The 106,344-nt window shown below is 41.5% G+C and overlaps 1 protein-coding gene and 1 long non-coding RNA gene across 12 annotated transcripts; one reads left to right on the forward strand and one right to left on the reverse strand.

Moving 5' to 3' along the window:
- Positions 1-17,681: 17,681 nt before the first annotated feature.
- ZNF644 (zinc finger protein 644) lies at positions 17,682-95,717 on the reverse strand. 10 transcript variants are annotated; one of them, XR_013987210.1, is made up of 12 exons: positions 94,401-95,711; positions 93,200-93,259; positions 81,582-81,638; positions 53,666-56,675; positions 52,865-53,467; positions 50,263-50,385; positions 40,186-40,288; positions 38,680-39,034; positions 37,225-37,271; positions 35,455-35,623; positions 34,408-34,548; positions 17,682-19,172 (listed from the first exon to the last, which is right to left on the reverse strand). XR_013987210.1 is itself a non-coding variant. In XM_081008539.1 (9 exons), exons 4-9 carry the CDS (start codon positions 56,637-56,639, stop codon positions 38,842-38,844), a joined length of 3,570 nt encoding a protein of 1,189 aa, XP_080864665.1. In that variant the 5' UTR covers positions 56,640-56,675; positions 81,582-81,638; positions 93,200-93,259; positions 94,401-94,536; the 3' UTR covers positions 37,347-38,841. The 10 variants fall into 10 exon arrangements, 7 of the variants coding, with proteins under 7 accessions (XP_080864665.1, XP_080864659.1, XP_080864660.1 ...); XR_013987211.1 differs by lacking the exon at positions 17,682-19,172 and adding an exon at positions 26,224-31,363; XR_013987212.1 differs by lacking the exons at positions 17,682-19,172; positions 34,408-34,548; positions 35,455-35,623 and having other exon boundaries at positions 35,658-37,271.
- On the forward strand, positions 63,281-73,963 carry LOC308478813. Of its 2 annotated transcripts, none has more exons than XR_013987304.1 (3): positions 63,281-63,356; positions 64,711-64,998; positions 73,727-73,963. It is a non-coding gene; the product is annotated as an uncharacterized lncRNA (long non-coding RNA). The 2 variants fall into 2 exon arrangements; XR_013987305.1 differs by having other exon boundaries at positions 64,711-64,978.
- Positions 95,718-106,344: the final 10,627 nt, after the last annotated feature.

A 106,344-nucleotide genomic window follows, 5' to 3' on the forward strand; every position in this document is an offset into this window, starting at 1 on the left:
TGAGAAGCTCTAGAAAGGCATTTTCCTTCCCACTCAGGCAAAGCTAAAGGTTCTCAAATGGGAGAGAGTGAATAAGAGAGGGAACGAAGGATGGAGAAATCACTGAGTTCTGGTTTCTTAAGTCCCATTCATCACATTTCTGCACCAGTTTGCAACATATGTGAAAACCACCAGCATTTTAATGTGCATTTCTTTTCATATAGGCATTTGTGTGCAATTTTGCACATATTTGCATGCATTTTAGTAGTAGAAGAAGAGGAGTTTGGATTTGATATCCCGCTTTATCACTACCCTAAGGAGTCTCAAAAGCGGCTAACAATCTCCTTTCCCTTCCTCCCCCACAGCAAAGACTCTGTGAGGTGAGTGGGGCTGAGAGACTTCAGAGAAGTGTGACTAGCCAAGGTCACCCAGCAGCTGCATGTGGAGGAGCAGAGAAGTGAACCTGGTTCACCAGATTACAAATCCACCGCTTTTAACCACTACACCACACTGGCTCTTTTAGTAAGCTGTTATCCGGACATAAGGCATCTCTGTATGCTGTTTTCACACTTTCCCCCTCCCCCCTCCCCTCCCCCTTTTTGGTACACCTTACTTTGGGCGGAGAACAGCATTGCAAACTTCAGAGAAGCACTGCTTTTTATGAACAGCCACGTTTTAAGTTCGTGTACTGTTTTAGGAAATGCACACTGGAAGAAGGTAGAGAGAGCGGTTGCAGTGGTTGGAAGCAGGAGCATGTCAGAGGCATGGAGGAACTGCTGCAATCAGAGTTGCTGAGAGGCAGCGTGGTATAATGGATAGAGTACTGGACTTAGGCCACAGAGACCTGGATGCAAACATCTGCTCAGGCATGCAGCTAACTGGGCCACCTTGGTAAGTCACTCTGTCCCAATCTAATCCACCTAACAGGGCTAGCTGCTGTGAGTCAGAGCAAACAGTACCAGGCTGCATGGACTAATGGTCTGGCTCGGTATAAGATAGCATCAAATGTTCATCATTTTGCCACCCACAGACAATCTTCCACTGGCAAATAATCCCAAACTAACCAAGCACACATTCTGCTGTCACTTTAGGGACAGAAGGATCTGTCCATGTCAATTCTCTCCTATTTTCAATTGTTCTTTCTTAATTTCAGTTCACCACAACGAGTAGCGATTTTTTTAATTTAAGAAATCGCCATGAAAATTCATCAGCACTTAATGTGAATTTCACCTAATAAACCCGTTTCGGTAAGCGCTTTTGGCTGATGTCCACATTTTTGCAAGCAACTTCTAATAAAATGCATTCCCGTACATTATTTTCACCGATACATGCATTTTTACACACACACACACAATATATGCGTTTGTTTGGTTGGAGAACCACATTGCACAATTCAGACAAGGGCGAATTTTGAAGGATGGCTGCATTCTGCCCCTCACGTGGTTTGAGAAAGTGCAGATTCGATTTTGGTATTCCATGTGAACTGAACCAAATTTCTCCAGCCATCCCTGCATCACACTGCAAATCTCTGGATCCTGGCATTATATCTTAGAGACCACTTGAGGAGGCACGGAGCCTGCCTGCGTTTGGCAAGTGTCAACATTTTGGGGCCTGGTGTGGACTGCTTACAACAATAGGCCTCGAAAACCAAATCTGAATGGAGGAGGCTAGAGAAAAGGGGTTGGAGGTGGTGGCCGGGGAGATAACCTCATGCAGAGAGCAACATTCCTTCCCTCTTGGCCTCCAAATTCCTTTGCGGCCCAGCCCTCTCTTGGAGATGAGGAAATTCCTTCTTTCTCGCACACCCATCATTCAAAGAAATCGATATAATGTAAACCGGACCCTCTCCTTCGAAACCCAATGAAAAATTAGCCGGCTAGACTGCAACAAGATCTTGCTTGGGGCGGTGGGGGCAACAGAGCCCCTTCCTGTGGGTCCGCTTGTCTCTGATGGAATCATTTGAGCACACAAAAGTTGCACAGGGGCTTTTATGTGTTTTACAAAAGTTGCCAAATTAAGCTCGGATTAAGGTCAGATTCCATCCAGAAGCCATCGCTCTACTAGCCAGGGGGACAGATCTGAAAAGCCTGACCAAGTTAATCAACATGAGGGGTTTTTTGAGGGGGGTGGGCAGGGGAGAGAAAGAGAAAGTAACATGTATAACTCTTCTTATTAAAAGAGCAGTGAGTGGGGCCCGTCGCTGTGAACTTGAATAACAGGTTGAACTTTAATTTGTTCATTAACAGGATTTGCCCCTCACTGCGAAAGTTATTAGTTCCTTTAAAAGCAGAAGGGACAAGCGGCAGAGCTGCGATGAAAGCGCCTGGCAAAAAGTTAAACGCCTCCTAATTCCACTCGTCGCCAAGCAAAGAGGCCACTGTGGTTTCTTTTCTCTCCCCCCCCCCCACCCCACAAGGAGCTGGGAGCAGGGTTAAGGCCTCACCCCCACATCTCCAAACTGAAAGCTTAAAAGGCCTCCCCCACCGGAACCTTGTCTAGGTTCAAAAGGAGCAGACAAAGTCGATGCAGAGAGAACAAAGGCTTTCTCCAGGGCAGGTGAGCTCTGATCACCTTGGCTATACAGAGACACACAACGGCGTATTGTGGAAAGTCATCTGCCTGCTACGCGTTTGGACACCTCGTAAGGTGTCATAAGCATGTTTCGCAGGGTGGTTCCGGAGGTCAAGCCAGCAGGCGTTTGTCTCTGTTTGGATACAACTGGGCGCCATTTTGAATCAAAATGGCGGACGGAACCTTTCAAAGCCGAGCTGATTTTAACCACCCATTTCAAAACTGACTTGGCTTTGAGGGTTTCTTAGAAGTCCCGAGCAACGCCATATACAATGCTGCTAGAAATATATATGCAAGGCCAACTGGGTGGGTTCTGATTAGACCATTCAGGCACCTTGTTCATATCTTCATTCTATGCCATTAGGCGCCAGGCAAAATCGTTCCTTTAACCAGGCCTTTGAGCTGATACTCAATGCCCTTTTAAAATATGTTGGGGAGGGGGGATTATTGAATTGTTTTTGTTTTCATTATGTATTTTGTGTTTTTATATAGTGTTTTTATGTTGCGAACTGCCCCGAGACCTGTGGGTATAGGGTGGTATGCAAATAATAATATTAATAATATGGCTTATTCATGTAGTCTGAGTGTACACTGCACAGCTGGGGTCCCCAATGTAACACCCATGAGTACCGTGGCACCAACATACACCCCATTCGGTGTGTACCAATGCCCCCCCTACTTTTGTACTGTGCTGTACTTTTGTACTGTTTTATTGTACTGTTTTATTGTTGTTAGCCGCCCTGAGCCCGGCTTCGGCTGGGGAGGGCGGGATATAAATAAAATTTTTTATTATTATTATTATTATTATTATTATTATTATTATTATTACTTTTTCTTTTTTTAAAAGAATGAGATTGGGATGGGGGTGCAGGGTTTGGTTTGCAGAGCTATTGTGTGCTTTTTTGTCTGTGTTTTAGGATGTCTTGCCAAGTTTGGTGGCTGGTCTGAGTATGACCAATTGTTTTTTCTCCTGTGAAATGGGTATTATGTAGCAGCCACGGCAGTTTCTTATTTCCAAATGTGCCTCCAGGCCCCAAACCATTGCAGATCAATGTTGTAAAGTCAAATGCACACACCTATAAGCACTATCACCTTTGTACAGGTGAACTCCATCTGCTTTTGCAGGTGGGTAAAGATAAAGGACCCCTGGACGGTTAAGTCCAGTCAAAGGCGACTATGGGGCTGCAGCGCTCGTCTCACTTTCAGGCCGAGGGAGCCACTGTTTGCCCGCAGACAGCTTTCCGGGTCATGTGGCCAGCATGACTAAACTGCTTCTGGAGCAACGGGAAACCATGACGGATACCAGAGCGCATGGAAACGCCACTTACTTTCCTGCCGCAGCGGTACCTATTTACAGAGAATCAGGCAGAGGGCCTTCTCGGTAATGGCGCCCACCCTGTGGAACACCCTCCCATCAGATGTTCAAGAAATAAACAACTATCTGACTTTTAGAAAACATCTGAAAACAGCCCTGTTTAGGGAAGTTTTTAATGTTTGATCTTTTATCGTGTTTGTAGTATTCTGCTGAGAGCTGTCCAGAGTGGCTGGGGAAATCCAGCCAGATGGGCGGGGTATTAATAATATTATTATTATTAATAATAATATCTACTTGCACTGGTGTGCTTTTGAACTGCTTGGTTGGCAGAACCTGGGACAAAGCAACACAGATTTGAATCACTGACCTTCTGATCAGCAGTCCCAAGAGGCTCAGTGGTTTAGACCACAGCGCCACCCACATCCTTTGCACATACAACAGAGAGAGAGAGAATACATATGTCTGTGGAGTGAGTGTATTTTGGGAATTAATGGTCTTTTGAAAGCAATGGGCTAGCTTTTGGGGAAGCTATTGATTAACACAGTAAGTGGTGGTTTAAATATCATGCTCATAACATTTAACATTACAGAGTTTTTTAGATTATAAATGAGGTTCACCGGATTTTAATGCAACATTTTACCACTTAGTCTGTCGGGACCTGCCTCATGCCTTGATGACAGATCGTACTATTGAATAAAGGAAATGCTATAAAACTCAGCTCACTTTGTCTAACGTTTGTTATTTACTTAATACAGAAATATCTATAATGCCCTGCAATAAGAATTTCTACGTCAGGTGTTTTTTTTAAGATAAACCAAACCAAACCGCAGACTACCAGGGGAAAAAACCATTTAAATATGTGAATAATAGAAATAAAAAATAATTATAAAGTCACAAAGACTAAAAGGCAACATGGCATTATAGGTAAAGAAAGACCGTCATTTGGGTGTAAATCAAGGCTAAAAGGCCTGAGAAAATAAAGAGGCATTTGCCTGCTGCAAAAAGGACAGCAAGGTAGACATCTCTGCAGAGAAAATTCCATGGCTGGGGCACCATGACTGAGGTTGTCCTTCTGATAGCTCTCTGCCCCACCTCAGAGCAGAAGAGCTTAATGCAGAGATGGTGAATACCCAGAAATTGCTGGACTCCAACTCCCATGGTCCCCAGCCAGCATGGCAAATGGTCAGGCATGATGTAAGTCGTAGTCCCAACATTATATGGAAGGCTGAAGGTTCCCACCTACAACATTAATGTATGGGTAGGAAGGCACATCTGGAAACAGGCAATTCTAAATAGGTATCCATGCTTGGCATACCCAAAGTCTTTGTGCCATAGGGTATACTTACAGCATTTTTCTTGCAGATGCATGTTGATAACAGAGCCAGCCCAAGACATTTTGCCACCCGAGGCAAAGGAGAAGATGCCCCCTCCCAATTGCATGTACAGCAATTGAATCTTACTGCAGTCCTGCTGACAGAATAGCATACTCAGCTGCAGATATAGGCAGCAGGCCATGGGGAACACACAGCCCTGTCTTCCAAATATCTCAGCACCACTCCCTGCCTACTGCTGTCTGAGGTCACCACCTCCCTCTGCCTAATGGTAGGGCCGTCCCTGCAGGCAGACACATTTTAGGTGCAAACGGCTTGAAGGCTGCAATCCTACGCACACTTTCTTGGCAGTACGTTTCACTGAACTGAGTGGGTTCTTCGTGTAAACACACCTAGAACCAGCTGCTAGGTTGCTCTCTCTTTTTTAATGATCACAATCTTTCCCCCTTTCTCTCTGTCCCCCCCCCCTTTCCACAGCAGGAAAAAACCTGTATTATTCCTCTGTTTAAAGTCCTGAGTGAAACATGATGTCAGATCTCTCATCTCATCTGCATGTTTATATCCTAAACTGGGCACATTAGCTTTTCTCTTCTCCCAGCTCCCTCCCTCCCTCTCTCTTGCCCATCACACAGACAGAAGATAAAACTCTGGAGATGCAGAATAAAACAAACTCCTGCTCCCCACAGAAAGCAGGTGACTTTGTAGTGATGTATTTGCCTGTTAGCTCAGCATTGGCTGTCTTTTCATCTGTCAGTTATTTCCTTCCTGGTTTTGTCAACTTCAGATACATATATATATATAAAATGCGCTTGTCATCTGCATCCTCCCTCAACAGGAACATACAAGCGGGTCGCAATTAAATATACAGATCTGCGCATTGTTAGCAAGATCTCACCCTTGCGTCCCAATCAGAAAGCCGCAGAGTTGGACGGGTGATTGCCACATCTCTGATTTTTTTATGTTTAAAGAATAATTCCCTTCGCATAAAGCGTATTTGCTATTCCGCTGCCTTCTTTTGTCGGCGTCCCTTCTGCCACCATCCTCTTCTGTGAAGTATTAAACTTTACCTTCTTCTTCTGTTCATAAATCTTTACAAATAAAAAATGAGTCGCAGAGCTTCCAAAGTAATAATTTTTTTTGGTCTTCCAGCTGCTCATCCTTACTCCTTTTTTTCTTCTTTTTCTTTTTGCAATAAGGAAACAGCGTTTTCTCAGAATCAGAATCCGCACAGTCAGAGGCTGGGCACAGGGATGTCAGGATTCATGTCTGGCGCTGGATTTTATTTAGTGTTTGTTTTGAATCAGGGTGGAAGAAGCTTTAAGGCAAGCCGCATATGCAAAGCCACACGCTGGGATACGCACATCCAGAATTGGGCGCATGGAGTGCGGCTCATCGTTAAAGAGTTTCAGATAAATATTGCTACCCAGATGGAATCCGGTGCGGAAACCAGCACTCCAATAGGAGAGCCCCACAAACTAAGTTGGCTGTGTCCGCTACTTTACAATGGACGGTCCTCTGCCTGAAAGAGTCCTCTACTTCAAGGGCTATCCATCAGATCCAAGTCTGATTTAAAGATGAAGACCATAAGGAAGGAGGGAGGGAGGGAGGGAGGAGGCACCAGACTGAGCAGACACACAGGGAGGGCTTTTTTCAACCGGAACTCACCATAACTCAGTTCCGGCCCCTCTCAGGTGGGCACTATTGCCATTATAAGAGAACGAGGGAGAGGTTCGTGGTGAGTTCTGGTACCTATTTTTCTAGGAAAATAGCACTTCAGTCCGGTCACCTGGTCACAGTCTTCCCCTTGATGGTGAGATGCATTGTATATCCATTCAATCTATCATCATCATCATCATCATTTATTGAATTTATATATCGCCCTATACCCGGGGGTCTCAGAATAAAAGCTCTCAAGAAGGTCTCAAGATCTCAAAAAGGTCTCAAGATATAAAACCACAAAATACATAATAAAAATACAACCAACAACCCAATAGCCCCCTCCACACCCCCACAAAAAAATACCACATTTTACAAGGGCACAGGATGTCAATCAGATCAACCAAAGGCCTGGTTAAAAAGGAACATTTTTTTTGCCTGGTGCCGAAAGGTGTATAATGAAGGCGCCAGGCGAACTTCCCTGGGGAGAGCATTCCACAGATGGGGAGCCACTGCAGAGAAGGCCCGTTCTCGTGTTGCCATTCTCTGGACCTCTAAAGGAGGAGGCACACGAAGAAGGGCCTCAGAAGATGATCTCAGGGTCCGGGTAGGTTCATATGGAAAGAGGCGGTCCTTGAAGCGTTGCGATCCTGAGCCGTTTATCTGCAATCTACTGTAACTACTTTAAACTGACATATCAGTAGTGGCTTGACCTTGGCATCACTGCAGCTTGCCTGGTTGGGTTTGGGAGGGTGATAGTGAGGCCTGCCCTGCTAACACCTCTCTGTACAGCTCTGTCCTTGCTCAGGTTGACATTTGGAGTGAAGCTGAACTGAGCACCGACTATCCACTGGAGAAGCACACTTTACCTGGGATATAATCTAATACTCCCGAGTTTGGGGGAATGAGATTGTTGTTTAGTCGTGTCCGACTCTTCGTGACCCCATGGACCAGAGCACGCCAGGCACTCCTGTCTTCCACTGCCTCCTGCAGTTTGGTCAAACTCATGCTGGTAGCTTTGAGAACACTGTCCAACCATCTTGTCCTCTGTGGTCCCCGTCTCCTTGTGCCCTCAGTCTTTCCCAACATCAGGGTCTTTTCCAGGGAGTCTTCTCTTCTCATGATGTGGCCAAAGTATTGGAGCCTCAGCTTCAGAATCTGTCCTTCCAGTGAACATGAGGGGGAATGAGGAAGCTACATTTATTACAAGAAATACATGCTTGATAGGAAAAACCTGAGTTCAAACTAAGGTAGGAAATGCCTTGCACCAGATGTCTCCTCTCACAAGGTTGGCATGGAGAAGAAGCGATGTCACCACCCCTAAGTAGATCAGTCTAACACTGAAGGCAGTTCAATGGGGGGGGGGCAGCCCTGAAGCACACACCCATCCACCCAAGACACTATAATAGAGAGAAGACTTTTTTGGGCAGCAGAGCATCAGCAGCTAAGGAAGCAGCTCGAAAAGTACAGAGCAGAGGGTCTGCTAGAGTAGCAGATGGTGTGTTGGAGCTGCGCTACTTCCCTGACCTCCCTCCCACTGGGATGCTGCAACACACCAGGATGGAGAGGGAGAGGTGGCAGGTGGCAGGGAGGTTGGCACGGCGAAAACTTGCCAGCGGAGCTGCTGTTGGAGCATTGGAACTACAACTTCACTACTGCCTTACCGCTCCCACTGTCTGTCCTGGGTTGCTGCAGAGACGCAGCCGGAGGGAGGTCAAGGGAGGTCAGGTGATCAGTGCAGCCCCCAACTCGCCATCTGGTACTTGGACTGGGCCAGCTAAGGTCTCCAATTCTGGGGCACCAGGAGCCCGTCAATATTGTTTATCATAAAGGTAAAGGGACCCCTGACCAGTAGGTCCAGTCGTGGCCGACTCTGGGGTTGCAGAGCTCATCTCGCTTTATTGGACGAGAGAACCGGCGTACAGCTTCCGGGTCATGTGACCAGCATGACTAAGCTGCTTCTGGCGAACCAGAGCAGCGCACGGAAATGCCGTTTACCTTCCCACCAGAGTGGTACCTATTTATCTACTTGCACTTTGACGTGCTTTCGAACTGCTAGGTTGGCAGGAGCAGGGACCGAGCAATGGGAGCTCACCCCATCACGGGGATTCGAACCACTGACCTTCTGATCAGCAAGCCCTAGGCTCAGTGGTTTAACCCACAGCGCCACCCGCGTCCCATATTACTTATCATAATCATTATTTATTAAATTTGTACGCTGCCCTTCATCTGTAGATCTCAGGGCTGTTCACGACATAAAAACACAAGGTAATAAAAACAAGAGCAAACCAACAACCCCCTCCCCCAAGCCATTCCCACAAACACATCTAAAAAGGTATAGGATGTTAATCACCCAAAGGCCTGGGTATAGGATGTTAATCACCCAAAGAGGAATGCTTTTGCCAGGCCCCTAAAGGTGTATAATGAAGGCACCAGGTGAGCCTCCCTAGGGAGAGCATTCCACAAACAGGGAGCCACCACAGAAAAGGCCTGTTCTCATGTTGCCACCCTCCAGACCTCTCATGGAGGAGGCACACAAAGAAGGGCCTCAGATGATCATCACAAGGTCCAGGTAGGCTCATATGGACAGAGGCGATCCTTGAGCTATTGTGCTCCTCAGCCATTTAAGGCTTTGTGGATCAAAACCAGCACTTTGAATAGGGCCCCAAAACTAACTGGCAGCCAGTGCAGTCGGGCCAGGATCGGTGAAATATCCTCAAACCTCTGGCCCTGGTGAGAAACCTGGCCGCCGAATTCTGCACCAGCTGGAGTTTCTGCACCATCTTCAGAGGCAGCCCTACTTATAACACATTGCAGCAATCTGACCTAGAGATTACCAGAGCATAGATGATGGAAGTTAGGCTCTCCTTGTCCCAAAGGGACGCAACTGGGCCACCAGCCAAAGCTGATGGAAGGTGCTTTGTGTCACTGAGGCCACTTGAACTTCAAGCGACAGCCAGGGGTCCAGAAGTAACCCCCAAGCTGAGTCCCCACTCTTTCAGAGGGAGTTGTAACCCCATCAAGAGCAAGCAAACTCCCACACCACACCACCCGGTCTTGGGAACCACCCACTAAGGGTGCTTCAGTCTTATCAGAATGGAGTTTCAAGTTTGTTGGCTATCATCCAGTCCATTACCGAGGAAAGACAGCAGTCCAGCACATCCTCTGCCCCGCCTGCAGATGTAAAGGAGAAGTAGGTCTGTGAGCTTCTCTGGTAGAGGGAGTTTTCATATAATACAGTGGTACCTCAGGTTACCTACGCTTCAGGTTACATACGCTTCAGGTTACAGACTCCGCTAACCCAGAAATAGTGCTTCAGGTTAAGAACTTTGCTTCAGGATGAGAACAGAAATTGTGCTCCGGCAGCAGCAGGAGCCCCATTAGCTAAAGTGGTGCTTCAGGTTAAGAACAGTTTCAGGTTAAGAACAGACCTCTGGAACGAATTAAGTTCTTAACCTGAGTACCACTGTACACGACACTGTGGCATTAAGATGGCGGTGAAGCCTGCAGCAACATACTCCCTGTTAGCTCACTTCTACCCCACCACCTTGGACTGCAATCTGCCTTAGGAGAGGAGGGGGAACACAGGCTGGGGACTCACCATTCCTGAATGAGGGGTCTGGAGGGAAGAGATCAGAGGTTGGGATGGGGATGAGAGAGAAGCCTGAATAATTTATTTCGAAATGCCTGAAACATCTCCCAATCTTTGCTCCAGAGGGGACGGGTGTGTGGAATAGCTTTCACTCGACGTAAAATAATAATCACATTAAAAAATCCTATAATTACAAAAAGAAATTTTAATGGCGCAGCGGCCAATTAAAGCAATTAGCTCCCATCAGCCGTCTCTGCTCACATCCATTAGGAAACGCCTGGAAAACAGTCTGCTAGCATGATACACCCTGCAGTGAACAACAGGGGGCGCCAGGGGTGCTGTTTTGTAGGATGAAAAGGCAGACGGCCTGGCAGAAAAGCTGGGGTCTGGCTCTCAAATTATACGTTCTCTGGGGCTTTCTAGACAGCCATTGTCTCTCTCTAGCCAGGGGTTAGAAGAAGAAGAAGAGTTTGGATTTGATATACCGCCTTTCACTCCCCTTCAGGAGTCTCAAAGCGGCTAACATTCTCCTTTCCCTTCCTCCCCCACAACAAACACTCTGGGGCTGAAAGACTTCACAGAAGTGTGACTGGCCCAAGGTCATCCAGCAGCTGCATGTGGAGGAGCAGAGACGCGAACCCGGTTCCCCAGATTACGAGACTACCGCTCTTAACCACTACACCACACTGGCTCTCAGTGTGGGGCACAGAAGGAGATTTCATATATATGTGAAATCTATCCCACCTTTCCAGAGCCTCTGCACCACTCAAGCTCACCACTCAGGCTGAGAGTATTTGGCAAGAGAGAAATCCAAGAAACTTCTTCCTTTATGGACTTTTTGCAGTTAGGAATGTGACAGGGAAATACACTGGGGAAAGTGTGGGGTGAACGATTGATTGACAGGAAGATGTATCAGCACTGTGCAAGCAAAGAATCCAGGACAAATGTTCATGGTTGTACAATCTCCCCACAAAGCAATATGAATGAATGCTTAATAAAGTCTAACTTCTATGTAAGCTCTGTGCTAGCAAACAAGAACAACGAAAACAACACTTTTATTATTTATACTCCACTCATCTGGCTGGGTTTCCCCAGCCACTTTGGGTGGTTTACAGCCAGTAAACCTATAAAAATCAGTATGAATGCTTAATAAGTAGGTTGCCTGGAAGAGCCCGTTATAGCCTAAGCTCCATATAGTATGTGGTGGGGTCAAGAAATTCTAAAATCTACAACAGGGTTGGCTAATCTAGTGACCTTCAGATGTTGCTGAACTACAACATCCATCACCCCTGACCATTGGGCATGCTGGCTGGGGATGAAGGGAGTTGGAGTCCAACAGATTAGCCCTTTCTGCACCACCAGTTAGCAACCTGTGTAAATTATGTGCATTTGGATAGCTTTGCTTCTTTTGCACAAATCATTCTGCTTCCATGGCTCATGGAAAAGGACATAGAGCTACGATAAACACTGGAGCTCCCCAATCCATAGAAAATCCTGGTGCGATTTCAACAGAGCTTGGGAACTTCATTTTTAGAAGGACCTTGTTCTAGCTCAAGTATAAAATGACCCAAAAGGAACTCATTCCAACACACATTTACAGAATGAACTAGTTCAGTGTACACACAGTTTATAGCTCAATTCATGTTCATTCAAATAATCTTTGCCCAAATTCCACCATTCAGAGCATTACAAGCTGCTATGCTGAAGTATAAAATCTACTTAGGAAGACAAACAAAACATGAACATGGAATACACACGTGGAATATTAATTGTTTAGTTTATTGTTCCCAGCTTTTATAATCTTTAAACATAAAGGCCCAAAGAACCTAAAGAGAGAGAGAAAATGTAAATTAATGAACTACTACAATGGGAGAGAGTGAGGCTCTTTTGGCCCAAATATTTTCTTACAGGTCAACAACTTCTTACATGACCTGAGTTACAACAAATATTGGCTAGAGTGCCAAGTAATTTGTTCGCGGTGTACCAGGTCCTGCATTTTCTAAGGCAATTAACATCCAAATTCCTTTTGAAAAGATAGTGTCCATTTACAGTCCACTAGGTAAAAGCCTTGTCTCCCAAATCTACAAAACATTACACTTTCTAATGCTGCCGCCTCTCGCATCTCTAAAGGCACGATGGGAAAAAGAGATGAGTGAGCCATTAGCTGATACATTCTGCAACAGAATCTGGCTAAAAGTTCCCTGTAAATCCGTTTCAGTAAGACTCTAGGAAAATGCACTCCAAGTTACATATTGATGGTATATATACTCAGTATTATCGAGAAAGCTGACTAAAAATGTATCAGCTATGCATTAGAGAAAATGTAATGTTACTATCTCATTAGTTCACATGTGGTGGCAATGCCCCAAAGTCTTTTTGTTTTGGAAAAAAGTTTTTCAAGAAGCAGACCTTGTCAGAAAACAAAGTATCTCTTTGGATCCTAAAATACCACTCCTATTGTACTATTCAGAAACTGTTCAACAACTTTCCCACAGGGATCTCATCGCTCATCTGATGACTGTAGCACAGCTTACTATTGCAAGACTCTCAGTGCAGACCAGCTTGAAATCTGGATCTCACAACTTTGGGACTTAAGATTAATATTGTCCATTAATATTATGGACAAACTGACAACCCACGTCCGGGAGAGTAGACCAGGTGAGAAAACCATTACTCAATCAACCTAGTGTAGTTTTGTTACATATGCAACATCAATATAACATGGCTATGCATCTCCAAGGGCACATGGCAACTTGCCTTTGTTTAAAAATTCAAATGAATTAAAAGTTTAATGTAATTAAACAGACTTTTGATGCTTCTCATAGGAGGTATGGATTTCTGAATGTTGATTGATGCAATAAGTTTTGTAATCAAAACTGTGCACATATCCAGTCAGATTGTTTTTGCAAGGTCTTCTACAGTCCCTGGAGTATAAAGGCGGATTTGGGCTTCTGCAATCTCTGGCAGAACAGAATATTCTCTACCAATTTAAAGAGGGTTGAAAACAGATTTCACTGTTGTGGCTTCCCACAAAGAAACAATGAACTGTAATTTTGCAGGAGTGAAGAATTCTTTGTTAAGAGATCCCCAGGATATCATCCAAACTATATCTACAATAGTAGTACAGTAGACATTATAGCCGTTTTCCAGGCATCCCCAACCTTCGGCCCTCCAGATGTTTTGGACTACAATTCCCATCATCCCTGACCACTGGTCCTGTTAGCTAGGGATCATGGGAGTTGTAGGCCAAGACATCCGGAGTGCCACAGTTTGGGGATGCCTGTGCTATACAATGCCTTTTTGGGAAATTGCACACCTATTTATTTATTTCTGGTTATTTCAATGTTTTAGCATTATTTTTCTAAATTTCAGATGCTCTCCATGTCATCGATATAACTGTATGTATTAACTAGCTGGTTAAAAAAAAAAAAAGCAAGGGAGAGGTATAGAAGGCAGGGCGGAAATCTACTTTCTATTGGTGGCGTTGCAATAAATTTTGTGCTTATCATAGGATCTCCTGCTAGCTCCTACAAAATGCAAATTTCGAAGGATGCCTGTGTTTCACTTCACATGTTGTTTCATAAAAGTGTGAATTAGGTAGTGTGAATTGGGTAGATTTGCCTTTGAATGAGAGCAGAATCAATTTTCTCCTCCATCCCTACACAAGCATAACGCCCCAGAACAATATTATGCCTGGGACAATTTGGAAGATGCAAAATGGTGGCCAAGTTACCAATAGAGTTGAGGCTTGTAGCAGCAGAAAAATAGTATCTTGGGAAATAAGAGATGCTATGATGCACAATAGGTGGTCCTATTGTAAAAAACAAAACCTATTGGAGGTTTTCTTCTCCCAATGGAGAATATTCAGAGAAATACCCCAACCTCACTACCTGCAAACAGAATAGAGAATTTCAGAAGGCCATTTTCACTCAGTTTATACTGTAGCTTCAGTTATAATGCAATGAAGAGAAATGAGAGCATCTCCTTCCTTTTCCATTCATGCTCATATGCATATCAACTCTTTTAAGGTGTGATTACAAATGTCTAAGGCTGCAAACCTATGCATGCTTACATAGGAATAAATCCCATTCAACTCAACAGGGCATACTTACACATGGGATTTTTGTACCATAAGTCTTGATCTGAAAATCTATAGTAAATAATAACAATAGCAATAGCAATTATTATTGGGCTTACTCCTGAGCAGACACACTTAGGATTGTACAATGTATTGAACTGCAAATCTATAGTATAATAATCATAATCATAATAATATTTGCAAGGTGCTATCCAACAAAGAAATATGAAATCATCCCTATCCTATAGATACAGATATAGCTAGATAAACACACACTGTGCCAATAGTAGAAATAGATAGAAATGTCTTGCTATCAGTTTCAATCAATCTATGAAACATACAGGGCTACATGGGTTTAATGACAATGCATCAAAATGCCTCCTGTCTCTGAGTGGGGAGAATCTACTGCCACCAATCCGATTTCTAAATGTCCCTCTTCTCCAAACAAGTCTCATTATGCTTACACACACACACACACACCGTGTAAAAATGTTTGGATTTTGCAAATGCAGATTTGATGGCTGCAAAATTATATGCATATATGTCCTTTCATCTTCCGGTTATTTCACAGGCGTAAAACCCTGCAACCACTGCTCCGCTCTGGAGTTACTGCATTCTAGAGAGAATAATTTCTCATTAGCACAGCACGAATGATCAGAGATGGAATTATGTATCTTGACAATACATACAGATAACAGCAGCCTTTTGACTGAAGTACATGTCAACACTAAGTCAACGAGCATGTCACCTGAGTGAAAAGAAGAACTAGCGATGCACTAAAGATTATCCCTACCAGCTCAGGAGATCTTTTTTCTGGGTATTGGCTCAAACGCATAATATGGGTCTCGACACATGAGAGGTCCTATCCTGATACTCAGCACATACATTCAAGTACGTGTGTGCCCCACTCCTATTTCTACTCCAGAGTACCCTTTGTGTTATCCAAGAGAGTTGAGCGATCAACACACACACACAACCCCCCATAATTCAGGCACTGCTTTTCACCCCAAAGCGTGCAGGATTAGGCACCATGGTTTTAACAGATTTTCCTAGATGTGATTCTGTAGGGAATAGGAGCAATGCAGGCAGGTGGTTGCACTGGCAGAGGAAAAACTTTTGCTTTAGCATCTGATTTGTTTAGGGAAAGTGATAAGAAAAAGTCCCCTTGGGGGGGCGGCAGAGTCTTATACTGAAGGTGGGTGCCAATTATTATTATTTTTTTCAAATGGAAGAACTGTCTTTACAGGTACTTGCTTGCAAACCTGTCTAAAACAAACGCCTGAAATATTCGTTGGTCAACTTCCATCATCTCTAGCAGACAAAAAACCTTCCACTTCATCCCTTAGCCAACAAAATAGTTCTTCTAATTCCAATATATTATTCAACTAGTAAAACGGGAGATAGACTAAATGTAAAACACACACGTATATCTGATAAATGTACGCTTCATTTGAAACAATATTTGCATTCATTTTGTGATTTTTCAATGAAATCCTAGCCTTCTCTACTCGGAAGTAAACCTCACCTGCTCCCAGGAAAGTGTGTATAGGATTGCAGCCTTAAGAAAGGAATAATTTCTCCTAAAGCCTTTGGAAAGAAGTAACTCAGCCCTTTTGCTTTCTTTAAAGAAAGAAATTAGTTCTTCTGTACTAATAATACTGTTATTATTTTATTATTATTTAATCATCATAATAAAAAAGTGTTTGATGAATTACCTATAAGTGGAATACATCTCATCACATTTTATTTGAGCCTTTGATCAGATTCAGACATTTTCTCAAAACATAGGCCGTTGGTTTGAACCAGGTCATATCTTGATTGTGTTGTTGTTGTTATTGCTGTTGTTGTTATTACCATTTATAAAGAAATTAAAGAGGACTGGAAGGAAACAAAAAAACAGTTTCTATTTAAAGGGCTTACCAGCTCAGGATTACTCTCTTACCCACTTGCCAGCTCTTTGATCGCTCAATGAGGAATTAAAAATTGAAGAAGGGAAAAAAAAAATCTCATAAAAAAAACATTTTTCTATGTATTTTTCCCCCTCCTGCTAATTTATAAAATAGTGGAGCACAGCCAGTAGTCACACTGTCTTGCATAATCCAGCCCTTCTACAAAAGAACCGGAATCTGATCAAGGTAGGTTTAAACAGGCATGGCTTGCTAAAGGATGCAAATCGAGCGCCCCCTTGTGGCTGCGCACAGATCCGTCTGAATAGTCAGATTAATAGCAAGCGCATCGGATTAATGTGGTTTATTCGACAAAAGATGAACAAGAAGCGACACAGGCACCATTCTACAAAAATGAACTGTGATATCCTTTTGATGGCTGTAATTTATTCTGCATAGTCCCTGGACTGAAACGATCAATTAGCAGCCTGAAACACACTGTGAACTAAATTGTCACACTCCCTATTACAGGGTGGTTATCATATATTTATAAGGTGCGTTTTCTGCAATCAGAGCCAACAAGGTGTTGAGTGATCAGTCATAAAAGAAATTCTTCAAAAAGCGGGCAGGGAGGGGAGAGAAACCCTCGCATTGTGTACAGGCAGGCGAAATCTTTGTGACAGTCTGATATTACACCTTCCTTCCGTGGGTGTTAGATTTTTATCTGTGGAAGGCAAAAAGTGAACTCAAAATGGGAGCCCAGCTACTGCCAAACAGATAAGTGTTGCCATATTTATTTCAAAAAGTGAAAACCAAGACCCCCCACACACAAAAAAAACAAAGTTGTTGAGCTTTTTTTTAAGGAAACCATCCAAATTGTGAATTGCTGAACCCCCAAAGTTGTTCAGCATTTTTTAAAAAACAAACCCCAAAATGTGATTTTTCGATTGACACATTTCAGTAATTCCCCCCGGACATCAATCCTGCCCTTAAAATGCCTATAATGCCTGGGAAAATCCGGACGTATGGAAAAGTTGTTGCTTTTGGAAGAGGTTCAGTGGACCCATGCCTTCGGAAAAGCCTCTCTTGAGTGACTTAATACCCATTCTCTTCCTCTCCTGCCCTGGACCCAGCAACTTTGGCATCTATTTAGTCTTTTTTAAAAATGAGGCAAACTTGATTAAGCGGTCAAACACTGGTTCAGATATTATTTTAAGTATTCATTCATCAGAACGGTTAACAAAACGCAGAATTACGCCAACAACAAAAACCATTTTTAAAAAAAGGGAAATAACTGTCAAAAAATAGTCTGTAATAAGGTATGATACTTGCAGCCTGCCTAGGCTATGGCACTGGCTGCCAGTCTCAATCACCTTTGTTGCCATGATGCCCCAACGGAACCAGGCAGGGAGGAGGATGGAAACAAAACTAGAATTAGTTGGATCTCATTGGCTCTGGCGAGGGACACGGGTGGCGCTGTGGGTTAAACCACAGAGCCTAGGACTTGCCAATCAGAACATCGGCGGTTCGAATTCCCGCGACGGGGTGAGCTCCCGTTGCTCGGTCCCTGCTCCTGCCAACCTAGCAGTTCGAAAGCGCGTCAAAGTGCAAGTAGATAAATAGGTACCGCTCTGGCGGGAAGGTAAACGGTGTTTCCGTGCGCTGCTCTGGTTCTCCAGAAGCGGCTTAGTCATGCTGGCCACATGACCCGGAAGCTGTACGCCGGCTCCCTCGGCCAATAAAGCGAGATGAGCGCCACAACCCCAGAGTCGGCCACGACTGGACCTAATGGTCAGGGGTCCCTTTACCTTTACCTTATTGGCTCTGGCAGTGCTAGATTCAGGGTGCTGTGAACACTTCCTCCTCAAAGGCTGCCAAGGGGGTACCTACTAAAAGTTGGGGGTGGCGCCAAATTTTGTCCTCACTCAGGACACCTTACCAAAGTTCACCTCTGGCTCTTGCTCTACCTACTATTGGCCTCCCTTCTGCCCTTCCACTCCCAATGGACACCAGCCACTACTGCATATGCATCATTTGAGATCAACATCACAGCAACTTATCAGGGTAATGAGTCCACCACAGGCCAAGCATCACAGGTAGACCTTCCATGGCTGTTTTTACCCTGGGCATTTACTGTAGAAGAGCCATGCTTTGTTCACTTACTTTTTTATGAGGCATCTGCATGACATCGGGTTCAAAACATGCACCTATGCTTTCTCTGTTCAGCTACCCTCCCGACCCCACAGGTAAGAAAATGTGGGCTTTTTTTAGCACAACGGCACCGTTGCATAATTTCCTCAGGTGTAGCTGATCCATTGTGCAGCTATTCAGCTTTTCTGGCTAGTTATGGCCAATATAGAATTTACTCTATCCTCTGTGGGTCATTCCTCCTCTCTAGGAATCAACTCTATCTCCTTAACCTTTTCCTTTCTAAGTAGCATTGCCATATCAGTTTCTATTCTTCTTCCCTAAATTGCAGTGGAGAGGGAGAGTGAGAGGGAATATTGAACCCTCTCCATCCTAATGAAAATTACACACACACACAATTTGGGTCTGGATAAAGGGCAAGTGTCCAACTGGTTACAGAATATTATTTGGATTCCAGAAGACTGGGAGCAAAGTTGCTATTACACTTCCAACTTAAAGCAGAACAGCAATGGTTGGTCCATATCATCTCAACTCACTCTTCAAAGGAATGTGTTCATTTAGATGAATCAGTGTTCATTTTTCAGACGATGTAACCACAGGTATGGGTGAACTGGTCCTAGAAGAGAACAAGGAGACTAGAGAACAGAAACTTAAAATGGATAAATGTGAAATAATCCTGAGCACACAATTCACATCCTCCGTTCTTGCTAGACTTGCATTGTTCTCATTCAACAAGTGGTGTTGGCAAATGCCCAACTCTACCTTCATCTCTGATCTTGCAGGTAACTTAAGGAACAGCCAACTCCTTTCTGCAAGAAGTAGCATACAGCACAAGAAGGGTCCTTGTGGACCAGACCAGTGGGAATCTAGTCCAGCATCTTCTTTCACAAAGTCACCAACCAGATCTCTCAAGGGTGTCCTCAAGTAAGGCTAGGCAGCAAGAGCTCCCTCCTACTGCTGTTCCCCAGTGACTGCCATTCAACTGAACCCTGCCTCTGAACATGGAACTTCTATTTAGCCATCATGGCTATTAACTATTGACACACCAATCCTCAATGAATTTGTCTAATCCTCTCTTAACACCATCTAAATCAGTGGCTACCACCACATCTTTATATATGAAGGATTTCCTTTTGCCTCTCCTAAATAAACAGGCATTTGAGAAGGGAGAAGCAGGAGACCCTCTTGGATGATCTCAAGTACTAGTATTATATTCCACATTCTCAATGGTATACATAATTTCATCAAACTATTTCCTATCCCCCAGAGCAAGAGACCCTCTTGGAGTGTCATGTTGGGAAACTCTCCATTGTAGATTCAGATATATATGTGTAAATAAACCATATATCATAAAGGCACCACAGTCTCTGCTGTGCCTCATTTCCAAAAAGGATACACGAACCCTGGGTAAGCACCTGGACCCCTGCATCTCAGACCGCTCAGAGATTGGAGTGGTGTGCTACAATATATTGTTGTTGGCATCCATCTGTCTCGAGAGACAATGAAGGCCACCTGGGGGGGAGGGAGGTCAAACCTCTGTGTTAGCAGCACCCAAGTGACAATATGTACTGCATAAAACAATGTGTAACACTTAACTACATTGTGCCACCTTGGCCATCTTGTTGCCCATTGACCTGGAAGAAAAACTAAGCAAAGGAGAAGAGGCAACAAGCTGTCCAGCTACAATGCAGAAGGCTCAGAATTGCTGGGAAGTTATTCTGTGCACTGTTATGCCCCCTGGTGGTGGGAAGACCATAGCACATGGAGGTTAAATAGTAGCAATGTGCTACTTACACTTGTACTACAAGTATGTTGTGATAACCCTTGGAGTGTACAATCATTGTCATCATGTGCTACGTTCGGGGCGGGAGAGAGGAATAATGTGTTTTTTGTTTCAGAGTCTACTGATATTTTCTACACTTTTTTTTTATTGAGGGAGGGAGGGTTAGTAGGTCCATATCATTAGCTATGTCAGAAGATACCTACGGCTTTCTAATGGATGTTTTCAACCACAGTTTGCAGAGGGCCGGCAGAAATGTTATTAAATGTTATTTAACCAGTGTCACGGTTAAAGTGCCAGACTAGGACTTAAGAGACTCACTTAGCAAACTTGGGCCACTCACTGTCTCTCAGCCTAGCCTACCTCTCAGGGCTGTTGTGAAACGTGGGGCAAAGGAGAACTCTGTATGTCACCTTAAGACTTGGATGAAAGGGTGGGCTATAAGTGAGGAATTATAGGAAGGTGCTAACAGCAGGCCTTGAGGGGACCCCAAGGTTTGCAGGTCGAAAAAATATTTAGAGGAAAATCCTGAGAGGAAACCAGGATGGCTCAGTGTCCACAGAATACTGACTAGTGAGGTGCTGAGAGAGACGACCATAAAGAGGGATAGAATGGAGAATTCTGGAAAAGCTGGAATCCTGCACAGGATCACATACCCTCCAACGTTTCTCCAGTGAAAATAGGGACATCCTAAGGAAAATAGGGTCAAATCAGAAAGGGGAATGGCTTCTCTAAATCAGGGACGTCCCTGGACACTTGGAGGGTCTGGGACCACTCCAGACTATAAGGTTTTGCTGCAGGCCTCACTTGTAAACTACTTGCAGCTGCTGTGAGGAACTCTCTGCTGAAGGTATCATGAGATCCTTGACCTTTCAATGTCCCAAGGCAGCTGTGCTACCTGGCCAGGCCATTGCTCTGCAGGACCTCTCGCCACCCTCCTCCATGCCCAGCAGGCTGCGTAGGAAGCTTGGTGAGTTAAGACTGCTGAAGAAAGAGGCCCATGAGATGCTCCTTCTGAGGTTCATGCACCACTTGCAGGAAAGGGCCTAGTGAACCACCACCAGCAAACACATGAAGGCCCCAAATAATATCATTGCAGAGAGTTTCAAAGCCGGCTTTCCTCAGCCTGCTGCCCTCTGCAGCCAAAACGCTCACATCTCTCTCGAGTGAGCTCTCCGACATCTCTGAATGGCTACCAAATTACCTGCACCGTTAAACTCTCTCCTAATAGACTCGTAAAGAGCCACTTTCCTGCGCTACCTTGTCCTCTCTCTCTCTTTCCATCCCTCCACTTCTTCCCAGTTACCCGCCCCCTAACTCATTTCTCTCAACTTTGTAATCAAGAGCCCAATTTTGTCATTTGGAAATACTAATTATCTAATCACGCCATGCTGCTGAAACGCACTTGTCTGCCCAATTAGCTAGGACAATTATTAAAATTCGGAGGCCTAATTATGTCTCAATTTAATGCTGGCAAAGCCTGGGCTGGAGCAGTAATTAAAATCCCTCTCTTTTGCCTCTGCCTTTAGGGCAGTGGCTGATTAGGAACCTGTCAGAGGCGGCGCTCAAGCAAACCAGTGAAGCATGCGGTGCAACATGACCCTACATTGTTAAGTGTGTCAACATATTAACCTGAATTCCCTTCAGCCCACAGACTCACATGGGAGAAGAGGAGGTGGAGGATAGATATGGGGGAGGGGGAGGGGGCGTCTAAACAGTGCATCATTTTATTTAAAAAAATAAGTTCTTTTTAATTAATGCTACGAGGGATCTGATAGGGGTTTCGAGCTACCAAATGCTGCAAGTCAAACGGCAACTTTTCATCTCATTATTATTATTATTATTCCCAAGCAAGGCGGCTTCACTCAGTTCTGCTTTTCCCTCTTTACCACAGGAAAAAAATTAAAATCCACAAGATTTCTTTTTGGAGGAGTCCGGCCTCCACCCCAGCTAATTTTGACTTCCAGTGATGACTAGGGAGTTATGCGTGCTTTTCCCCTCCCCTCCTCTTCCTGTTTCATGAGAGAACACAACTGAACGTTGAATTCTGGAAGAATCAAACAGAACTAAAGGCATAAATAATGTGAAAAGCCCGGGATTTAATACTTGAAAGGAGCTAATAAAAGGTTGAAAATAATTAATATCCTAATATTGGGATGATCTCTCAACATTTTTTAAAATGGTAGCTGAGAAGCTTGGAAGAGCGTGTTAAAGAGTGGGGCAAAAATTGAGATGTCAGACCTCATGGGCCTATGGCCTGCGGGTTCACTTGCTAGCAAATGTCTCTATTTGAATCTTAGCTCACCTATGAATAGCTTGCATCAGACCAGGATTTTATTCCCTAGAAAGGTTACACCATAGTCTCTCCCAGAGCGGAAACTCTGTGTGCCCTACATCTCGACAATGGCCTTGCTCTGAGCCTCTTTCGATGAAGTGCAAATCTGTGTTCTGACTTGTTCTATTGGCTGTCAGCATGTTTTCCTCTTGTCAGCAGCAATTGACTGGTCAGGTTCACCCTTGTACGCCAATTGTAACAGCTCATTGACAGACCAGTGACCCAGCCAGACCTGATAATGGAAAACTATTGATTTTCATGGGGCTCAGCAGATCTGAAACGAACAACCGATGTAATGTCATCAATTGCCTTGGAGTCTGATAGACAAGAGTACCAAAGATCTTCTGCCCGGCCTGACAGTTTGCTGGTGAAAAACACAAACTAGACTTTATCAGCTCGTCCCAGACGTAAACCACGAGCAATCAGCCCCCAGTTAAACAATAAGGGCTGAAGTCACACGCTACTTTTTGCAATAGGATAAGCAATCGAATAGCTGATGTTTTCCCATGTTACGTTTGGCAAGTAGAGACACGATCGCTTACTGCAGCAAGCACAAAGAGGGGTCTTTGGAAGAGCATAAAATAAGAGCGCATGGATCCCAAGGCCTATGCAGTCCGCTATCCTGTTTCCACAGCTGACCATCAGATGCCCCTAGAAAGCCCACAAGGCATGTGCCCAATAGCCCTCCTCTGTTGTTCTTTAGCAAGTTCTGTTCAGGGGCACAATACCTTTGATCCTGAAGGGAATGCATAGCCATCATGACTTGCAAGCCATTCTTATCCTCCATTAATTTGTCTAACCCCTTTTTAAAGTCATCCAAGTTGGCACCCCCCCCCACTACATCTTGCAGGAGCAAATTCCAAACATTAACTCCATATTTCAAAAGGACACCCCAAAAGTTGTTGAGCCTTTCTTAGGAAGACCACAACATTGTTGAGCTTTTTTTAGACAAATGCCAAAAAAGTGATTTTCTTATTGACTTGCCCAACACATGGCAGCCCTAGTCTTCATCAAAGAAGTCCTTCCTTTTGTCTCCACTTTCTTCACACCATGCACTGCTATCACATCACCTCTCCCCCCGCCCAAACTCATCTCCCTTCCCCAAAACTAAAAAGTCCAAAACATTGTAATTTTGCCTCCCAAGCCTCCCAATCATTTCTTGGAAGTTTTATTCCTTTGCAAGTCCTAATCAAGTAATCTGTTGGATGGTTATGACACTCTACACTACCCTAGCTGGAAAAAGAGCCACATCTACTTCCTAAAGTCTGATTCCTATAGTTGCTGACATTTGCTGGTGCAACACCATGGCTCGCCTCATTTTCAGCATGAAGCCAAGCCTTGCTCCGATAGGCTGCTTTGTTCCTGTGAAGAGGTGACTTGTTGCCCCCTGAAATTTCTGCCCCAGTACTCAGAAGAAGAAGAGAAGAGTTTGGATTTGATATCCCACTTTATCACTACCCGAAGGGAGTCTCAAAGCGGCTAACATTCTCCTTTCCCTTCCTCCCCCACAACAAACACTCTGTGAGGTGAGTGAGGCTGAGAGACTTCAGAGAAGTGCGACTAGCCCAAGGTCACCCAGCAGCTGCATGTGGAGGAGCGGGGAATCGAACCCGGTTCACCAGATTACGAGGCTACCACTCTTAACCACTACACCACACTGGCTCATGCTCAGGGCACAAGAAGTTAACTGCTGCCTCAGTAAGCCCCCCATCATATGCAGGTTAGTGAAGACTTTCAGTGTTTGGCATTAAGGATCAACGTGAAACCTATAGCCATACACCTGTGGGATCTATAAAATGAGTGCAAGTTGATAAAGAATGGTTTCTTGGGGGATTAGATGTTTAATGGAAAACAATGCCCGCACACAGCTGCACAATCTTAACTCTTATTTACAAAAGGAGGCAGCAATTCCTTGAGCAGGCAGACTCTCAGTAGTTACTTTTCTCTTACTTGTGGAAAATACCAGTCCTCTCTTGTCTTGGCTCCGAGGATTGGCAAAGGGATCAGATTCTAACAACATTCCACCATGTGGCCGTGGACTGCATAATACTGTCTTAAACTGCTTACTATAGCCTCTGAGCCTTCAATTGCAGGGATTCAAGTTCATCTTTAGTACGCTTGACAGCTGGTGTCCAGCAGAGGATGAGAATCTAGGACAGAATGCTTCTTTGCATAGATTACCCCACAGAAATTAACAAACAGGATAGAACAAACAAAGAGGGTCCGTCCCCCCGCCCCTGAAACAATTGGCAACTCTGGTTTTTGTTTGTTTTTACTCAGGCCTTCTTGAGAAGGAAATTAGCCTAGGAATCCAAAACTACAGAAAGTACAATGACCTTTATCTCATATGCTATCCATCACTAATCAACTGCATGCAAGAAATAAAAAACTTATTCATTGTTGTAAGGAGATTTGTGTCATACCAGTGCATGCTAAGGAATCAGTCAAATTCTAGCAACAAAGTTTAGGACAGTTATCTACTTAAAATTTTAGCATGTGATGTGTTACATATTTCAAGGAAAGATAGAGAGCTGGATTTGTCTGTGTTTATTATTCAGCCTTCACCTACTATCCCAGGGCAGGGTACATCCAAATCAGTAAGGTAAAACACACCAAATAAAACCACAATAACACTGTGAAAGTGTTACACAGTAATCTCAAGACATGTAAGGTAAAGGAGGTAGCACTAATCTTATCCCGTTCCCTCTCCAAAGGCCCAGGTAAAAGAGGTACGCCTTGATCTGCTGACAAAACAATATACAATGTTCATCTCTGACCATGATGACCTTTTCTTGTCCTCCCACCACTCAATTTTTGTTAGGCAGTGGCACCAAGAGCAGTCCCGGCCCTCAGATCTCAACATTTGGGCAGGTTAATGTGACAGAAGGCACTCCTCCAGATATATTTGGGGCACAAGTCATTTAGGGCTTTGTATATCAGAATTAAAGAACCTTTTAATGAGGGTGAAAGAGGAGAGCGCAAAATATGGTTTGAAGCTCAACATCAAAAAATTGAAGATCATGGCCACTGGGCCCATCACCTCCTGGAAAATGGAAGGGGAAGAAATGGAGGCAGTGAGAGATTTTACTTTCTTAGGCTCCATGATCACTGCAGATGGTGACAGCAGCCACAAAACTAAAAGACGCCTGCTTCTTGGGAGAAAAGCAATAACAAACCTAGACAGCATCTTAAAAAACAGAGACATCACCTTGCCAACAAAGGTCCATATAGTTAAAGCTATGGTTTTCCCAGTAGTGATGTATGGAAGTGAGAGCTGGACCATAAAGAAGGCTGATCGCCGAAGAATTGATGCTTTTGAATTATGGTGCTGGAGGAGACTCTTGAGAGTCCCATGGACTGCAAGAAGATCAAACCTCTCCATTCTTAAGGAAATCAGCCCTGGGTGCTCACTGGAAGGACGGATCCTGAAGCTGAGACTCCAATACTTTGGCCACCTCATGAGAAGAGAAGACTCCCTGGGAAAAACCCTGATGTTGGGAAAGATGGCAGGCACAAGGAGAAGGGGACGACAGAGGATGAGATGGTTGGACAGTGTTCTCGAAGCTACCAGCATGAGTTTGACCAAACTGTGGGAGGCAGTGGAAGATAGGAGTGCCCGGCGTGCTCTGGTCCATGGGGTCACGAAGAGTCGGACATGAATAAACGACTAAATAACAACAAATTAGAAAAATCTCATTGAATTGGGCCTGTAAACAAACTGGCTGAGAGTGCAGGTTTTTAAAAGCAGATGTAATAGGCACTCCACCTGTGGCACTAGTTGGTATCCTGCTCGCCAATAGTTGTAGCGTCCAGTCTTCAAGGGCAGTGTAATGAGCAGAGCATTATAATAGCCCAGGTGGGAGATTTCCAGCACTTGAATAGCCATGCTCTCTCTGTCCAAGAAGGCTCATAGCTGGCAAAACCCTAACCCTGGAGACCACCAGGCCTCAAGGGGCCGTGCTGAATCGCAGAGTACCCCCAAACTACACACTGGCTCCTTCACGCAATGTAACCAGCTCCCCATTTCCCAGATCCAAGAACCCCAAACGCACAGCACGTGTCTTGCCTGCATTCAGCTTGTTTGTTGGCCCACATTCAGTCCACTACCACCTCAAGGCAATGGCACAGCATATTTGGAGTGGACAGGGTTTTTAAATATATCGCTTAACTATTACTGATTTTTTTAAAAAAAAGTTGTAACCCACTCTGGGACCTTAGGGTGAAGTGCAGGTAATAAATTCTAATGATAATGAAAATTTACACCTGAAAAACTCTACGGGTAGCTGTAGGTAGGTAGAATAGCTACCCGTAGTTTTTCAGAGGCAAGACTTTATGGGTAGCTGTAGGCTGGGACATGGGTGGCGCTGTGGTCTAAACCACTGAGCCTCTTGGGCTTACCGATCAGGTCGGCAGTTCGAATCCCCGCGACGGGGTGAGCTCCCATTGCTCGGTCCCAAGCTCCTGCCAACCTAGCAGTTCGAAAGCACACCAAATAGTGCAAGTAGATAAATAGGTACCGCTCCGGCGGGAAGGTAAACGGCGTTTCCGTGCACTGCTCTGGTTTCAGTGCTCCATTGCACCAGAAGCGGCTTAGCCATGCTGGCCACATGACCCGGAAAAACTGCAGACAAACGCCAGCTCCCTCGGCTTGTAAAGCGAGATGAGCGCCGCAACCCCAGAGTTGTCTGTGACTGGACTTAACTTTCAGGGGTCCTTTACTACTTCTTTTTTTTAGGTTGGTAGAAAGGTCATGAACATGGGCTACATTTATTTACATGCATGTTCTAGGTCTTGCTCAAAGAAAGGGAGCCAACTCTCCTTGCTACATGACACGACATCACTGAAGGGTGTGTTGACATTGGTCTCACTTGCAGAACGTTTATAATTTGTACCCTGCCCATCATCATCATCATATTCATCATCAATTACCTGTTCTTTCTACAGAGCGCTTCTGCAGGAGCCACAGCGGTGCACAATGGAGATCCAGGAAGGAAGGAAGGTATCCTTGAAGCATGGCAGAACTCTATGCTATGGGTTGCTTTGAGGGAAGAATCCCTGAACATGAGAATGGGCTACCACACACCAAACACAACTTGAAAAAAGAGACAATGCATGCACTTTTGTAAATCAAGAAAGTTTCCCTTCCTCTTGCCTATTTCAGAGGAAGGAAAGATTTTCATCGGGCGGGGAGAACACAAGTTGAGCGTAAACAGAGAATGGGAGAAGAACCTTCCTGCATGAGAGCACAAATGAGGTGCTCTCGCCTTGAAGTGGGTGGGCCAAGCTTTCCTTGGGAGCAATGTCAGGGCAGGTGCATTGGGCATCCATTCCCCACGTCTGCCAGGAGAATACCAAGCCCTTTCCCTTCACAGGGTTTGGTGGGGTCGCCCCACAAATCTATAAGAAATATTGTGTGTAATAGAGTAATTGAGGTAATGCTATTAGAGTTACTAAGGGAATGTCAAGCAGGGAGGGTGCGGGGAAGAGAGTGGAATTCTGGTGGATAGAGAGTAGATTGGAGGAGGCTTGAAAAGGGAGTGTGAATGTTGGGGGGGAGGCAGTTGAGTTGGTTGGGAGCGGTGGGTTCTGGGGGGGGCACTTGATGGGGGACCTGAAGCTGGGCTGGGCAGCTATTCAGTTTAGGATCATTAGGGCAGTCCCATTGCCCTCGTTTGACGGTGGCCAAAAAGGAATAGAGACGCAGAGATGGACTGTGAGTCTCCTGTGGAGGCCAGGGCATGTGGCAATCCCATGCTCAGCGAAGAGGGGCTCTGCCAGCTGCGCGGGAAACAGAATTCCCTCAGTTTAGGGGGGGCGACAGAGCCAGGGCTTGGTTAGCATTGCTAATGCCCAGATGCTTTGCACCACCCCCTCCAAGCACCTGAAAAACAGCTTCACAGACCTGGGCCATGCCTGTTTGTCTTCCAAAGCAACTTAAAAATGGAAAGTGTAATGCTGGTGGTCAACAAGAGGTTTAAAGACTCTCTCAAGGCAAATCTAAAAAAATTAGTATAAACCCCGACAACAGGAAACACTTGGCCTGCAAGCGCTTCAGTTGGAGAACAGCCTTTACACCAAAGGTGTCATGGACTTTGAAGACGCTCAAACTCAGGATGAAAGGGAGAAACGAACTAAGAGGAAGGCATGTTTGGCAAACCCTCACCGTGATCAACTCCTGCACGGAAACCTATGTCCCCACTGTGGAAGGACGTGTGGATCCAGAAATGGCCTCCAGTCACTTATGGACACACTGTTAAGACCGTGTTCATGGAAGACAATCTTACTTGGCTACGAGTGATCGCCAAAGAACATGAGAGATTTGGGGTCTACAGCCAATTTCACGGACTTCATTAAACTCTCTTGGGAAGGTGCCTCGGATATCCATGCCTCCCCTCCCCCCAGTTGGTCCAACACTTCCACTCTTGTGTTCCCCGAAAGCCGGCACCCATCTGGCGGGTGGAGGGGCACCTTGGGGATGGAATAGTGTCATGGGACAGGAATCAGCTTCACCTGCTGAACAGCAGCCTTAAGGGGGAGAAGGGGGAGTGACTTCTCCTGCAGCTTCAAAGACTCCGAGGAGAAGGCGCTGACGAGAACCAGCTGGCTTCAGCCTTCTTAAGCAGAGCTCCCAGCAGCAGGCGGAGAAGGCAGAGAAGGAAAGAAAACAGCTCGTTATTTTGTATTTTTATTATTTATTACAAAATATTATTTGATTGTTGGCATATCGAAAGCAAACAGTTCCTCCAATTTCTTTATTTAGTTTAGTCAAGTGGATAACTTTAAACACTAGGAAAGTGTTTTAATGTGATCAAATTGAAATATACATTAATCCAGGAACACCGTGGCTTAGGTTTAATGTACACTTCATCACTACCCGAGAGAGAGATATCAAAAGGTGTCAAGGAGACTCAGGCCAAGATTCAACCTTCTCCAGCCTCCAGGGCAAAGGCTGTTGCACTAGTGTAAGCACAAAAATAAAAGGTTGCGCAATACAAAATGCTGCATGACAAAAACACTGGTGGAAGCTTCAGGACCACAGCAGCAACCTGTTGCACAACCAGTGACAAGAACCATGGCGGTTTTCTGCACCTCCTACTAGACATTCTACTAGCTGCAACTAGAACACCACTAAGCGACTTTAAATTAGCATGACGTTGAATACCTCCCTTAGGCTCCTATCTGGGTTTTAAAACAACTCGGGCACATAAGGCCATGAATATTGCTTGACCATCTGCTCCATAAATTTCCAGTAAGGCTCCTCACAGCAAACAGTAAATGAACTGCAGTTGGTCAGCTGTTGCTCCCAGTCCTTGAGTAACTTAATACACAACGGCTTATTCAGCCCAAGCTATCAGATTTCATTTCCATGGAACTGAAACAAAGGGAACTTTAATTCCTCCATCACCTCTTCTTACTTATCCAATGTATTTTTAAAATGTCAACAGATGCCTAACAAGAGCTGCAGTTTATTTTGAACGTTGTGTTAACTTTGTAGCAACACATCAGATTTCTAATTATTAATTTTAAGAGGGAAGATCCAAAGCAGTGTTAAAACAAAGCATGTATTGTTGGCGATTGATTGTGATAAAATTGTTGTGTTTGGCATTGCTTACTGGAATATGATCCACTTGAGGTGGTATCCTCATGTCTTGAAAAGTGTGCTCTCCTCTAAACTAATTCCCAAAATGCAGTTTTCAAGTTACAGAAAGTGTTAAACTTACTTCCAGGGCAAAGAAACAAAACTCCCAAGTAGTTTCAAATATGTTCCTTTTGCTCAGAAGGTTCATAACAATGGCTCTCCAATTCTGAGACTGGCCTCTCTTAAGGTTCTAGACCAGAAATGGGGAACCTGCGACCTTCAAGATGATGTTGGAACTCTGAACATGGTCAATGGTCAGGGATGATGGAAGCTGTAGTCCACCTTTTGTGCAGCTATTAGAAGTCTCCCTGGAACCATTACTGATGAAGGGCAGCAAATCAATGAGCCTCCATCAATTAGATCATACTATCAGTGGCTTCTGCTGCCTCGCTGGTCCTATCTGCCTGCCAATTCCCAAGCAGGTAGCTAGAGACCACGAAAAAGACCTGGTCTGCACGTTAACTTAGCAATCACAATTGGTCCTGTAACCTTGCTTACGTGGTTGGTATCACTAGCCATCTTTCAGACCTCACTCTAAAAGTGCAAGGGAAAAGCCAGCTGCTCCTGAGTGTGTTGGAGTCAGGTTGGGGGGGTGGGGTGCATAATATACTTGCATCCTCTGGCTAAGCAGAAACCAGAATCAACAGCAGACAGTGCTATTCTTACCGAGTGTGTGAATTCTCTGGAGAAGTTTCATGGGTGTTTCAAAGACTCCAAAGTGGGGGAACAACTAGATCAGTTTTGAGAAAAAATTCAGCAAATGATGCCCTTCAAGGATTTCAATTCAAGCTGTTAGGACTGCAAGCAACACGGAAATGCAGGCCAAATGCAACAGCATGACGATGCTGGAATTCTGCATACTGTGCATCTCTCAGGAGGAATTTCCTGCGCTAGGGAGACATGCACTAAGAATAGCATCTCTCTTTGGGACAACCTACTGCTGTGAAGCATCGTTTCCGAAGCTGACGCAGGCCAAGAACCATCTTTGTGACAGATGACAACAGAAAAGCAGCAAGAGTGACGTCAACATCCACACAGCCACACTTGGCAAGGCTCACAAAGGTAAAGAGGACTAGGAAAAAAAAGAGGACTGGAGGACAGGGGGAAATAAAACAACACAAAACAAGCATGTCCATTATTTGCATCAAAGGTGAGGATTTAAAATTTTAACCCACCCACTTTGCCTCTGGCCCTCCCATCTGGCCCTCAAAAGGGTAACCTTGTGCATCTCTGACCCACAGGCTGAAAGATGTTCCCCATCTATCAACTTCCAGAACTGAAACCCATGCAAGGCCAAAGACTTAAGTTTTATATTCCTTTAGCTTGCTTGGCCAGCAATTTCCTCGCCAACAGCAAGGAAACCCCATAGGAGAACCCAGAGGTTCCATTTCTCTGTTAGAAGGTGTCTTACTTCAACAGAATGAGAAAACAGTGGTTTTTACTGACAAGCAAGCAATGGTTTTTTGGGTTTTGAAGAACACTCCCAACGCAATATAAAATTGGAGATGCGTCCAGGTTTTTATTATGAGCTGATTATATGCTTATGTTTAGGCAAATTTAGTACACCCCCCTGGGTTACATATCACTCACTGAACTGCGCTTATTAAATCTGGGCCAGATGGCTGATGGTAAAGTAGTTTGTAGGACTGCGTCTCCGTGGAGAATAATTTTACGCTGTACTTGGTGACCAGACTGTTGCTGAATGCAACTTCATCATGGTATTTAAATCACATTAAAGCCCTTTAAAATTTATATGCTGCCTCCCCCTTGTGATTTCTGTCTGACTACATGCTCACTGCTAGTTTCAAGGCAATGGTGTGCTTTTACCAGCTTCCTTATTTTTTGTTCTTGGAAGAACCCGACTATCTATTTACTGATAAATCTCTTAACAGTAGGCAAGACTGAGCGGGATGAGCCAATCACTGAAACGCCCCATCATCGCTGGCCATTGGCTTTGCTGGCAGGTGCTGATGGGAGCTGGAGTCTATCAACATCCGGAGGGCCACAGGTTCCCCACTTGTGGTCTACACTGAGCAGCATCTCTTTGTAGTTTGATAAACGAGTCCTATAGCAACCCAGATACATCAGGGTTTGAACCTGTGACCTCCTTCATTCAATGTATGTGCTCTATAATTGCACTGTGGCTCTTTTCTGTTTGAAACAGATGGATAAATCTACAGGTACGACTTCTCATTCACCCCCGGCAAAAACGAACTCTCAGGGGCTTGAACTCAAGCATAACAGGCAAGGTTGTGTGGTTGCAGCCTTTCAGCAACTCTTTCATCAGGTATCTCCTCTCTCTCTCTCTCTCTCTCTCTCTCTCTCTCACACACACACACGATAAATTGCATCAGAAACTACCTAGTTTGGCATTTCATCAACAACACATGGATCTTCATGTTTGATTTGCTCTCTATGAATGCAAATATTGCAAGAGATGGGTACAGTATTACAAATATTTCCCATGATCCCATTTTGTGTTTGCTATCTGCATTCCCTGATCATGCCAATGATCTCCATCCAAAACTGATGGTTAATTCTGTTATAGTGGGTGCAAATTTAATCATAACTCAGAATCAGAAAGTGGCAAAAACAAAACAAAATGAACTTGCACCTGGAAATGTAGTATAGAGAACATTATGGCGGTTTCTAAAAAATTACAAATCACTGGGGCAAAGTTTGTATTAAAGATTTTGCTACTCTATGGCAAATCATCACCCATAAGTCTGGTGACCCCCTCAAAGCATAAGACACAGAGCTATCTGATCTTCTTTGGGACTATATGTAACTTACCTTATCTTTCTGCTCAATAACCAGGAATCACCCTGAACTGGATCAAACTATCATACTTTATATTACCAGATGTAATGAATTATTTTTTAAAGGATCTATTTTTACCTATGGATATCAACCTATTTTATTTTGGTACTGGTTCTATAGATATAGAGCATTATAGCAAGCTGCTAATGAAATATATGATCTACTCTCTCATGCACAAATGGAGCTGTGCAATATAAAACAGCCTACATCCAGTGCACACACAGACCCTTGCTGACTGTATATATTGTACATTGTCTGAACCTGTGACTCTCCATTGTTGTTAAGACAAAAACCCAGCTGCCTAAGAGAATCTTCATAGTTCTCTGGATTGCACTGAATAAAGTAGCAACACTGGATTTGTAGGGATGGTGTGTGTTTTTTATGCCGAGTAGTACCATAGCAACACTGCATTCAGCACCCTGCAACAGATAGTCAGAACTGTTAGAGGGGACCACAATACAAGTCAGCAACAGTTTTAGAACATGGCAGAGGACCTATGGCCCTCTGGATGCAGTTTGACGCCAACTTAGATCAGCCCCAGCCACGACGGCTGAAGGTCTAGGATTAGGGGATTTTCAGATACGCTTTGTAGAATGATGAAAGAAGCCTATGCAATCCACCCAAATCAAAGTGCTTCAGTATGTGTAACTTTCCAAGATAAACCCCCCGGTTTGCTCTTTTTACTAAAAGAAAAGCTGGATTAGATTTTACGTGTAATAGCTTTGAAAATTTTGCTCCAAGAACTCTTACAGAACTGTGGAAGCAGCAGATCCTTGTGAATTCAGATGGCTTATAAACCATGGTGTCAACTAACTTCTATAAAACTTACTAAGGTGGCAAACAGTCTAGACTAAACTACATAATTGCTCCTTTGGGCAATTTTTTTTATTTTTTAGAGACATGTCTTCCCATTTTCTTTTTACTCAACACCAAGGTCTAAAATGCATTAGTTTGACATCACACCATCCATAGTCTGCTCCATAGAACGAGACCTTAAAGCAAACTGAAATGTAAAGCCAGCACTTTTTTCACCCCTAATTAAATCATTTGCCATCTGCTCCATACTGTGAAGAAATCATGTTAGCCTGCAGGTTGCTTAATTTGTTTGCTTCTAGTGGTGGTAGTTTGAGCTTATCTGGCACGGTTCCAGTTAAAATCAGAAAACTGCCTTTAAATTTTGTATGGAAAGTTTGGTGACATCTACTGCATTCATTATTAACCAGAACTCCCTGCAAGTTTGTACAGGAGTTGTAAAAAAAAGAAGAAAAGCATCTTACCTTCATTATGGAACCTAACCAGCTGTGCACTTAAGGAGAAACACTCAAGCCTGATGCTTTGTCCAGGGCAAGACAGATGCTCCAATCCTTTATTGCCCTGGTTCCTCTTCTCTTAAATCATGTCAACCAACATATTTGAAGCTACACGCAGAAGAGAGAGAATTCCCACTCACAGGCTTACTCAAAAATAAATACGTAAACAAGAAATTCTGCTTATCTGCTATTAAGAGTTGTTGCTACAATTTTACACTTTTGTCAACTCTATTGGTAGCCAACATCTTCCAGCAACTTTCAGCATTCACATTCAAGAACATTAACAAGAAGATGTGAACTCTATTCAGCAAAGAATGATGACAAATTGAAGAGGCTCCGAGGTAATAGGAATGCACACAGAACCTTATTTTCTGATGCTATTCTCGTTTCTTACACAGTTTTGAGCTGTGTTCCCAGCAGTATCTACATCCTAGAAAGTACATATGCTATTTTATACATTATTTTTACATGATATAATTGGCTTCTTTCTGAAAGAGGCAGATGAAAGGCATTTCGAGTGAGTGGTATATATACTATGTTGACATGCAGATCCTTACTCAGGTAAAATACAGTTTAATCTTGTTAACTCACACTCTACTTTGTCAGTCATTCTTTTTACACTCCAGACCGATTGAAATGAGAGAAAATCAGATTGTAGCATTTGGTACTGCGGTACAAACTTAAGGTATAAACAAGTTGCACTGGGTTGCGTTTCACAGACATATAGACACATGATTTGTGTCTGTACCCGTTTTAAGAGATACAGCAGGAATACTAATAAATGCAGCTACCTTAAATATCCAAAGAACAATCACAATGGCGATATGATTCCAGTACAGAAAGAGAAGCATATCATGTTTCCACTTTTATTCCCATTTTCTTCAGCACAGCATTTTGCAAATGTGAAAGATATAATTGAACATTAGTTGGCCCTATTGTACATCTTAAAGCTTTGGAGTGTTGAGGAATCAATAATTCAGGTCCTGCAAATAGTGTATCTAAAGTGATGCATACCTGCTCTATGATGCATGCTTTATGTTGTGATGTTCTGTAGAACTCTGGGTCTTTGCTTCTTTTTAAATCCACAGCACAAGAGAGATGTTACAATAGGAACAATTACTCTAGGTTTGACACTGATCAGAAAGGCAATGATTGTTGAAGACTTGTCCATAGGATGTAGCATCTTAAAGAAATAAATCCATCACTCTACCACCATATCATCTCAACTCCCTGGGTATGTTTATTCAAATATTTGAATAATATCAAGTAGCCATTTCATAAGTAGAGAACAACTGCAGTTATACAAAAATTCAAATATGGACACTCCTTGTTGTGTAGCCCATGCAATGCCCCCCACAAAGGATTGGGCTGGGGGCAGATCTCATTATTTGTTAAGTCACCATTCTAGAAAAACATTTATTCCAATGAACAAACGAAGGTTGAGTCTGCTGTGAGTCCATAGGAATAGGACTGAGGTTGGGGAATAACCATGGGTAAATTGAGAGTGGCAAAGCTGCAGATAAGAAGCAGAAAGGCTGAGAAGAGGGACCTATGGGTCTCCAGCTGTTGTTAGACTCCAACGCCCATCAGTCTCAACCAGCATGGTCTATGGCAAGGGATGATGGGAGTTGTGGTCCAGCAACATCTGGAGGGTCACACATTTCCCATCTACTTAGAAAGAAAATGATAGGTACAAAGTAGAGGCCAGCCGCAATGCACAATAACTTTATACTGCACCACCCACCTTTAGATTAAAAGCTCAAGATAAAAGTGTACAGTTGTGTAGTATGTTGGGCTTTGGCTAGGAAGTCTTGGGTTAAGAATCCTGGTTTGACAACTCGGCAAGTCATAGTCTCTCAGCTAAATAGGAGGAATATTTTTTGTATGTGACAGAGATGGTTGAGGAGAGCACAGCAAAGGTGGTCTGCAGTCAGCGAGAGCAGGTTTCCTAATTGCTCAGACCTGCAAAAAGCAAGTCTCCCTGCAGTTCTTTCTTTGGGCCACAGATGGTTGAAAAGTAGAGAATGAACCTTAGTCTGACATTCCTCAAGCTTTCAAGTGCAAGAATCACTGCAGGATTGAGTATGAATTATGGATTTTTAGGCTATCGAATAAGCAGGTAGAACACTTTAACTTTACTTCTGCCATTTCTAAAAGAAACACCAAATGTTATACAGTTTTGATGAAGCACTCCCTTCGAGAACAGGGGTGAGGGACCTCCCAGCCCATGGATTTAATTAAGTCCACCAGGCCTCCCCATTGGGTCTATGAGGCCATTTTGGCCAAGCCACACTCACCTGCCTTATAGTTAGAGTCATGGCTGAGCCCAAAGGCGTTTTGGTGGAACAGCCCATCAGTTGATCAACATATCTGCAAAGCCCTCTGCAGTATTGAAGCCCTGGCTACCAGCTGATGACCAGCTGATTGTCACTGCTTGAAGAGAGCCCTGCACAACCAACCGTCAGGTGATTGACCAGGCTTTGTAGTACAGCTTCGATGATCAACTGGGATTGGCTGCATTAGGAAACTCAGTTTTGAGGAGGCAAAAACCATTTCCCTCCCTGGGTGCAGTTGTGGTTTCCATTTGCTTAAGCATAAGACTTTTTTTGTTAGGTAATACCAACCATGTACAGTAAAGGAGATCCTGGTATGAATCTCTTCCGTCTCTATACATACACACAAAAGACTTGGCTGCACTATATTTTCCACTGGTTTTCTTGCCTGCTCTTGAAACCATTGCCAAATTATAGAAGTTTCTATACATTTAAGTCAGATGCATTTTACCTGGGAACTAATATTACATTTTCATCACAGGTACTTTGCTTGAGATCCTTCAAAAGATCAAAAGAGAAAAATCAACTTTGTATGCCATACATAATGTAAAATAATAGTTCACATTACAGACATTTTAATGTTTTCTTTTAACCTTTTTATTTAGAGAGATATATTCTTGGTAAGGAGATATACCATGAGGAAAGCAATTTCACTGGCTGTGAGGTATGTATATTCTCCACCAAAATACTCCTCACATCTCAACTGCTTTTATAACTTTATTTACACGCAAAACAATATCAATGCTTTTCCTTGGCTTAACTACAGTATTAGTCACCCTACATGAATAAAATGAAACATTACTTGCATTACAGAACCAGTTTTCAAAAGAGGAATTTGCTTATTTGTTGAAACGTGACATTTCATTTTTGTGAACAGCCAATACTTATTTTGACCAAGACACCTGCACCATATTTTTTTCCATCCTCACAGCACATTTATTTCAATAATTCTGTAAATAGGTCCTTAGCATGAGCATAGTGTTACAGTTTTCATACATATAATTACATCCAAAACAAGTTTTAAAATTCAAATTGTAAACATTCTCTTCATATGTAGAAACCTTTTTTTTTTTTTTGTCCAAGGGTGTTATGATTTCTTTAAACAATTGTAAAATGAAAAGTCTAGGCTAAGTCATGTAGTGAGCAATGCTTCTTAGTACATTTCTACAGTATTAAATAAAAGAGGTGGCAAAAAAATGTCAAAAATGTCCTGTAAGCAACTCATACTTAAGCTAGGCATAAAAAGAAAGACTTAACAAAATTGTGATTAAAAATAAAGAAAACTGTGAGTGCTTGATGCAACAAATGGAAAGGGGAAATACCATTACTGCTGACAAAGTTGGAGGTAGCATGGATGCACCATTTTATTGTCAGTGAGAAATGCAAGTGAAGTAAAGAATATTATTTCCTTACCACAAATAGTTTCCAGTACTATGTACATTATTTTTAGAAATTTGTTTAACAAGTTTCCCTCTACTTTTAGTACAAAAGAGTCTTGTGTGATTAAAAAAAACACTTACACAGCTAGATAAGAGTAGTACTAATTGCCCTATTTGAATGGAACAGTCTCTTGAACTATGAAGTACATGATATTTAATGCCCTAAATTGAGTTAATTGCATTAGCATTTCTTGGTATTGTACAAAACACTACATACATACAAACAAAATATAATATTTTACTAAGCAAGGGTTTTTTGTTTAATAAACAGAGCATTGATTCTGGTAACACTGTAAAGAATGTTTTCATTTCATAAAACCTATCTTAAGTACCCATGTGCAACATTTTAAAAACGGCTGCTTACGTGTAATGGGCTTGTATCAATAGTGAACACAGTAATTGACAAAAAACATAGTAAACTTTAAAAACACATCTTCCACCCTATATAAAATATAAAGACTACTTACGGTAACTGTTTTAAGTACTCAATTGTTTGGATGTTAACTGTCACTCTTCTCCCCATTTTCCGGCTTCAGATTTTATAAACAGATAATTTATTTTAACCTTAAAAAAACTAACAAAGATATTTAAAATGTTCATTCAATGCAATATGAAGTGTTTCCAACGTTCTATGAAGCTGCTTCCGCCATCAGGAAAGAAAATGAAGTTTCAGTAATTGAGGCAGGTTTTTTAAGCAGGGATGTTACTTCCACCATGCCAGCCCCAGTTCGAGGAAGATTTGCGTTGACAATGTGGCGCTGAAGGTGTTTTATCCAGTCTTCTTGAACAGACAAGGGCCCCCGAAACACCAGACCACAAAACCTGCACAGTTTTTAAAATCATCCAAATAAAGCACATTAGCATTGTAATTGAACTTTGTGTTAAGTGCAGTAGATTCACAAAAGAACGACAGAAAAACTAAGCCTGAGTATGCATATCACTGATAGATTAAAAAAAATTCCTGGGTGTTAATTCAGCTATCGTTTATCCCAGGTATAAGTAACTCTAGATACAAAAAACAGAAGCATACAACTTTATATCACAAATTATACCTATAATTCTAAAACTACAACTGTGAATTAAAAACTGGCGTCTGGTTTTCTTCTTCCCTCCCCATCTTTCTTCAATTTGTGTTGTGTTTTTTAGACGATAAGCATGAGGGCAGGAATGGTCTTATCTTTTAAGCCAACTGCTATATGCTACTACTGCAAAGTGTTTTGTGAGTCCCAACTCATAATAGAGGGAAGGTAAATAATCTAATGTGAGGTTCTCGGTCCAGTTCAAGGTACTAGTTATTACCTAAGTAAAGTCCTAATTAGGTAGTACAGTGGTACCTTGTTTTGAGTCTGCCTCATTGAGCGTCCATTTCAACGACTACCCATGGCAAACCCAGAAATACTAGAACGGGTTGCTTTCAGGTTTGCTGCTCGCACATGCGCAGAAGCACTAAATCGCACTTCACGCATGCGCAGAAGCACAAACCGCTCCACGCACACGCTTTGTTGTGCGTCCTTTTCGTCTAGTGTCCGGGGCTCCGGAACAGATCCCAGTTGCGAAACAAGGTACAACTGTACCTCTCCTCAAATTAGGTTACCCTTCCTTAAATTCCTAGAGTGTGGGGAAGCCTTGCTAATATTCACTTTCATTAGCAGTGACTTATTTGCTGGGATGCAGGGAAGTAATGAGGGCCTGGGGGAGGGGGGAATCAAGGAAAATAAGGCTTTCTCAGTTTCCCCCAAAATGACTTCCCATTTCCCTCAACCGACTTCTCGAATCATCAGCAACACAACTGGTCAGTTCGTTAAGTACTTTCATTTATTAGCTACCGGCTACACTCATGAATAGTGAGCATCATTAGGTCCACAGGTCACTAGATTTTTGTACATACATGACACTCAAATACAAGATGCATTTCTACAAATCAGAAACAAGCTATAGCTACTCCAAATGACTCAATGCAGTTCCACATATACCTGCACCGGAGTATGTAAACTTCATCAGCACCATGAGGTAATGGCAGAATTTTTTTCTTGCTCCCAGATCTTGATCTTGATTTTTTTTGCTTACAATCTATGGCTATGAAGAGAAAATAAAATCATGTAGATAGATATAAGTTTTGAGCACTTTACTGGATAATTCCCTCCCCCCGAAATATGTTAAAGGATACTTCTATACTCACTTATTTTCTATACCATATTAAATTATGTAACTTGAAAATATGCACTTTCCAATTCATCATAAAGCTGAAGTGTGCACACCATTTTCATGCACAAATGAGCTTACATGCTTGACACCTACAGTTTAAGTTTAATTTTAAAACATGTATATTTGATGACCAAACCACATTTCAGACTACTAAGTCATTCTACCTAACTGGTAACCCAAGCATCATGCTTTGCTTGTAAATTTTATCAATATAGAGGCCTTCAATATCATTTGAAATGTCAATATCATTTGTTTTCATCATGCAGCCAACAACCATAACTCAAAGGACCGATGATTAAATATAAAGTATGCTTTGACAAACTTCATAACTAGAACTTTTGTATATATTACACTGAAACGTTTTCTGTTCTGTATGCTAAAGGAGTCTTATGATAACGGTTTTGTTTTGGTTTTAAGTTCTTAAGGCTGAAGAGTATCAGGATCTCCAACCATTGCTGATTGTCCCTTTAATAAGGTGTACTGGAATCAGATGTGCTACAGAATTATTACTGATTTGTGTCAGGGTGATGTGAATTCTTTTGAGGTACAAAAGGAAATAAAGCAATGTAGGGAATTCAAAAGGAAAAGCCTAGTCTGACAAGAATGCACTGTTTAGTTCCTAATGTAATTGAACATGAAACACTTAGGATATTTTGGGAAATGAACGCATGCCGCTTTATCCAAGCACATGTACCAGCAGTACAAAAGAGCTGGAAACAAAGCAAGAATTCTACTTGCAAATACCTACTTATGTTTGTGATTAATGTAACCCTCTTCTACAGAGAAGGATAATGTCATAAACTGTGTAAAGTAAAATGCTCTCAAAATAATATAACCTCCAAATTCCTCATCTAAGCGACTTATGGCATGAAGAAGATAAAAGGCAGGACAGTCTGCAGTTTCCATCTGACAGCTACTACAACCTAACAATCAGAATATATGCTGGAATCCAGGGAGTCAAGGTAAACTTTAAAGAATTTAACAGCAAGCTTTTGTCCATACCTCAAATCAAATAACATAACATTTTCAAACAAAAATCCACAAACTATAGGATGAGGTGTTTCCTCCTATCACCTAGATAATAATAATAAAATACAGAAATGGAAAATGTATTGCATTGCTGCACTCAAAAACCACTGAGTATCACCAAGGAAATTCTCTCTTCGGAGTGAAACTATGATAATTGTATTGGTACTGGAGATGCCATACCATCCATTATAGCATTTTCTGGCCACTATTTAAAGGACAGGCACTGGCAAAAAAGGAAGAACGCACAGGTCCAAATAACACTTATCTCTGCATGTCTGTCTTGGATATATAAATGGCAAAACTAGGCTAAAGAATTCTTAAAGACCACTATATGGACAGCAGGAGCAAGAATAGCGAAAAGCTCACTATTGCTTAGTTCCTCACATTTTCTTAGATTTGATTTCCCAAGATAACCAGTTTTCAGGGGGGGAAATAAAATCTACCTCTCTTCCCAATTCTCAAATTATTAGACCTGCCATCAGCAAATGCTCTAGGGGTCTGAGATTACACCAGCTATTTGCTCTAAAGCTAGCTCTTCTCTTGCACAGATTACTGAAAGCTAAAATAGTCCTGGGACTTTGATTTAGAATGTCCTCCTGGAGGCAAAAACTCTAGATGTCACAGCACACTAAGCGTACCAAATGACTGAAAAGCTTACATAGGCTGTAGAAGAAAGGCAACCATGAATAGTGTGGGGGAAAATATATGCATCTTTAACTTAGCCCTGCTGATAAACACCCATTACAACCACAATAACCACTTCCTGGATTTCACCTTTTTATAGCATAAAACAAAGCGTGGGCATAAGATCTGATCAACTAAGAGCTTAAACAAGAACAAAATAATATATTACAGGCATTAATATATGCAGAAATTAGATTAATTTAACAACTGCAGGTTAATATATTATTCAAGATAAAACGTTACAACTTCAAATGTTATGCCTTATTTAAACTTGGCATAATTGCCATGGAATGTGGAACGGAATATGGAATCTCCTTTCCCTATTTAACCTTCTATTTAAATTCAGGACTTAATTCCCCATCCTCCCTATACCAGCCAGCAGTCACAAAGCAAGACCAGCATCTACAATGATATCTTCTCTCACTTTGCTTCTTACTGGCCTGATAAACGTTCAGTCACAGCAAATATGCTTTTCTGAGGAAAAAGTTCTCACTTGAGTCAGAACCACCATCTTAAAGATTCCACGCTGCCTGTTTGCTGGAGCCTATCTGCTTCCTTAAGCACATATCTTCCAGAAGTGTCTACCTCCAGCTGCTTCCTTCTGGTCCTTCCTCTTCTAGGATTACTTTAAGCTATGAGTCTTCATCTCATGACCACTTGGCACACCTCAACTCCACTAATCTTTTTGCCATCTCTGCCTTCTCGTCTTTATCCTTCTTTGCCTCTGGACTTGTATATTTTACTGGCCAGTCAATAGTGCCCCCTTCCATTGGTCTTTACCCAAGGGCCAATATGAGTTATCTGATCAGTAAAATTATCCAATGCAAAGCTCCATGCACTGAAGTTCCCAAGCTCCCAATAACCAGCTTGACTGGGAAGTGCTGTGCTGTGACTTTGACAGGTGTGTTGTCTTGGTTACGAACACTACGAAAAGCATTTTCTCTGGAAAAGAAAACATTATTTTTCAATTGACTTGTCTAAGATCTGGACAAAGCACCGCCAGCCAAAATTACTCTATGGGGATGGGGCCAGATGAGGTTCTGGCCTGCTGAGTCAAGAGGTTCCCTTCCCCTGCTGTAGAGAGCTTCCCGCATTGGCAGGAAATTGAACCGGATGTACCTTCCAACTCTCATTTTTAGAGCATTATCTAAGGAAGCAGAGTTAAATAAAAGAAAGGAGCCTGGAAGGCACCAAAGTTGCAATAGACGGTAAATGTTGGACTAAGGGAGAAGAATCTCCAAGAAACACAGCGAAGTACAACAGGGGAAAGATCTCAAGAGAAACAAGAGAAGTCTCCTTGCCATTCCTGAATATGCCAGGCTGATGATAAGCTTGTCAAGGAATCACCATTTAAACACTTTCTACCAAACTTGTAGAAAATAAAGCTAATTCCAATGGTAAAAGAATATAGCATGTTACCAGATCACCACTGACAGCGAGCCATATAAATTCTTACAAGAATGATAAAAGCTGCTTGTTTCACAACAAAGTTTTATGGAAGCCAATTATCAAAAATAAACGGATAGTACAATGCTGAGCAACATAAAATCTGTAAGCTTCTTACATAGCATTTCATGTGTTAGCTAATAATACTTGAACTGGGATTAACATTAAACTATTTGTTAACAGGAATGATCTTCCCTAGCTAGCAGGAACCAACCCTACAAAAATAACCAAGAAGTATGCCACAGAAAGTTTAAATGCTGCATTTTTACTGTACTTTAACATGTGTGTCCAACACAACAGTTCTGCAACCTCAAGAAGTTATCTGTAAATTTATTCTCTATCTGCAGTCAGATACATAAACAGCTAATGTTTCATGGGCAAATATCAAACTTATGGTAATGTTTATTGGAAACTGTGGAAAGACAGTTTTCCAACAAATGATTTGTGACCAACATAGCATGTGGCGATTTACTGACAGACACATACAAATGACTCCACAGCAAGATCCTGCACATGACACTTGCAGGTCGTCCATGTGGGATGTTGCAAAACCCGCAGGAATTAACACTTGGTTGTAAGGTAAAGGTAAAGGTACCCCTGCCTGTACGGGCCAGTCGTGACCGACTCTGGGGTTGCGCGGCCATCTCGCTTAAGAGGCCGGGGGCCAGCACTGTCCGAGGACACTTCCAGGTCACGTGGCCAGCGTGACAAAGCTGCTCTGGCGAGCCTGCACCAGCGCAGCACACGGAAACGCCGTTTACCTTCCCGCTATAAAGCGGTACCTATTTATCTACTTGCACTTAAGGGTGCTTTCAAACTGCTAGGTGGGCAGGAGCTGGGACCGAACGACGGGAGCTCACCCCACCGCGGGGATTCGAACCGCCGACCATGCGATCGGCAAGTCCTAGGCGCTGAGGTTTTACCCACAGCGCCACCCGCGTCCCAACACTTGGTTGTAACAACACCCTAATGATTTGTTTCTTTTCAAGTGAACATTTATCATCATCTGCAGGGAAGACAAATGTCAGTGAAGTCTCCTTTTTTAAGAAGAGGTTTTCATATTCAAAGATCATATTGCCCATCACTTGGCCGACAAATTTCCTTTTCAACTGCCCTCTCTCAAATGCAAAAATAATGACGTTCCCAACTGACACCAGTACTTTGGTGTCTCTTTCTGCTTCTGTGCTTTCTTTTGGAATAATATTTCCCATGGTGGCATCAGCCCAGCTAGCAGGAGCCAATCAGGAAGGGCCTGATATACCTGAGTGGAAGTGGATAGAAGCTTCTACATGCTTCGATAAAGTGGGGTGGGGGGCTAGTAGAAAAATATGTTTCTACACTTTTCGAAGTCACGCCCAAGTTGAGGTTACTGATAAATAACCATTAAAAGCTATCTACCTACTAAACATATTAATGTGTAATTCTATTATCTTTCTTCGAGAAGCAATAAAAGGTAAAGCTAAAGGACCCCTGGACGGTTATGTCCAGTCAAAGGCGACTATGGGGTGGCACTCGTGTCGTTTTTCAGGGCGAAGGAGCTGGCGTTTGTCCACGGACAGCTTTCTGGGTCATGTGGCCAGCATGACTAAACCGCGGGACACCGTGACGGAAGCCAGAGCGCACAGAAATGCCATTTACCTTCCCACCGCAGCGGTACCTATTTATCTACTTGCAATGGTGTGCTTTTAAACTGCTAGGTTGGCAGGAACTGGGATAGAGCAATGGGAGCTCACCCCATCACACAGAGTTGACCTTCCGATTGGCAAGCCCAAGCTCAGTGGTTTAGGACTTTAGACCACAGCTCCACCCACTCCCTAAAAGCAACAATGTATGTTCAGCCTCCCCTTGTCTGAGACTCAATCAGTACAGCATGAGACTCTTAATCTCAGGGCCATGGGTTCGAGCCCCATGTTGGGCAAAAGATTCCTGCACTGCAGGGAGTTGGAGTAGATGACCCTCCTGGACCCTTCCAACTCTACAATTCTATGACTTGTATTCAAACTGTAAGCTTCAGGAGGTCAGGAAACTCTCTTTTTGTAAAGCTCTGCAAGGTACCCTACAGTGATGGTATAGTACAAATAAATAATCACTGAAGTTGTAGGGAAGAAATGACAGTGACAGTGCCGAGACAAGTTTAAATGACGCACCTGACAACACATTTACGCTATGTAAGTTGCGCACTGTGGTGTCATGGTGGTCACAATAACTGTTGTATGTGAAACAAAAATTTCAGCTAACATCCAATCACATTTTCTTAATGCTAATAAACTCAAAGAAGAGAATACATGCCCATTTAGGGCAGGATTCCTCTAACCAGCTCTACCAGCGGAAGCCCATTGCAAGAGCTTCTGCTTATTCTTCTAGTTTTGCCACACAACCAGATTACACATCTTACACTAACTGGAAATAAATGAAAGATTACAAAAAAAAAAAAAAAAAACTTACACACATTTTGATTCTAAATTATTTCTAATGACTTCAGAAAATAATTCTCAAAATATCAGTGCAAAATTATTGCCAACAAAACCGAAATAAATTTATTAGGGAAAATATTTAAAAATCCAGCCACAAAGTATGCTGTAATACTGTACCACAGATCTGATCAACCCACTTCAACACGCATAAAAGAAAGTTAAAAAAAAGGTAAAGTCAACCAAAATTATTTGGGATTCATAATGCCTTGCAAATGCAGTTAGGACTAGAAACAGCCCAATACATTTTGGTGATAGGGGCAGGGAATCCAAATCCCTTCAAAAATATAAAGTTATCGACTATGGTGTTACCATCTGAGGTGACCCACCTCAGTTTAGGATAGCCCTGATCAGAACTTTAAATAAGCTTAACATTTCGGCCTTACTATTTTATCTTATCTTAGGCCATACAACCCACCTGTCTTTTGTGCTATAGAATCTAAAGACAGTTTGGAAACTTCAGCTGGAGCAGAATTCAATGGTCAGGTTGCTCATCGGGGCAAGACAGTTTGAGCATATAACGCCAACCCTGAGCCAACTGCCCTGCCAGTTAGTTTTGGGGCCCTATTCAAAGTGCTGGTTTTGATCCACAAAGCCTTAAATGGCTCAGGAGCACAATAGCTCAAGGATTGTCTCTGTCCATATGAGCCTACCTGGACCCTGTGATCATCATCTGAGGCCCTTCTTTGTGTGCCTTCTCCATGATAGGTATGGAGGGTGGCAACATGAGAACAGGCCTTTTCTGCAGTGGCTCCCTGTTTGTGGCTTACAACCACAACATGGTTCAACCTCAAGGAGCAGCTCTCCGCATATGAATCGACCCGGACCCTGTGATCATCATAGGAGGCCTTTCTTCATATGCCTTCTCCGCAAGAGGTCCAGAGAGCAGCAACACAAGAATAGGCCTTTTCTGTGGTGGCTCCCTGTTTGTGGAATGCTCTCCCCAGGGAGGCTCGCCTGGCCCCTTTGTTACATATCTTTAGGCACTAGGAAAACACATTCCTCTTCTTCTAGGTCTTCAGCTAATTAAATAATCTATAATCTATATACTGTTTTTGTTTGTTACTAGGTTGTGCATTTTTGTGTTTTTATATTGTAAACCACCCTGTAATCCTTGGATAAATTTAATTAATAACAACGACAACAATAATACAGTAATAATAATAACAACAACAACAACAGAATGAAAACACAGTTTGTCTACGAGATGGAAAGCAATAAGAACGTGCATTTCATTTAACTGGTAGACTCATGAATTAAAGGCTGTCTGTTGAACTGAACATATTGCAGAGTTTAGGGAGCTAAAGCATTAGATAGAAGTAGATTATGTGTGCTCAGTGGATAATCCTGGTGCGAAACAGAATAGCATTACCTGGATTCTAGAGCCTATGATGACCTTCTAGTCTCTGACATCAAATATCAAGACATAATATAAGCATTATGTAAATAGTAGTACTAAATCTTGTGATGACTAGCCTCTCAAATTATATAAATTCAGTTTTAAGACATATATTTGCATGAAATTAAGACTTCATTTTAAAAGTGCACCTTGTTATAATTGAAACTTACTATATCTGATTTTTTTTTAAATTACTTTTAAAACCATGTCTTTTTATACACCTTGAAATTCACAGACTAAATACAATAGGGATTATTAAGAAGATAAAGAGTATTCACTCTTCACTGTAAACTGCTTATTTACCATCAAGCAGTATATAAATTTTGTTAAATAAAAACTAGGGTGTCCCAGACCAGACTCAAGTTGCAACTGACAGTTAAGGGTAGAGCGATCTAATGATACCAGGGATGTCCTGGAACTAATCCCTAAGCAGTTTGGTCAGGGAGAATGCAATGTTCCAGGCTGACAATGACCATCACTATCCTAAATCTTACCCTTTTCATGGTAGCATCTGTATCTAATCACTGGGCTCAATTGACCATTAGAGGAAAGGGCATGCTCGTGTTCTCCACAAGTCATTAAATAAACAAAGGCAGAGTAGTGAAAAATGCCAATGTCTTGACCAGAAGCTCATGTAGCCCTGGGAAAAACACTCCTTTCAGCTTCAGTGAGTTTGATAGTTGATAGTTTTTCTCCTATTCAAAAGTAAAATACAAAAGGTCCCATAGCAATTGTCACATATAAAAATAAAGGTCATTTATGCATACAATTATGCAACTAGGGCACAAAACTGAAAAATGCTCAAAGGAATTTATGGCCATGGCATTTCCTTCAAAAATATGTAACACTACGAAAAATACTAGTCCTAGGTATTAAAATTAAGCTGAAATGAAGAAAAATAATTACATAGTACAGCAATTAACACAGGGGCATTATATTTTTGTCACAGAAGAGTAACCATTTAATATATTTTCTTTCCCTAAAATGCAGCTTTTTCTCATCTAGGGAAACTGCTAACAGAAATAAGAGGAAACAATGAAATTTAAAGAAGTGGTGTCAAACTGAAGACAAACACCAGGATTTTGCTCTCAAATTCTCATAGGAAAATTGGTAGTAGAATTCTTCACTTGAATTGACAATACTATATAGCCAGGCACAGTCTACAACTGAAAGGGATTTATTTCCAGATCACACACATAGAGTTAGGAGACAGCAGTTTATGATTTGCAAAGCATAAAAAATTGTGACAATATCCATTGCAGTCTCCAGGTTTGCAGATAAATTAAACATCTGTATGGAAATGTTGCAGGCTATTTATGTATTAACATTCCACGCCTTCAGTGTTGCCAGAGGGTAATTACACAATTAAACCTATGAAACTAAGCAATAAATTAAAAGTATTCCAATTCATTTTGAATGTGTATCCATTTGCAAGTGTTATGGCAAAGTATGACATTTACAATAACACAAGCCTGCTATTAAGAACCTATCATACTTCTAAGAACTAGACAGTTTATGATTAAGTGCTTGATCATTTACAGTGTTTTTATAAGCCACCTCGGAGCCTAAGCCAATGTAATGTTACCACCCCATGAAGGGAGCAGGAATAGATCATGGACTGAGAACGCCCAGCCCCAACTCTTAAGCACTCCATTTCACTATAGCAGCCTTAATGGAAGTCATATTGGTGCAGACATTGGTTGCGGTGAGCACGATCTAGGGTTTGCTTTTGGCCAGGAATTGAAAGCCAGCTTCAAACCCGATTTCAAATTCCGGTATAAAATGAGCCCTGGTTTGTGCTAACCACGGATAATGGCAGTCCCAACATAGCTCGGTTATGGGTTAGGAAAGGAGAGCACGCTTCCTTTATCACACTTAAGGATCACAACTTTATAGCCATGACAACTCAGCAGGCTTGAAAGCTAGGAGACAGATTAGAACACTAGTTTGGTTGGCTGTTGAATGGAAATAGTAATAATTTTTCCTAAATTATGCTGGCCTTGGGCACCTGCACTTGAAAGGAGGGGATTGTTTATACACTGAAAGTTTGACTACCCTACAAGTAGTCTGATAACATCTCCTTTTGTTTGGACCAGTGGTCTTCAGCATTTTCAATTTGAGAACCCTCATTTGGGACCCATTTCTTAAGTATTTGCATTGTGGTTGCAATCCACCTTAGATCAGACTGTGACTCAATAGTGGGTCAGGGCCCATCAGTTGAAGACTACTGCAGTTGGGTGGATCTGATTTATATAAAAGTCCCATCACTGTCAAAATCCAAGTACAGTATAAAGCACCAAATGGATACACAAAACACAGCAGCACTTTGTTGTTACTATTTCATTTTGTGGAAGACCAAAGCAAAAAAAAAGTAACTGATAATAAATATATGGGAGAAAATAAGAGTAGTTTTTGTTGAACATGATGTGCTGAAAATTGTACCACATATAATTGTCTATGTTTATCCGAGCTTGTTCTCAATTCACCTAACAAATAATTGGTGAAAATCTCCCTCATTTATAAAAGCAGCTCCTTTTGCATTTAGCCAGAAAACAAAAAGGCATTCCGCTCTCAACTGTTTGTACACATGAAAATAATGCTGGATCTAAAATGAACCAATGAAAATAAAAACCAGGCATGGGAAAAAAATGGACATTAGCAACGTAAGTTTACAAGTTGCTAAAAGTTCTGTTTCTCAAATTCAACTTCTGTTTCAGAAAATTTTAAATGTCAACTGAATTAGCATATGAATCTGTCAAGTCTGATGAGGAAAACGTATACAGACAGACTTGATTTTACATCTGTAACAAACATACCTGTCCCAGTCAAAAGTCCAGCACTCTTCTTTCGTGCATAAGCGCGCAAATGGTTGGACAGGCTAACAGCACTTGTAAACGCCGTATTGCAATGCACACACGTTCTAAGCTTCACAGGCATACCTATCATTCAAAAGAAAACTATAATCCAGTTCTCTCTTTAAAAGTGAAACTCTCAAAAGCGTTTTGGAAAATTCTGTATTAAAAGTTGCTTTTACGCAGGTTCACTACATCATCAACGTAATTATTTCATATACTAGAAAGAGCCAAGCTCATGGCGATTACTTCTGCATGTGACATTTAGCATGAAACATGCTATTTTGTACAAAAAAAATGGAAGGCATGATTTGAATTCCTAAGCTTCTTTGAATTATCACTTTCCTGCTTATCTTCACATTGCACAGATTATTTCCTAAACCCAAAATACAATTCTGCAATTTGAATAGCACAGTTTTGTTAAGAAGTTTCAAGGCTTCTAATGTTCCCAATAAAGAGAATTATAAAGTCTAGTTGACAAAGTGGTAATTAAAGTGTTTTACCCACAAGACTGTAAAAGGCTCAATACTAAATTAGGTTGCTGATGAAGGCTGGGAGGAAAAGGTGGTAAAACACACCACTGCACAGCTGTTAGACAAAACATTTTATTTGGTGCATTTTATCTTCATTACTCTGAATGCGCAATCAATAATGAAAGTTAATGATTTGTAGTTTTTGCTAAAATCTTTGTGCTAAATAAATGATCAACAAACATCGCAGGAAAGAACACACAGTCAAACCATACTACACTGTTTCAGACAAAGAAACCAATAAAAATGGTTTCTTCTCAACTTTACTTTCATAGAGGCACAAAATTTTCACTGTCCTCAGAAATATATTGTCTTAGACAACACATTCAACAAATTGGGAAAAGGTTTTTCATTTATTTGAAAGCTTTTTTATCAAAACAAGAATCCTGTCAGGTAATAATAATAAGAACATTTATATGCCACCCATCTGGGCTAGGTTGCCCCTGCCACTCTGGGCTGCTTCCAACACATGAAAAAACCAAAGTTTAGATTTACTGCAATATACACTAAAACTGGGTTTCATAATATACTTGAGAAAATATTAAAAAAAAAACAGACTTAAAATTATAAAAGTTTAAATAACTGAAGTAGGAGAGTGAGTTAATTGTCAAATGCTATGTTAACCACAATTAGCTTAAGGGCTCTATTCATGTAACTATTAGTATTATGCAAGCAGCTTTTTTTAGTGAAACCTAGAAGGCAGGCTACCTAACATTAAGTAGCACATTACTTCCAAATTTAACAAGCTGTAGTTGAACATCATCTTCCAAGTTTATGTGAAGCTTGTCCAAGAAATAAACTTTATTGGGGGAGCTCCGATCTTAAAGTTTCTCTCTCTCTCTCTCTCTCTCTATATATATATATATAGTTAACTGATATTTTCAGTCCCCATGATCTATGACCATGGTCACCTAAGGCAAAATTTGGTGTGAAGACAGAGTGCCTAACCAGACAAAAGTAGAAGACAGAATTAGTGGCCTCATGTGCTGTTCCTGTTGCCATATTAAGGAACTTCAGACTGTAGATAGATTCAAATGTATGAATGCTTCCCCATGAAAAAAACCCTCACTTATCCAGGGTTTTTATATGGCAATATTAACATTCAGTTCTTTACCTACAGTCCATAGCGGTACTACACAGCAACAGGTCGATCACATGGGTCTGCAAATCAAGTAATGCTCAGTGAACAAGACTTTTATCAACCACACTGTAATAATTTTAAGTACCAGCAAAACGATAAAAGGGTATAAGACAAGATCAAGCACTTTCATCGCAGAGCAATTTACATAAATCGTTCACTCAAACTAGACTGAGAAAAGATAGCTGCAATAAGGTCTGTGCAGAGGTGTTGGAGGAGATGAGCAGAGCTTTCCGGAGCCATGACAGCCAAGACTGAAAGACACCTTTCAGAAGAGCATTCTAAAACTATGCTAGAATAGGGGGGGGGGGGGAGTAGTCTAAAGGAATAAAATTGTTGGCACGATTTCTAAGAGATGTATCTAAAACTTTTAAGGATTTTGTGTTGACGGCAACAGCTGTGTTCAGGGGGTATGGCCATCACAGTTACTCTGACAGGGTGTAAAATCTAGGCATAGATCAGACAACACATCACCCGGTTAACCAGTAAGTCGTGCATTCACTTACACCAGATAAAAGAACAATCCTAACACTATGAACCGATTATATATCTGCAACACTTACAGCCTAAGAAAGATCAAGGGGCTCTCTCCCAGATGTGTCTGCTATTTAAGTGATACCATATTTTGCTAAGTAGACGTTCTCGTTTCCTCTTTATATGCATCTTCAAGAGCCATTACGGAGCAAAAGCTACTCTCTTTTCAGAACTCAATTTGTATGCAGAAAACTAAGGCAATTTTAACGTTAAAACTAATTTCATTAATATTTCTCTGTCTAGAACCTTGCAAAGGGGAAAAACAGTCTCAAAGAAAATAATTACTTTTAGAATATTGGGGTGGCGGGGGGGATTTATCTTGTAATGTATTTCCAAGTTATTAAAATTGTAACAAGCCTCTTACCTGACTGCATAGTCAAGTCCATTTTTTGTGGCTGATACATCAAAGGACTGTCTTCATCTAATGGAAGAACACATTTTTGAACAAACCTCTTTCTTGCAGTCTGATTATGGATCTTTTGAGGAGAGGTATCAGGGTTTCTTTCTTCTCCTAACCTCTTATTTTTCAAAAGTTCTATCAGTGTGACTGACTGGTTTTTTTTTTCATCATGTAGTACTGATTTTGCTTCATCACATTCATTGAGGAAACTCAGCCCTTCTTCCTCTGATGCAGATACAGATATATCTTCAGTCTTTAGGCCATTGCGGTATGCTTCAAGAGGTATAACATTTTGAGATAAAAACTCATTTGATGAAAGTTTCTGAGCGACAAACGGTCTGGGAATAATACGCCGACTGTTCAATGCCTTCAGGATTTTTTCATATTTTTCTTCATTTTGCATCATCTCATTCAGAACACAGATTGGAGATTTGTGTGCATCCCATTTGGTTTTACCAAGCCTTTTCAGGTGTCCTCGAACATGATTAGATAATCCTATTTTAGTGTCAAACCAACCTCCACAGAGTTGGCATGTGTGTTCTGAAGAACTTTCTGATTTCTCAATAGCTAAAAAGAAAAACCATCCATTTATCAATTTGTTAGACACCAAGGACCCAGCTTGCTTAAAACATAGACATTAAAAGTTTCTACCATGGATGGAAATAAAAGCTATTATGAGAGGCAGGATGTAGCAGAGCCAGACCTGCAACCACATTATTATACACCCCGCTCCCCCTAAATAGGATAAGGAAAGAAAAATCTTACCTTTTCTAACGCGTTTAACAGGAGTTCCTGTTACAGTTCTTTTGAAATGCTGCATTTTGTCGCTTGTTGCTATCTGCTCAGGCGAGACAACATGACGGGCTTCATAACTTAACCCAGCTCTGTGAAGATGCCCACGGACATGATTAGACAATCCAACACCTGTTTCAAAAGTTGCTGGACAATATGGACAGTTTTTTTTCTCAAGCGATAAGTCAGTCCAATGGAAAACTGAGTTATGCTTTGGCAATGTTGTGCCTATGTTTTCTAAATTATGAGGATCTTGAAAATCATGCAGGTAATTGCTACCTTCGCCATCTTCATAATACTCAAAATAAAATCCGTCATTTTGCTCATATCTAAGAGAGGATTTACCACCAGTTTCTTCTTCCATTTTACCTTTAAATAAAGGGAACAGGTTTACATGCTCCTGATTAATATCACTGTAAGAGTCATCCTCCATAGACCGTGTAGTGTAATCACACAGTTCAACATTATCCCATGAACTTTCATCCTCCGTTTCATAGCTGTCTTTTTTCCCAGCAAGTTTCTGCAAAACAACAACAGTCATTTTATGTAGAAAGTCTGGATAACTGTCCAAATCATCTCCTTTTACAGAGCCTTCATTTTTGGATCTTTTAACCAACCTTTTTACAGTTACATGCTTATCTTTATAGACTCCTGGTCTTTTTGCATCATAGTTAAGAGAATCCATAATAAATCTATGAGAATTACTTGAAGATAATAAAGGTAAGGACCTGACAGATCTTGCAGCTTCCCTTTTTAAGTGTAAAAGATAAGGGCTGCTAGATTTTTTAATCCTATTGTTTTCATGTTTGGATCTATATAAATAATTATTGCTAGCTCTGACGCTAGTCTTTTGCTTTCCTGAATGATGCAAATATTTAGGTTTTTGGCCAGTGCTATTTCTATTCAAAATAGGCTTGTCTGTAGAGCTATGACCATACACACTTACAGCTGACTGTGCAACGCTTTTCCGAGCCTTCTGTATCCTGGGGGGTCTCTTGTGAAGTTTTGCAAAGTTACTGGACTGGAATGCAGAGCCAAATGGTCTTTTTATATCTTGTTTTAAAACAGAGTTCTTTGGAAAGGCAGATGATTGTTTGATGAAATGTTTAGTCCTGCTGCCAAAATCTAAAGGGTCTTCTATAATATGACCTTTTCTTTTTTCTAGTCTAAGTCGGCTACCAAAAGGGTCTATGCACGATGTTGGATGCAGGTATTCCATGTGTTTTTTCAAAATGCTTCTGGCTGATGTAGTGAATGGACACATTTTGCACATATAGTCAGCTGATTTTTTGGACGATTCCATGAAGGAATCTTTCGCTAATGCCTTTTTCTGTGATTTTCTCTGAGCTATATCTGCAGTGATCATTGAACATTTCACCACTGCCCCATGAGCAATCCCTCGATGACATTCAAGTTCACTCTCTGTCACTGCCATAAAGTTACATTCTTCACAGCAGTAGTACCTTTTGTCCTTCTCATGGGTTTTAGCATGCTGCACAAAGGTTTTGGGACAATTGGTACCAAATACACATTGTGGACACTGTAACCGTGCACTCCTACCCTCGTCCTGAAGCTCTTTCAATTCACGAATTTCCTCCATCAGTTTCTGTCTTCTTTCCTGGTGAATTATCATATGTTTAAGAAGGGAATTGCGGTCTCGAAAGGTCCGACCACATTCCCTACATGCATAAGGCCTTGGAACATTTAAATGGCGAAAGTGGCTATTGCCATCCAAGTGATACATCATGTGCCTGTGCAGGTGCTTCTTTTCCCTAAAATTCACATTGCACTTTGTACAGGGATAAAATGAAGGCTCATCAGTACTGAAATTAGTTGGTGGTTCCAATTCATCATGTTCACATTTGTTTAACAGAGTATTAGAAAGAAAAGTGCTAGTGTGAATAGGAGAAGTACCACCTGCACATTTATTACTTGGGTTATAAATCAATTGTTGAATGGCATCTACAACTTCCAATTCCTCATCTGTTGATTCAGGCTTCACTTTTGCTAAAGAAAATTTATGAGATTCTATCACTTGTAGAGTCTCACTCTGCTCCAAAAACTCAGTATCTAACGATTCTGAATTGTCATGAGTATAATTTGATTCATTAAAACAGTCCTCAGTGTAACGTGTGATTTTGCTAACATCCATCTTTCTTTTCCTCCTTTTTGGTACACCCACTTTAGGCTGGACTGGTGACTTCTCTACAGGTTCTTCATTTGTCATGAGAAATTCTATAAACTCTTTCTGTGGGTCCCAGTTTGCATCACTTTCAGTTCTGAAGTCACCTGTACCTGAGGATGTGGCTGTTAGTGATTTGCTACCGCCATCTTTTTCTAGCGAACTTTTGCTATCCTCACACATGTCTACTTGGCTTACTAAAGTGCTATCTGGTTTTATGCTTTTTCGTATAGATGGCTGTGTGTCACAAGCAACTGAAGCAGAGGGAGGTAGATTTTTTATGGAATGTGTCAGGTTCTTAGCATGAGCTGCTTCAGGTAACAAAAACAAATGTTGGTGTGGACTTGAATTTTGGGTTGAAGTCTTTGTGGGAAGTTGGTGATCATGTGCCACCGTCCCAGCGGAGCAAGAATCTGCTTGATGGCCCACAGTTTGTGCAGTGGTTAATGAAATGCTGCCTTTCTTCATAATGGAAGTGGAGTGTGAAACTGGTCCATTAACAGCAGTTCCTGTAGGCAGAAGAAAGTTTTCACTTGAAACAGTAGGAGCACTAGAGTGTATAAATAGAGACGTTTGGCCTCCGCTTAAGGCTTTTTCAGACTTGTCCCTTGATAGCTCTTCAGGCAGAGTTAACGTATTTTTCTGAAATGATGTTTCACTCTCTTGTGATTTGAGAATGCTGCTCTGCTTCTCAGAAATGAAGCTGCTGTCATCTAGCAGTCCTTTAGCACCAATGATCTGAGTATCGATCTCCGTTTCATCCATACTGCTGGTCTGCTCTGCCCATTAAGCACATTTATGCTAGAATAAAAGAAAAGAAATCCTTATTAGAAATTTTCTCTATGTATCTGAGACAGGCAGTTTTTATAATATTTTCAAACATTTTTATGTTTAAATCTGGATCAGTTAAAAAGCATTTTCATTACTAAGCTGACCATTCACTGTAAGACCACTAATATATAACACACACACTATTAATTAAAGAAGCTAATTTCAGGGGAAATTATGCCAAATTTAAAAACCCACGTCTCAAGAGTCATGGAAAAGTTATAAATGTTACTTCTAATGAATACTGAAAAAGCAACAATTTTTACAAGTCTCCTAAAGGAAAGCAGAAAAACATATTAGGTTAGACCCAGACATACAGCGGACCTGCCAAACTACATTGTGACTTATGCCATAACAATCTTTTAGCATGCCACAAAACTCTTGGTTATTACAAACTTGTATCATGGCCCCGTTGATTTCAATGGGTCTACTCTAAGTAAGCCTAAATTTTTATTCCCGCCACTAAATCAGAGACAGATCAAAGAAAACAGAATTTCAACTTTTTTGTTTTCAGCCTGATAAAAACCAATTTCTCTATCATGTTTTAAGTATAAATATAGTTGAAATCTTTATGTGTATGGTTTAGTGTTTCAGTACACATCCAGCACCTACAGGCACGGACTGGATTTGCTGAGGACCTACATGTGAAGTCCAGTGTTTGGGGGTGGGGCTGAATATTCTGATTCTGTCCCTAATTTGATTTTTAAGATAGGCGTTTTCATGATTCCAAACCTGCCCCCAACTGAAAACGAGAGACAAGCTGCCTGAACTTTTAATTTTGGCTGTTCCTTATTTATCAGTATCCATTCCACCTTCTTCCAAGGAGCTCAATGTGACATTCATTAGTCTCCTTTTCTGCATGTTATCCTCACAACAACCCTGTGAAGCAGATCAGAGTGAGTGACAGTGACTGGCACATGGTCATACAGTGAGTTTCATGGCTGATTTTAACACTGATTTCTCAGCTCCTACTCCAATTAATATCACTCCACCTTATTCCATATTCTCCACTGTGGCCTACAGATTCTTAAAAGTCTTGCTACATCATTTAGATACCAATTCCTGCACCTATCCTTTCCTCATGGTGCTGCATAAGGAACATCGCTTCACCCTGCTACACGCAAGTGTCATCCTTGCCTGACATGGCTCTCTGGTTCTCAACAATTGTGACTTAATTCTTAGACATTTTTAGATAAAATCTTCCAAGATAATAGGTACAGATCTCTCAATATATTTTAAGTGAGACAAGTCAGCAAGGAGTCTAAACAATAAATTGTCTTGCTCCTAACCTGCTTTCTAACCAATGAAATTGGCACAACAATTATCGCACAATAAAGCAATACTTTAACGCTACTAAGGTTAAAGTTTCTCAGTTACTTAACAGACAAATCATTTATGGTTGGCAGAATCATCTTAACTCATTTTCCAAATACAAAAACATTTAAAGGTTGCTATATTGTTATAGCACTTAGCAGTCTTCCATTTGATTAAATTCGGGCCAATGCTTTCAATTTATTTAAGTATTGAATCATCAATGTTTTCATACAGATGAGAGGCTGAAAACAAAGTCAAATATTTAAGGATCTTGCACTGAAATATCTTGAAATTTATCTACACTCTAGTCTTCATTAAGCTTTATAAAGTGATACATAAGTTTTAATAACTTTGCTTTTAAAATTCATTGCATTTGTATATTAACAGGTTTCTAAATGAATAAAAGTAGACTCCTCTAATAAATTGAACTAAATGTTATCACCCTAAAATGGTGATAATGCAGCACCCAGTAGGAACTACAACATCACATAGACAAAGGTTAAAAATGGGCATGAAAGTACTATTAAAACGCAGTATAAAATGTTAGAGAAATGAAAGCAAAAGTCCAAGGTATCTTGAAAACTTAAGTACAGGAATTAAGTTTTAGATGTTTGGTGATGTTTATGCAGTAGAAAGATTTGTATTTTCTCCAACTTATTACACTCACAGAAGTAGACAAATGTATGCTCAGTCAATTTGAGAGTCTATATTAGCTTTTCTCAACAGGAAGCAACGTTGCTAACGAAGTGGTAAATTCAGTGTTAATGAGTGGCTTCACTGTTGCCACCTCTGAGGTAAAACCTTTCACGTTTCATGTTCTATCCATCTGTTCTGGTGTTAGGGGTTCAGAGAAAGAACAGACGCTTCCCATTTAAAGCAACTTTGTTGGTACCCCCTGAACAGCAGGGTGGTAAACTAAGAATATCATATTTGCTTGGAGACTGCAATTATCATTATCAGAAAGGTTTCAAGAGAACCTGAAGCAAGTCTGCATGAAATGTTGTTTCTCCTTATACATATAAAAAGTATGACTGTTATAGACAATATTGTCTGAGGTTAATAACTAAACATAACCCTTTTGTCTAAACCACATAGAATTTTGTTCAGAAGCAATGAGGCCTTTTCAACTGACTCAGATTTTTAATTTAAACCAACTTGTAGGCACAGAAAGATTTTAATATCAAAACAGATTTTATCTGTCAAAAGAAGCCAGAAGTTTTTTTTAATAGAGATGTTTCCGCATGTGCCAAAACCAAGTCAGTGCTGGATCAGATGCAGTACAGTAAGCCCACAACTGACATGCATTTAACTTGTGCGCATTCAGCTTTACGTGCTTGCCAAAAAAATTCTATAAAAATAAAAGGCGGCGGAATGATGTAGGTGTCCAGGCTAAAACATTTTGACAATCCCAGCCACCAATGAACCCAATGTGTTTGGACGATATGGGATTTTGGCTTTAGACGGGATCCCCAGAACGTAACCCCAAATTAAGTTGCAGGCTTACTGCACATCCAATCTGCGGTCCATATAAGTCATGATAGTTCAGTTCATAGTCATTCAACCTAAATGGTTGAGAGGGCAAGCGTAGATTGTGGAATTGACATCATGGACTTCATGGTGTTTATGACTTTTTCAGAGCACTTCTGATGTCAAAAGGTTTGCAGTACAGACTTTGGTACGAAATTAAAATTGTGATTGTAAAAGTCACAAACTGCCCTTTTAAATCCACACAAATTATGAATTTGGCTTCTTGGCCCAGGGTGCCTTTAGTTTAATTTTAACTCTAAAAACCCCCCAATACTAAACAGTATTATTTTTTGACAATTTGTGGAGCAAGAGAATAATGAAATACAGATTGATGGATTCACTTTTAAATGTGCACTCTGTATTATTGCAAGCTGTTGTTCAATATGAAATTAAGATTAATAAAGAATATTTGTGTGGAAAAACTCTGTTTGAGAAAATAAGAAATAATGAGATGCCAGCTGAAACAAGATTCTGTTACTACATAGAAGAAATAAAGAAGTTAAGTTATGCAGACATTTCACGAAAGCCAGGAATTAGGTAGTATGCTATTGAACCCTATGTATCGAAGTAAGTCCTGTTGTGTGAAATGTGGCTTCATGTTGGTAAGATTGCATTAAAAAAACAATCCACCAAACTCCTTTTATAAAGCTACAACTTGCTTGTTTTTCAAAATAGTAGAACTGACAGATGCTTATCTTTCCTTAGCAAACGTTTTATCTTAAAAAACAACAACTGAATCCATTAGAAATTTACAATACACTTTGGCTAAAATCTTATGTGACAAAGCACCACGTTAAAAAATGTTTTTTGTTTATCTCAGCGGAGGAAAGGAAAACACAAGTAAAGTCAGAAATAAAATACAGTAGGAAAGTGAAAGGGGAATAAGAGGGAACCGGAAAGCACCAGAAGCAATCAGTAAAAAAGAATATTTGAAAGTAGAAGAACTTAAGCTTAAAGAAAGGTCAGCCAGAAATGGGGGAAACGGATCTGATCCATCAGGCAAGAGAGAGAAATTGGAGGGCCTGCCTCCCAGAGTTCTTTGCTCTTCCTTCCTCTGTCAAGTTATGAGGGATAATACCCAACCCATTCAGGTCATCAGCAAATGCCTCGAATTGTCACATCAACACATTTCAATATTATTTTCAGCCTGGAGGGAAATACATCTAGTAAAGATTTATTTGAGTAAAGCATGCTTTCAGCCTACACTCCTCAGCTGTGTCCACCTTCATTGGCAAAAGGTTCTCCAATCCAGCAGAAGGAGGGCTCGCCAATTCCCCCTTCCCTCCTGCGGCCTCTTCCATCACCTCCCATGCCGTTCAAAGGGTCCCCTCAATGATCTGGAGCAGGGGTAGGCAAACTAAGGCCTGGGGGCCAGATCCGGCCCAATCGCCTTCTAAATCTGGCCCGCGGATGGTCTGGGAATCAACGTGTTTTAACATGAGTAGAAAGTGTCCTTTTATTTAAAATGCATCTCTGGGTTATTTGTGGGGATTGCCTGGTGTTTTTACATGAGTAGAATGTGTGCTTTTATTTAAAATGCATCTCTAGGTTATTTGTGGGGCATAGGAATTTCTTCTTTTTTCCCCTTCAAAATATAGTCCGGCCCCCCACAAGGTCTGAGGGACAGTTGACCGGACCCCTGCTGAAAAAGTTTGCTGACCCCTGATCTGGAGCATATGGGGGGGGGGGCTGCAAAGGAAAGGGGGGAGCAGCAAAAATCCAAGTTCCACTCATGGAAGCTTCTATTGGATCTGAGAGCCTTCCATCAACTGGGGTTCTTTTGCACTTTGAACATCGATAGGACAACCATTAAAGAGTAACTGTAACACCTGAGACGTGCTGCTAGCTTTCTATTCAAAATCCTAAAGAGAAGGTAGCTCCAACTACAAACCTAGATTTACTTCAGATTTCTATAAATGTAACACTACTCAGTGTTGCAATGCTTGAATAACCATTTCTCTATTTTCTCCTTTTCAAAACCTAAAAACAAACTTCTCTAAAATATCCTCGTTTTTTGCATAAACATTTCAATTTTAGGGGGGGGGGAGAACCCTTAATGAGTTCTGCAGCTATAGCTGCCTGTAGCCATATAATGTAAGCTTTAAGAAATGAAGCACAAAGGTCAGATCTGTCTTCAAGATGACAGATCATCACTTAACCGCCTCAGGCTAGTCTCATTGTCTCGGAAATCTCAAACATCAGTATTTTTGCAAACTATCAGCACTTGCTATAACACCCTTACTACACTACATCTTGAGGTTACTACAGAAGAAATGAGGTGATAATTGCATATTAACATAATTATTCTGTAATCCCCTCTGAGCAAACTTCCTAGGTCACTTCGTAATTCAGATTAGATTCAACCTTCCTGTCATATCTATGCTGCCCACTTTCTGTTCATTAAGAATTCTTTGTAACAAAATGCACTTAATTTTATTCTTTTATGTACATTATTAATTGTATTTATTACAAGTAGGTTAATATTCACTGAATACCTATTTCATAATGGCAACCTTTTCCGTGTAATATGGTTACACAAACGATAACAGTGTCCTCATTCAAATGCTAGCTCATTTAGCCACATAACCAAATTAAATGATATGCTAGTTGCCCACTAGCAGTTACAGTTAAAGGTTTGTCATATTCAATTAGAAAGCACCATGGGTTGGATCCAAAGAACCATGAGCAGAATGAAAATAGCCACTAGCGCAGCTATGTAAATGCTTGTGCAAGTACTAGCAAAAAAGTTGATACAGTGCTATAACAGGCAGGTTCTGTTATTGTCCTCATGCTTCCGTTGTTGTCCTCATACAATGCTCTAACATGAGCAGTACAAAAGCCCCTCCATGAACATAACACACCTGCTGCCTCTGTAAGGACCCCTTTGAATCCATGCCTACATTTAAAAAGGTCAAAATATAAACAGACCACAGGGAACCACCCAGCAGTACCCAAACCTGAATGTTATGCTAATGCTACCATGGGCCCAATTCAAATTCAACACTAACCCATGATTTGCTATCACACGAACGAGCGTCAGTGGTTTAGTTTTACTTTTCTCATACAATGCTCTAATATAAAGGATGAAGTAGCTCTTGAATGGGCAGAAGGCATGATACTATCAGTCCTATTTAGACACAACAGTAATCTGTGCCTTAGTGTTATGAGAACCAAACTTGGGCTCACAAACAGCCACAAGGAAGAACTTGAAAGCTTTCACTTCCATCTTGAATTAACTGTAGGTTGTCCAAACATGGCCAAAATGCCCGTGATCTTATTAAATATGATTGGTTTAAGAAAACCAATTTCAGAGCATGGCTCATGAAGTTGATTTGTGATGAAAGTGCACAGAGAGTGAAAAAAACCCTGTATTTTCATAATATAATAGACAAATTACTCACTTTCCTTTAGATCAGGGGTGGCCAACTCCCAAGAGACTGCGATCTACTCACAGAATTAAAAACTGGTGGTGAACTACTCCCGTTTTTAGGTGGTTCAGGGCAGAGTTGTTGAGCTTTTTAAGGGAGAAGAAAAGCCTCATTTTTGGGGAGTTCAAGGCTAAGCTGTTCGCCATTTTTAGGGAGAAAGGGTAACAGCCACTCACCAACAGATCACTGAGGAGACAAACAGCCTCTCTGAGTAAACTCCACCTTCCATTTGGCAGATCGTGCAACAATGGAGGGCGGGGCGAGGGGGCGGGCCTGGGTTCTAGTTTACCAACACTAGGGAAAGGGACCCAGCGATCAACCTGTTGGACATCCCTGCTTTAGATCACTCACTACATATGGCGTCAGGAATCAGTTGAACCAACAGGTTTACAGCACCCCTTTACATTCATTTCATTGTTTTTCCCATCACACAAAAGCTAACTTTTATGTGCACCCACCTCCTCCCCAATTCATCTTTGTGATTTGCTGAGTGTCTGTTGAACAATACTTACTGATTTGCTTTGGGGGTCATTTTCACCCTAACTGCATCTGCAAATGCTTGTGTCCTCACCTCAGCAGGTGGCCAGGCTTAATGGCAGCTCTCAATCAAGAACCTTTAGATGACCCCTTCCCTCTGTTTACAGTAAGTTTTCCAAAATATGCAGTTGAGAGTTGCATCTGTCATCTTTATAATCAAGCAGCCCAACAGCTCTAAACCTGAGGCATGTCTGTCGCTAATTTTCTTTTCTTTTCAGCACCAGATCAACACCTGGTTTGTCTCTTAGGTCATTGTGACTTGTTGATTGTGATGCTGAACAATGTAGTACAACCACTCTGCTGTTTTAAAATTACTGATGTATATTTGTAGGAGAGGGGTTATCCCTTCTCAAATTGTTTAATTATTAGGTGCCCCACCCTCAGATTGGCCTAAATGTTTTTAGTAAGTAAATAAGTTTTCTTACTAAAGAATGGACAGTGGTTGAAAAACTCAGGACAATGGTTGAGATACCAACACCAAATTTACAGGGTTCTGGATGGAAAGTAACAATTGCTAACATTTTAATTGTCCATGGGATTAGCTAAGAGGAAACCAGACTATGGTTGGCACATCAAAAAGGAAGGAAGGAAGGAAGGAAGGAAGGAAGGAAGGAAGGAAGGAAGGCCTAAGGCATTCCTTGAAAATCCTGAAGTCTCAACAGCACACCATTACTCAATGGTGGGTTAAGTGCTTTGTATGTAGAAGGTCCCAGGTTGAGACCACGGCATTTTCAAGTAGGACTGGGGAAGATACCTGTCTGAAACCCTGGACAGCTACTATGAATCTGTGCAGACAATACCAACCTAAAGAGATCAACAGCATGACTTGGTTAAGCAGCTTTGTAAAATCGGACACTTTCTTCAAAACTGTATTTTATGGCTGATTTTAATTGTTGTTCACCACTTTAAGTGGTGCACAGGTATCAGAAGGTTGGGGTATATATTTATACAAAATAAATGAAAAAGCAGCAATCTCAGACCACAAACCTAAGCCTGAGATCATCCTTTATTATACTGAAACTAAAGGTGGTGTGAATACCTGTAATGATACGCTTCCAAATATATAATCAAACAGCAACCAAAGTTCGTTTCTCCAATCTATTAGACATTGCCTGCTCAAATGCCTACATTGTTTGAAATTGCTTGGAAACTGAAACCACAATGGAGTGAACATCCCCAAATACCTCTCTCTTTCCTCACAGACCTGGGACTTGAGTTCATCAAATCCTAACTGGACTCTAGAAACACAGACAACTGGTCTTGGTCAAGTTGAGAGAAGACACCTCAGAAATGATAGGGCCTGCCATCAAGAAAAGGGGCAGGTGTCATCTCTGTCAAAGACATGAGAATCACAGTAACAATGCATTTCATGTAACTGTTTTGTCTGACCAACTCATGCATATGGTGATTACGCATATGCTGCTTAATGCAGTTGGTATGCAAAAAATGTTGCAGCTGTTGTTGTTACAGGTAATTCACTACTCAAGCAGGTAATTCACTAACAAAAGCACAATAATCTGTAAGAAATTTGAGCTCTAAATTATGCTTGTGTGGGTGGGGGGATTTGAGGTTGATAGCAGCTTTGGTGACTGTCTATGCAGAGTGTAGTCAGACGAAATAGAGTGTCAATAGAAGAATCCTCAAAGGCTGATTCTAGGAAAGGTTCAATTAGTGGGGTAGGAGAGCTAGAAAAAAAATCACATCTAGTAACCAATGTACCCCTTTAGTTTCAGAAAGTACATGGGCAGACGAGGCTTCATTTGGTCAAAATCGAGTATACACTTCCAGAGTTAACACTAAATACATTACTTCTGGTAAATGAACCAACCACAGAAGCTAGAGGGCCCCAAAAAATTGTGTCCCAAGCTTTTCAGACTCATCTACCCATGTACTTATCTGAAATCAAAAGGTGCATTGGTTGCCAGATGTGAAATACATTGACAATATTTTCAGCTCTCCTACCCCACTAAATATGTGATGGCCCACAGCACTCAATCACATTATCAATAATGGACTAAGGCCACTAGGCTTAAAACTGTTAGTGATTTGGTGCTCACTAACAACTGGATTATGGGACGCGGGTGGCGCTGTGGGTAAAACCTCAGTGCCTAGGACCTGCTGATCGTATGGTCGGCGGTTCGAATCCCCGCAGTGGGGTGAGCTCCCGTCTTTCGGTCCCAGCTCCTGCCCACCTAGCAGTTCGAAAGCACCCTTAAGTGCAAGTAGACAAATAGGTACCGCTTTATAGCGGGAAGGTAAACGGCGTTTCCGTGTGCTGCGCTGTTGCTGGCTCGCCAGAGCAGCTTTGTCACGCTGGCCACGTGACCCGGAAGTGTCTCCGGACAGCGCTGGCCCCCAGCCTCTTAAGTGAGATGGGCACACAACCCTAGAGTCGGACACGACTGGCCCGTACAGGCAGGGGTACCTTTACCTTTACCAATTGGATTAAAAGTTCAATTTCATGTTATCAGGGCACAAAGGATTAAAAAGTTGTGATGTCTTGTTTATATGAGAATATTTCCCGTGGTGTTATGGTGTTCATGCAACTACAAGTCAAAAAGGTCTCAAATCTATGAAAACATGCTAGTTTCTACTGCAAACTTGAATCAGGAGCAGCGAACATAAGGAGGGCAGAGTTCCAAGTCAGTGATTAATATGCAAGAAAGATTTTGAACATAAAGTAGTATTCGTTTTCGGAAGTAGTTTGGCATGAGAAATATATATAGTTCACTTAAGAATCCCTAGAGCATTTGTCAAATTAATTTTTCTCCTTTGAGCATACATGAAGTATTTCCATGACCTCCAAAAATGAGACTACATACTTCTAATTGCCAGAGATGTTACCCAGAAAACTTCATTTGATGTTGTAGCATTAAGAATAAAACAAAGTTAAGCACTTCTTAACAACAGGTACAAGTACTTTAAAACTCAACATTACCAGAGCCTTTAAAGTTTAACTATAAAAAGATGGGCTCTTCTCTTTGAACTTAAGTAGCATGCATTATGTATGTTCCATTAACAAAACCAACCTATTTGTAAAAGGTAAAAGCGCCTCAAGCTAAATTAACACTATAGAGTTTTCCATTTAGAGTAGTGAAATGTCAAGAACTAAAAAAATTGTTTTCTGAACTAAGAACTTACTTAGTATGCACCTTTGTCACATGACTATATTTAAAATGAATATCTTTTCAGTGGCAAATAACCAGCAGTTTCCTCTAGCTGCGATTCAACACTCATTAAAGCTGCTAACAAGTTTTTGCTTATTACATACTCAATTTTTGTTGCACTTACTATTGCTGAGAGATCCGTTTAGTATAAATTTCAATAATTTAAGGCCACATCCCTAGATGTTTCTGTAACATCCATTCTTTATGTTAATTTTAAAACATCCAAAACGGAAGCGGCATTTTCAGTATCAGCCGCTGTTAAGATCAAAACAAGAGATACTTATATAGTGCCTATATAATACTAGTTCACAAAAAAATGAAAGAAAAATCAAACATGATCAGTGATAAAAAACAACCAAATGTAGTAATGTTCCAAAAACTCCAGTAGGGCAATACCTTTATTAGACCAGCCAAATGTGTAAGTAATCTGATCTGCTAAAAAAGAAAGCTGATTGAAAATAGAAGTTTTAGGTTTGTATCCAATGCAATACTAAGAAAGATTCCTGTCAGTGCAGAGATTTATGCTTCTGCAAGGTAACTTCCCTCCCTCCACATTTCACAATGGTTATAGAATAAATAAGAAGTTGAATGAGGTTTCATTCTTGTAAAAAAAATTTTTTAAAAAACAACCCTTTATACATTGTAAGCTTTAGTCTGACTTCTAAGAGGTATAAAAACAACAGTTTTGTTATAACAATATAAAATGCTTACTACCTGGTGAGCTACCAAAAGCAACCTAAAACTATTTGTGTAGCAAGGCATCCCCAGAAGCAAGCTATTTTTCAGTTCAGTAAAAGTGCAATTGAGCAAGGACCTTCAGGCTTTTCACCATGGTCCCTATCGAGAACATGAGATCTTCTCTGGAGGCTTTTCCCTGAATGCCTCCACCAACTAAGATGTGGCAAAAGGTTGTAAGAGCAGGCTTCGAAATTAGCAGGGCGCCAAGCACAATTTGCGCCTAAAGATTCTCCATTTGCGAGAACCTCCAAAAGTATGGATGCCATTTTTTACACCTGGCTGACACTCAACAATTAAATGTATGTGCTTTGAAGCCTCGAAGTACAGTGGTGCCTCGCAAGACGAAATTAATCCGTTCCGCGAGTCTCTTCGTCTTGCGGTTTTTTCGTCTTGCGAAGCACGGCTATTAGCGGCTTAGCGGCTATTAACGGCTTAGCAGCTTTAAGAAAAAGGAAACAAACTCGCAAGAACTCGCAAGACGTTTCGTCTTGCGAAGCAAGCCCATAGGGAAATTCGTCTTGCGGAACGACTCAAAAAACGGAAAACTCTTTCGTCTAGCGAGTTTTTCGTCTTGCGAGGCATTCGTCTTGCGGGGCACCACTGTATATGCTAAGGGTAGACAATATGTTAAGGAGTTTAACAATAAAGAGTAGAGTGTTTTGAAAACTGAAGTATGGTACCAATATTTTTATTGTAAACACCAATTTAAAAATGTGTAAACAATTTCTGTTAAAAATGTGATATTAACAATGTGTCACTTATGTGAATTGCGTATTAGTTCATGCTTATCAAAATAATATATAAAAAGTCTTGTCAAACCCAGGTCACAAGAGCCATTTGGCTCCTAGCTTTTCTATCCCAGTTTCCAACACCGTATAAGACAGAGGCCTTTTCAGTGGTGGCTCATGATAGAATGTTCTCCCATTGATACGTCTGTCAGACGCTACTTCCAGGGTATCATTTCAGCAGCAGGAAAAGATCTTTTTTATTTTCTCTGGCTTTATTAATCTGCTAGTTTTAAGCCGTTTATGCTCTCTGAATAATTTTGTGCTGTGTTTATCCTTTTGCCATTTTTTTTATTGCTGTTTGATTGTAATTTAATTTGATTTTTACTGTAAGATCCCTGAGAACTTTGTAAGAGAGAAGCCTATAAATACAGTAAGTAGATTAGTAAAGGGGGAGAGAAAGAATACACAGACAAACCAAGCAACTGCGCATGTTGATGGCCTCTGCTGTTCAAATCTGCATCCTGACATGTATCTTTCAGAAGTCTTTGCTTAAATTATTTCAGTCCAGGAATGTATATATTACTGTTTACTAGTGGGTCAAGAGAAAAAAGCCCTCTATATTCAAGACAAAATTAATTCTGAAAAAAGTTTCTGTGGACTGGAGTCCACTTAATCATATTGTGACTGATATTCTAGTACACAAAAGCTTGTCATAATAAAATGTGTTAGCCTTTAGAGGTAGCACACATCTCTTTGTTGCTTTTGCTGCAACAGACTACTAGCACTGATACCCCCTTGAAATTGTATACTCAAATATTTACGGATAAAAATTTATGAAGAAAAGTATGAATGGCACTGCTGAGATTCAAATTAATTATTTTTTCTATCAAAAAATATCCTTACATTTTAACCTTATCTTTGCCAGATACTTGTTTCACATGAAAACTGAAATTCACAATAGTGAATTTCTGTAAACAAAGCCAACCTCTGAGTCTACATAGAAAACACTGCTCCACACACAAAAATCCTGATTCAGTGAAGCTCTAGTTTTGAAAATGGCACACAAAAAACAGACTACTAAAATGAAATCCCATTTTTATCTATTGATAGACTTAAAATTCAACCTTGTTTTTGGAAGTAAACTCAACTGAGCTTCAGACTCATTCTTGGGTGCGTATACATAGCAAATGTACGTATACATTCTGTTTTTATTGGGCATATCCAAAAATCTAAAAACATTTGTTCTCTCCATGCTAAAATCTCTGGATAGTGACAAACTGTAATTATTGATGAAGTGCTACTTATTCTAGAAGACGCCCAGTTTTTCAACCTCTTTCTCCTGTCAGTGGATCCAAACTTAGAGTTGGCATATTTTGAAGTGCAAAAAAGAGGACACATTTGGCGACTTCTACTTTTAACTGTGGACCACTATGACGCTTCTACCCTTGAAAAAGAGGACATATGGCACACCCTAACCAGCAGGAGTGACAGGCAGTAGCAGAGTTGATTGGCTAGGCTGCCATTTTAGATTTCCACATAGTCCCAGACTGATGCTGCATAGAGGTGCTGTGAGAAATTTTACTAGTAGCTTGACCCAGCCACCAAGTTCTTCTCAGTCAGAGGGCAGAGCATGCAGAATTATAAAACCCTGCCGGCATGCTGCAACCCTGACAGCTGCCCAAAGATGCTAAATGTTGGTGCTAATCAGCAACAGGCAAGGGGAAAATGTGAAGTATCTTTGTGATCCCTCAACAGACAAGTAGGTGGGGGTTACTTTGGTGGTGGTAGGGAATGCTTATAACTTTTATGGACTTATCAGTTCTACTACCGCCATGTCCAAATTAAATGTTTCTTGTGAAACAGCCACTGCAAAGAATAGGGAAAAAGAACACGAGAAATGCTTTTAGTTAGTGCTGTACTACAATACTGATCACAAACTGGCTTCCAAAGGAGGGAGGGGTACTGAAAACTTATTGCAGATGTGATTTTGCCTGTTACCACTAGGAAAGCAGCCCTTCCTGCAGATGCAAACAACCCAAACTTCCTGCAGATGCAAATAACGATTTCTCTCTAAACGTTTAATCAGAAATGGAAAATCAGAAAAAGAGGTATGAATGTTCTGGTAGGTTACTTTTAAGCCTCATTTGCCAGACATACCCAGACTACGTGCTTCCCAATTTTATTTAATTCATTTATTTTTAAAAAGTTATATACTACTTGATTGTTATATTTCTTTAAAAAAAACACCTCTAAGCAATTTACAAAAACTTGTCCATCTAATGATAGTAAAGCACTAGCAGAAATGACCATGCTGATTATTAAGTCTTTGTGGAACATGAACCAGTTCCTTATCATGCCAGTTCTGGGCAGAAGGGGGGGGGGTTCTGTTTCTTCAGATACTTCTATTTAGTCAGATACCACACCTGGAAAGCATACGAGGTGGACTACCAAGTCAGATAAGCCACAAATTCCATTATAGCTAGAACTGGGATTTGTGTATGTGTGTGGCCATGATGCTACATGTTCAAGGCCATCTCTGAATTCACAGAATTCTGCACTTTTAACATATATATTGGTTTTATTTTAACCTACATCTAACTCCCCCTTGCACAAATCACTACTCAGTTTCAGAATTAAAATGCTAATGAAGACTTGTGTCTTGAAGCAAGGCACTGCCACCAAGTGGTAGTCACATTTTGTATCCAACATTCAGTTCAAACCACCTCACAAAGTGGAATTCACCTTCTGCAAATTAAGTCTGAAAATGTTTCATCATCAGCTTTAACAATCTGACATCAAACAGCCGTACATGTCAGATAGACACACTAAGTTAAAACATTCATTTAGAAGGCCTCTAAGGGGAAAGCCAATAGTTAAATAGATGCAAATAGATGACATTTCAGTAGTTGTTACAAAAAAAATCTTATCAGGCTCATTCACTCCAAAATTATTTTTTTAAATGCCAACATTAATTTACATATTATTGTGGCTAAATAGCTTTTAGGGATTTTTCATAAGAAAGTATCAATGAATGCTAGAAGGCCCAACTAAAATGTTCATAACATGACTGATCTCTAAATGTGTCAGTAATTCATTGGAATTACTTCATTGTTAACTGTACCTAAAACAAGAAGCAGAGTATCAGTCTTTTAGCATACAAAAAGGTATACCAAAATTTGGGTAGGTTTATATTTCAGTCAGTTACTTTTGATAGTATCTCATTGCTGAAATGATTCCTGTTCCATATCACATTCAGTAGCTAAATGATGCAAGTTTTACTAGCCAACCAAAATTTCCACTTGAACACAGAATAATCAGATGAATGTATAGTCGTACCTCGAAAGTTGAACAGAATCCGTACGACTTCCAAAACATTCAGAAACCAAAGCGTGGCTTCTGATTGGCTGCAGGAAGATCCTGCAGCCAATCAGAAGCCGTGGAAGCCCCATCAGATGTTCAGCTTTCAAAAATAGTTCACGAACTGGAACAGTCACTTCCAGGTTTGCAGCATTTGGCGGGAGCCAAAACATTCGAGAACTAAGCTGTTTGAAAACCAAGGTACGACTGTATTTTCTACTCTTAACCTAACAGACAATCTTACTTCTAGCATCTGTTTCCCTCATCCAACATATTCTATAACTGCCAATTCTGTTCACCTCCTCTAGCTCAAGGGGCAAATATGGATGACTGGATCAGTCTATTTCCAGTCTCTGTCAATTTTGCATATGCTCAATCGTAAATCTGTTCAGTACCTTTTCTGCATTTAGCTGCAATGATATTTTGAAGTCCACATGAACATTCATATTTAAATATCTATCATCTCAATATATCAATTTCTAGACATATCTTACTCCAAAATAGTTGCTTTATGCATTTTTGAACTTTTTTGAGCTGAGTGTAGTTGTACCTCAAAATTCTGAAGGAAAACTGCATTCCAATCCATGTTTGAGAAATGCAAATTAGATCAGTTTGCTTAAACATACAAAGTGAAAAAGATGACATACCTCATCCCTAGCGTAAGCTAAATTTTCTGTTTACATACATGTTAATCCTGTCCTTTTACTACACTGCTAACTACTTAGAATCGTTGACAATTTGGTTCAGAAAAAAACACAAAGGGAACGTTATGTCACTATTTCTCAAACTCCAGCTGTTGTTGGACTACAACTTCCATCATCCCTAGGGATGATAAGAGTTGTAGTCCAACAACTGCTGGGGACCAAATTTTGAGACACACTGCATTATGACATGCTCTGTACTATCACCATTCAACTATAGCACTGTCTAATAGGCTGATTTGGTACTAAGTGTATAGTAAACCAAAATGTGAGAACATAAGTTGAGTCCATCTTCAAATATCTTCAAAGCCATCTTCAAATATCGGAAGGGCTGTCACATGGACAATGGAGCAAGCTTGCTTTCCCCCTTTCTGGAAGGTAGGACTCAAACCAAAGGCTTCAAGTTGCAGGAAAGGAGATTTCAGGTAAACATAAGGAAACTTTCTGACATTAAGAGCTGTTTGACAGTGGAACAGTCTCCCTCGGGAGGTGGTGGACTCTCCTTCCTTGGAGTTTTTTAAGCAGAGGTTGGGTGGCCATCTAGCATGGATGCTTTGGTAGAGATTCCTGCATTGCAGGGGGTTGGACTAGATGACCCTTGGGATCCCTTCCAACTCTACAATTCTACTATTCTATCCAAATAACTACTTTAAGCAGGTCAAACAGTTTGGGCACATCCAGAATTATATTTGACCTCTCTCTTTTTTAGTAGCAGACTCCTCAGCCATATCAAACAGCTTTCGAGAGTCCCTTCAGCTTCATGTAATTTACCCAGTGCTGTGAAAAGGGTGACTGATCTTTGAGGAAAAATAACCCCCAAGTTTGCTGAGACATGCAGAACTAATGGTGTGGATCTTCGGATCCAAGTCATTGTGTTCAGAAGCTGGAAGTCAGCTGACAGAACAAGATATTCTCTTGAAATTACCCTATATTTCATTAATGTGTAGTTCCTGCATTAACTATACTGAAATGGTTACTGCATAACTTCAGCACTTGCCAATAAAGTATACTGTTTGTTAAGCACTACATACATTAACTGGCTTTTCAGTTCTCAGATATGAGCAGGGCTTGCGATGAACTAATTTAGATTAACTAATTCACTGATTTCAAAAATCTAATATTTACACCTGAAAGTAGTTCCTATAATTTCCAGGTGAATTAAGTTCCTTTTGCAGTGGAAGTTTGGGCAATTTTAAATTAATTCTGATTTCAATTAAATAATATTTATATGTAGGGCTCTCATCCAACTCAACGCTGCTTTTGCTTGTGGCCACTGCGTTTTACAATTTTTCCTATCTGTAAAGTGAATCTGCTTTTTAAACTTAAATGTCATAATTGTTGGGGGAAATAAATAAAACAATCGTTTACAGTATACTCTGTGTTTTGATATTATCTTAGTCTTCTTAAAAGTATTTTTTATATATTTAGTATATTTAGCAAAGTGGCTCATAAAATTTACCAGACTTCCAAGCTTCCTTTGGAAAGATTTGTTTCCATTTTTTTAAAGGAATATTTTCCCCACTGCAGATGCTTCAAAGGAGCTCCCCTCCAACAAACAATCAACTGCACATCAGTTAAAGAGATTTAGCCTCTTCAAAGTTACACTTCCAGCACCAATCCCGATTGAAGACATGCTTTCAGACCAAAGGAAGTTGCTCTAGATGACAATCAGTTGACTGATTAGTTTAGTTTTAAATATTAAACGGTTTCAAATATTAAACAATATCTATAAAGATTTTCCAAAATCATCTCTTTTTCCCATATATCCACAACTGAATAAAGTTCCCTTTGCTTTTGGAGCAAGATCAACATTTACCTTCTGTCTATGTATATTTTTATTTTTCCAACATGTAAGATACCGTTGGTAGATCATGTTATAACAACTCTCTTAAATTTAAATAAACCTGAAAACTACACTCTTTTGGAAAATACGTATGTTCATAGCTTTTCTTGAATAGATTTCTATTTCATTTCATTTTAAATATTTCATCATCTCTGCATTTCATTCACATAAAAATGTGTATCTGAGAGGCTCTTGTTATGATTTGAATTCATTTAGCTTTCAAATTTGGATTTGGTGTGTAAAACAGTTTTGCTGCAAAATCTTTAAAAGTGATCTGAAAATTACCATATATACTCGTGTTTAAGTCGACTTTTTTCAGCACATTTTTTATGCTGAAAAAGCCCCCCTCGGCTTACATTCGAGTGAGGGTCCCACTTACTGTTTGCTGCCGCCGCCACTGCTCTACCAAGCGCGGCTCCTGTGCCTGCCCTTGCGAGCAACAGAGGCTGTTGTCAGTGGAGGAGGAGGAACGAGCAGCCTGAAAGCAGCCCTTCTGGGCTGCTCCTTCCTCCTCCTCCGCCTTTGCTGCTGTCAGCATTTCCCACCCTAGGCTTATACTCTAGTAAATAAGTTTTCCCAGGTTTTGGTGGTAAAATTAGGTGCCTCGGCTTATATTCGGGTCGGCTTATACTTGAGTATATAGGGTATTGGTAAAAGGGTTTTTCCCTACATTTCTAGAAAGGCAAACATATTTATGGAGAGTCCTGTTGCTGTGTAGTTCTGCAAGTTACTGCAGCAGTTTACCATGGATATGTTTATGGTGAGGCTGGGCAACTAACAATACAACTAGATACTCCGGCTTCCCCAATGAGCTCAATGAGGACCCAAGGGACGTTGCACTTTAGTTAATGTCAGCAACAAAATAGTAGCAGTTACAGCAGTAGTAATATACTGTTATAAATGCCCTCAAAGAATTCCAGAGATGTTTGGTGTTAACAGGATAATGAACTGGATGGATCTTTGTTCTGACTGCTAAGGTTTTATGATGCTTCTTGAGACAAATTTCTTACAAATTAAACTAGCAACATTTCAGAAATAAACACCCTAGAAAGTGAGTTAATGGTTTTAACACCCACCTAAAATTGTTTCTGAAAAAGAGCAGCAGTGTGAATTTGATATAACAAAGCATTCTAAACTAAAAAAAAAAAAAAAAACAGAAATGTGTAACCTAAGGCAGGCCTTCTCAACTTGCAACTTGTTCTTAGACCTTATGCAAAGGTTTCAAGGAAGAAAGGGTGGTAACTATATAAACATATAAATGTTGCCATGTAGAATGGAAAGCAACAAGTATTTGTGACTATTTTCCAGCCCCATAATATATAGAACAGTAGCAGTAATGCTGAAGGCGATCATGCAGTAGCAGGCGATATCAAGCTGTATTTGACATCTACTAATCATCTCTCTCTCTCTCAACCACATCCTATTAAGTTAAAAGTCACCAGTTGTTCCATTAAAAAACCAACTACATTCATGCAATACAGAGCTTTTCAAACTTTTCAAGTTGGTTACATACTGTGTAATTCAGTTTGACTAGCAAGCTGGAGGTTAAACTAACCCTTTCCAGAGCGTGGGGAGCATTTGTGTGACACACCTACACAGTGCAGCCAACACACTAATGTGTCGTGGCAGTTTTGAAAGCTCTGATGTAACATAACTCTTCATGTAATCACTTACAATTTGTGTACACACATCCCTTTCGGATGGAGGCCTGCTTGCATATTAATTCTGTTATCAAGATTTAATTGAAGTTCGCCGATGTTCACAAATATCGGAACTGTTCTTTCCCAAGCATTGAGATAATCAACCAAAATGGATCTTGCAAGACCTCATGATTATGGAGACTCATGCTCCAACACTGGACGAACAAATCTTCACCAATAGTTCTTAACAGGAAAGTTTACTGCCCTAACCACATCTGAACATGCAGTTTAAGCCATGCATGGTGTTAGATGCATGTTAGAAAAGGGGAAAATAAACATAACTGGAGCACATTCTATATGGAAAAACAATGCTTTGTTTTGGATGGGGGAAAAGGAACAAGGAGTGTGTTACATACAATGGAAGGAAAAGAAAGGAATGTATCCTTCTCCACCAACACATCCCTTAGAATATCATTCTATGAAATAGTTGCCATGAAAGCAAGAATTACTTGATTACTTTTAATTACTGTATTTGTTTACTTAACATACAGAATTGCCCACCACAATAGCCCTATTTGCATATTACTTGCAAATAGGAAAATCACGGTTTCAAGCTCCACTCTAACTATGCCATGCCCTCAAAGACCACATGTTAAGAATGGTTGTATGCAGTGGAATCTCTATGCACAAGCAGCATCTCACAGACAGAGGCTTGATGCATTCCGGACACCAGTGTTCCCAATCCCACGGATTTCCTATGTGTGAGAAGCTGCTGAAGCGTAGGGGGTTTCCTTGCAGACAGCTATGCGCAACACAATCAGAGGACAGAGCTGGCAAGGCAAAATGAGTAGCTGCACTCCACCCTGAAACTGTGAGAGCCCAACACATTAATAATGTGTGAAAAGGACTAATGTGGAGATAACCATTAGCGTATAGGGCTTTACCCCTTGGCCAAGAGACGGGGCTATATACATCCCAATAGCACTGGAAATTACATAAAACTTTTGTGTCTGTTCTCCACAACTCCATATTCCAAGTAGCCCTCAACTATGTCAACCTGGGAATTACCATGTGGTGTTTCGGGGGGGAGGGGGAGTCTCCATACTTCAGTGAAATACTGAAGCGTTTACTTTTGTGATTTTTGAGGTCAATTTTACCCCTGTGTACACCATGCACATCAGGTGCTGGGTCAAAGTGATGCTGTGAAACGTATTTAAAGTTTTTATTTACTAGTAATCTATACCTCACGGGTTTATAAAACCTGTTACAAACTCTTTTCCAGTTACAACCTTCCTTCTGACCCAGCAATACTGGGGTTTATTTCATCATGACTTTCATTTTGTGCAAAACATGCTGATCCGGGTTTTGGAATCCTTAAGAATGTAACTGTATCTGCAAAAATGTTTTTGGACAACCAGCACACTCACCTCAACTGAAAGCCAGACCTAATGGCAACTTCTAATACAGTAAAGGATCTTTCACTGTTCCACGCACAGAAAGATAATTGCAAAATGTGTTGTTGAGGGTTGACCTCAACACTTCTGGGCCAAATGTCACTGGCATCCTTCAAAGGAAACAATAGAGAAAGTCCTCAAATTTTATTAGAATTGTCAATGCCGAACTGCCAATGCAGGAGACAAGTATGCCTGTGTGCACAAGCTCTGCACTCTCCCACAATGCTTTGCGAGTTACCGTTTATGAACAGATTTGTTCCATTTGAATGAAAATGATGGTGTACATACCATCCAAACCCACAAAGTACGTCATACATGTGTTGTGATTGTATCTTGAACATAACTGGTAGACATAAATGTGGTGAAGACAAGTGCCCCATAAGCTCAAAAACAAGGCCATACACAGGCTAAGAAACTAAGAGCAGATTTATTATTTTCTGAATAGAATATAGCAACTGATAACATCACCAGTATGCCAGAGGCTTAGCAAAGAAAAACCTAACTCAGCTTAGCACATCAAAAAAACAGAAATATCCCCAAAGTTCCTTGCCCTCAAATCCTAGTGCCAACTACAACATTTTTGAAGTTCAAAAAGATTTGACCCTTTTAAGCAATATAGCAAATAAATGAAGGGTAGTGTATACAATCAATCTCAGATTAACTTTTCTGTAAACCACTTTGATAGTGTTCTTTTTATCAAGTGGTGTATAAATTTTATGAAATAAATAAATCAGAATTGCCTACTCCTTTATTACAATAAAACTAATGGTGATATGGACTCATGCATCTAAATGGTCTCCACAAACAATCCTAAACTCATGATCAAGCAGCAGCTAATATTGTTTTAATATTTACTTATTTTATTTACTCAACTTTTAAACAACCCTTCCTCAAATAGTGACCCAGTACCATATATAAAAACATGATTATAATCTGAAGAAAACACAAATTATGAAATTATGAAAACAAACTGTAAAACAGCACCAAAAGCTTTCGAAAGATAAAAATCATTACACACTATAAATACAGCAGCAGCAACACTTGAACAATGGTAGACAAGGCCTGCTTTCATGCCTATAGAAGCCAGACAACACACAATGTGAAGATCTCAAAAGAAGTCTCTTTCCAGTAGATCTATGGTAGATCAAAACCAGATTGAGTCAACACACATAGCTTTCTTAGGATGTCAAGAGAGATAGCCTCAGAACTGGTAAAGTCTGACGCCGATATAAAGGACAGGGGCAGATGATGTCTCTTCAGACGATGCAATGAGAAGATCACAGCAATAATGCATTTCATTTAACAATTCTGTCTACCCAGCGCAAACAGTCATGTTGATTAGAAAATGCTCAGGTCATGTCCAATAAGTTTGCAAAGTATGCTAGATTTGCTGTGGTCACTAGAAGTTCACACTCAAGATTACTGCACTGTTATACTTTTGCAGCTGCTATAACTATCTTATATGCATGGTTTATGGCACAATATGTTACATTTTAAAAACTGAGATTACTAAGACACCTCCACAGTTTGTGTAGGTTTTTGTACTTTAGTCTGAGCCTTGTTGACCACAGTACTTATTAGTAACTAGACTGTTTTATTGGACAAGGGAAGGTCTCAATAAAGGGATTTTAAAAAATAAAATGCAAATGGCTTAATAACTTCCATCAATTATTTTATTTGGATGGCCCTCCTGGGTACCTTTCACTACAATACCAAATTGGTACGATCAATTTTCTATCAACAGTTGGTAAAACAAGGGATTAGAGAAATTCCTGGATGGCATCAATAACTATTAGCTTTTATAACTAAGGTGGGGGGTATGTTCAAAAGTAGACTACTTCAGCAATTCCAGGTTAAAAGGATTTATGGGTCCACTGATGGGTCAGTGCCCAAACAAAGCACAGAGAATATGTAACTAAATGTAAATGTAACTAGTAGTAACTAGTAGAAGACATTCTGCTGAATGCATGGGTGTCAGGCCAAATATTATTTTGGGGCACACCCCCCAGTTATTTATTCTTTTCTACACATTTTAAGTACTGCTGGCTTTTAATGTTATTATTTTGTTTTAACACTTAAACTATTGTTGGAACACCTCAGAACTTATAGCTTGACGTAAGTTTTATGGAAGCAGGTGTCATGGTTAATGAGCTGCAGAAGGATTTGCACTTGCCATCCAAATGCAAACTGCCATCTTGCTGTGAGTCCTGGATGACCTGCTCCTTGCCCGGGGGCGGGGGCAGCTACAAAAAGTTGAAGTGGCTGAACAGGGGTTTTTGTTGCAGGGTTTTATTAATATTTTTATTGCCCTCTTTAAAATGTTTTAAATTGTTTTTAACTGCTTTTAACTTGTAAGTTGTTACATTTGAGGGTTTGCTGTTTTTTAAAGTAAGGGAACATAAGATCTGCATGGAAGGAGAGGAGCTAGAAAGAGCAGGAGCAACCCCAATCACAGTGGTTCTGGGGGGAAGGTATGGTGTGGAGGGTGGGGAAGGTTGGGTAGGGGGCACATAGCACAGGCAGTTAGTGACTGTGCTGTGCGACAGTCCCTTCTCCAACATGGGGAATTGTGGTTGTCCTATCAGCCAGCTATTGGATCAGCGACTGGGCTGTTGTTGCTGAATGACAGGTCAGCTCAGATTTGGTCTGTATCACAGAGACCTGGGTGGGTGGAACAAGTCTCACTCAGCTGTGCCCACCTGGGTACTCGATGCAGCATCAGGGTAGGCTTGAAGGTTGGGGAGAGGGAGTTCTTGTGGTCTATAGAAATTCTCTCTCTTTCTCTTTCCAGGCTCACTGTCCAGTTGGGTAGAGGAGGGGAGGCAATCTTGTGTGTGTGTTCCTGGCATTGGGCAACTGGAACAGATTAGGGATTCTGCTGGTTTACAACCCACCCTGCTGTTAACAATCTCCCTGCCTGAGATGACAGAGCCAGTCTCAGAGGTAGTGCTGAGGACTCCCAGACTGCCGGTTTTGGGGGACTTCAACATTCATGCTGAGGCAACTGGCTCTGGGGTGGCTCCATGGCCGCCATGACGACCATGGGGCTATCCCAACATGTCACCGGCCCAAAGCATGTAGCAGGCCACACTTGGGACGTTTTCTCAACCCAGCAGGAAGGGGTTCAACCATCTGAAAGTGGGGGATATTGACATCAGTCCCTCGGGATGGTCAGATCACTTCTTGCAAGATTTAGGCTTTCAGCACCTTTTCTCCTCTGCAACAGGCCAATTAGGATATTCCACTCTCAGAGGCTGATGGAGCCAATGGGTTTCCAGACATCTTTGTAGGGTTTACCTGCTGATATGCCTGCCACTCCTGTCAAAGCCCTGGCCAACCTCTGGAACATCCAAATTGCTCAGGATGCTGACACAATGGCCTTTGAGCGCCCTTTCCCACTTCACAGAGCCCACTTGGCCTCCTGGTAATAGTCCAGAGCTTAGGGCAAGGAAACAAGCTGGGAGACAGCTTAAACACAAGTGCAGGTAAACTCCAGTCAAATGCAACTGAACACTGGAGAGGGCTCATTATAGAGTCCACTTTAGAAGGCATACTGTGCTGCCTCCATAGCATCCTCTTTGTGCCTTCTGGCACAGCTTTTCCAGGTAGTGCGGGCCGCTTACAGTCTGGTCTGAAGGAGGTGGCAGAATTGAAGGTAGCACTGTGACTTGTTTGCAAAGCACTGTGAGAATTAAATTGCTTGCATCCACTGGGATTGTAAATCTGCTGTGACAGCAGATTAATCTCAAGGGGTATCTGAACACTGTCTAGTCCTGTTGTGTTGTTTCAAGTTTCAGTTAGTAAGGCTCAAGGATGTGGACAAGGTGCTTGAATCAGTCAGGGTGACCGCTTGCGCTCTGAATCCCTGCCCCCCATGACTGATAAGATCTAACAGCTGGCTGGGCCAGAGAGGTGATTAATGCCTCCTTGCAAGAGGAGGTGGTACCTGCCTGCTTGAAGGAGGCAGTGGTAAAACTACTGCTCAAGAAACCCTCACTGGATTTGGAAATTCTAAGAAACTAGTGGCCAGTGGCCCATTTCCCTTTCTTGGGCAAGGTTCTTGAGCAGGTGGTCGCAGACCATACCCAGGCACTCTTGGGAGGAAACTGATTTTTTAGATCCATTTCAATCAGGGTTTAGGCACCGTTTTGGCACAGAAACTGCTTGGGTTGCCCTGTATCTTCATAAAGGGCAGTATACAAATAAATAATCACATAATGAAAACTAATGGCTTTCTTGCAGAGATGATTATATGCAAGAACATTTGCTTTAATGAAAACTTCATGCATTTTATTTCTTCACTATGGTTTATTTATGAAAAAGGGGAAATCTGTAAACCTGAAATATAACATCATACGAGAGAAAAGAAATTAGTTATGATTCTTAATATTCATTAGTTATTATTCCAACTGAAATACAAACCTGTAGAAGTTTTTACTGCTTACCTGTGTTTGCCTTCTCCCTCTTCAAGCTGCAAGTTTGCATCCAATACCAAGACAAACCTACAAGCAGTAAATAAAAGACTATGATAAAGTTGTCTGAAAGCAAATTTATTATACCCCTGATAGGCACACAGGCTGTACAAATGGATATGCAATCATTCAATCTCACCAACAATGAAACACCACATAAGTTATTTTCTTAATATTTATACCTAAACATTTATCCCATTATTGAAACCTCTATATACACGTTTTTCCTCCAACTCTCCAATGACTACATTTTATAGAAGAATATGGTGATTAATGCTCAAGTATCCTGAGTACCCATCAGTCTTCAGCCCTGCTGAAGTACATACACGTTTCTTTACAAACAGAAGTACTTTTTTTCAGAGTTTTTCTGAAATAGAAACCTGTTATTTTAGGCAGTACTTAATCAAATGCTAGGATGAAAAAAACAAAATGTTCCAGAATGCAACCAAGGAATCAAGATACCAGTGGCAACAACAGAATTAAAATCCTTTCAAAGCTTTATTCAGTGAATCAGCAATAATCCTGCTTTGACACAGAACATGGAGGATCGAGACTGAAGCTACAGACCAGGGACAGCTACTGTGGTATACTGCATATGTTTTGAACTACAACTCCCATCAGCCCCTCCAGCAAGTCCCATGATCAGAGATGACAGGAATTGTACACCAAACTGGCTACTCCCGATATACATGGAGAATAAAGAGTATGCAATACAGTTGTACCTTGGTTCTCGTACGTTTTGGCTCCCGAATGCCGAAAACCCAGAAGTGTTCCAGTTTTCCAACATTTTTCGGAAGCTGAATGTCCAACGCGGCTTCCGCCTGAGTGCAGGAAGTTCCCGCAGCCAACTGAACGCCGCACCTTGGTTTTTGAATTGTTCCAGGAGTCGAACAGACTCCCGGAATGGTTTAAGTTCGAGAACCAAGGTTCCACTGTATAGTATTCTCTCATCTTACTGTGCCTATTAAGGCAACACTATTTCCCATTGGCTATGACTTAAAGGGATCTATCAGAGTATGATTTAGGTAACTTAGCCATAGACATTGGCCATGTTTGGCGGCAATGCTAAATCATGGTTTTACGTAGCAGCTGGTTAGACTTAAAATGTTATATATTTTACATACATTTTCCTCAAGACTAAACATAAAACGTATGTAATTCTTTTGGCCCCACAGTTTCCGTCCACCATCAGAATGCTACCCACAGAAGGCTGGCCAGGTTTGAATCCAGTCCTCCATCTGAAAGTTATCTTTACCTGCCCCCAGTTTTGTTCTACATAAATTAACCTATCATCAATGTCAATTTACCATCTCCCTCCTCTCCTCTCCTCGCCTCCCCTCCGTGGTCTAGAAGCAGAATTCAAAACTTTTACCACTTCTCCTTAAGTGTGGCTTCTTCATTGGCAAAACCAAGGACCATGGTTTAACGCTAACTGGTTCTAGAAAAAGCTAACTTCACGGAGTGGAGATCACACAAGTCTGGAAGGTTTATTCATGTAGCACTAAACCAAGGCTTAGCATTATATCCAAAGATGGCTATTGTCTATCGTAATAGTTACCTAAACCATGCTGTAATTGACTCTTCCAAAACAAACCATATGTAGTGTTAAATCACTACCCCCAATTTGGACAACATGGGAAGATTCTTATACTGCAAGGCAAAAGCTTACAAACTCTTGGCTAAGTGGGATGAGAATGCCAGAGCCCAGGAAACAGCTAATTTCTTCACAAAATATGAAACTATGGTTTAGTGTTATGCCAAATGTGGCCACTGTTGATCTGCACAAAGTCAGCTTACCTAAGCAGATACATCTATATGTTTGCGCTTAAAACTCTTAAGTGGCATATTTTCTTGGCATCTCCCTTCTTAAAACATGCTTCTTTTGCATCAATAATGAAAAACTTAATTTGCAAACAGATATCCAGTTTCTTCCATAGTTGAATTTAAAATAGAATAGATTTTTAAAGTGGTAGGGAGTTTGAATTGGAAAATTCATAATTCTAACATGTTCATCATGTGACTTATAAAATTAGCATGAGGTAATTCTTAAGTTTTTGAATCAACATATTTTATCAGGCACATTATTATACTTAAAAGTGGTTTAAATGTTAAAGAAACTCAAAACCTTACAAGGAAATAATAACTTGAAAAAATTTATAAAGATGATAGTTTGCACTTCCCTTACATTGTATAAGAGGGGGAGGGATGAAGGCAGGGAAAACTACTAACACAACAATTTTAGCACACCAAAATAATTGTGCATGATGTATCATGGTTGTCCACAATTCTACTTCAGAGTTATAATCCAACTTGGACACCTCAAGTTTCACAGTCGCTACCTGCAGAATTACGTGCATGGCCACATAGCAGTTTCTGGACCAGACATCTAAGTGGAAGGCTGACTTAACAGTGGAGGAATGAAATATTAAGCAGAGCTAAAGGGAATGACTGGCAGGGAGTGGCAGGCAGGAATTGACAGTTAATTAGTGCTGGCTAGCACAAGGGCAAATTAAGGGAGAGTTGGGGTAACTGGGATAGATATAAAATATCTGCTAGCGTGTTTAGTCGGTGTTTAGTCAGCTGCTAGCGTGTTTAGTCGGTTAAATCAGAAAACTAGAGCTATAAGAATGCTGCATTTAATGACTGTTTATTGCATTCACTAACTGAATAAATGTTTGTTTCCTGATCTGTGCTCTAATCCGAGTGTATTATAAACCAAAATATGTCTCAACTTATGTCAATAGTTCAAAAGGTATATGGGTAATATTACAGAGTGAAAGTCCTGGAGCTCCCAAAGTCTTTAGGTGGTGGCAGCAAATACATTAAAGGGAAGTCTGGGGACAGGCCCTAAAGAGAGACACTGGGAATGTCAATTTCTTTTCATGGTGTTTGCTGAAAGCAATAGCAATCACAATTTTAGTTTCAGTTTTGCTTTCACTTGTAGTTAGGAAATGAAATAATAGTTTCAGCTTGGTTCTCATTTTATCTGCACAGCCAGTCCTGAGAGTTCATTACTTGGTTTGGATTATTCTGTGTATCTCATCCCTGCTTAGATATCTACAAAATGTACATACACACACACACACACACACTTTCTCACACAATTCCTAGGAATAACTGCTTGGGAATTATTAATTTGGAAGCTGCCAAGCTTGCTAATATTGTATTGGAATCCGTATTCATGGTTATAGATGGATTTCATTTATTTGTAAAAATGGGCATATTTCAAGGGGGGAAATGAATCAATGGAAAATATTCCAGAAAAAATTTCCTCAACAATGAGGTGGAGATAAGGCACTGAATGATAGGTTACACCATTTGCAAGTAAGGAAGAGGCTATTTCATTGATTATAGTAATGTAAAGAAACTTCATTTTCACCATCAACATTTTCTAAGCTTAACTATATATTTGAAATAAACTAGGTACAGTGCCACAGAAACCTTATGATGTTCCTAAGATGCTTAAATGTATCCAAAAGATCAGCATCTAGCTTTGTTTCATAGCAATGGATTAAAAATGGATATCCAGCATCTTTCAGGGTTGAGACTTAATTCCTTGTACTTTATGTAAATTAATGAATCTGAATCAGATATTTCTACAGTAGAATCAGTCATTTATTACAAAATTCAAAATACCAAAACAACATATATGTAATTCTTTTCAAATTATATCAGAATTTACAACAAAACCATCAGAAAGATGTAGAAGCAGCACATAAAAAACTACAGCAAGCCATGTTGCTGCACCAGCACTCATTTCTGGTAGCCATTTTCTTTTTGTATCAAACACTGACGATTCTGCATTTCTTACTGCACTCTCCCTTTAAACCTGAAGGTGGCAATAATTAACTTGTGCTCTTTTCTATTTTTCTATAAGCTTACACCAAAGAATATTTCTATCTAACGCAACTTTCATCTGCTTTTCAACTACGCACTACTGCAGAACAGAACTATTCCAATTTTAAAATGAACCCACTTTTCTTCCTTCTGGTAAACTAGGAAATTTGAAGATAACTATTCATTTACCCTATTGTAGGCTACAATTACCCCCTCAAAATCTGACTTACAACTGGAAGCTTGCAAAAATCCATAGAATCTAAAAATCTATGCTTTCAGGCCTTCCTGCTTCTCCAGTCATCTTCCCACTAGCCATATATAGACCCATCAATCGCTAACTGGTATGAGATTTCCACAGATTGTTCTGACATGTTCCAGCAGCTCAGCCAATGTCTTCAGGATGCCTACAAGTCCCAGCATATTTGCAAGGTTGAGGCCCCACCCCTCTGAGTTGAAGAGAATGCCTCATCCCTTTGGAAATGCTTGTAGCATACCCAAGCCCAGCACAATTGGGGAGAGGGGACTCGCAAGCAGCATTTTTTGCAAGTCTATACCATATTTGTTACCACATTCACTGTCCTATATTCAAAGTAACTCCTCCAATCAACTCCCAGGAACAACACAAAAACTCAACTTTAGTATTACCAGCTAACTAACACAAGATACAGATCTATCCAAATTACAAGGTAATGTATCTTGAGTGGTATGAACACTCCAATGTGCTGTAACAACAGTAAGATTATTAATCATATGCATTAACTGTACAGCACTTGGGGGGTAACTATGCATTTGAATACAAACAAAACTGGTATGTTTTGCCTACAAACTCACTACCCAAGAGTAACTGAAATCAGATAAAAGGAGAATGATGGAGAACGGTGGTGAATGATGGACAAGGTGGTGAAGAGATGAGAAAAATGCTTTATAAGTTTGATCAGAAGGTAAAATAAAAATATAACAATGAAAACCAAGCAAGAGAACAAAGTGGAAAATTATGAGGCAACCAGAAGACACTTAAGACAACAGGCAGCAGATCTAAAAACTGTAGGAAGCTTGAGACAAGAGTTAGTAAAGTTGTAAGTAATTCATTACAAAATCAACAGAAGACAAAGCAAGATTTGACTAATGTTTTATCTGTAGTAGAAGAAAACATTTCATGACTTTATTTTGTTCTAAATATTAAAATTCAGCTTCTCTCAATTGAATTACCAACTTGGACTGCTGAAAAAACTACTACAAAAATGTTCTTTTTCATTTCCAAAAGGCACTCCACCTTAGATACTGCTGAGCTGTGAATAGATTCTATCACCAGTGCTTATTCTGTATTAAGCTTTAGTTTGATGTTTATCCCTTCCAAATGATAGTATTTTTTTACAATTCAACCATACATGCAATATCTGATTAAATAAATCCTAACTTATTTTCATTTCTATCATTGTACAATTCCTGACATTTTAATGCCCAGAAGATTTCAGTAACTATATGATTAACTTAAACATATATTTCAGAGTTCATTCCTACTTAGCTATAAAAACACGCCAATATAGTATGAAGCAAGAATATCGTGATGAACTGTGTACCAGGCTGCCAAAAGTGGGCAGGCCACACAAGCAGGTTTCTCTGCTCTGGCAACCAAACCAGGCCTCCATATATCCATGCATCATAATGAAAGCACCATGATGCCAAATACGGTACTATAAATGTCTCCTGAGGCTTCCCAGCAAAGGCCTGATTTCCCCTTTTCCTAAGTCAGGCACGTTTAAATTTTATCCATTTCAAAGCTGAAATTCTGCAGTCAAAATCTGAATCTTGAAATCAATAGTATTTTTAAATGTCAATTCACCTCTGGCTGCTAATGATCAACAGAAAATGAATGGGCTGAGGAAGAATTCTTATTTATCCACACTGCTAGTTTACAGGGCAATTAGTTGCTGACATTTATCAGATTTTTATACCATCCTTAAATTGGAAAAAATTCCAAGATTTGTCTATGGTAGAAGACTAACCTAAGGTTACCAGATGTCCCCGTTTCCTGGGGACAGTCCCCGGATTTACAAATCAGTCCCCTGACAAAATCCATCTATTTAGTAGGAAGTTGAAAAGTGTCCCCGGATTCATTGAAAAAAAATCTGGGAACCTTAGACTAACCTGCAATTACAGCTTATGCAGAATTAACTCACTACATAACCAAGGTCTGACCTCTAGAAGAAGTAAGCAAACTGCCTTCCATCAACACCTGTACAAATGTTAGCAGTTGGAATTCGCTTTCAGCACTCACCCATCTTGCTGTCCTGCGTAAGACAGCTACCACAGCTCTGCCACACACCCAACAAATAGCTGCTGCAAAAGCCTAAGTGAAAACTAAGTGTGCAATGACAAAAGCTCAGTGTTTGCAGGGTGAGATGACTGGTAGGCAAGTGCCATCTCCAACCACTCTCATCTATATTTACTACCACTGAAAGGGAGACCTCTTCCCAGAAATATATACAGGTAAAAGGATGGGCGTTCCTGAAGCTGTATCTTCATTAAAGGATTCAACAAGGATTCTTCATTTCTAAAATGAATAAGGATGCCAATATAATTTTCCACAGCTGACATGGGAACATTAAATGAGATTCCTGCATTTCAGGGGGTTGGACTACATGATCCACGGGGTCCCTTCCAATTGTACAATTCTAGGATTCTAGGAGGCAAACCCAGCTCAACTCTAGTCTCTTTTTGGTACCCCATCACAGATCTACAGGAGAAAGTCATCAGTCATCCTGTAATTTATAGTGTGGGGACGACAGAGGACGAGATGGTTGGACAGTGTTCTCGAAGCTACCAGCATGAGTTTGACCAAACTGCAGGAGGCAGTGGAAGACAGGAGTGCCTGGCGTGCTCTGGTCCATGGGGTCACGAAGAGTCGGACACAACTAAACAACAACAACAAATTTAAAGTGTAGATTTATAAACATAAAGCAGTGGTTTTCAACCAGTGTGCCATGGCACCCTGGGATGCCTTGAATGATGGTCAGGGGTGCCACGGGCAATACTATCCTCTGTCCCTCTTCTTTCCCCCGCTTTCTCTGATGCCCTGTGAGGAGGCACCTCTCTTTGGGGTGGGATGGAGCAGCTCAGACACCAGGGACTGCCCAGAGGAATCCAAGGGAAAGGGAATAGGAGGCTGAGGGAACACACAAGGGAGGGTGTTTGAAAAAGGGTGATAGGCTGCCAGCTCTGCAGACAAAGGGAGACATAACTGGGTTCCTGAGCCCCACAGGGGTGCCACAGAAAGAATGCAGTTCATCAAGGGAACCGTGGACCCAAAAAGGTTGAAAACCTCAGGCATAAAGTACCACAAGTAACCACTACAACTGGTCATAGTACCTACAGTATATGCAATGACTAATTAACACAGTAGCTACTTCTGAATACACAGCCATGGCTTGAAATTTTCAAGAATCAAGACAATCACTACAAATACTATCAGAAACACTGCCTAACTCTAGAGCTATTCAGTGAATGGATATTTACACAGAACAGGACAGAAAGTGGTACAACAGAAAATCATTCTCCTCCTTTCCACAGCCCAGTCATCGGCAAATTGTGTGATTTCTGAAAATACATTTGCCATCTATTAGCAGCAGCTGGGAGACAGAAAAAAAAACATAAAAAGCTCCATTCCAGCCTCCAGGCAGGAGGTAACTTGACACTTTGACATCACAACAGCAGATAAAATGATGGAAAGTTTGGAGATTAGCTATTCAGCCTTTATATTTTGGCCTAAGAGTATAAAGCTGTATATTTCATTGCAACTTAAAGCAGTTTGTTATTAACAGCGGGATGTTCCTGTACAATGTATTTAGTACTTTTTATAACAGCCAAAGCTTTTAAAACAATGTTATAAACATTAAGCTCTGATGAGCATGCAGCAAAACCAACATGGCACATGTATGCATTCAAGTCTCTGGCAGAGAACCAAAGTCTCTGCACACAGAAAAAACAGTTCCATACACATGAAGCAGCTTGCCTGTTTTCCTGTGATAGAGGCCCCTCACAGGGCCCTCCTTCAGAGGGTCTCAAAAGCTCTTTTCAGGAGGTGCAAGAGGCTACTGTTGAAGGGGGGCAACCAATGAGCCCCCAAAGATAAGAGGAGACTGTGAATGGCACTTTTGATCCAAGCCTCTCTCCATGGTTGCCCTCCTTTGATGACATAGATGCTTCCGTTATTCTGGCTGCCACTGCCTTACCACAGCTGTGACAGTCATTTGTCAATGGCGAAAAAGAATTGTCCCCAGGCAATCAACTACTGTGTCCCAATTCTTCCTCTGAACCTTGAAGAACTCCTTGCTTGCATGCCAGAAGACTATATCCCAGGCTCTCTCCCTTTCTGCGATGAGGGAAAAGTCCTGAGCCCTACCTACAAAACACACCCCTTTATTACAGGTGTATAGTGATTCTTTCTTCCTACCAGTCCTAAAACTAGAAGTCTAAGCCTGAAAGTGAAAGGCTAAGAAAGTAAAAGGCTAAGTTTCATACACAGAGGAACTGTTTCAGGTAGAAAAGAAAGTGGCAACACAGAGGCTAGGAGCTGCCTCAGCATGGAGTTTCTGGCTGGCATCTCTTGTCCCCTCCCTCTTCCTGATAAATACATAAGGAGACAAGATGCCCAGCAATGCATTCTACAACCATTTCCACTTCTCTATGCCTTCTAGTCTTAATCTGGAAAGCACAGAGACTGCCAAGTTTGTAAAGTATTGGCTAAATTTCACTAAGCAAGACTTAAATCCACCAGCACAATACAAAGTTGTCCGAAAGTATATGCCATGTCTTACTATTTTTCTCAGATCCTTCACTGAAATAAAAGAATCAGTGTTATATTTGTCATTTGAAGTAATACTTTAGCTTGAATTCTAAATGTTCAAGTAAGCACCTATCAGCACTATAGTGACTGTTACATCCAAGAGTGTTTATTTTTCTCTTAGAAATGCTAATTGACTTTTTTTTAAAGGCATGCAAATTTGAAAACATGATCTTCTGATGCTCCTCTTTTTTTTAAAGAAAAATCACGACTTTAACCAAATTCTGACTTAATGATATGGAAAAATTGGTTCACAGTCCCATAAATGTAATGAATGTTCCAATGCTTCTGAACACTAGGGATAAATAATAATTTATGAGGAAACGAGGAATGTAACAAACACTAACAAAAACATTGACTCCTAAACTGCTTTTTTAGTTTACCTTCTAGAGGCAATATGAATACTGTTAGTAATCAGCCCATTTGGCCATTGCGCTCACTAGTTCTGTGGTTTGGTTTTTGCTAATCCCAACACATGCTAAAGTTATTGGCCCCATTCACATTTAACACTAAGCAAAATCATGGTATAGCGAGAAAGCAAATGTGGGTTCCCGGATCACAGTCAGTGCACTCCTCCCTCACTGATGTGAGCTAAGTCATGGTTTAGCTCAGCATTACATCTAAATTCAGGCCTATGGCTTATCTCACTCAAGACAAACCATGAAGTTTGTTTTTTGTGTATCATTTGTGGTTTTTCTGAAGGAGCAAAACTACAAGCCCAGGTGCAGGCACAACACTAAGGCAAATCATGACTTTGCCGCAGATAGCAAGGTGGCAGCAAACCTCGCCAGTGATGACTTTTCCTGGAATAGCAGGTTTCAAATATTTTTGTCACTTTCGTGGACAGATAAAAGAAAGTACTTCTCCATGCAGTGCATAGTGAAACTATGCCTCGGGAGGCAGTAATAACCACCAACTTGGATGGCTTTAAGAGAGAATTAAATTCATGGAGGAGAGGGCTGTTAATGGCTGCTAGTTATGATAGCTATGCTCTACCTCCACTGTTGGAGGCAGCAATGTCAGTTGGTGGAAATGGGAAGGGAAAGTGCTTGTGTGCTCATGTTGCGCTTATAAGCTTCCCACAGGCATCCGGCTGGCCATTCTGAGAACAAGATGCTGGACTAGATGAGCCACACACTGGCCTGATCCAGCAGGCTGTTCTTACATTCGTATGTTCTTAAGAGCAAAGCAGGCTCTGTTCACATTCAAAATGAATAATGAATTAGTAAGTAAAAGTAATTGAGATGCATGTTTCCCCAATCACATCTCTATGTATCTAAGCGGGAACTCAAATCCAGACCTTCCTAGTCTATCTACCCTACTTCTGGACAACTCTTCTTACTTTTAATAAAGCCTTTCTGACACATTAATGCTGCACAATGCTATCTCTTTTACCTACCCAGACCAATTAAAAAATAAAAGCATCATCAAGTATGAAAAAGTAGTTTTCCTTGCAGCACCAGTATTTTGAAATATACTCATGTGTCAAGAGTATTGGTACATCCAGGGTCGTAAGAACTTCAGTATCTTGTGGACAATTTGATGTGATAAACTACACTAAGTACACACTTTAGCAGCCATCTTAAGGAAACCATGACAATATTCCCAAGTCATGGTTTAAGGTGTGCTACTTATACATTAATCTGAAACTGTGTCCTGTATTTCTGAATAAGGTTCCACAAATGGGCCCACTATCACATCACTTTTGAGCCTTAATTTTGCATACTGCTTTTAAATATTACTTTATTTCCAGTTATTATTAAATTAATCCCCAAAACATGAATAAGAGAAAGATTCTCCTCTACTCTCAATTTACAAATACAGTGGTACCTCGGGTTAAGAACTTAATTCGGTCCGGAGGTCCATTCTTAACCTGAAACTGTTCTTAACCTGAAGCACCACTTTAGCTAATGGGGCCTCCTGCTGCCACCGCACCGCCGGAGCACGATTTCTGTTCTCATCCTGAAGCAAAGTTCTTAACCCAAGGTACTATTTCTGGGTTAGCAGAGTCTGTAACCTGAAGCGTATGTAACGTGAGGCACCACTGTAACTGAAAAGCTACATATTAAAACTGTTTTTCCTTTCTTGAATTAACTTTTGAAAGACTGGCAAATTTCATGTGTCACTCCTGATAATGTGGATGTGATTCAGGTTCATGTTTTCAGCCCCTTTTTTAACTTTTCCCCTTCTTATCTCACACCTTATATTACTTAGGGTAAAGTAACATGCAAAGAAAACAGTAACTTGCCCAATAGTGTGTCCAAGCCTATGAAGTGACCTGAATATGAACCAGAGCTCCTATGTTAAAAACTCTACTGATCCACTAGTACCATCTCTACTGTTGCAAAAGGATTGTCATATTGACCTTTTCTTTGCGCTCTGCATTGTTTTGGTGAATTGACAGCTTTTTTAATTTACATTTTAGCTTATGTTGTTTTGTCAAGGATTTTCAAGTCCTCCTTGCCGTACGACTTTCACACCAGGAAGTACGTAGAATCAGTGATCAAAAGTCCCATTGTTCTGGGCACATTTTGCGACAGGGAATTTCTTCAGTGCAAGCAGCTTCTGAGCTCCAGAAACAGTACTGCACCTAAGATTTCCAATTAAAACCGCAGTGTGGAAGGAAAGGAGGACCTTCTTCTGCCTCCTAACTACCAGCTACTCTCCAAAGACTGGAGAAGAGACCCTCTTAAGAATACTAGGGGGGTGGACAGGGAAAGGACTAGACCATGTGAAAAATGAACGTAAGATTTAGCCGCCGTTCATTCATTTTCAGCTTCGTATTATAAAAAAGTGCGCCCAGACATTCCGTTGCTGCGCCTACAACCTCTGTTTAAGGTGCTTTTTAGCTCCTGGCTTTCATATCTCCGTTTCTAATTCTGCGTAGAATCGTAGTCTCCTGAAGCCTTACCTACGCTAAAGCAGCAAAATTCTTCCGCCCGAGTTCTTTCACATCTTGAAATTCATCAACCTGGGGACAAGGAATTCCAAACGTTAGTTCTCCCATCAAAACACAACGCAGGAGATTTACACCCTCACACATTCTGGTAGCCTAACAGTTACATCGCAAGTGCCTGGTTAAGATTTGCCGGTGGAGGCATTTTCTCGCCCTGCAATGTGAGCGCCAGACCAAGAGAAGAGCAACAAGTGTGTGTACAAGAGCTTGGAAACATTTCGGGACACCATCCATCCCTAGGCAACTGCATAGTGCAGGGACTCCGCTGCCGATTAGTACCAGCGGTTACTATTGTCCCTGGTGCGTTTTTACACGTTCCAGTTCCAGAACTTCCCTGGCACGTTTACAGAAGTTGCCGAGCTCGCAGGAGGAGGCGAGCCTTACCGACCCAGCGAGCTGAAAGGGGAGCTTCGGGGGAGAAAGTAGTCCGCTTCCACCGGCGAGAAGCCGCGGAACTCGGCCGGATCGCGAAACTCAAGGGCGCAGCGGCGGCCTTGTGCTGGTGCCGTTTGCAACGGGAACCAAGCTTGGGCGGGGGGGCTTGAAAGTGGCACCCGGGAGGCCCAGGTACTTTCACCTGGAAGTGGGGAGGGGGAAACCAACAAAAGTAGCCAAGGCGCCCCATGGACGAGGAGGAGCCCCTGGTTTCACCTGGCCGTTTCACCCCCACCCGCTGCCAGGGTGACCTCGCTATTTCCACGGCCTTCCCGAGCTGGGGGGTCGCCCCGGCTTCCTCTCCCCGCGCCCGCGGCCTCCTCCGAGCGAAAACCCTTCTCAGAGGAGGCCCCGGCTCTCCGGTGTCCGGCCCAGTCGGAGCCGCGGGAGGACGAGGCCGGCGGCGGCGGCGGCTTACCCCGCCCCCCCCCCGCCGTTCGAGGCTTCGCTCTGAGGGGAGAAGAACGAGCCCATCTTCCCGCCTGCGAGGCCGCCTCTCCCCCAGCCACTCACCCCGGCCCGGCCGCAGTCCCTTTGCCGCACCGGAGGCAGCCGCCATGTTCCCTGATGCGACAGGAGGGAGACGAGACCCCTCCCCCTCCCCTCCGGCCCCCCTCCCTCCTTCCCGCGCGCGCCCTCCCCGCCCGTTCCCAGACCGCCCCCCTCCCCTCTTCCCTCCCACCCCTCCCGTAATGAATAATAATCATAACGGAAAACTCACGGGCTCGCCAGGGCGTGCGTCACGCCGAGGGAGGGAGCGGGGGGAGGTGGGGGGCTCTTGCGTGCGGCGTCGTGACGGCATCACGCCGACCCACCTAAAGGCGCATGTGCGGAGGCTGCTGCTGCTGCTTCTTCCCGCCCCTCGCCCGCCTTTGCCCTCCTTTCCCGAACTTGCTTCCTCTGGGCGGTCGGTTTCCGGCCTGGCTCGGGCTGCCACCCGTCCGGGTTTGGCCGGACTCCGCTGGTATTCCGAATCGACGTCGGGGAGAGCACAAGGTCTGTTGTCACCAGCGGATATCCTGGGTCTCAGTTGATGCAAATGGAAAAAGCTAAAGTAAGGAATCTGGCCCGTCGCTTTCTTCTGACACTATGCCATCATCTAGTTTTCGCCCTTCATTGGGGCTGCCATGCTTCCGGATGTTCCCGGACATCGCATTTCAAAGGCGGGATTGATGTTCAGGGGAAATTGCCCTGAATTTTAGGCGAGTCCATCGAAAAATCAAGGGTTATTTGGTGTTTTTGTAAAATAAATAAATAAATAAAGTTTGGTGGTTTCCTTAAAAAAGGCTTAAAAACAACTTTCAGGGCTTTTTGGTTTTCACTTTTCAAAATATGACAACCCATCAAGCGGATGTCAGGCAGGCCCACAGTCTTCCCCATGCCATAACTTCTCAAGGATCAATTGTCTGGTTTGGTGCTCAGGACCGAATTCCCCTGAAGTTCGCTTTCAGCTGGATATCATGGTCCGAAAGGAGCCGGAAGCAATTTTCTGAGCTGCAGTGTGAGCATACCTATGAAGCACACAGAGACAGGGAGTTCCACAGATCTCGCTGTTGCCACAGCGCCTCCCAGCTGAATAGTAAAAATATGATAAAACATCAGACATTTAAAAACTCCCGATACAGATGTCTTCCCAAAGTCAGATAGTTGTTTATCTCCTTAACATCTGAAGGAAGGGCGCCACTACGGAGAAGCCCCTCTGCCTGGTTCCCTGTAACTTCGCATCTCACACTGAGGAAACCAGAAGAGGACCTTTGGAAGTGGACCTCAGTGTCCGGGCTGAGCGATGGGGGTGAAGATGTTCCTTCAGGTATACTGGGACAAAGCCATTTAGGGCTTTAAAGGTCAGCACCAACACTTTGAAGGGAAGGACAGGAGGGGTCCAATGGCACTGGAGAAATAGGGACAGCGGCGGCTTCTGGGTTCCAGTGATATCTTGTGATGCTCTCACAAGATCTGGGTGCTGCCAGTGCTTCTCCCACCTCCAGCAGCAGGTGCGATGGGGTCAAGATGCACCTGGGGTGTCGCCAGAAAATGTTGCCGGCACAACAGCGGATGAAACTCTTCACCACCTAACAATCAAGGCAATAAAATAATTTAAATAGTTTACATTTTTTTAAAAAATACAAGCCGCAGATGAAGCTTCACACCACTTATGGGAATGTAAGAACACCACAAAAACACCCCCAGTTCCAAAGGCTGGGTACCTGCTGAGAAAAATGGCGTTTCGAGAGAGTAAGAACCATCAGGGAGGAAGCCAACTGGGCCTTCCTAGGAAGGGAATTCCATAATCTCTAGAGCAGGGGTCGGCAAACTTTTTCAGCAAGGGGCTGGTCCACTGTCCCTCAGACCTTGTGGGGGGCTGGGCTATATTTTGGGGTGGGGGATGAACGAATTCCTATGCCCCACAAATAACCCAGAGATGCATTTTAAATACAGTGGTACCTCGGGTTACAGATGCTTCAGGTTACAGACTCTGCTAACCCAGAAATAGTACCTCGGGTTAAGAACTTTACTTCAGGATGAAAACAGAAATCGTGCCGCGGCGGCATGGCGGCAGCGGGAGGCCCCATTAGCTAAAGTGGTACCTCAGGTTAAGAACAGTTTCAGGTTAAGAACAGACCTCTGAAACGAATTAAGTTCTTAACCCAAGGTACCACTGTAAAAGCACACATTCTACTCATGTAAAAACACCAGGCAGACCCCACAAATAACCCAGAGATGCATTTTAAATAAAAGGACACATTCTACTCATGTAAAAACATGCTGATTCCTGGACCATCCGCGGGCCGGATTTAGAAGGCGATTGGGCCAGATCCGGCCCCCTGGCCTTAGTTTGCCTACCAATGAGTTTCTCCCATCAACCAATATCTGTTGTTCAGACACAAGGCAAGGCATCCCCAGAGCAGATCATAATACAGTTCATATGGAAGGAGGGAGACTTCTAGGTAACCTCGTCCTAAGACATTCAGGGATTTAAAGGTAATATTAACCAGCTCGTTGAATTGGGCCCATATATAAATCTTTCGACCATCCACACTGGCTGTCATATGATCAGTGGAGATGTTCTGTCTCCAGTATGTCTGGAAATATTTCCTGGCAGTGAAATGCCAAACCATTCCAGAAAGAAAACTTCATTGTGGACACGCTTATTCTGGGTTCTCGGGGAATGTCACCACATGTCCTTGAGAGCCAGTGTGGTGTAGTGGTTAAGAGCGGTAGTCACGTAATCTGGGGAACTGGGTTCGCGTCTCCGCTCCTCCACATGCAGCTGCTGGGTGACCCTGGGCCAGTCACACTTCTCTGAAGTCTCTCAGCCTCACTCACCTCACAGAGTGTTTGTTGTGGGAGAGGAAGGGAAAGGAGAATGTTAGCCACTTTGAGACTCCTGAAGGGGAGTGAAAGGCGTGATATCAAATCCAAACTCCTCTTCTTCTTATTCTTCTTCCTTGAACTTCAGTGCAGTGTACAACGCATATGGGCGAATCTATATAGCCCAACACATATTGAAATGACTTTGGGCATGGTAAAAGTTGTCCACACCTCATATAGTTCTGGCATCAATGGTGCTGCATTACACGATGTGTACAAATCACTACTTGCATTACTCAAGTTATTCCGCTAACCTAAGCAAATCGCAGATAACGCACTTATAATCCATTATACATATGAACATTATCATTGCCTCTTCCGTCATACAATTATATGGTAAAGGAGTTCAGATGGCAAGTGATCAGCCTTTCACACATTAATATTAGCGTTACTATTATATACAGCATTTCCACTAGGCGCACCTAGCACTGTTACAAATACCACATCGTTTGTAAGGAATCAATCTTTCAGTGGAGCAGCACCCATACTTCTTCACCGTGCTATTTTCTGTGCTAAAAACATTTTTGTTTAGACAAGCCTGCCTTTATATGTGGAATGCCTGCATGTGGTTAATCTTTGTTCGGCTTATTACAGATATTATCATTATTTGCAGTGCTTTTTTTCTTTAAAAAATTTTTTGGGGGTACTCTCATTTTCTTACTCATATTGAAATACTGCCCCTCACTGAGGCCAAACTTAGATTCATAAAATGTTCAGGGGTATGCATACCCCTGCGTCCCCATTCCCCCCCAGAAAAAAGCACTGGTTATTTGAATGTTTTAGACAGAAGTTTTGAACTGTTTCTACTGATGATTTTATTGTTCTCCTTTTCTCGTAAACTGCTTTGAGATTTTTTGTTTTGTTTTACAATTAAGCAGTATATAAATGTTAAGAAGTAAATAAAATAATTTGGGGCGTGTTGGTGACCAGGCAGTAGCTGTCAAATACCGCAGAGTCCAGCAAGAAGAAGAAGAAGAAGAAGAAGAAGAAGAGGAGGAGGAGGAGGAGGAGGAGGAAGAGGAGGAGGAGGAGGAGGAGTTTGGAATTGATATCCCGCTTTATCACTACCCAAAGGAGTCTCAACGTGGCTAACATTCTCCTTTCCCTTCCTCCTCTGTGTGGTGAGTGAGGCTGAGAGACTTCAGAGAAGTGTGACTAGCCCAAGGTCACCCAGCAGCTGCATGTGGAGGAGCAGGAACACGAACCCAGTTCACCAGATTACGAGTCCACCGCTCTTAACCACTACACCACACTGGCAAGGACTTTTCCAGGAGTGGGCATACTGCCACCTCTTTCAGAAGGGAAAGGATGGCTCCTTCCTGCACGGCTGCGTTAACCACCACTCGATGCACACACTCGCCTCCCCACAACCTGTACAAACAAGCCAGGATGAGGGTACAACTATCTCAACCAAAGGCCTCACACTGGGTCTCGTGCTGCTTTCGCGCCAACTTTAATTTGACCATTAATCTGTGCCATTGAGAGTTGCAATAAACTTGTGATTTGAAAGAACGGAAGCCCCTAGCGAAAGCAGCAGACTACATTCTGAACCTCCACTTCTTGAGAGTGTAGTAGCAGAAACCCAAGTAAGTACTAGGGATCCATAATCAGCTTAGCTTAGCAAACAGTACTGAAAGTAGCTTTGAAATTCACTAAATTTCAAAGATGATCTGGTTATATAATATAATCAGAGTATACTGTCATCCCTAATACACCGGACACAGCATGGGTTTCTCTCCAGACTCTCCTGCTGCATCTTAATATGCCCAGGCGCCGCAGCTCTTTCTGATAGTGCAATAGTACCACTGTCAGTCTATCAGACAGTACTCTCGCTGTCAAAGGACAAAGATATCAAAAGGAGCAGATTCTTTTTTATGTCTTTGTTTTAAAATCTTTGCAATTGTAGTAAAATTACTGGGAAGAAATAACATCCCTGTTCATTCAATTCAATTTTTCTACGCTTTGTAAATAGGAATGTTAAAATGCTTTGTATGTATATCTTAGAATTGTAGAGCTGGAAGGGACCCTGAGGATGATCTAGTCCAGGCATCCCCAAACTCGGCCCTCCAGATGCTTTGGGACTACAACTCCCATCATCCCTGACCACTGGTCCTGCTAACTAGGGATCATGGGAGTTGTAGTCCCAAAACGTCTGGAGGGCCGAGTTTGGGGGTGCCTGAGCTAGGCCAACCCCAGGCAATGCAGGAATATGCAGCTGGATCAAACCTGTGACCTTGGTGTTTTCAGCACCAAGCTCCAACCAACTGAACTATCAAATGTAAAGGAAATAAACAGCGATCTGACTTTTAGAAGACATCTGAAGGCAGCCCTGTTTAGGGAAGTCTTTAATGTCTAATTTTTACTGTATTTTTAATATTTTATTGGAGGCAGCCCAGAGTGGCTGGGGAAACCAAGCCGGATGGGCGGGATATAAATAAGTTGTTGTTGTTATTCTTATTATTATCATCATCATCATCATTTCAACCTGTCCTCTCCTTTAAGCAGAAGCCAGGTGTCAACAATTTTGGAATATAATGATGACCAACGAAACACGCAGCTCAAATAAACTCGCTTTTGCACCTATAACTTTTCAGAGTGACGTTTCTTCGATTGTGACTTTTCCCAGCCCGCACTGAATGCAGAAGTGGTCAGCTAAACACTCCGTAATGGAGACCAAACTCCAGTTTTGTGCATCAAACTTCTTAAAAAGTTTAACCGCTTTACCACTTCCACATTTGCTCTAGGCTGACCATTTTTTTTATTAAAAAAATCTGTGTGAGCCAACCAGCATAGCACTGTCCAAACCAAGTTCCTGCCTTATTTATTTTCCAAAGATGCATATAGCCTATAAAATGTTTTCTTGAAACAATTTCCTCCTAGGGATTATTTTCAGGTGAGTTTGCATAGGACTGAGCAAGACTATCACCTTCTCTCTCACCACCCAACATTCCTTGCTTCCCGGTACATAGATTTTATTTTTATTTTTTGCAGAGGTCTAAACTGATCACAGAAATGTTCCTTCTCCCCCTGGCTCCACCACCTCCTTCAATTTCTCCATCCATTTTGGCTCTCCCGTCCTCTCATTTTTCTCCTCCCCACCCCTTCTTTACCTTCAGATTCTCCTCATTAACATGAAATTAAGCCGATGGCATCAAGTGGCTCTGGAGCCAAAGGTTGCCCATCCCCGTTTTATAACAATACCCACACAGAGCCAGAGATTAATCATCCTATCTGCTATGGAAAATGGCACCCAGAATAGACCTTTTTAAAAAAGCATATAGACAAAGAAGTGGAAAGCGTCCATGACAATTGCTAGTGAAGGATGTTACTACAGTGGTACCTTGGTACTCAAACGCCTTGGTACTCAAACAACTAGGAACCCAAACACTGCAAACCGGGAAGTAAGTGTTCCGGTTTGCGAACTTTTTTCGGAAGCCGAACATGCTCCATTTTGAGTGTTACACTTCTGTTTTGAGTGTTACACTGAGGTCTGTCTGTTTTTGCCACAGTGGTACCTCAGGTTAAGAACGTAATTCGTTCCGGAGGTCTGTTCTTAAGCTGAAGGTGTTCTTAACCTGAAGCACCACTTTAGCTGATGGGGGCTCCTGCTGTCGCTGTGCCGCCGGAACCCGATTTCTGTTCTCATCCTGAAGCAAAGTTTTTAACCAGAGGTAATATTTCTGGGTTAGTGGAGTCTGTAACCTGAAGCATATGTAACCCGAGGTACCACTGTATTTATTTTGCATTTTTGTGGCTCTTTTTTCGTTTTTGTGACTGTGTGGAACCCAGTTCAACTACTGATTGATTGATTGATTGATTGATTGTGTGACTGAAGTACATTGTTTATTGCTTTCATTTTATGGAGCAATGGTCTCGTTAGATAGTAAAATTCATGTTAAATTGCTGTTTTAGGGGTTTTTAAAAGTCTGGAACAGGTTAATTAATTTTCCATTACTTTCTATGGGAAAGCACGCCTTGGTTTTGGAATGCTTTGGTTTTGGAACGGACTTCCGGAACGGATTAAGTTTGAGAAGCAAGGTACCACTGTAGTGAATTGCTAGTGAAGAATTACTAGTGAAGTCACCAGGAGACGTGAAGACAGCACTTATTCGGGTGACTTACAATGTTGCATTCTATTATCATAAATCATTCATTTCACCACTAAGCCACTCACTTGCCAAGCCCTTTTAAATCCATTTACAAGCCTGCTCAGGTTAATGTCATACCCTCCGACATTTCTCCAAATAAAATAGGGGCGTCCCATTCCATAACGATAATTTTACTATTTATACCCCACACATCTTACTGGGTTGCCCCAGCCACTCTGGGCAGCTTTCAACATATATAAAAACATAATAAAACATTAAATATATTTTTAAAAAAACTTCTCTATACAGGGTTGCCTTCAGACAGCTCAGGGGTCGGATAACTCCATACCCTCCAACATTTCTCCAATGAAAATAGGGACATCCTAAGGAATAGTGGGACATTCCAGGATCAAATAAAAAAACCGGGATGGCTTCTCTAAATCAGGGATGTCCCTGGAAAATAGGGACACTTGGAGGGTCTGTGATGTGGTTTATACAATTTAATTTGTATTCCTGTTTTTCTTTTTAAAGCCACTCAGAGTTAAAAGCACAAAAGTATGGTGTCAATGGGTAATCAAAAATTTTAAAAAATGTAAGCCCACCTATAGAAATGAGCTTTCAGAATAGATGGACATACAAATCAGAGGACACAGATACACACATACATGAAGTTATTGGTAACATGTACTAATTGTTTGTTTTTCGGCTCCTGTATCAAACCTACCTTTCCTGTTAGAATATAATAATTTACATTTCCCATAAGGTTTACGGTATTCCTTCCTCCCATAGATGGAGAGAAAGAGCTATGTTATACTTTGACTGAATGAAATGTAGTTGTATATTTGTGTTAAAGGACATAGCTTTGTAAGAAAAAGAAGATTCCCTGAGCAGATTTACTAAGGGTCTTCTATTTATAGCTGGTGGCTATCAACAGAGAAAACCCTCCTATATAATCTTTATAATCTCAACAATAACCCTTCCTTCTTTTTGATGAAGTGTTTAATTTTCTTGAAAGATTTTCTCTGTCTTTAGTTACTACTGGAGAGGATTTTAATTTTACCCCAACACTTTAATGGCTAAATCTTGCATATCCACTATTTCAGAAAGGGATATATCCATTCATCTAAGTAAATAGTTTGAGGATTTCATCTTGCTAGATGACTGGAAAATTTCAAATCAGAACAGTCAAAACTGGAGGCTTTCTTTGCTGTTTCAGAGGTGCATTTTGAGTTTCTCAAAGCAACCTGTGACTGCATCAGGATAAGAAATTAATATCTTATTTGAATGTCTTTATAATTTTATCAATCCAAATGACAAGGCTCTGTGCCACGTTATTTAGATAGCTATTTTATCTACAACTGATCAAAGATAAAAACATATATAAAAGAAAAAACAAAGGGATTTTAAAATAATCGCTTCTGTCTTATTGTTTTATTAGTCTGGGATGAAAAGTATATATTGCACGTAAATTCTCTTTAATTGGTATGGTAGAATTTGAAACAGTAAATCAAATATAAAAAGTTGGAAGTGTGTGTGTGTGTGGCTTTTAAGGGTGGTTTGAACAAACGGTAATAGGAATATATCAAGTGCATTAGCTTAACGTTCAGTGCAGATCAGAGAGTGTGAAAGTCTGGATTAGGAATTGCAAGTAGGGTGGGAATTTGTTAATTTAATGAACCAGGGGAATTAATTTAAACACCGTAGCAATAACATCAATTAATATAATCAATTGATAACAATTAATTATGTGGTACATTTAAAAAAAAAAAAGAGTCCCCTGCACTAAGACAAAGAATTTGCCTCTGTGAACAAATGCTCTGAATTCTATAAATTCATGCATCCTTTAACACATGCACACAGCACACTGGAGACACTTGGACATATCTCCCCGTATTCCCAGCATTTACTTAATGCATATATAGTCTGGGGCTAGATCTACAGTTATAAAAAATTCTCTGAAAAACTCGGAGGAAAAAACAAACCCCTTTTAAAGCTCACAGTGGAAAATAGAATTGAGTTGGGATTTCAGCTCTACAGCACCATCTGGTGTCACCGTGTTATAACACATTTATAACGTTGTCACTTGACTATTGTAGCCGAGTCCTGAATGGTTTAGATTACACCATATAGGCCACGAGGCATACTGGAGGGGCCGCCTTGGGCGGAAGATTGGGGGGGGGTAGTGGCACGTCACACGTCCAATGTACACCTGTGATGTCACACTTGTGACAGGCGTGCATCGTCCGGAGGAGGCATGTTGTGTATTGGGTTTAACACTTTTTATGTTACAAGGCGCGTTCTAACCAATTGTATAAGCGTTGGCAGACGAACGTTCTAATTGCAAGTAAGCGCATGGACTTTCAACTATCCACTGTCAATGGCCAGTTCATGCTGCAGTTTTTCATTGTGTAGTCCTGTGAGTCCTTGTTTTCAGATCAGTGACAAATGTTGAATAAACGAAGTTGAGGAACTTATACTGCCTCGGGCTTCTGACTTTTTCCAAACATTTAACACACGTCATTGGGAGGAGACTACTAAGCAATATGGAGGGGGCTGACAAACACCTCCGCCCCCCCTAGAGTTGGCGCACCTGAGGCATACCTAGATACCTTGCTGAAGCCAAGCAGGTGTGAGCATGGTCAGTGTCTGCCCTGATTTCCGTCAGAGAAAGATGGGGTGTAAATATAAATATAACTAATTTGCACACGCTAGGTTCTGCCCAATTGGGGGCGGGGCAGCATGCATGTGACATCACACGGTGGGAGGAGGACCGATGGGGCCAGCTGTGGGTAGGCCCTGCAAGGCTTATTGTGGCTGCAGGTAAACCTGACGGGGCCAGTGTTCAAAACTCCCATCGTTCTAGGCGCATTTTGCAACAGGGAATTTCATTAGCGCGAGCCATACTGCACCTAAGATTTCAGATTAAAACTGCAGAGTGGAAGGAAAGGAGGACCTTTTTCTGCCTCCCCACCTCCAGCCACTCTCTGAAGACTGGAGAAGAGACCCTCTTAAGAATATTAGGGGGTTGGGCAAGGGAAGGACTAGAACATGCGAAAAACGAACATGATATTTTAGCTGCAGTTCATTCATTTTCAGCTTTGTATTCTTGTTATAAAAAAAGCATGACTAGACGTTCTGTTGTTGTGCCCATAACCTCGGTTGAAGGTGCCATTTAGCTCCTAGCTTTCATATCTCAGTTTCTAACACTGGGTGTGGCCCGTCGCAGCCATAGGGTGGCCCTGACGGGTCACAGAATAATGAGGGGACCTGGCCCGCTGCCTGAAAATTTGAGGGGACTTGCCCCCCCCCCCTGCATGGCACCCCTGTTCACATATATCAGGGGTTCGGCAACCTGTTGCCCTCCAGATGTTGTTGGACTCCAACTTCCATCAGCCTCAACCAGCATGGCCAATGGTCAGGGATTATGACACCCTCCAAGTGTCCCTATTTTCCAGGGATGTCCCTGATTTAGAGAAGCCGTCACGGTTTCCAATTTGATCTCCTATTTTCATTGGAGAAATGTTAGACGGGAAGTTATGGAGTTATCCCACTCCCAAGCCGTCTGAAGGCAATCCTGTATAGGGAAGGGTTTTTTAAATGTTTAATGTTTTGTTATGTTTTTATATATGTTGGAAGCTGCCCAGAGAGGCTGGGGCACGCCAGTAAGATGTATGGGGTATAAATAGTAAAAATATCATTATGGAATGGGATGTCCCTATTTTCATTGGAGAAATGTTGGAGGTCATGCTGCGGTCTGACGGCATTCCTAATATACTCCATTCTATACTCCTGGGTATGTGTGTGAGGGAGACCATAGTCAGACTTCTTACAGGATCCATGGATCTCCAACATCATTGCTAGCACCCTAGCTAGAATGGGGTCCTCTGAGAGAGGCTATTGTAGTTAAGCTGGAACAAAGCCCATTTAGAATTGCACTTAGCTGTACCTTTCAAAGAGGCACATGCTCATCCCCGCTCCTTCCCATGCAGCTGCTGGGTGACCTTGGGCTAGTCACACTTCTCTGAGGTCTCTCAGCCCCACTCACCTCACAGAGTGTTTGTTGTGGGGGAGGAAGGGAAGGAGAATGTTGGCTGCTTTGAGACTCCTTCGGGTAGTGATAAAGCGGGATATCAAATCCAAACTTCTTCATCATCATCTAGCATGAATGTAATCCAAAGCACCCGCTTTTATATTAGCAGTTGCTTACCTTCACCCTGTCCTCACAAGTTCCTGACAGCTTTATATTCAATCGCTTTTTACCCGTACCCATCTAAACAACTCCTGACAGGCCTGACACTTAAAAAAAAAAAAAAAAAAACCACACGAAACCACCCTGGGTCAGTGTTATCACAGGACGAGCTTCCTTCACTACTTCATTTTTCTAATCTCCAAGGCTCAAGCAGAGGATGCACAGAGAATATGTTTTGTACTGTCCTTCACACTTGAATTCAAATTTTCTACGCTTTAATGAGCTGCAGGCCGCCGCTCCCAAACATAACATTAATAGTTGGGGGAGGGGGGAGAATCCCTCACCGATTAATCATCTTGCACCTTCATGGGCCAAATTCCTATCAGCAGGCAGAGTGGAGCTCAGCGTCTCTTTTGCATGCAATGTTTGATGGACTAGGATATTAGTCATTCACAAAGTTTCACTTTGACAAATGCCTGGAGTTTGGGCCTTTTGCTGTTAAACGTTCCCCACGCTACCCAAGGTCTCCATAAGTTAATGTTGTCATGAATACTGACAAAGTATGGGTATCAAAGGGAATGTCTTTGTTTCCGAAACTGCTGTCAGTCTCAAAAGCAGCTTCCTTTGTCTCTCCTTGCCATGAGAATTATATTGCATATATAACATCAGTTCTGGCTACCAGTTGGTTTCCAGGCTCAATTCAAAGTGTACATCTTGATCTTAGGACCCTCGGAGCTCAAGGACCACCTTTTCCCACATGGCCCAATCTAGAACATTCAATCATCCTGTGAGATCCATCTTTGTGTTTCCTGCTCCATGGGAGAGATTCAGAGGGTGATGACACAAGAACAGGTATTTTCAGTGGTGGCCCAGTGCTTGGGGAATGCTCTCTCCAGGGCGGCAAAGACAAGGTTATAATACAACTGCTAAATGGCCTCGGCCCAGTATACCTGAAGGAGTGTCTCCACCCCCATCGCTCAGCCCAGACACTGAGGTGCAGCTCTGAGGGCCTTCTG

Source organism: Podarcis pityusensis (assembly GCF_964106645.2).
Source record: "Podarcis pityusensis genome assembly, chromosome: 6".
NCBI classification, from domain to species: domain Eukaryota; kingdom Metazoa; phylum Chordata; class Lepidosauria; order Squamata; family Lacertidae; genus Podarcis; species Podarcis pityusensis.

Bases quoted from the DNA above. Each gene is read 5' to 3' on its own strand.
- ZNF644 (XM_081008533.1), bottom strand. From the start codon at position 56,639: ATGGATGAAACGGAGATCGATACTCAGATCATTGGTGCTAAAGGACTG. The intron at 50,386-52,864 runs GTAAGAGGCTTG...TTTGAATGATAG, and splicing joins GGACTTGACTATGCAGTCAG to GTATGCCTGTGAAGCTTAGA. The intron at 40,289-50,262 runs GTATGTTTGTTA...TTCTCTTCATAG, and splicing joins TGGACTTTTGACTGGGACAG to CCATAGATTGTAAGCAAAAA.